The 142,369-nt window shown below is 30.6% G+C and overlaps 18 protein-coding genes and 1 long non-coding RNA gene across 31 annotated transcripts; 7 read left to right on the plus strand and 12 right to left on the minus strand.

The window, feature by feature from the left end:
- The first annotated feature begins 3,809 nt into the window (after nt 1–3,809).
- On the plus strand, nt 3,810–30,786 carry LOC118072246 (uncharacterized). Of its 2 annotated transcripts, none has more exons than XM_035091958.1 (9): nt 3,810–4,243; nt 21,183–21,390; nt 23,180–23,417; nt 27,618–27,701; nt 28,076–28,209; nt 28,758–28,894; nt 29,295–29,691; nt 30,106–30,289; nt 30,389–30,786. In XM_035091958.1, exons 1-9 carry the CDS (start codon nt 4,215–4,217, stop codon nt 30,586–30,588), a joined length of 1,611 nt encoding a protein of 536 aa, XP_034947849.1. In that variant the 5' UTR covers nt 3,810–4,214; the 3' UTR covers nt 30,589–30,786. The 2 variants fall into 2 exon arrangements, with proteins under 2 accessions (XP_034947849.1, XP_034947848.1); XM_035091957.1 differs by lacking the exon at nt 3,810–4,243 and adding an exon at nt 19,999–20,138.
- Nucleotides 18,331–19,699, minus strand: LOC118072247 (uncharacterized). Its single transcript, XR_004690998.1, has 3 exons — nt 19,611–19,699; nt 18,661–18,731; nt 18,331–18,468 (listed from the first exon to the last, which is right to left on the minus strand). It is a non-coding gene; the product is annotated as an uncharacterized lncRNA (long non-coding RNA).
- A 1,302-nt stretch (nt 30,787–32,088) lies between the features above and the next one.
- On the minus strand, nt 32,089–33,742 carry LOC118072261 (nucleoside diphosphate-linked moiety X motif 19-like). Its single transcript, XM_035091975.1, has 5 exons — nt 33,521–33,742; nt 33,009–33,354; nt 32,701–32,936; nt 32,424–32,582; nt 32,089–32,350 (listed from the first exon to the last, which is right to left on the minus strand). Exons 1-5 carry the CDS (start codon nt 33,605–33,607, stop codon nt 32,147–32,149), a joined length of 1,032 nt encoding a protein of 343 aa, XP_034947866.1. The 5' UTR covers nt 33,608–33,742; the 3' UTR covers nt 32,089–32,146.
- On the minus strand, nt 33,647–34,146 carry Sdhaf3 (Succinate dehydrogenase assembly factor 3). Its single transcript, XM_035091982.1, has 2 exons — nt 33,967–34,146; nt 33,647–33,820 (listed from the first exon to the last, which is right to left on the minus strand). The coding sequence occupies exons 1-2, from the start codon at nt 34,144–34,146 to the stop codon at nt 33,647–33,649; spliced, it is 354 nt and encodes a 117-aa protein (XP_034947873.1).
- A 765-nt stretch (nt 34,147–34,911) lies between these two features.
- Nucleotides 34,912–37,810, plus strand: LOC118072257 (TATA box-binding protein-like protein 1). 2 transcript variants are annotated; one of them, XM_035091970.1, is made up of 7 exons: nt 34,912–35,838; nt 35,923–36,167; nt 36,269–36,363; nt 36,434–37,053; nt 37,138–37,382; nt 37,450–37,547; nt 37,620–37,810. In XM_035091970.1, exons 1-4 carry the CDS (start codon nt 35,428–35,430, stop codon nt 36,502–36,504), a joined length of 822 nt encoding a protein of 273 aa, XP_034947861.1. In that variant the 5' UTR covers nt 34,912–35,427; the 3' UTR covers nt 36,505–37,053; nt 37,138–37,382; nt 37,450–37,547; nt 37,620–37,810. The 2 variants fall into 2 exon arrangements, with proteins under 2 accessions (XP_034947861.1, XP_034947860.1); XM_035091969.1 differs by having other exon boundaries at nt 37,462–37,547; nt 37,620–37,809.
- Nucleotides 36,880–37,696, plus strand: LOC118072270 (TATA box-binding protein-like protein 1). Its single transcript, XM_035091983.1, has 4 exons — nt 36,880–37,053; nt 37,138–37,382; nt 37,450–37,547; nt 37,620–37,696. The coding sequence occupies exons 1-4, from the start codon at nt 36,880–36,882 to the stop codon at nt 37,694–37,696; spliced, it is 594 nt and encodes a 197-aa protein (XP_034947874.1).
- Nucleotides 37,811–37,991: 181 nt separating the features above from the next.
- Spt-I (serine palmitoyltransferase subunit I) lies at nt 37,992–40,044 on the minus strand. Its single transcript, XM_035091968.1, has 3 exons — nt 39,823–40,044; nt 38,704–39,644; nt 37,992–38,637 (listed from the first exon to the last, which is right to left on the minus strand). The coding sequence occupies exons 2-3, from the start codon at nt 39,608–39,610 to the stop codon at nt 38,135–38,137; spliced, it is 1,410 nt and encodes a 469-aa protein (XP_034947859.1). The 5' UTR covers nt 39,611–39,644; nt 39,823–40,044; the 3' UTR covers nt 37,992–38,134.
- A 1,117-nt stretch (nt 40,045–41,161) lies between these two features.
- On the plus strand, nt 41,162–54,770 carry capt (adenylyl cyclase-associated protein 1). 4 transcript variants are annotated; one of them, XM_035091945.1, is made up of 9 exons: nt 41,162–41,344; nt 46,092–46,258; nt 46,335–46,464; nt 46,558–46,842; nt 46,968–47,215; nt 47,294–47,475; nt 47,564–47,770; nt 52,994–53,137; nt 53,242–54,770. In XM_035091945.1, exons 3-9 carry the CDS (start codon nt 46,346–46,348, stop codon nt 53,323–53,325), a joined length of 1,269 nt encoding a protein of 422 aa, XP_034947836.1. In that variant the 5' UTR covers nt 41,162–41,344; nt 46,092–46,258; nt 46,335–46,345; the 3' UTR covers nt 53,326–54,770. The 4 variants fall into 4 exon arrangements, with proteins under 4 accessions (XP_034947836.1, XP_034947835.1, XP_034947837.1 ...); XM_035091947.1 differs by lacking the exon at nt 41,162–41,344 and adding an exon at nt 45,767–45,885; XM_035091944.1 differs by lacking the exon at nt 41,162–41,344 and adding an exon at nt 43,429–45,352 and having other exon boundaries at nt 46,092–46,464.
- LOC118072240 (putative histone-lysine N-methyltransferase 1) lies at nt 47,996–52,742 on the minus strand. Of its 3 annotated transcripts, none has more exons than XM_035091942.1 (4): nt 52,615–52,742; nt 52,400–52,542; nt 48,311–52,334; nt 47,996–48,183 (listed from the first exon to the last, which is right to left on the minus strand). In XM_035091942.1, exons 1-4 carry the CDS (start codon nt 52,649–52,651, stop codon nt 48,167–48,169), a joined length of 4,221 nt encoding a protein of 1,406 aa, XP_034947833.1. In that variant the 5' UTR covers nt 52,652–52,742; the 3' UTR covers nt 47,996–48,166. The 3 variants fall into 3 exon arrangements, with proteins under 3 accessions (XP_034947833.1, XP_034947830.1, XP_034947834.1); XM_035091943.1 differs by having other exon boundaries at nt 48,139–48,183; nt 48,875–52,334; XM_035091939.1 differs by having other exon boundaries at nt 47,996–52,334.
- An 806-nt stretch (nt 54,771–55,576) lies between the features above and the next one.
- Nucleotides 55,577–56,862, minus strand: LOC118072259 (uncharacterized). The gene is made up of 4 exons (XM_035091972.1): nt 56,769–56,862; nt 56,498–56,650; nt 56,273–56,425; nt 55,577–55,746 (listed from the first exon to the last, which is right to left on the minus strand). The coding sequence occupies exons 1-4, from the start codon at nt 56,826–56,828 to the stop codon at nt 55,600–55,602; spliced, it is 513 nt and encodes a 170-aa protein (XP_034947863.1). The 5' UTR covers nt 56,829–56,862; the 3' UTR covers nt 55,577–55,599.
- A 516-nt stretch (nt 56,863–57,378) lies between these two features.
- On the minus strand, nt 57,379–78,350 carry LOC118072245 (uncharacterized). Its single transcript, XM_035091956.1, is given in 11 exon segments — nt 57,379–58,318; nt 58,458–58,735; nt 58,818–58,952; nt 59,099–59,299; nt 59,407–62,330; nt 62,333–63,210; nt 63,390–63,627; nt 63,823–63,938; nt 64,147–64,170; nt 65,033–65,204; nt 77,323–78,350. Coding segments are annotated over 11 exon segments (5,493 nt in total). The 5' UTR covers nt 77,407–78,350; the 3' UTR covers nt 57,379–57,875.
- Nucleotides 78,351–85,908: 7,558 nt separating this feature from the next.
- Nucleotides 85,909–87,863, minus strand: LOC118072252 (uncharacterized). The gene is made up of 3 exons (XM_035091963.1): nt 87,537–87,863; nt 87,147–87,330; nt 85,909–86,859 (listed from the first exon to the last, which is right to left on the minus strand). Exons 1-3 carry the CDS (start codon nt 87,668–87,670, stop codon nt 86,665–86,667), a joined length of 513 nt encoding a protein of 170 aa, XP_034947854.1. The 5' UTR covers nt 87,671–87,863; the 3' UTR covers nt 85,909–86,664.
- A 776-nt stretch (nt 87,864–88,639) lies between these two features.
- On the minus strand, nt 88,640–90,801 carry LOC118072271 (uncharacterized). The gene is made up of 4 exons (XM_035091985.1): nt 90,776–90,801; nt 90,511–90,690; nt 89,617–89,968; nt 88,640–89,194 (listed from the first exon to the last, which is right to left on the minus strand). Exons 1-4 carry the CDS (start codon nt 90,799–90,801, stop codon nt 88,640–88,642), a joined length of 1,113 nt encoding a protein of 370 aa, XP_034947876.1.
- An 815-nt stretch (nt 90,802–91,616) lies between these two features.
- Nucleotides 91,617–97,853, minus strand: LOC118072260 (uncharacterized). The gene is made up of 10 exons (XM_035091973.1): nt 97,036–97,853; nt 96,722–96,876; nt 95,981–96,343; nt 95,608–95,817; nt 95,095–95,470; nt 94,489–94,669; nt 94,242–94,405; nt 93,816–94,019; nt 93,479–93,646; nt 91,617–92,674 (listed from the first exon to the last, which is right to left on the minus strand). The coding sequence occupies exons 1-10, from the start codon at nt 97,130–97,132 to the stop codon at nt 91,872–91,874; spliced, it is 2,721 nt and encodes a 906-aa protein (XP_034947864.1). The 5' UTR covers nt 97,133–97,853; the 3' UTR covers nt 91,617–91,871.
- Nucleotides 97,854–99,478: 1,625 nt separating this feature from the next.
- On the minus strand, nt 99,479–101,663 carry nmdyn-D7 (nucleoside diphosphate kinase homolog 7). Of its 5 annotated transcripts, XM_035091948.1 has the most exons (9): nt 101,557–101,657; nt 101,394–101,473; nt 101,136–101,302; nt 100,885–101,037; nt 100,473–100,798; nt 100,201–100,325; nt 100,025–100,138; nt 99,804–99,911; nt 99,479–99,691 (listed from the first exon to the last, which is right to left on the minus strand). In XM_035091948.1, exons 1-9 carry the CDS (start codon nt 101,645–101,647, stop codon nt 99,659–99,661), a joined length of 1,197 nt encoding a protein of 398 aa, XP_034947839.1. In that variant the 5' UTR covers nt 101,648–101,657; the 3' UTR covers nt 99,479–99,658. The 5 variants fall into 5 exon arrangements, with proteins under 5 accessions (XP_034947839.1, XP_034947841.1, XP_034947840.1 ...); XM_035091950.1 differs by lacking the exon at nt 101,394–101,473 and having other exon boundaries at nt 99,481–99,691; nt 101,136–101,270; nt 101,557–101,660; XM_035091949.1 differs by having other exon boundaries at nt 99,481–99,691; nt 101,394–101,657.
- Nucleotides 101,664–104,989: 3,326 nt separating this feature from the next.
- Nucleotides 104,990–109,103, plus strand: LOC118072244 (uncharacterized). Of its 2 annotated transcripts, XM_035091954.1 has the most exons (3): nt 104,990–105,329; nt 105,896–108,533; nt 108,610–109,103. In XM_035091954.1, exons 2-3 carry the CDS (start codon nt 107,430–107,432, stop codon nt 108,892–108,894), a joined length of 1,389 nt encoding a protein of 462 aa, XP_034947845.1. In that variant the 5' UTR covers nt 104,990–105,329; nt 105,896–107,429; the 3' UTR covers nt 108,895–109,103. The 2 variants fall into 2 exon arrangements, with proteins under 2 accessions (XP_034947845.1, XP_034947844.1); XM_035091953.1 differs by lacking the exon at nt 108,610–109,103 and having other exon boundaries at nt 105,896–107,432.
- Nucleotides 109,104–111,792: 2,689 nt separating this feature from the next.
- LOC118072263 (putative nuclease HARBI1) lies at nt 111,793–113,536 on the plus strand. Its single transcript, XM_035091977.1, has 5 exons — nt 111,793–111,928; nt 112,092–112,298; nt 112,384–112,670; nt 112,782–113,325; nt 113,519–113,536. The coding sequence occupies exons 2-5, from the start codon at nt 112,096–112,098 to the stop codon at nt 113,526–113,528; spliced, it is 1,044 nt and encodes a 347-aa protein (XP_034947868.1). The 5' UTR covers nt 111,793–111,928; nt 112,092–112,095; the 3' UTR covers nt 113,529–113,536.
- Nucleotides 113,537–114,115: 579 nt separating this feature from the next.
- Nucleotides 114,116–115,755, minus strand: LOC118072248 (uncharacterized). Its single transcript, XM_035091959.1, has 4 exons — nt 115,619–115,755; nt 115,111–115,384; nt 114,892–115,031; nt 114,116–114,744 (listed from the first exon to the last, which is right to left on the minus strand). The coding sequence occupies exons 2-4, from the start codon at nt 115,370–115,372 to the stop codon at nt 114,277–114,279; spliced, it is 870 nt and encodes a 289-aa protein (XP_034947850.1). The 5' UTR covers nt 115,373–115,384; nt 115,619–115,755; the 3' UTR covers nt 114,116–114,276.
- A 1,156-nt stretch (nt 115,756–116,911) lies between these two features.
- On the plus strand, nt 116,912–118,281 carry LOC118072262 (uncharacterized). Its single transcript, XM_035091976.1, has 2 exons — nt 116,912–117,055; nt 117,128–118,281. The coding sequence occupies exon 2, from the start codon at nt 117,731–117,733 to the stop codon at nt 118,211–118,213; it is 483 nt and encodes a 160-aa protein (XP_034947867.1). The 5' UTR covers nt 116,912–117,055; nt 117,128–117,730; the 3' UTR covers nt 118,214–118,281.
- The last annotated feature ends 24,088 nt before the right edge of the window (nt 118,282–142,369 follow it).

Genomic DNA, 142,369 nt, shown 5'->3' on the forward strand with positions numbered 1-142,369 from the left:
CAGTGAACAGTTAAAATTATATACATTTGAAAAAAGACAGAAAGCAGTTAGCTAAATCATAGATATTTTAGCATAATACATGGTTCAAATTTATTCTTTAATTTGTTGAAATGTTTAAAACATGTATAATCCATTAAAAGAAAAACATTTGCTTACAGTTTGAAAAAAAAAGTTATGCAATGATTATATCAATTATCAATAACGTTTTAAAAATATCTTAATGATGATCTAGAGATGTTATAATTTATTTTTAATGGATAATAGATTAATGACTATTACAAGATATAACCCAGTTTCTTAACTACTTTGCTATAATTTCTGATGTTTTCAATAAAATCAAAAAAGATCACTTTGAAGCGAACCTTTGAAGAGCGGAAATGATGAAGTAAAAAAATTCTTGGTTCATTAACATCCAATAATTATTGGTAAAAATTTAATCGACTTGAGTCTAAGAGATTGAAAATTCATCAGCAGATAAATTTCTTGGCCAGCATATTTTCAAATGACTACAGTGAAAAAAAAATTGTTTTAATTTTTTATTGACAGTAATATAAGTAATTAATACGGTGCACCATATAAAAAAAGTAGGAACAGGTTTCTAAGAGCGTGACAATAGTGCCCATGAAATTGGCCAATTTCTCCCACGGGTCTATCAAAGTTACTCTTAATTCTTTCTCTTTTAACTTGGTATCGCAAGGCCTGAGGTTGCTTACAAAAGTGTGTAAGTCGCCAGAGAAATAGTTAAAGACGAACAATGGGAAGCGTGAAAAGTTAGAGAAGAGATCTTGAAAGAAATAAAATTTTTTGCTTCCATTGCACTAATCGAACAAAAAGAGCAGAGGCCAATGGGAATCTTCTTTCATCTGACAGCGATCAGTTGATCTTCACGTATTTATAGTCGAGCAGAACTTCAACTGTAGTCATGATTCCGTGATTCACATTTTTGTTCAACTAATATGAGATAAATCAGAATACTTGCCTTCCATTGCTACTTCATCATATTTCTCCAACAGATTACAAAAATTCATTTACTATTTTTCCAGAACTTTCCTTTCTTTAAACAAAGTAAAAAAAAGTATATTCAATCAATAACAAGCAAAATAAGTATTATGATAAAGTGCAAAGTGACGAGGTGATGATGAATGACATGTCCAGAAGAGATTCGTTTGAAGTAACAATGAATAATCATCCACAATTGCAGCATGAAAAGCTCGTGGATCGAATCCAGAGTCAGATGAAGAAATAGCAAGATAGAAAAATCCGTTGACTCCTGCGGCTGGTGAGAAAATACTCCTGCGGTCACTCATGAAGGACGAAAGATTCCCTGCAGACCCTCAAGACTCCTGCTAGGAGAGAGTAATCAAGGCAATCGATCATGAACAATAGAATATAACAAAGCAACACTTGACGATTCAGTTAAAGATAGAGGTAAAGACTTGAACTAAGAATAAGGCGCCAAGAGTTATCGGTTATAAAAGAATTCATTTGGTAATTTTTCTGATGATCAAGTTTATTAATGAACAACTTGTGTTTGAATTGATAATAATTTATGTAAAGATCATTGCCTGGTAATCAACTTGGTCAACTCTGAACCGAGTGGTGGATTATTATTCTAATGCATCAAAAGTCTATGATCAAAATATCATGTTGCTTTTCTATTACCATTGATGGCTCATTAAAAATGATAGAATAATTAATCCATCACTTGAATCAACTATTATAGAACATACTATATAATTTACAATTCTACAGTTGTGAATCCTCTTTCACACGCTGAAATTCGATAGTAAAAGTCTAATGGTCACTGTGATAGTACTTGGGACAATAAAACGAAACATTGACAATCTAATAATTATTGTAGCTCGCCGTTATTCGGAGTCTTCAAGGTAGTAGACTTTGAGTAAATCACGTAATCGAAGGAATTCCGTGAGTTGAAAAGTTTTTTCCCGATTTCATCCCACGCAATCACCGACTATGTTACGATTTACGATAGACAGGTTGCTATTAAGTTGATTCTAGGCGCCACATGTGCAAGTGGGCTTCAGAATTAGATAAAAAAAAGTACCAAGTTACGGGTGTATACACGCCCTGAGGATTTCCGGGTCTGCACGCGTCTAACGGTTCGACACTACGGATCAGTGAAATTGGTCTTTCAAATCTTTTTGCTCAAACTATCCAAGTCTGGTTTGCTATATTCCCATTCAATGGAATCTGGAGAACACTGGAGAATATCAATACCATGGAGAATGATGAAGAATTCGATTCCCAGGCTTCTAGCATCAATTGTTTTCATAGAGTAACAACACAATACGTGATACAAAAGTAAGATTCTGGTGGCATGATAAGAATTTGTAAGTTTAATTTTGAGGTATTTCATAACCATACTATAATTTCAACTTTAAGATAACTTTATTTATTTTTTCGACGCATCTTTCGCAGTTAGATATTTATGAGTGTATACATATCTATATCTTCCTGTGCTAATAGCTTATAGCTTATGTTCTTACAGTTACAATAAAAGTCATAAATTTTATGGGAAAAAATCTTTTTATGATTACAGAGCAGGTAGTAGTCTTGAGATACATACTTTTGTTATAGGTAAGTTTATCCTATCGGCTGGTAAAAAACTCATTAGTACGAAACATGTTTTAGTCTTTAGAATAAAGTATAAGATTCAACTGAAAAAAAACTTTTGGGTAATAAAAATTGGTATTTACTTCTCAATTCTCACCAAGTCTATATACTTTTTGTCTATGATTGTTTTATAGATTTTTTTTAGGGTTGAAAATATAATAATATCATATCTGATAAGGATTATATCATCATGGAATATCTAAAGGTTAATTGCCTTTTCCTTTTTGTTTTCCATCACTGTGAATGATGTAATAAGAATTTATTTTTTATGATTTACTTTAAATTATAACCATGAAAAATTAAAAAAAAAAACTATTTAAATATTCGACATTTTTTAATTTCTTGATAAATGATTCATTTATTAAAATAATAGGATAAATTGTATTATTAACTGGTTGTAAAAGAATTATTTATGAAATGAAAATATAAAAATTCATGATCTTCATGTTGCTGAAAGTTTTCTTGATTTATTATTAAAAAGAATTAAATTTAATTTACTCTTATTTTACAACAGTTATCATGATTGAAAAGAACAATACAGCTGAGTTTTTTTCGATGAAAAAATTTTTTCATTAATAAAAGAATAGTCAGATGATTCATTAGAAAAGAGGTTAGTTTTTTATATATTATTTTATTAAGGATAATAGAAACAATTACTCTTTTTTCAGTAAATAATTGGGACATCAATGACTGGTTTGTATTTGTATTAAAAAATTAATTAAATTTCAATCTAATTATTACTAAAGAAACAATGTCTTTTCATTAAAAATAAATTAGCAAAATAGAAAGATAAAAATAAATAAATTTAAACGGTATATGTGTGCAATAGATCAAACGAAAAAAAATCACAAACTTGCAGAAAAACGTAAATTTCAAATAGATGGGTTTTAAACCCATCAGAAAGAAATGGACTGAAATATCCAGAGAAACAGCAGAACAAGGTGGGTTAAAAAGGATAATAAAACTATTGCGGAATGTCAAATATGTGTTGGCGAATTGTCGTGGAATGTAGTAGCAGAGTACGATTGGTCCTCCCCATATCTGCGTACATTAAAGTCTCACGATTGGTCAACGACTCGTTTCCCCACCCGGGGAAAATTCACTTTTTACCATCCCTATTACAAAACTGACCGGCATCTCCTAGACCATGTCATTACGACGCGGTGCTCCACTCTGCAAACTACATAGCAGAGAGCCAACTCCTCTTTCTCTCTATCTTCCTTACAGACACATCTATATTCACCGTCACTTCCTTGCCTATGTTGTACCTTTGTCTTTCTCCTCACCTTCTTATACCGCTTTTGCCATCGCGAACGATTATTCTGCAAGAGAGGAGGGAATCAGAATTGTCCGCCCACTCTTGCATCAGCAGCCAACATAGAAGAGTCGACAAGACTCTGGTTGACGGTACGTCTTCAAGGTGAAGAGTTGCCTCGGTTCTTACAAGGACACTTTACAATCAATCTTCCTCTTCACCTCCAGTTCGTCTTTCATCCAAATCAGTGCTTTGGTGTGATTTTATTTATTACTTTGTGCTTTGGTGAATAGACAATTGTACCTGATTAAGACAAATAATCAATATGGATAGCAAGACACACTTTTACAGGAGGTAAGCTGTGATTATACTTTTTTTTATCAAACAATTCCAGTAGGATCCCTCAAAAATATTCATCACTTAATTTATTCGAAATTAACTCAACACGGTTTAACCATTACTATCGAATGAGCATGGTTTTATTGATATTGAAACTTCAACATTCAGTTCGAATAACTTTATAATTCAACATGGAAACAAAAAATAAAAATACATTTTCATTAAAAATGGTGAAAAATAAAAGAAACTTGTGACATAAACGTACATGATATGTGTCAACTTTTATTTATTCAAATAATTTTTTATGATGTGCTAAACATTGTAAGAGACTAGTAATTGAGTAAAAGACTTTAATTAATCGATAACCGTAGGGAATGTTTCAAATTCACTCGTGTTACTCAATTAATTGCTATCATCATCATCACTGTCATCATCGGGTAGATCTGGATCCATTAATGTTGGTAATTCTTGGGACATGAAGATAAGAACATGTCATAGAGAACCAATCAAGAACCAAGCGCGTAAAGAAACCAAAAGGTATATATACCAAGAAGACGATGATGAAGGAAAGAAGAAGAAGATGAGTAGGAAGCGAATGCGAGCACGCGATGACTAATATCATTTACGTCACGGTGTGGTCGATTTACAGCTTAGCATCATGGACTTGTCGCACGACTACCCTTAGACCCCACGTAATATGCAAGCACATTGAACTGCAACGTGTGAAGAAAATAATCGTAGAAATACTTGCGTTAGTCTTAAACGGATTTATTAGTTTCCCTGGACCTAGTCTGGATGTAGATAATTTTTCATAAGAAATGGCTTTAAACTGATTTATCATACGCATGGCCGGAATTAATTTAATGCTACAAGCTCATAATTTACCCTAAGATTCAGGTAGATTTAACGCTCTTAGATACAGACAAGATGGTTAGTTAAAAGACGCAAGTGTATTTTTTAAAGGACTATTATAAAAGTTACGTGAGATGCCAATGCCCTTTGGTTGTGTCGTACGCTAGGCATTCTTTACGGCTACCGAAGTCATGAACTTAACACGAAAACGCTATTAAAGTGGTCAAGTAACCAAGACGTATACGTTCCGTTACTGTTCCTGAAGGTTCTAAGCGAAATTGGTCGATCCCGTATATACGTGGTGATGAAAACTGTTATGTCATCTATGATGTTAATTCATCAGTTGTTGTTGGTGGTGGTAGTAGCAGAAAAGATCAGACCATCAGGTACTGAATTTGTCATTTCATTCCGTTATTTGATGGAACGATGCCGATCTTCACGTGCAGTTTAATTTACTTTATAGCAGGGTAGTTGGAATAAATACTCTTGATGTTTTAGGAATTTTTATCTTGTGTGTTGTAAACATCATTTTACTTACGTCATCTTGCATGCATCTTATCATGCTCTTTTTAAGATGTATATCTTGTCTGATGTATTTTTTGTAATGGGCTCTTTAGGAAAATTCGATTTTATGTTGTAGAAAAAGATTCTTGAAGTAGATTGATGATATTTATAGTGAAGTTTATAATTTATTAATGACTAAGATTGTCAGAAATAATAAATAATGAAGAGTAATTTATTAAACTAATAAATATTGTTTGTGGAAGTTTAATGCTAATTAAACTTGGATTATTTTAACTGCCATATATTTAAAACTATATAATATTCTTCTATTAGATTAATTTGAATATTAATAAACAATAAACCATTGTCTTTGTTAATAAAAAATACAAATAATAATTGTCTTTAATTGTTGAAAAAAATTCACAAAAAAAATTTAATGCTTGGGAAATAATATTTTTAATTGCAGAAAATTCTAATTATCTATTGACTATTAAAATATTTTTTTAATGTACAAAAGACAAGTTATGTAGAGCACACAAAAATACCAATTCACTGAATACCATTCAGTTTCTCAGGGTAGTGTTATGTTAAGTATTTTTTTTTCAATGGCAATATAGTGTTTTCCACAATCTTTCAACCTAATTAATTACTTAATTAACCTTCTCACTGCTATTTAAGTCCATGAAATAATTTATCATTATTTATCATCAACATAAAATGGTTAGAGAATAAAAAATAGTTGAAATGATGAAATTAAAAGGAAAATAACTATCTAAATAGAGGATTTAAGTAATAATCTCCAAGAGTCAGTTAGCTATAAAACGAAATAAAAAATAATCCTTTGAAATAATGTAATCGTTATTCAAGTTCAATTGCTGATAAAAATGCTATAATTTCTAAAACGATCGATTAAAAGTAAACTGCATATTTTATGAACTCTTTTTAAAAACAACATTGTACAGAGAATGCAGTCACTCTAATTGATGAAGTTGATTAGTTTTTCGAACAATGAGTGGAAGTAACTGTAACAAGAGGTATCTAGGTGTTGAAGATAATGTATAGGAATCAGTTTATAGTCGTAGCATCTCGGGAATTCGAATAATAAGAAGAAGATTCAGAAGAGGCAAAATGATTGGTCAACGGTAATTTTCAAATGACCACGAAAGGTTTTTTTTATAGTAAAAGTTCACTACCAGGAATCGGAGCTGATGTTAACGCTCTAGATAATAGGAAAATAGACTTGTAAAAAAAAACAAATTCTTGACGCTTATTGTAATATAGGGGCTTGGTCTGTTCAATCCATAAACTACCAAGTCATAAACTGACTTGGCCGTTGTGTTTCCATAACTTCTGACTTAAGTTGTACTTCCTTCAAATGAGTGTTGGCATGTTTCTGCATCCAGTTATTCTTGCAAATACATTTGAGAACAATGATCTAAATATAATAACAGCTGATGCAGATTCTTGGTAGTAGTCAAAGTGTAAACAGTGTTAGGTAGTTTGGTGTGTATAATAAAAGAAGTATGTAATAATAAAATAGAGTTGGTTAGAAGTTAATCAAGCAAGCAGAATTGATGGAAGATGATGAGGTGGAGTCTTAACGATCGCAGCAAGCCCGAAAGTACACATTAGCAGGGATCTCCTTAGATCTTCAATCCAACGTTGGATTATCCGATCGTAACTCATCCAGTCTTTTATTTTTCTTTCTCTCCCGCCTACTCGTATTGAAAAGTCAATTACACGTTAATGAATAGCCGTAATACGCTCCGATGCCGAGAATAAACGAGACGCCTGGGGGACGGAAAACGAGAGCGAGAGAAGATACGAGACTAGGAAAGAGAAAAACTTGAGATACTTGCATGTCGCTTTGAAGCAGTTGGGATCCCATCCAGATCTAGCGATAAAGATGTTTCTCATGAATCCTTCCTCTTTCCTTCTCTTCGTCTTGTTCTCTTCCGCGAATAAGTGCCTACGCAAGGACTCGCGGGTGGCAGATCCTTTAGGTAGGGATAATGGCCTCGGATAAATGAGTAATCGACGCTACACCAGTATACTTAATACAGTTTCAACCATTCTTACTTCTGATCAACACTCATTCCAACTTTTAAATCATTAGTTAACACTGTTCCATGTCAAGGATATTTTTTATTCAAATTTCTAATCAGAAGTTTACTCAAGTCATCTTTATTTGTAATCATGAATATTATCTTTTTGGCTTGCTAATATCTTGAAGGGTTCACCAAGGGTATCATGTTTTACATCCATTTACCCTGGAGCTTGATGAAATGCTATCAAATGACAGTTGATAGCTTGATGATTTATGGCAATAAATCTTAAAATCTTCATTTGCAATTATATATTTCTCCTCTTGCTACTGCAATTTTAGATTTATTTCAAAGATTTTCATTTCTAATTATTTTATTTTAAAATAAAAACTCATTCTGCCTTGCTTTGAATAATTGCATAAAATTTATTAATGATGGATGTGTTGTTACAAAAATGTTACATGAACTGCCACTTATTTCATATTACTCACAATTTATTTGATCTTCAAAATATTTATGATTTCCTTACGCAAGAAATGTGAGTGAAGCGCGTAAGGAATGTCTTCAGGTAGGGGTAATAGCCTCGTATAAATGAGTAATTGACGCTACGCCCGTACTTACAAGAATCTCAACCACCATCACCAATTCTTACATCAGATGAGCACCCTACCAATTTCTCTCTCTATCTCTCAGGTCTCTCCAATCTTTGCTAAGTAATTGTATATGCGTTTCTCTTCCCGATCGCGATTCGCAAACGTCGTAAACTCTACTTTTACGATCTACCCAGTGATCAAAAGTCCTTTCCATACTCTTTTTCCTTTTTTACCCTCTTATCCGGAAGTCCAAAGAGGTTGTGCACTTTCCAAGGCCAATGGCCAACAAATTCTTTCCATGACCTTTTAAGTCACTTGGGCATTAGTTATCATTGTTTTCTTCCTTCTAGCTTTTCTGTATTGTGCATTTAAACCCTTCTAATACTAGCTTGTAGTGAGAATTTATTAGCAACCAACATGGCGGCAGGAAGTGATTGTTTGATGCAGCCATTCAGACTTATTATATCTTCATCATAATTCTTCATAATTTCCTGGATGCTTTTCAGCATTGGGATCATAAACATTTTTCTAAATCAAAAAGAAAAGAAGTAAACGCTTATGAAGTAATTAGCTAATTGAATATAAATATTTGATAGTTGACCGAGAGAAAATGTGTGCTTGTGAGCAAATAAGATGGTGTGTCTTGAATATACTGGTCTGCTTTACTTACTGACACTTTTGTACGTTGACCTTAACGGTGTGGAGACAGGCATCGCCACCCACCGTTTCATCCAGCATGAAGTAAAGTGAACAGATGACCAATGTGACAAGCCTGTAATGAGACACGTTTCATGAAATACTCTCACCAGCTTTCTTCGCTGCCCTCTCGCTTTCATATTTGCATACAAGACTTACGGGTTTATTTGAATTAATCAGACATTTTTGCTATTTAATTCGGCTGTCCAGGCTTAATTACTGATCTCGGAACTGAATTTAGATCATAAAAGTATCTAATAAAAATAAACTAATCAACTATCTTATTTTTTTTATTTCAATATATTTTGATAAATAAATTATCAACTATTCCGTGTCTATCAAACCATTTTTTTCTTAAGTTCAAATTGATATCAGTTGCTATTCATCAACTCGCAAAGATGATGAATAAAAGAGTAAATCAATGTTGTTTTACTTAAGTATACATATATATTAAAATAGCGCAGAATTATCAGTATACTTATCAAGTAAAAATAATGATGAAAAAGAAGAAAAAAGAAACTTGACTGAAATTACATCATTGATGCCCAATCAAAGATAAAATTAAAAGTAGATAGGCAGTTATTCAATAAGGTAGTGATTTTATTTTTGTGAATTATTTGTACATTTCTACGTAATATTGTAATAACCATGTGTAGCATACTCATTAGCTGATAGGATAGTTTTAGTATTGAATAACAGTCTAACAAATGTAAGGGAATAACATGCTTCGCTAACGGATCTTTCTTTTGCTAAGAAACTGGTACAAAAAAGAAGCCATCTTCAAGTGCAAGGAGCTGTCTTTTTTCATCATTATTTTTACATCTCATTTCGGCCCAACCTTGAATGAAGTGAAAAAATGTTGTTAAAAAAAACGTTAAAGTGCATGACAATTAGATACAGCTGGTTTCTGAGAATTCTTATAGGCTTATGAAGCGGTATATAACCAAGTTCAAGGACTTGGGTGAATTATTTCTGAATCTTAGCAGTTAGTGAGCAACCAACCAGCAGTGAATCGACCTCAATTTAGGTCGAGGTCACGTCAGATGATTTATTCTTTTGACTGAAGAAAAACAAGCATAAAATCAAACAGATGTCCAGCCGCCGATGAATATATCCTTACGCGTATTCACGATCCTCACAATTTACCCACTTTGCTAGCTATATAAAAGCCAGTGTAAGACATGTATACAACACGAGAATGGGCAGGTACCCAATTACGTGAACGCTGATTAAGTGCGAAAGGTTTATAAAAGAGAGAGAGAGAGAGAGAGAAAGAAAAGTTTAGAAGAAGAGAAAGAAAAAAAAGGTATAACATTAGGTAACACAAGTGTTCTTTCGTGATTCTTCAACTATCGAGTATGCGAATCGAACGAGCTAATTTACCTACTATTAAGTCATCTAGAGTTTATAAATCAAGAGTACAACTTGAGCTAAAACCATTTCCTGAAGTCTTTAGTCCACATTTACCACAACATTGCTCTCAATGACTTTTTTATTTTAAATTATACCTACTTTTATTTGTCTAAGTATCATTTTCTTTTTATTATTAATTATTCATTAACTTTGTTTTTTATCATAAAATGATGCTTTTGACCTCAGGAAGACATTTTCTAACTACACTATTAAAACATGCAAAGTTAATAAACCACGTTTTCAACTTGAAATAAGACAATTTCTTTATGACTGGATCAAAAATTACATGTAGAGTCATTGCGAGGTAAATGACTGGTAATTGTTTGACAGAAATAGCACTTCAGAACACTTAAAACAACTTCCTGAAAATGTTCAGTATGATTATAACTGTTTAATTATATGAAATTACTTTTCAATTAAAAATTTTTCAATTTCAATTCAAGCTTCTTTTACTTCCTGTTTATTTTTAAATATAGATACTGAAGAAAGTTATTTTGATCCTTCACAAAGGAAAAATATTAAAATATTTTTATTCAATTCTGCACAAAGTGCAATTACTTGAGAGTTGTTTGGAGTTTATCTGATCTAGAGATGGTAATAAATATATTAAAATAATTATTTGGAATTTTCATAAGATAGTTCCACTATTTGAACCATCTAATTATGCTAATAGACTTGGTCTTGAACTTGAACTAAACTGATTTCTGGTGTGGAATGAATAAAAAAAAATGAATAAATAATTGAGCAAGCAAATGATTGGTAATCATTTGGCAGGTGTGGCGCTTGAAGATCAACGAGCCATTTCACCTGGAATCCAGTATAGATCCATTCATCAGTAAGTTCCATGTCTCGGTTGCGCAACAAGCCAAGTCGTGACTGAACCCAGGTCAAGATCACACCAATTACGTTAGCCTTGATTACCTAGCTGGTATCGTTGCATTAACACGAACATAAAAGAAAGATATATATAAAGAGAAAGAAAGGAAATAAAAGTAAAAAAGATCCGTTGATTTGTACTTTAACGAAGGATCCTTACGAGTAACTGCAATTTCAAGAGCAAAATTATGTTTGAATCGAGATATCTTGGTGTAATGTTTACCATCTGAGTCTCTTCTTCGTTGCTGTTATCTCGTACACACCCACACTCCGAACAAATGTACTCGTAATAGGAGTGAAGGTATCCTTTCTTCCGCTCTCTCATCACGACCACGCCAACTTGCAATCCTACCTTTTTTTTTACTCTACAATGGAGACCTACAAACAGAGCAATTTGTTGTTACTACACCCGACAGTCTTGTAGCCATGTAACTTTACTTGCAGAAATACTACACGTGGAACGCGGAACACTATCATGCCCATCAAGAAGATTGTCGATGCTACAACTAATGAAATAATTACTTCTTACGCTTGCGTAACTTATCTTCCTTTCAATACCGTGTTAATGCTGAAACAAAGAAAAAAACACTTTTTTAAACTAGAAAATATCAAAAATGTGTTAATTGAGTAGTCTCATGCTTACTTCATTATTATCCAATAAAAACGTAACATGGATGTTGCCGTATCATTTTTTTCCTTGGATCCCCAGCATCTATAAGTTTTTATTAATTAATTGCAATTAGGTCCTTGGAGTGAGGAAATTAAAAAAGTCCTTGAGAATAACGGGTCGTTCCAGATGGCGCCTCAGGTGAAACATCCCAATATTTTTTCTCATTATACAGCTGAGTATAACCAAAGAAAGCAAAATAGAATTAGCGTTAGATCCCCTGAGAGAATGGAGCCTCGCCTTTACTCAACATCTATTTGCGCTTGATCAAACGCGAAGCAGAGCGGATTTGGAATATCCTGCAAGGCGAAAAGAGAAGGCCTTCAACGATTAGGGACTCCATTTCCGGGAACATCTAGCAAGTGAATTAATGAGATGTATAACTGAGAAAGAGAGTTGGCAATAAAGGAAGCTGGGACAATCGTGACTTGAAGGCGGTTGGGTGGATACTCATTGCCGTCATGATCAACAGGAGTCCTCAGTATTTGTAATAATTAATAACCACAGCCTACGGCATCTAAACCGCTTTAAACTCAATTGTGAATAGTTTTTTAAAGCCTACTCCATGCGCTCTGCAGCTGTGCACCTTTATAGTTTGGTTTATTTTGTCTGACCTGAACATTCGTACAGTCATACTACTTGTAATCATTTAGAACAATATTCTCAGCACGTTTCATGCTGATTTATATACCATATAACTTTGAGTTTATTTTCTGAATTACCTACAGACTTTTGCAGAAAACGCTACATGTAGTCTTGGAGTAACACTTTTTTTTATTGCTAAAAATAATTTTTGCTATCATAAAAATGAAATGAAATGCTTCATAAATGATGATCATCAAGTGATGGAGCCATACAAATGTCTTATCTTATTAATTATTACTTAAAGTTCCTTAAAATTAGAATAAAAAGGTCAATATTGCGATGATGAAATATAAAATAGCTGAAAAATGATCAATAGATGATTAATGACATTAAGGTTATAGTCTTAAATATTTTGTTTGAAATATCCACTACAAAAAAATCGGCACAAAAATAATCAATCACATTAATATCTTTTACTGATTCATCCAGAAAAAATAATATTTTGGTACTTAATATTAACAAATAAATAACTGTATGAAGTTATCAACTCTTTTACACTCTATTCATTATCATTAAAAATATTTCTTTTGTACTTTTTCATCACTATTCATATCATAATTCGATCAAATTGAAGTACGCCGTCAAGTGATGACTCAGCCACACCGTTTTGAAAAAGAAAATTATCTTTCGAGTGTATTGTATGGAAAATATAATGCACCAATTTGGCAATCTTCTGATTTTTTTTTAGCAAACATCGAAATTATAATGTTTTTAATGATAATTGAATCAATTGATTTTTATAAAGGATAAAATGATGAATTTAACCTTGAAGAAAGTCTTGAAGGTAAAAGTATGGAGTGTATTGGAGTAATTAATAGCCGTAGGCGGTCGTTAATGTCAATGACTATCAAAAGGATGAGAATAAAGATGAAGTGATGATTTTCCAACGGTCATGATCTTCTTCCTTGTCATGTAACTCAATACTATTCGTGGTGAAGGTCTCGGGTGGAAGGCGTTGAGTAAGTTGGGTGGTCGGGAGACAAACATGGACTAGGTTGTCCTCTCACTACTAATACCTTTATCTTCGTTTCTCTTGGAAGGAAGCCGCAAGCTCGAGAAGGTCGGACGTCGATCTCTTGGTGTAATGCTCGTCAGGCGTTCACGACCTCTACAAGAGTCTAAGATCTGGATGCGCGACGATTGCTTAACATCATTATGATCTTATCTTTTAGTCTAATTGCTGGTTGTGGTTGGTACTTTTCTAAGGGATGTCGGAAATGTACCTCAAAGCTGATCTAAATGAAACCACATGTTTAATCACTTTCAAGTATAGTAAGAAATCTTGAGGATAGGTTTTAATCTCTTGATGGTAAACAAATCCCAGCGCATCTGATGATTTACTTGATGAAAATGAAGACAAGAAGAGGCTCGTGTCTACCGCGAGGGATTCCCCTTGAAAATTACCCTCCCAGCGTCCATGTCCACTCTTGGACGACTCCCACAAGATTGGTCTGTTGATCCTTGGCAAGTAAAGAAGCCGCAAAGGCCGTGGGAACAAAGTACAAGTCTATCTGAGGGAGAATACGAAGTTAAAACGTATATATATATAAGCCCTATCGTATCTTCAAGTCGTTTTAATAAAATCACTAAATCCTCTTTGTCCACTTGGCCTTAGCTCAGCCCCCAACGCAATTTCTTGACCTCGTCAAATCGATTATCCCTTCTGGGTTCATGCTCTGTGGCTTCTGACTTCTCATGCTCCGTCGAGCAAAGACTTCTACAAGACTCTAGAAGATTAGCGCTGATTTCGTAGTCAAGCGTAACCTAAGGATAATTGACCCAGGTCGGGGAAATATCTTCTCCCAATGTTACCAAGGTAACCGATCAACTTGATTGACCATTCTCACCAACATCCCGCGACTCTCCAGCTGGGTCAGTTATTGCAGACCCAATGAGCATGACAGCGAATAAACAACTTTATGATCTATGCAACTAAGTCCGCTGTAAAACCATTGTCCCTTGCATCTGCTCATCCTACGGATGAATTATGAATCGGAAATGGGTAATAAATATTGGAGAGCATTGTACTGTTATTAATTATTAATAGAAGAGCTTAACGGGATATGGTGATGCGACTGACCACTGGAGTTGATCTAGAATATCAAGTGTCTTGTGGTAATGATACCCACGTCTACTTCAATATTTATGCCTTGAAATTCTAGACACAAAAATCTCTATTTAAAAATAGGTTACATATTTCCACGCTACGAGATTTATTCTCTTATTCTTGTGATACTGTCAGCAAACTTTATCCTGACTTTATGAGATCATTGTCCCGTCATTAAACCATCTCCAGAACTATTTTCGAGTTAGAAGAAGATCAATAGAGACATTTCTAATCAAACAGAGTAGAAAAAAAAGCAAAACAAAAACTTCCAAGTCAATAGTTGACAAAGCGAAAATGACATACTGGTAATTCATCTAGAGTGGTTAATGATACTTGGCAGCATATAAAAAAAATATTTCTAGCCACTCAAGTGACACTGATGAAACAGTAAAAAGGTTTTTCTTTTTAATAACATTACGGAAGTAAATAAACATTAAGTATAATTGTCTTGTTTACAGAAACTTGAAAAAAAATGTAGCTATTATTCAACTATTTTCAGATACTCAAATGTCTTATTTGCGGGAAAAAATTAATCATTCAATGAAGAGAAAGAGTCACAGAGCAAAGACCGGAAGTGAGCTAAGAGTGTTTGGTCACGCGTGGTTGCTTGTATGCTACTCGAAGTGGAAACTGTTTCCTTTTACATCTGTCAGTAATGATGTTTGATTTACATGCGTAGTGAGTGCGATTTTACCAGTTCATCGAGAGTATGAGTATATAACAAAAAAATTTAAAAAAAACGTTATAACGTAAAGTGTGCAAAAAAATGAGTTTATTTGCTCAACATTTGTATCCACGTTCTTCTTCTCTTTCTCAGTCGTAACCACAATCGCCGAGAGGGGTCTTAGGGCACTTAGGAACGTTCTTGAGAGCGGCAGATCACGGAAAAGCAATCCCATCCATTTTGTTTGATCAAGCCAACGTTTCCCAAGTGTAATCCAGTTGACTCTTCTTCGCAAGGAAAGAATTTTTTCCATTTTTTTCTCAACAACCACGAGATGTAAGAGCTCTCAATGCCTCTGTAATCACACCAAGTCTCTTGGTGAACATTTCTTCTGTCGATCAGCAAGTCTCTAAACCATGCGCGTGAATTTCTCCTTGTACATCTCCTTTGCACGTACGATTCTACTTAAACAAGCAAAAAAAAATCTCATACACGTTTCTATGTTCACATGAGAAGATTTATGATAACTATCTCATCTAATCTCTTTACTTTGTTTCGCTTACAAGAGTTTATAATCTGAATAAATAATAGCTCTGTTCATCTTCAATATTATAGCTTCAAATCAAACTATGCTTTTTAGGGTGACAAGTTTTATTATCATACCTATTAATAACTCAACTTGTATAATAAATTTACTAACATTTTCTCTTGGAATCATTATTCTTCGCTTGGAATACAAAATTTATTAAACTTCTAGACTAAAAGACGTTCATAGAGTTTGGTTTGATTTAGTTTGTACATCAAAATTGTTGATGAACTCATAGATATTCTTATAGAGATGTCTAGCTATTTTATGTTTACTCCAAAAAATATACCTAGTATTAATCAATCTTGTTGAAACTCAATAAAATAAATTTCCTTACAAGAGTTTTAATTTATCATAAAATCGTTAAATCCAAAGCATCAATTAGTAGAAATATTATGTTACAAATTAAAAAAAAATTTTAATTAAAATGAAAGCAAAAGATGAATGAATTAAGAATAAAATAGTGAGTGATTTAGTCATTAAAAATTTTTTCCACGTTCTCCTGGGAAGATTTATGATAAGTATCTCATTTAATCTCTTTATTTTTCAAACGCTTACAGGAATTTATACGTTAGATAATTGCAGCAATTTATTCTTTGCTTAATAATGTTTTTATATTACACTTAATGCAATCATATTGGGGACTGAAACAATAAATTCAATTACTCGACTTCCCAATTTGGTGTTGATACTTGAAGAAAAAGTACTTGAGCATGTGTTGATTAACATAAGAAAACTTAGAATGAGCTTTCGATCGTTGTTTATTAGTAAAAGAGTGGAATATAACTCAAGTCGTTATTGCATGAGTTAACGTTGTTTTTGCCTAGATACTGCTTTAAAATCCAAACCAATTAAATCGTTGCTAAGCTTGGTATACACATAAATAAAACAGGTGTTAATATCTCCGCAGGATATAGAAAAGAGCTCCAAGACATGAGGGTGCGGCTACTACTAGTCTTTACTACCCTTGGGAGATCATAAATGCTACCATCATTGCCTTCAAACATAACTGAATCATTTGATAATTCTACTTTGAAATGTCTCATCCCGTTGATCGTTTATTTCATTTTCTCCTCTTTCCTCTTTAATATTTGATGCATATAAATATAATCTATAGCCAATTAAAATTTAAGCAAATTCATTTAGCAAATTTGTAAGTCAGTTGATCTCCAATAAAAATTTATTCTGTAATTAATCTGGTATAAAAATTATTGTAGAGCAAAAAGGAATTTTTCCAGCACGTTCTCTTAGACATTGATAAGATGATTTTCAATTTTATTAAAGACATGAAAAAAAAGGCTTCATAAAACATGCAATGAATTATATAACGTCTCTACTGAAGGAGAGGATTTTACATGTTGTTGATCAACATTCTAGTGATGGGCAAATTATGATAATTTTCTCGGGATCGAGAGCTTAATCAAAGTGCCTGAAGGATTTAAAGAATCGAAAGAAAGTTGGCAGGACTGTATTTAACTTTTGTTTCTCTAGATGCGTGATTTCGAAGGCTCCTTAATCTAGTCTCCATATCGGACTAGTTGGGATGCAACGGTAACGGAGTATATATCGTAGCTGGAGGGTCTTTTACTTGTTCCTCGTTCTTCTTCATGTCTTTACATATCTTCACTCCTTTCCTCCTTTCACTCGCTACAGTAAAACGACGCACTATTCTTGTCTCTCCAGGCAGTCAACACATGTTTCTTGATGTTACGTTAACGTACGTCGTTAACCCTCGCGGCAAGAGACTTAATTGCATTTGCATGCAAATCGTCGTTGCAAATGTTGAAAAGTACAGAATACTATGCCGCATAACTGCGCATCGACGATATAAACGCATTTGAAGCATTCACTATAGCACCAACAGTCACACGCAGAAACATGTGTGATCATGTGCTGTGTTGCACTTCTTATCTTTAGCCAATCTTTCATTCTTTTTCCTGTCTTCTTTCGTTGTTACAACTCTTCAACGAGGTAAACAAGTAAGAGTATCTGTACGTGACTGTAACAATCATCAACAACAACTTCCAACTGGATGCATTGTGTTCACGTTATAACAATAATTAACCACCGCACGCCTGCGCGTACTCAAGATGATTCAGGTTAACGATAACGTTGATGACAGATTAGTTCTTCCCCCGCGGTATTCATTTTCTCATCGTCCAGGACCTGGGAATCCTTGTGAGATTGTTACACAAGAATATGTGTACCACCCGGGCATTATTCACGGCCTCATTAATCTACCTGCGCGATCTGCTTTCAATTACTTCCCTTCGTGCAAGATATTAACCTTGAGACTTCTAAACATAAGAATGCTTTTGGACCAATTTAATCCCATCATTTTTATTTTAAATTAGCCAAGTATTTACCTTTATCAATTAATCTTATTATCGTAGTTTCATCAAGTTTATCTTCTAACATTTGAATGCTTCTATCGATAACTGATTACTTGAATCCCTCCAACTTGTGTTGTGCCAAGTAGTCATTATCACTTCCAGATGATTGAAGTTCAGACCACTGTGATTAAATACATTTAATACCACAGCTGTTTATCTTACTCCGAATGAAGGATTCCAATCTTCTACCCACCGGCAACTAAAAAAAGAAAAAAATAGATAAATCTTAGTAACAAATATAATTTTATTGATGGCTTTTTAATTTAAAAACAGTCCGTTAAATGTGTGTGAAGAATAAGTGAATGGATTAACGGCTGAGAAAAAAAAGAGTATGATTGATTTCAACATAGCATAAGATAAGCAAGTGAATTCAACAGGGAATATCACTGACCTAGTGGTCGAGCCTCAAGATCAAGTTGCTTGCACGCAACCGCATACGTAATAGCAGGTGTCTTCGTATAACTGCAAAGAAAAGAAAATGAGTTACCTACAAGTCCCGTATGTATATACGAGTGGGAGCAATGGAATATGCGAATGGTTGCTCGAGTTTATCGAGAATGCGAGAACTGACGTCAAGACGCAACACTATCTTTGAGAAAAGGATAAAGAGAAACTTGTTTAAGAAATGACTAAGCTCTAGGCAAATCAAGTTTCCCGTTTATTCAACCTCCGTTTTATTAATTAGATCAACTACAAATCTGTTGCACTATCATTATACCATTATTTAGCCATTTTCTATAATTTATATTCTGATATATTACCACCCTCTTCACCTCTATCAACCCTGTTAATTCCTTTATGTACTATGTATGGTTACGCTTTTAAGTAACTGATGTACGATTATTATTCATCCATTTGTTACAAATGCTTCAATACAACATTCTTAGCATATCGTCTTCGGTTACTTAAACACGTTTAGCTTCAAGATATAAGTTACAAGGAATATTTCTCCACTAGACTTATCCCTCTTCAGGGTGGTAAAATGTCAGAACAAGTTGTCTGTTGAAGGAAAATTATATTAGCTCCGGATAACCAAGAAATTTGATGCATTAAAATTTTTAGATTAAAATATAACCTCAAAGTATTGATTATGTAGTAAATAAATTGACTAAAGGGGTAATTTAAGAGCCAAAGTAAATTTATAACCATCAATTATAAAAATTAACGGTTTCAACATTGATAGAAAATAGTTTGGAATCGTTTGCTAATGATGTTAAGGAAAAATGAGTAGTGATCCGTTTTAATAATATACTTGATGAATGTTTTTAATTAAATTAAATCAAGACAACAGATCAGGTATAATTTGTGGGTTAATTACAGTATTTCAAAAGAAATACTAACACCGTGTAGTTGAATAAATAATGAAGAGAAAAAAGAGTAGGATTTAATTGAATCTTAGAATATAAAGTTCTCTCTGGTTGATGGTTAATAACACGTTAGCTGTGAACTGTGGGGGAATTACCCTAATTATCACTGAATAGCTGTCAAAGGTGCATTTCTTACGCCAGAAACAACAAGTTTTTACGTAGAACAAGAAACTCGAGCACGTTCGCCGGATGTAGAGAGGAACGTTGCGGTAGTCTTTAGAGACTCTAGCCATTCATTTTCTCTAGGTTAGATGGGTTCTCTCGTTGTTCATGTGTCCGGCTGACATCTATGATTCTCACACAGCAGTTTTCACACATGACGCGGGAGCAAGAGTAGTTGTTACAGGTTATTACGTTGGTGGTTGCGTGATAGAAAACTGTTGGCTTCACTAGGTCAAAACTGTGATGATGCAGAGTCGCTATTCGTACCCTGAAGGCCATCAATGTCTGTTGCAGTAATGAAGCGCAACTTTTGCATGATAGAAAATAGTCACTCCTTAAGGTATAAATCTTCCTTGAAATTTCGTGTTGTTCAATATCATTCATTATCAATGATTCGTACATGATAAGTATCCATCCAAGATCCACTAGATGTATACAAACACATCATATGTATTCTTCTTTATCTCTAACATCTTGTATTCTCCTTTCTTTATCATTTTGTTTCTTTCAGTATCTTTTATTAACCCTCAGCGATAACTCGTTTCCGATTCGATTCATCGGCCATTCCCGGAAGAACATTTTATAATCACTTGGCTATTCCTCACGGTCGGTTGAAAATCATCCTTATGCAAGGGAAGAACCTTGTACACTCTTGTTGCATACACTAGATTAACTCAACCGTGGACAGAAGTAGAGCAAAGGCACTCTGTGCTTGGTAAATAGGTTTTGCTACACTAAGAGATATCTAAAGAAATATGGCAAGACGGAGAAAACAAGACTTGGAAATTCCAAAGCGTGATCAATATATTTTTATTTATCCACCACCAGTTTGTTAAGCTTTTTGCTTTATTGCTATCAATTATTTTTTCTCTATACTCTCCAACTCATCAACTTTTTTACTATTCATGTGTATACAATCATGATCGAGCTATTTACATGATTTTTAAACATTTATTATCAACAAATAATACACTTATCACTTTTTACTTCTATTTAATGTAGTTTAGATAATGGATATTATCATTAAAATTCTCAGCTTTAGTATTACATTAATTTCACACTCAATTTACTTCTTTTCAAGGTAGTAAAATGTTCATATTGGCGTTCACATCAAAATATAATGAACAATGGCTTTCAAAAGCAGATGCTGCTACCAACTAAGGCTGACGTTTAAATTTGTAAATTACTACCTAACGGTTATTTTTATGGATGCAGTTGGGTGACAGCTATGTCATATTTTACTTTAATCTAATTAAAACAAAAATTGCATAATATTCATTGCCTTTAAAATTAACTATAAAGATCCAAGATCTTGCTTCAATTTTACTTAAACCAATTTTTAAAACACTTTCTTTTATAATATAACTTGAATATTTGCTTGCAGATTAGCATGGATTCTACTGGTAGCTACATTAAATTTTGCTCAAATAAATGCAGAAGAGGTAGATGTTGAAAGGACGAATTCTGAAAGTCCAGTGGAAGATGCAACAGAAGACTACTGGGCCGGAAGTGGATCTGGTCCAGAAGAGGTGGAGTTGAATCGAACAGAAATTCGGGAAGCTCTAACTCATGAAGCAAGTGATCAAGATGCTGTAAGTATCTCAACTACTTCAATAATTCTTGATAAAAATTGGAATTCATACTTTGTGTTGAGAGAATTGAAGATTTGTGAATTATGCAATGTTCCGTAAGTTTCCGCTGGTTGAATCGTTGATCGACGAACGGTTCTAGTCTTAGGATTGCCGGCAGGAAGAAGCCGTCTGCTGGCAGGACAACGGCGTAAGATGATTTGAACGTAAAGCTAAGATGCTGAAGAAAGCAAAAGATAGAATGAGGGGATGAGATGCCTTGAGGTCCCGGTGTCGGTCATCATTCGCCTTTCCAACGTGCTACTACTATACACGTTTCGTCAGTTAACGCTTCTTAACTCAGTCCATCAACTCTAATTCATACTTCGTGCTTTTTCAAATCTCTTCTCACAGTCATTACCGAAATAAACACACTTATTTTCGATTACTCTTTTTCTGCAGGCCATAAAATTGCACGAATAGAATTTTTATCACCATCATAATGATTGATTCTTAAAGATTATATTCCAATAAATCTCAGACACTGGTTTCAAAAGGTCCTGTGATGATTAGCTGAAGAGTTATGAGCATCTAAACTGCGTACTAACATTTGTGCTTTGATAATTAATAACTAGATGATAAAAAGCCGTTGAGTGAAAATAAAAAAATAAAATGAATGCTTAAAGTGTACAGTTTTAGGTAAGTATAGAGGTAGTTTATTAACCATCAATTTAAAGTGGTAATTTTGCAACAAAAGAATTCGGTTATATATTGGAGGATGAAGATTCTGAAGACTCTAAGATAAAGAGAATGAAATGGAGGGATGATATGCCTTGGAGTACCAACGCTAGTCATCATCTGCCTTTCCAACGTGCAGCTACTGCACGTTTCGTCGGTTAACGCCCCGTCTGGCTTGCGACTAGGAAACGATCGCGTTTTATCACTCGACAGTTCCTTGGCGTTTACCGTTGATCGTAAATCAACGCTGAGTATCAATTTTCCCGTTAAAAAAATCGGATTACTACGCAGGAATCTTTGATTTAGAATTGTCTGATAGAATCGTGAAGAAGCCCGCAACAGACTGCTGACTCCTGCTAGTCATTGGCCACTGAACCGTGACTTGTCTCTTGAAGACATCCACCTCAGCATCCCCCTGATATGCTAGTGCATAAAGTAGCTCGACTAATGACTCAAGATCGTGAACCACATGACCGTTAATCGACGCATGAATGCGCGGGTGTCGACGGTGCGTCTTCGTGATGCTCGTCAACGTGTCACGAAATGAACAGGATGGATAACGTGATGTCATGTAGACACGACCATGCATTCTTGACACGACAATTTTGCTTCCTGGTATATCTTTAGAACTTGGAAAATGCTTTTGCGATCTTAGATATATTATGTTCGGCTAATTTAATCACAATCTTTATGATTATTTACCTAGGATTCATGCTAAGAAATTAATTTGTACGTTAATCAAAAACACTCATGGCTATTTCATCTTTTATAATTATTGAAATCTACAAAAAATTTATTTTAAACATTAAATAAAAATTTATAATAGTTATATTCAAAATGGATTATTTAAAACAAATTGAGCCTAATTAGGTAGACGATTTATTAAAGTAGGTTAGTATTCAGACAATCAATGAATTTTTGAAGAAATAAAACCTGATTAATTCTCTCTTGTCTGGATAATAAATTAACATTGATATCTGATATCAAAATGATCGATTAAAACGAGTAAACAGCTATTTCGATGAGAGATATTAAATGTTCAAGTATTCAAATGATAATATGTATACATTTACAGGTGGTTTATGTTGGAGAAGGTGCTCAATATGTTCCTGTCCCTGCTATCAAAGCCAGAACCCCACTCAGTCCTAATCTTCAAGCTCTCCAGACACTTCAGGGTCTCCAAGGTCTAACAAGTGGTGGTGGTGGAGGGGGTACAGGATCAGGAACAAGTACTGAAGACGAGTGGGGACGACATCCTGAAACTTGGGATCGAGAACATCGAAGATATCGACCTAATACTACTAGAGTTCAACGTAAGATTAAATTATGTTTCCCTTAATAACATCTTTCAATCTTAATAACATGATTTTTTATTCTAATCTATTCATAACAGTTTTATTCCTTTTATAAGAATTAATATCTATAGAATAAAACATTCTAGATTGAAGCAAGATGATAAAAATAAGTGTAGATAAAAATGAATAGTGATGATAAATTATTCACAAGAATTTTTTTCTCATGCACCTGTTGCTAAATCTAAAAATACACTGACCTAAACAACTTGATAAACCCTATAAACATTCCTTTAATACTCTAGTCTCGGGACACTTGTCAGCTACTACTAAGAGATATGGTATTATATAGGTACGTCTGAATCAGTCCCGTTAGCGTGACAATTAAAACGGTGTTGGAAGTCGTATAACGCTGACACCGTGCTCAGCAGCAGTGGCTATTACTAGTCGTCTTCAGTCTCTTGATCTTATTTCCATTCTCAAGTGGATGCAAATAGTAATGAACAGACTCGAGCTAACGCTTTCTTTAAAGATACATCTAAAATAGGTCTGATTATGAACTCACTTTTGTACTTCCTCTATTAATTCTCTAATGAAGAAGAATTACATAAAAAGTACATAATTAATCAGTGAAATAAAATATTACATTAATTTTTAAAATGGGTTAATTCTATAATAATTTTCAATGAATATAATTTTTATTTTAATATTTAAATATTTAAATGATGAAATTTTTAATTGTTCATAAATTCTTAGAACATCATAATTATTTTTAAGAATTTTTTCAATTTGCTTAGAATTTACTCTTTAAACTTTTTTCCCGAAACGATCTAATAATTTTTTTTGTAACTATTAAACTAATTAATAGTGTATTTTTTATGTTAAATAACAAGTTAGAATATCAGATGACATATCATTAGAAATAAATACATAATATTACATAATAGCACATAATTTATCTTTATTCTACAGAAATACATATTATCAGAAAATAGAACGCACAGATTGATAAAAAAAAATCTTGTCTCAATGTACAATTGGCATAACAGATACAAAGTTGCTAAACATTAGTCTTCAAAAGATTTGAAAATAATTCTACGAACTGTTGCATTGAAAAAGAATAAATACGGGTATTTATAACCCGTTATAACTACCTATCGATAATTAGTTTAAAATTCATATGATTATTACAAATTTTAGTATTAACAGTTTGTGTAAAAGCAAACACGAGGGGTATTATATTTTATAATTTGATGATCGAAAAGCCCTAAAGGAATGATAAATTTAACGGAAGAAGAAATACTAACACAGAGAATAATTATGATGATGATGGCAGTGATGAAGGATAGACTATAATAAGAATAAAAAAGTTCAATCGCATCTTTTATCATTGCTTATGTGTAGGATTATTGAAGTTCACAATTAGCACAATTATGGAGGGTTGGAGAAATAGGAACAGTCACGCAATATCTCTCGCGGAAACGTGAGAGTAGATACATTAAAGTTCGAATGATTCATAATATCATATTGCTTACAATACTCATTAAACCACGAAATTGTTAAAATTCATCAGATGCACTAGCCCGGAAGAAAATTGTTCGCGATTCCCGTGGAATCGTCAATTACCCGAAGACGAAGCGATTATAGGTTTAGTACTCAGCATTCTCTAAGACCAATTCCCATAAATCCTCCACTACTTGAATTCTTGCTTCTTAACTTTTTACAGCACGTCCTCGAGGACTTGTTTTTCACTTTTTTTATTTATTTCATAAGATCATTTTTAACTAAACTCCGGCAAACTCTCCCTCAATCAACCTCTAAATTAGTCATGAATTAAATATTTTTCTCTTCGGCACTAATGCACATGATGACGAATCTTTTATTTTCAAAACATATTCCATTGATTAGTCAACCATTTCCCAGGGTTGTTTTGAGATTATCAGCAACAAAATTGATAGCTTTTGAGGAAGAAAACCTAACATTGATGAGCAATGAAAAAAAATTCTGATGAAATAAGGTTTTATTATCCATTTGCGATGAATTTTGAAGATTTAATCAATCTTTTGTAAACCCTATAATAATCTTTAGAGTTTTTATGAATAAGAATATAAATGAATAAACTTTAATTTCTTTTATTTCCAATATTTTAAAATAATTATCTACCACCATATCCTTGAGAATTACCTATTCATCGTATAAATATCTGTAGTCCATAACAACCTCCATCTTTCCACATTCCGAATATGAGTAAACTTACTGCCAATTTTCCCCACTGAATCTTGAATCTCCGGAAGGAGGAAAACTATTGTAATGTTGAGAAGACTTCATTACTAAACCTTTCCGGATCGTTTCCCCCGAAAATTAGTCTTACAAAGTCTCTCTTTTATTTAGAAAACTGTTAGAGACAAGTGTTAGAGACATGAGCTTATTAGAGTTAACTTGCAAAATAATCCTAAAACTAACCTTGATATTTCATCACCATTATCAGTTACTATTTTTGAGCTAAAAAAGTTGAGCTTACAGTTATGAATAAGAAATTAAAGATAAAAATGATCACGCAATTCAAAGTACTTTCTGTACGTAATAAAAACGTTATAGAACATTGTATCATCATTCCAAGCTTCTCTGAAGCATGACTATCCTTAGCAATCTCTACCGCCGCTTGTTTAGACACGTCGTTACGTGTGCCTTCTTCTCTTAACCTCCTCCTTATCACGAAGAGCACACGCGTACACAACAAACACTACACATATAAAGCATTTGCTTCTTTTACTTTCACTTGCTCCATCGATGACCGGATTCTCTAACGGAAACTAACTTATTCCATCGGATGTTGCACGAGAACCTCAGGGCCGTGAATAACGAGCTGCTTTGTACACGCTACCCTACCAAAAGATTCTGTTTCATTAAATATTAAGCGAATTTCTACGAAGTTATTTATTTTTGAAATGTACATATTTTGCATAGTTATTTGAATAAATTTTAATGATATACCAACAGATTCTTGTAAAATTGAAGGCTTCTTTGGTGTAGCTTAGAAAATAATCAATCACTTAGGGAGAACAATTATTTAATGATCCTAAATTATTTGTGAATATTGTTTTTAAAGTGTTTTTTTTTTTATTTACAATTACCGTTAAGTTAGCAAAATATTGCTTCTTGAAAAAAATCACAAATTTTAAATTATTATAAACGAGCACATCTGGCCAATAAAGAATAATATTGTCTTGTAAGAGTTAAAGGGTGATAGTTGTAACAGGAAATTTTCGGATTAAGTATCGGAAAAAATTTCAGTTAATCATTAATCAATTACTGGGAAATTATTAACCATGGTTATTAACCATTGCAACAAATAGAAACTGTCAATCATGCGATGAATTAATAATTTCAAAAATAAAATTAAACGTCTTTCACTACTGACTAAAGAATCACTTTTCAATTGGTAACACAATACTATTTTTCAACTTTATCAATACAAAGAGTGTTTTGTAGAAGCACATTGTTGTATTCCAACGAGATTTATTTAAGTAATTTTCAATTTACAAAACAATTGTATTCTAACTAATATTATTCGTTATTTAATATTGGATATAGGTTTAAAGGAAGGTAATTTTTAACAGAGATTTAGTATAGACTTGTCGAAGGAAGAATTGTAACTGATTTGACTAGTGAAGGATGATGATCATATTTATATTAGTGCATGGTGTGCATTAGGTACTATTATATGGTTGATGGTAGGGCAAAGGTTCCAACGTGGAAAGTTAGGAAATTTGGGCATTAAGTCAGTCACCGTAGTTTTATTGCATTTCTTTGAAAAAGTCATAAAGTTAGAAATTTAGAAAATCTTTAGTAAGAATTAGAAAGTTTAATAATTTTATTTTAATTGTCAGTAAATTCTTTTTGTATTAATAATAGCTTGTTTTAATAATTTTATTGTTAATATTGGTAAATCATTAGGTTTTCCAACAACATGTAGGGCATAGGACATTTATAATAAATGTTTGATTAAAGATCAACTCATTCTGTAGGATTTTTATGTTACAATCATTCAGAAGAGCTCAATGAAAAATATTCAGCTTGAACAATGTTACACTGAGATCCATTGAATTCTATGAACACAATTTTGTCGTTGGAACGTTGAATCTTTAATGCAAAGAACATATAGTGTAACAATAAATAATTTGAATAATAAAATTTGATCATTGTTCTTATTTTTTACAGACATCGAGGCAGAATGTCAAGACGACTACATGAAGATCCGAATCGGTTTCAATGGATCTTTCACAGGACTCTTATATTCAGCTGGTAAGAAATCCTGTCATGTTTTCAATTTTGATTTTTTTTTCTCAACCCCCCAATGACTGTCGAACATGATTGAAATATGGCTGAGTCATGGCAAATAGCATAATTGTCGAGAATGAAATTAAATTTGCTCTATCACATGACAGATCAATTGTGCAAAAATATGATGAGTTGTGGATTATAAAGGAGAGTGATAGAGGAAGAGGGAGGTTGGTGGTAAGAAAAAAATTGAAAGAAAGGTGTTGCTAATGAGTAATGATTGAACTCTTCCCTACTCTTTCTTCTCGTGTTGTTTGAGATTGATCGATATTGATATCAATCTACCGAGCGGATCGAATTACATAACTTGGTAAGAGACAATTGCTCCTTAATTACAGGTTACTCTTATGATCCTGATTGCATGTACGTCAACGGTACTGGTCGAGATTACTATGAGTTTTATATTCAACTCAATCGATGCGGCACTCTAGGTGAGAATACCCATCATCAAGACAGCAGGAAAAATCCAACGGTAATGACTTTTTTTTTAATGCACTCAGTCAAGAAAAAATTCTGATATAATTAATAAATCATTGTCGATACGAGTATTTATTCAATCAAACTAGATAGAGATAGAATCAATCATTAGGTAGGATAAGCATACAAAAGAAAATATGATCAAGATAAATGAACTAATCACTAGTGATTTTATGTTGTTAAAAAAATTATTTTTTAGTAAGCTAAATAGAATATTTATAATTGATACTAATGTAATGAAACGTTAGAACAATATTAATGTATCGTTAATTATAATAAATGGGAATTAACTTTCAATACATCATTTATCAATAAATAAACACTTTGTATCTCATTAATTTTTTTTTCTTCATTGTATTATGAAATTTCTACCCATTAAATACTTTGCAAAACAGTTCTTCTTTTCTTCAATCAAAACAATAATATTGTGTAATTTTAATCGACGTAATAAATCTTCAGCTACTTTTATTGTTTTATTTATTTTTGTATAATTGAATTACTCTTTTAATTATGGTATTTACTTTTCCACTTTTATTTTTGCAGAAAAATCTCATGTGGAATACTGTTACTGTTCAATATAATCCACTTATTGAGGAAGAATTTGATGAACATTTCAAAGTGACGTGTGAATATGGATATGACTTCTGGAAGACTGTTACATTTCCTTTCCTTGATGTAGAGTGAGTGATTATTATAATTTCATTTTTTATAAATGACAATTTCCTTTCTTTGTTAATTATTAACTGTTAATCATAATTAGTAAGAATTACTAATATTACTATAATGACTGGTGCTATTTTAAAAGGGTAATTTACTTGAAAATTATCTTTTCAAAAAATCAATCACCTGAAAAATTATAGCAATCATTATTTTAATTTTTAAAATAACACAATTACATGTAAACCTTCATTTTCATTTGAAATAAATACCTTTTATTCAAATGATGATAAACAGATGGCATGATAAAAAATATAAATAAATATAAAACGTTGAACAAATAAAGAGAAGTTCAATCTAAATGATGACTCTTGCATTCCTACGAAAGCTTTATTAAAAATCGAAATAAATGATTTCCTACAGAGTTGCTACGGGGAATCCTGTGGTGTTCACGCTACAGCCACCAGAATGTTACATGGAGATAAGATATGGGTACGGAACCACTGGAACAAGAGTAGCAGGACCTGTAAGAGTTGGAGATCCTCTTACGCTTATCATCTACATGCGCAGCAAATACGATGGATTTGATATTGTAGTGAATGATTGTTACGCTCACAATGGTGGAAACAAACGGATTCAACTCATTGATCAATATGGATGTCCTGTAGATGATAAACTTATCAGTAGATTTAGAGGATCGTGGTCTGAGACAGGACTCTTTGAAACTCAAGTCTTCGCCTACATGAAGACTTTTAGATTTACTGGATCTCCTGCTCTATACATCGAGTGTGATGTGAGGATGTGTCATGGAAGATGTCCGGTAATTTTTCATTATTTTATTTTTTTCTTTTAAAATGTAAGTTTTTATTATTTTCATTTTTCTTTCTGTAATGAATGGGATAATTTATCATTAGCCGAGTTCATTACGAAAATGATAATTACGTCTACGTTATTAAAGTTTTAATAAAAATCCATCCTACGGAAGATTACTAAGTAAAGTTCTCAGTAGTCAACAAGACGAAACTATTCATACTATATTCTTCGAGATGAAAAATTTTTTTTTAGCTCTAAATTATATAGAGTACGTGATTATATGTATTTAATTATGTAGATTTTACTATAAGACTTTAATGATTACAATATAATTGAAATTATAGTGTTTGAGAAAATTGTTGATGATTTCAGAAGATGATAATGTTGATTATATATTCATAACAAAAATATTATTTTCCAGAGTCAACCTTGTCATTGGAGAAATTCAAAGAATGTTGCTAAACGGTCTCTAGCTATTGGAGGTCCTACTACACCTGCCACAAGTTTATCGGAGAATGTCAACCTCTTCCAATCATTACGAGTTCTTCAAGAAGGTGAAGCTGAAGCTGAAATATTTCAAAATACAACAATTGCTTCACAAAATGGTAAATGAAGTAAACTTATCTAATATCTAATTTTAATCATTAAAGAAATTTAAAAATAATGCATAATTAATGAATTTATGAATTCTATTCTACTTCTAGGTCCAAGTGAAGCATCAACTGCAGACAAAGTGTGTCTGAGATCAACAGTCATAAATACAATAGTAGGATTTAGTTGTGCTTTTGTTTGCACAATGGTTGGAATTCTTCTTATTCTTTGTTCGAGAATACGACGAGCAGCAAGAGAAAAGCTTCTTAGTGACAGTCTCAGTTATATGACTCATAAAGGACGAATTAACTAAGAGATACCGCAATGTATTGGGTAAAATGGTAAATTTAAATCTTCAAACGAACCTCTTGTTTCCGCATACAATAATTGTGGAAACCACAAACCTCTCGTGCTTGCGGTTTTAATTTATAATTCGCACACGCGACGAGATTTTAATGAATTAATAAATTAATAAATCTCATATTTATAATTAAGAGTCTTCTGACCAATAATACGCCATTTTTTAATTAATATTGTTATTAAAAGAAACTTAAATTATTGATTATGATCAATTTGCAATTTAAGCGTTATTAAAAAAACATTTTTCGTTTAAAAAAATTGATAAGAATTTAATCTTAAACATCTTAAACGATTAAATAGGCGTATTAGCAATAATTTAAATAGAAAAATAATATATATATATAATCAATAATCGATAGCTAAATATTACAGAATCGATGCAATAAAGCTTGATACTTTTTAAAAAAATTTCAAGTGCCTTTTTCTAATGGAACAATGATTATATAACATAATTAAGACTTAAAAAGTAAAGATCAAATTGTTTTGCATCGTTTAAAAGATATGAAAATTTTTTCAACGCATATTTAACAATGATTCATATTCTCTTATCATTAATTATACTTTTATCATGCATTATTGTATTAAGACTCTTTTTTAGCCTCATTCATTTGCATATATATACTTGCAATTAAATATGCAATAATATAGTTAATTATAAGTGCCTTGACGCGAAAAACACAGCCAGTGAGGATTAAGTAATATTTCGAGTGAAAGCTCATGTCATATCAATCAGTAAGAGAGTAAGGATTTACGCTTTATGAGTTAATTTTTTAATTGTTCTATTTAATTTTTCTCTGCTTGAAAAAATTTATTTTAATTATTTCGTTATTTTTCAAGGTTGTTTTATGCAATAATCCAATATAAGAAAAGATAAACATTGATGAATGACTATAAAGGACTGTATGATTTTTTTATTGCTTTTTGTTTCCTTCTGATTGTTTGGAAAAATATTAGTTTCCCCTTCTGGCTGTTCTGAGAAAAATTTGCGAATTTACTTCGGTTTTTTTCTCGGCTAAATTAATTCTTGTAAATATAGTTTTATTGGCGACTGTATGATTAATTATTATTATTTTTATAATTATAAAAAATTTCTATGAATAATATTAATATTATTATTAAATTTTTTCATTTTTTATCATGACCATCATAATAACAATCGTGTATATCAAGGTATTCAATAAATCATAGAATCGAATTATTATGCTTTCTTAATAATATGAATTAATTATTAATAAAGAACTTTTCATAAATACGTTCAATGAATTTATTTATAATCCTTGTTGTCATGGGAGAAAGAATTTATTACCGGTAAATTAAAAACAAAATACTAATCAATATTTCTTCAAGAGTTGAGAGCTGTGAAGGCTGGAAAAGGAAGACCGGAAATTAGTTCGAACTTGTAGGAGTCGGTCAAGTGGTAAATAGATCATTAATTGATTAATGAGTCGCTCCATTTAATTGAATGAAAATATATATTGTATTTGAGCATGTGTATACACAATTAAAAATAATTAACAAGTTTGTAATAATTTACGTGGCTTCGATAAATCTTTGCTGAATTCCATACGATGTTTAGCTCCTGTTGCATCACGGAATTGATCGATAGTTATGTTGGCATAGTCGAATTGCTGAAATGATGTTAGATTTACGTTCGCTGGATAATCAGCATCTCCAGGTAATAAATATACAGCTCCATCGGACAGCTTTACAATCACCTGAGGTATTTAATTTTATGCAGTTAGCTTTTTTATTTTCAAAGAAAATTATTAATTTAGAGAAGATACTTACAGGTAATTTAAAATCAACGCCTGTTTTATTGAAATCAATTGCATAATGGAGTAGATCATTAAAAAAATTGAATTTCGAAATTCTTGATATCTCGTAAACTTGAGGAGGTGCGAGTTTGAATTTAGCAGAAGATGAAATTAATTCATTTGGAAAATTCCACTAGTCGCCAGAAAAAAAATTTTATTTAAATTTATTTAAATAGAAATTGAAAGTAAATTTTGTATTTAAAGTTTTCATTCAGATTTGATAGAAATTAATAAATAGAAAATCAACTAACTGATAATTCTTCAATTTCAATGTCATCATGGTTAGATACGGGTATAGTTTCAAGACAAGCGATAAAGAAAATCGTATTGAAACGTTTTCCATTAAGTGCAGTGGGAGTCAACCAATTTCCCCACTCATATAGAGCCCATAAATCCGGAAAGCAATTAAGAGTTTCACACAAATTGTAAAATTCAGTAGCATTTTTATGCACTTTTTTTTGCCATTCTTCTAAACTAGTTTGATTTACTATAATAGCATAACAATTGGTAAATAATAAATTTACATAATAAAAAATTAATTCAACATCTGTTATCTTACATGAATAACAATTTATCCAACCCGGACTAGCCGTTTTTTTTGCTGATTTACAAAGTAAAATTCCGCACTCTTCAAATGTTTCACGTGCCGCTGTTATCCTCAATGATATTTCTTTTGGTAATTGCTGAGAATCATTTGATTCCATTTCAAATATACAAGGTCGAGTTTTGTTAGTCTTCGGAAAGAGTGACGAGAATTCGCTGTCATCAAATCCATATTTTTTATATAAGTGTTTCCATTTCACATCTAGGTCTGCAACGTCCACTGTTCCACCAGGAAAGACATAATTACCAGGTAGAAATGAAGAGTTTTTTTGGCGTTTTACAGATAAAAGCTTATAATCATACTACAAATAAACAATAAAAGTAAAAATAAAAATTACTAATATGAAATTAATCTACTGATAGTAAATTTATTGTATTAAAAAGTTTATAAATAATTATTATTATAATTAAAATTTGTTCTATTAAAGTCAGTTGAAATGAATTTAGGAGAATTTATTTGAAACTTACACTCGTTGGAATAGATTTTCCTATCGAATTATGTTTCAAATTAGCTGCTAGAATAACACTTGCTGAATTTTTCCAACGTAACATCATTTATTTATGTATCAAGCAAATGTTTACCATTTAGTAATTTTAATGTTTTTCATTTTTTGATTTACCAGTCGCTGCAAGCATCAACTCATATAACTGATAAACTTGTTCATCTCGCAATTCATCTAAAGTCTTAGTCTGAAGATTTTTACCCAAAGGTTTCGCAGAAATTGGTCCTTTTAAGCCTAACTGTTGTGCTAAAGATATTGCATAATCCTGAAATGTTAATAATATACTTATATATATATACTAAAACAATTCATTGTATTTAATGAAATTAAAATAATAGAAAAATTTGACGTATTAAGTTGCATTTATTAATCAAAGCTAATAATAGGTAATATATTATATAATATACTTACTGTCCACTCATTCATAAAAATATTAGCTTCTATCTCATTACAATTTTTATGTCTACGAAATTCATCACGAACATAATTATTCCCTAGAGATTGAATTTCAGTTGGCATTCCACGATGAAGTCTTAGAATAGTTTTATACAGAATTCTAACCCGATTTAAATGCGATGTAGTTGATGTCATAACTTGATATTTAATCACAATTTAACTCCATATCAACTAGTGTAACATTTAATTTTGTCGATCTAAATTTAGATAATTATTATGATTGCATTTCTTTACATAACATGATAAGTTGTTTAGTGTCATCAACTAGGAATCTGGATTCTACCCATTTCATAAAACTAATTGTATGTACAAAGTAACATAAATGTTATGGATTTACAGTTATAATAAAAGATGATAACAGATAATTATTACATGATAATGATTATAGTAATTTTCTTTCAATTATTCTGTTATTTTTATTATTTTATTTAACACTTTTTTTTAACTTCCCGGCAAATGAAAAGGAACAAAATGTAACATGAAAGTTAGATTGAAGGATATTAGCAAACATAGAAGCATTAACTGCAAATTTTCACGGCCCGCTATGATTTAATACAAAAATCGTCCATACGTAGCGCTATAACCTCCTTTAAAAAAAATAAACAATACCATCATCTGATAATTATTGTATATGGGATGTCACTTTTCGTTTATTCCAAACGAAATAATCTTAGAATTCAATTTAAATTTCAATAAAGATGAGTTGTTTATTGGGTGTTTTTAGTATATAATTTGGAATATTCAATATGTATTTAATTTTAAAAGAGTTATTTTCTAACTTCAAGTATTTTAAATAATTACTGGTAAAAAATACTAAAAAGGACCTTACATAAAAAAATTTTAAATAATTAGCATTGGATCAAAATGACAGTTGAATTGAAATCATTGAAAATATTTATACACACTTCTAAGAATAAGAAGTGGGGATGGTGTAGAATTTAGGACGTGTAGAATACAGAGAGAATTTATTGTATTTTACTTTTCACCACGAATTCTTGAATAGGGTGTTCTGACATTAATAAAAAAATAAGATCTTCCATTACGGAGAGATAAAAAATACAAATCGTCTACATGACTTGAAACCACTTAATGTAATGAAAAGAAAACGGTATTGGTTAGTGTATTACATTATACACAACCTTTACTTTTTTGAATGTGGGTTGATACATTTTGAATAATTGTGTGATACTTTGTATCCTGTATCACATAACGCAAAAATCACTGTTAAAAAAAAACATCAACAAACTTGAAGTGTATAAGATATACTCATATTAGTTCATCGGCTTCTATCAGTCATTCATTCCAGTTCGAGTCTGGTAGTCATACGTAGTTTTGGGGTCAGATAAATTACATTTACGTAAAATTTTCAAAAAATATTTAGCAAATAATTTTCATTTTTCGTAAAATTGTGTTATTATGGAATCCTTAAAAGAAAAAGTTGATGATGTTCCTATGGATGATGATTTAGTTACATCAGAAGAAGTAAATCTGAAAAAGGTTGAAGGGCCTATGGATGATAATCTAGTTACCTCAAAAGAAGTAAATGTGAAAAAGATTAATGATGATCCTATGGACGATGATCTAGTTACATCAGAAGAAGTAAATCTGAAAAAGGTTGATGATGGGCCTATGGATGATAATCCAGTTACCTCAAAAGAAGTAAGTCTAGAAACAAATGATGATTTGCTTATCATTGATGATCAAGTTACTTCAGAGAAAGTAAATCTTGATATAGTGATTCATAATATAACAGCTACTTTTCGAGTTGGGAATATTATTGACTTTAAAAAAGTGCCTCCTAAATATATAGCTGTCTCAAACTGTCGAGTGAGTAAATTCATTAACTTATTAACAAGTAAAAAATAAATATCATGTTTTATTAACTAAAAATTACATCGTCGTTCATTATAGAAAATTCAATTAAAGATAGATGATTGTACTATCGTCATTCAGCATTCTGGGAAATCTTTATGTATGGGAGCTTCGAGTGAAGACCAGGCATTAACAGCATCTAGAAAAAGTATTAATATGTTAAAATCCTGGGGGTTCGATGTTACTTTTAGTGAATTTAAAATTTCATGTTTCTTCTGTACATGCTTACTACCTTGGAGAATTCAGATAGAAGCAATGGTCACCAAATATTTCAATGATTTTACGTACGTCAATAAACAGATTTTATAATTTTTTTTTAATTACTTTTATTTTAAAACTGTGCATAATAATAAATGATTATTTATAAATTGTAAAAATTAATTAGGTATGAACCTGAACTTAACAATTACTGTACATTAACAATAAAAAAAGGGGAAGGATTTCTCGGAGTCTTCCCAACTGGATTTATTCGAGTGATAAGTAAGAAAAAATTTACAAATGAAAATCTCTGTTGAGAAAAATCAATGATCAAATAATGTAAAACTTTTAGGCCCCACTGTTGAAATGATTTTAAATAACTTAGAAAAAGCATTACCGATTCTTTCGGAGTTTCGTATTTGAGTTTGGAATGTTAAAAAAAATCGATTTAATTTATAAGGAGTATATTATTAAATAAAAAAAAATAAAATGTGAGAAAAAAATCTGATTTAGTAATGATATAATTTCTTTTTGAATTTATTAGCATGCCTTTGTTAATCGCGTGTTTTCATATATTGTAAATAGTTAAATTATACTTTGTGAAATCTATCATATCACGTATATAATTATGAACGAAAATATCAACAAATTCTAATCATTATAGTTAGTATTTCATTGAATTTTGCCGGTTATTTATTCTAGTTTAAGTCTGATAGTTTAGGGTAAGATAAACTATATTTACGTACAAATTTTCGAAAGTATTCTTCAAATAATTTTCATTTTTCGTAAAATTTTATTATGGAATCATTGAAAGAAAAAGTTGATGATGTGTCGATTAATGATGATCTAAGGGCTTCGGAAGAAGTAAACCTTGATATAATTGTTACTAGCTTAACAACTTCTTTTCGAGTTGGGAATATTATTGACTTTAAAAAAGTGCCTCCTAAATATATGGTTGTCTTATACTGTCAAGTAAGTAAATTCATTAACGTTCTGTCAACTAGCAACTAAATATCACGTTTTATTAAATAAAAATTACATCTTTGTTTATTTTAGACTGTTCAATTAAAGATAGATGATTGTAAGATCATCATTTGGCATTCTGGAAAATCTCAATGTGTGGGAGCCTCCAGTGAAGATCAGGCACTAACAGCAGCTAGAAAAAGTATTGATATATTAAAATCATGGGGGTTGGATGTTACTTTTAGTGAATTTAGAGTTATGAGTTTATTCTGTTCATGCTTGCTACCTTGGAGAATTCAAATAGAAGCAATGGTCACAAAATATTCCAATAATTTCACGTAAGTTGATTAAAGTTTATTCACACTTTTTTGATCATTGATTTTTTTATAATTTTTAACAAAATAGATGTTTTATTAGACGTAAATCCAATTATTGGATGTTAAATACGACCAGAGCGCGAAGATTTCTTGCAGTCTATCCCTCTGGATATGTTCGCATGTCAGGTGAGAAAAAAAAATCAGAAATTAAAATCTCGATGTTAAAAATTTAACCAAGGAGTTTGAAACTTTTTTTAGGCTTAAATATTGAAGGAATTTTAAGCATCGTAGAAGAAGCACTTCCGTTTTTTTCGGAGTTTCGTATAGAATGTTAAATTACGAATCAATTCAATTTACAAGGATGATATTAGCTAAAAATAACTAAATAATTCATTATAATCCATGTTTTTTGTAAAATTCATTGATAATAATGATTATTTATTAGATGTATCAATTATTTTTTATTGAACGTATTTATTATCTGTTAAATATAAAAAAATACCTGATTTACTGTTCATACAAATATAATGTGCATGTTATATATTATATTTGTTATTTCTATAGTTTAATGTAAATAAACTATTTTGTATACAATATTTTGAAATTTGAATTAATAAAAAAAACGTATAATGAAGCTTAAAAAGTTATGTATTCTGATGTTTTTTATAATTTACTTTAGATTAATAATCTTCGAAATCGTACAATTCTATTTTATGTTCTTCTATAACTCACCTATAAAAAATCTTACTCTATAAATTAATGATCACTTAACATTAAGACAAAACATCAGTTGAACATCGTTCTAAAACCTCCAAAGCAAAATCAATGTCTTCTTCATTTAGAGTACTTGAAATACACAGTCGTAGACTCGGGCGTGGCAAATTTCTTTCAGTGTCTAAGTAAGCAGGAGGAATTACTGCTAAATTATTTTCTATACATTTGTTAGAGATTTCTAATAATAATTCTTGTTCTTTGTGACGGTCATATTGCTTTTTTAGGTATAAATGTTTCACAGGCGATTCTGGCATAGCAGAAAGCTCAAAATATTGTAACTTATTTAGTCTAGTTTGAAAAGATAAACAGTTTTTCCTTAATTTATCAAAAATACTTGGATCTTCCTCGATGATATCTAGAGATGTAATCGCAGCAGCAGTTAAAAGTGGAGGAAGTGATGCAGAGAAGCAATAACCGAGTCCAGAAAGCCGTTGGTGTTCAATTATGAATGATGAACCGACGCAGAAGCCACCAATTGAGCTTATTGCCCATTCAAGAGATCCTGAAAATAATTTTTAGCCATTAAACTTAAATATAAATATAACTAAATTTAATCAAGTATATTTACCCATTATTAGATCGACTTCATGTCTAGGAACGCCAAAGTGTTCAGTTACTCCTTTTCCATTTTTTCCAAGGGTTCCAAAAGATATAGACTCATCCATGAAAATTCTCAATTTGTACTTTCTACACAGCTTTATCAGATCAGGAAGTGGGCAAACTTGTCCAGTGTTAATATAAATGCCTTCAATAATTAAAAATCGTCGAATTTTGGCAGCTCTTTTTGAATTTTTCTTATCTTTATCATTTTGTTCTATCAACAATCTTTCTAAATCATCAACATCATTGTGTTTAAAGTAATAAACAGTTGATCTTGAAGCATTAATGCCTTGTTGAATTGAAAAATTAATTCTTTCATCAGCAAAAATAATATCTCTCTTTTTACTATAAGCTGGAATTGATGAGGCGATGGTGCTGAAACCGTAAGAGTAGACAATAGCTTCTTCAGCTTCCATAAATTTAGCGAGCCTATCTTCAAGCACTAAATGGACATCGACAGTACCATAGAAGCCTCTTGGACCACAAGAACCTACTCCGTATTTTCTAACGGTGTTTATAGCACGTTCTTCAATCTTTTTATTTTCTAGTAAACCTAGATAATTGTGAGTTCCCAAGTTCAAACAGTCTTTACCATCAACCGTGAGTCTTTTTCCTACTGGAGATGAAACTAAACGTGATTTTAATGATGGATGATCATCTTCTGTGTCAAAAATTAAAGACTCTGGGTGCCAACTTGCAAGTTTTTTCTCAATTTCTTCATCAGTAGGCTTTTTTATTGATCGACTAAAGCGTTTTTTTACTAATAGCCAAATAAGCCATAATATAAAGAAGATTCCAATGAAAGTTTGATAATGAGTAATTATTCCAAATCCACTGTCAATTAATTCTAATAAAATAAATTTAGAACTCATCATTAATGTCCTATAGTTTTTTCGTAACTTTTTTTACCTAGAAAATTAAAATACAAATTAAAAAAATTGGAGTCAAGATTTACAGTCATAAATTTACAAATATTCCATGAATATTAATAATTATTACTACTAACACTCAATGAGCTTAAAAATGGTTTGTAAACAATGGAATAATTGAGTATAAAAACTTTAAATAAAAAAATAAAAATTCTAACCTTTGAGAAAAGAAAGTTTGCTTTGTGTCAATAAAAAATATTATAAAAGTGTCGCCATCCGACTGTCATCAATTTTTTGGATCCAAAAACATTTAATTACAATAAAGATATTAAAAGAACGACAATATACATAAATATGATTATAACAAATATTTATTATTTATTAGGACAACCTTAAACCATCTACATAATCAAGAGATACGGTAGTGTCTCGTGCGCCAAACATAAATTGCCGCCATTTAGCCCTTACGTCACGACGAGGCACTACTGTGTCTCTATACAAATTATAAGATGATTTTTGCAGGTTATGATTTTTAAATGTACAATTTTTTTCTTATTATAACATAAACATGGGCTGAAATTAAGAATTTTCTCGGAAAGCGATCGTTGACTTTCGATTAAGCATACTATGAAGTATTATCATTGCTTTATTCATAATATACGAAATTGAAAAAATTTTGTTGCGCAAAAATTGAGTAAAATGAGTTTATTCATGGAGCAATCATACTTTTTTTTTTATCAAGTTGGTGATCAGAGTTTTTAATTGCTATGAAGTTCTCTCACTAACAGATTATAAAGTTGGTAACAAGTTAATTTTGCTCGAGCACAAATATACAAATAATTAAAATATTCTCTGAACAGATTTATTTTTTTTTAATATTCCTTTTCAGTTGATATGTACAAAAAATGGTGAAATCTCATCAAAAACAGCCTCCTCCTTCTGGGCTGTACAAAAATGTGCGCCAAACATAAATAACGACAATGATGAAATTACAAAAAGTCCTAGAATCATTAAACGCCAATTATTTAAATCTACAAATCAACAATATTTAAAATGAATCATTTTCTTCGGTTTTTTTTTTGAAAAAAAATTTAGTACGTTTAATGACACAATAAACATAACAACTAAAAACTTGGCGTTATTTATTAAGTGGCTTAAATATATTCAATATTTTCACAATTTCATGCTTTTATAAAATCTTAACAGTCACGCCATGATCCAGTTGGTAATTTTTTTCGAATATTTAAATTACACGCGAAGAGTTTGGAGCTTTGATTTTTCGAATGTAGATTTCGCAGGTGGCTTGTGTTTACTGCAAGATTCAAAATTATATTTCTACTTGTATTGATTAGTTATAATATGGCATATACAATTATAAATTTAAGATTAATATAATAAAAAATTTTTATTTTTTTATTTTGAAAGAAACATTCTGATAGTAATGATATAAATTAGTAATAAATTAAATTCAAGTTGACGTAGATGGCAGCATAATAAACATGCGCATACTCAATTGCGTCATAAGAGAAATTTTTTATACTTTTAGGAATACTTCCGGCATCCGGCAGACGCCCTGATGCATGTCGTGAGTAACAGTGACAGCCAAAGGTGTTTAAAAGAGTGCTTATCAGTGGTTATTGTTGCCTAAATTTGACTTATATCATTTTATACATTTTTAAGCATCTGACAATACTTTTTTATCTGAGATCTTTCCTACAAATTATTCTACTCTCAAAAAAGGTAAGCACATTCAAATCTTATCTGAGATTGTCTCGAGAATAAATGATAAATCATTGTAACATTCACTATAAAACACTCGAAATATTCTATTATTTTTATACAATTTTATTATTTTAATAGCTCAAAATGATTTTATAAACATAATAGAAGTAAATTTTCTTGTGTAATAATAAGTAAATAACAATTTTATTTCAGATTACGGTAAGTTAATGCATCAAAAATACATGTAATGGTTATGTTTCCGTGCCTCCTACTGAGTTCTTAGTATGAGTCATGCTTACAATAGGCATTTGTCAGAGATAATTTCATTGTTAAATCGAATAATTAATTTCGTTGTTTTTATTGTGAATAAAAATAATAGTAATGAAGATGAAAGATATTTTTTAACCAAATAATTTGAATAATTCATTAAATAAATCATTTTCATCAAAATTTATTACTATTAATTTTTTCAAAGAGATAATTGTTCATGTCTATTGAATTAAAAATTAAGCAAACTGGTTCCCATTGTTGTTATGTATGGGATAATCACGGTGAGATTATTCCGAGGTGTTTCATAATGATTATTGTTTTAGTCGGGCTTCAGTGGTAATACTACTAGGTCAGTTAGAAGAGCAAGCAAAATTTTCTTTTATTTATTATAAAAAATTATTACATTTATTTAGTTATTATAAAGTAAATATTTCTATGCTTTATATTTATTTATTTGGTAGTACACATTTATCTCTATTATTTATTAATTAAAATATTTTTATTAATTATTTAGAAAGAAATTAACCAAAAAGTATTATAGATAAGATAAAATGAATCAGTAATACATTTAACTAACATAGATTCTGACCAATTACTCACTTTTTAACGGTAAAATATAACTAATTAAGATGAGAACAGTCTTATTTATTTTATTAACACTTGAATTAATTTTTAGAACGTAATTTTAATTAAGAACATCTTTATTTTTTCTTTGACCATTAAAAAAAATTTCTGTTTTAATTTTTATCTTGTTTTTTTTTAATTAGTAGAGTCCACTTTTAAGTAAATTTTATATACAATCTAAATAAAGTAAATTTTATTATTATCTTGCATGAATGTTTTATTTATCATATTTTTATCTAGTCTATATCTTAAATATTTATTTCATGTATTTCTAGAAAACCGTTAATTCAATTGATTGTACATATTTTTTTCAGATAAAAATAAATATAGAAAATAGTTGATAAAATATAAAATTCGATGTGAAACTTTTTTTAAGATTTCTTTATTTCCACATTTTCTCTAGAGTAATGGAATGATTTAATAATTTATTACCAAGTCTGATCATATGCGTATATCATCTACTAGACATAAGAAGTAAATATAAGGATATTTTACCCGGAAATAAATAATTTCGAATTTTGTCCACACGTGTTTCTGATGGCAGCACTGATGTTAGATGCTGTTGGAAACTTTCCCTAGTATCCTGCGACGCAGACTGAATGACCCGGACACTTCATCCCCGAGTGCCAAAACGAGTAATAACCCCCAAAATTCAGTCAAGATCTTCCATTTCCTTTCAAGAGCTTCCATTACTTTTAATTATTTCTATTATTTATTATTATCTTGGCTATTATTCTCATCTACCGATAATTTTTTATTACCATTCATTTTGCATCCCTTGCTTTGACCTATAACTTACGCTCCACACCCAATCGTTAAAAGGGGAAGTCAAGTGAATAAGAATCTTGCAAGTGTGTGAAACAAAAAAAAATATTACAAAATGTTTTTTAAAATATTTACAAATTTGACTAAATTTTTTTAATTATCATTATGTGATGATACTTTAACACTTGGTACATACATTGAATAAAATATTTATCAATAAATAAATAAAGACTTTAAAGAAAGACTAAATATAAATAAATTTCATAGATGAAAATATTGTTAATTTTGTTGATTAATAATTAATTATTTACAAGTAATTAATAGACATGTTGAGAGTTTAATTGTTAAAATTTATTGTTGATAAAATATAGTTCGATATTAATTAAGTGATTTAATGATTCAATAGTTGATAAAAGATTTTAGAGAAAATTTTTAAAAGTTGAAGAAAAATTTTTTCATCATATCGTTAATTATTTAAAAAAAAATAAACTGTAAGAAAAATAAAAATGTTTTCGTGTTGTACATGTAAAACTTCCAAAAAGGAAAAAAAAGATGAAGATGACAGTAGTGAAGAAAGTAATGATAAAGATGTAGACTCGTCTAATGATGTAGAGCCAATTAAAACACAAATACAGTCCCCTTTAAAGAATGTGAAAGCTGATGATACGAGTATAAAGACTCCAATCCCTGAGGAATCATCAGTAGTTGATAGAAGTTTGACAAGTAGTGAAGTTGATTTGGTGGATATAAGTCACAAAAAAATGACTATTAATGAAGAGAAAACTGATACTGACGTGAGAGAAAATGATGAGGACAGTCTTAGTGTTGAACGAGTAGAAATCGCGATGCCTGAAAGGATCAATGAAACAATTGAAGAGGAACATATTTATGCTGAAGTGAAAAAGAGACAAGTGCCGACAATAAATGAACCTGATAATGATGTTGAAAATTCCAGTGTTAAATCACAAGAAGCATCTGCTATGAATAATAATCAAAAAATTAGTGAAGATAAACATAATTATGCAGTAGGAAAAATAGAAATAACTATTACAGAAGATACTGAAGATAATCAGGATAAAGATGATGAAGATATAATTGGCAAAGATCAGACAGAAGCTAAAGACGAGATGAAAATCGATTCTCAGCAAGAAGGATTAGTGAAAAATGAAGATAGTAATGAAGAAAATTTGGAAAATAGCAAAACTAATGATTTTTCATCAAAAGAAATTATTACAATAGAAGAAAATAATGAAAATTCTTTACTAATGGAGAAAGGTAAAAAAGAAGTAGTAGTTGATAAAGAAATTAAGAACGATTATGATAATGAAAATCAAGAAAAAAATGAAATTCCAGAAATAAGTGAAAAAGTTGAAATTGAATTATCTAAGTTAAGTAAGAAAGAAAATAATGAATTTGAAGAAAATATTTATGAAGTAATAAGAGAGGATGATAGCCATTTAAACGTAGCAGAAGAAAATAATATAAACGACACCTCAGTAGACATGACAGAAAAAAGTCAAGAGGATTGTCAAAGGAATTTAGAAATGTCTGAAACAGCAGAAAATGAAGAAAATGATGCAAAGAACGTTGACTCAAGCGAAGTGAAGTGTCACAATGAGCAAATGTACTTTGAAGGAAATAAAGATGAAGAAGTTGCTAAAATTACCAAAGAACTTCATCAAGAAAATGAGGAAAAAGAGGAAGAAAATGAAGATGAAGAGTCAAGCCCTACGATTTCAGCTAATACCATAGAAGATGCTAAGATTTCTGCCATTCCTTTTGAACCAGGAGTAATAGGTCCTCCGAAAATTGGGCTCTTTGAAGCTCCAGCTTATATTGAACGAACAATTGTTGATAATCTTGATGATGATGGTGATGATTCTGTTTTTGAACGATCTTCTGGTACAGATGATCCACCGAGTACTGATGTCAATCATGAAATTAGCAAAGATAATAAACAAGATTTTGAATTAAATATTAATCAAAATAAGATTCAGGATGTTAATAGAGAGAATGACATTCTGGAGATAGTGCAAAATATGAGTCAACATATTCAGAATATTCCAGAGCAACCTATATATGAGAATATTAGTCAATTAATAAATATTAAAAAGTTCGAAGAAAGTGAGTGTGATTCTATGATACCTGAAAGACGAGAAAAGCCATTACCACGATGGCTCTCTGAAGAAGATGATAAAGATTATCTTGAAGGTGGTAGTGGCATGCAAGAGCCGCCAGCTACACCAGTAGCCAAAGATGAATTGGCTTTGAGAAGACACCGATTTTTCTCAGACTTGCTTCATGTTGCCAAGAACTCTACTGAACATAGAGTGAGATTTGACCCTCTCGGACCTATGATTCATCCTGGTTAGGAATTAATTGTTCATTCAAGTTAAATTAATGAATAGCTGCATGTAACATTTCGTTATAAATAATTGAGTTTAGTTATTTAATTATTCAAACAAATTTAAGTTTTTTAAGTGAAAAGAATCGTAAAACAGTGTGACGTGATTAAGATGTAGAATATATAAATATGTATTATATCAATATTTTTTGTTTATTCAGTTTTCAGTTCTCTTACTCACTATTACGCCTACACTAATTTAGCTTGTGATCATCAACAATTTTGCGGTTTTCTAATTATAAACTCATGGATATTCCTCGAGATCTAGCCTAACTATTTATAATGATGCTCGAGGACAAGTGTAGATCACGTTTTCATCTTTACTTTTTACTTATTTTCTTAATTTTACGGCTGGACCACCTCGAGGCCTTGTGCTAATCTTTAGCAACACTTCATCTTCAGACTAAAGTCACAATAGAAGTCCAATTAAGCACTCTTTGAATTTTTCTATTTTATTTTAAGAATAACAATTATACGAAATTTATTTAAAGCATCAGTAATATTATATTTTAAGACAATTCTTGATCAATTTAAACTAATTCATGTACGTTTAAATTAGTACAAATGTATGTAGAAAATTATACTAACCATTTAAATTATATTTGTTCAATAATTAATGTATCTAAATTGCATCATTCTTATATATAATAATGTTACATGCACTTATCTTTAAATAATCTTTTCGCAATTTTATGCTTTCAGGTTGTGACAACGACCGAGAAGAGCAACTGGAACAACTGGTGACTCGTTTAGAAAACGTAACAAAAAGACTTGAGAGTGTTCCAACGAAATTATTTGCAGAAACTCAAGAGGTTGCGGTTCAGACTTTGATTTCATCGTCAAAGAAAAGTGAAGAAGAGATTCAAAACGTAATAATAAATCCAGAAATTCAACAAAGCTCACCCAAAAAAGTATCATTTGAAAACGAATCAAAAACTGGTTTAGGAGAATCCATCATGTCAGTAGCAGGGTATGAAGATTTAATTGCTGGACCAGTTGCTGAGTATTTACAACTCAGTTTAAAAATTGGCGGAGATGTTGCTGCTCATAGTGAACTTGTGGAAAAAGCATTCCAGTAAATATTTAATTGATTTATTCATTTTTAAAATTATTATTTTCAATAAATAACAATGAATATTTGTTATTGATGTATTTTTTTTTTTAATAGAATCCAAAGAGAATTCATAAAAACAGCAACAAGTCGTCCATCTCCATCAAATCAATCAGAACAAGTCGCACTTCTTGGTCCTACTTCATCACAAATTCAACTGATCCAAGAGTTTCGAGAAAAAAATCGAGGCTCAACATTTTTCAACCACTTATCAGCTATCAGTGAAAGTATTCCCGCCTTAGGATGGGTTGCCGTCTCACCCACCCCTGCACCTTATGTCAAAGAAATGAGTGATGCTGGACAATTTTATACCAATCGAGTTCTCAAGGACTGGAAAGAAAAGTAAGAAAATAAAAGAATTTTCAATCTGTTGAAGGATATTTTTTTCTTTAATTTATTTTATCAATTCTCTGTCATTTATAATGAAATCGTTCTTTCAAGTCTATATTCATGAGTGTTTTTTCAAGGGATAAAACACATGTTGAGTGGTGCAAAGCTTGGGTTCAAACATTAGCAGAGCTTCAGAAGTACGTTCGTCAGCATCATACAACAGGCTTAGTCTGGGCAAAGGGCGGTTCTGCTCCAATTCCACCTCCACCAGGTGGAATGCCACCACCTCCTCCTTGTATGCCTGTTGGAGATGTCTCTGGACCTATTGGCGATGACAGAAGTGCACTTTTTGCTCAAATCAATCAAGGAGAAAATATTACAAAATGTAAGAATATTATTTAATTTAAAATTATCGAATAATCAATATTTTAATTGAAAAAATCTAATTATTGGATCTTTTTAGCTCTAAAAAAAGTTACATCTGATATGCAAACTCATAAAAATCCATCGTTGAGAACTGGACCGGCACCATTCAAAGCTCCAGTGGTCAGCAATTCAAATTCGCCAATGAAAACAGTCGCACCCGCTAGTGCACCTATTGATAAGCCTCCTGTCTTTACTCGCGATGGGAAAAAATGGCTGGTGGTAAGAATAATGTTGAAATTAAACTACCTCAGACATTTTTAATTTAAGCTACTTCAAAGGAGCTTTAAATCTTTTTTCTTATTTTTAGGAGTATCATAAAGGCAATAAAGATTTACTAGTTGAAAATGCAGAGATGAACAATGTCGTCTACATGTACCGTTGTCAAGACTGCACTCTCGTTATAAAAGGAAAAGTCAACTCAGTTGTCATGGACTCTTGTCGTAAGTCATCGATAGTTTTTGATTCATTGGTTTCCAGCATCGAGTTTGTTAATTGCCAGAGTGTGCAGATGCAGGTAAGTCATTATAAAAAAATTCTATTATTTAATTTATTTTTTATTTTATCTCACTCATTAACGTTTTCCAATATTTATTGATATCAATTTAATCTAAATATATATAATTTTTTTTATTCATTTACAACAATTCCTCTAGCTCAGAAACATTCATTTACTCATGATTTTCTAATTTGTTTGTTGTAAGGATGATTGAAAAATTGTTTAAAAATCGAAACGAGTGGATAAAATTTTCAAAAATTTTTTATTCTTACAAAAATAATTTATGAAATATAAACTGATTAATTTTTGAGAGTCCTGTGATTACAAGAATTGACAGAGACAAGTCTTTTATGACATCCTGCAAATGTTGAGATCTCTAACATGCTCCATTTTTGAGTCTGCTGTATAATTTCCTCACAACTCCGAAACTCCTGAAAGTTGTACAAATTATTTGATCAGAATCTCCCCTGAACTTAACACACTTATCATTCATAATTTCATTATCTCTCGGAACGAAATTCCTGTTGATTAATTGAGTTAAACCCCATATTAACGTACTTGTCTCGACAACCGGAGGTTTAACTAACACTTGCATCTCTTTCTGTTGACAGAAAACTATTTGATTTTCTTGACCCAACGTAGATACCCAACTATTTCTCTCTATATCTGAATCTTTTATTAGTGTATTTTTCTCTTGCAAACACACTTCTTTACATTCAGCAGATGCTTGATTGAATTTTTTACAAAGCCCAATACAATTTTTACTTGAAAAATTGTTCTCATAGCTTTGTACATTGAAATTACTTTTGATACAAGATAACATATTTTCTGTGTCACCCAACTGTAAAGATTCTTTGATAGAAAAGTTTTTATGGGAAGTGTTAGTTGTATTTTTATCTTTCGAGTGTTCTATTCGTGATTTTAAAATAGGAATATTTGATTTCCATGATTTATTAATTGACTCTCGTGACCTAGATTTCAAATCAAGATCCAATTTGCTACTCATGGTTGATTTTCTCTTACATAAACCCAGTTTACTGTTTTCGGAATTTTTCTCCGTAGTTCTATCAGCTAAACTATGATTTCTTTGATGTTTTTTATTTATTAAATTGTTAAACATACTTTTTGAAGTTGGCTCAAATTTCCTAGGGGTGATATAAGATTTACTTCGTCCTTCAAGACCCTTTTTATTTTTTAAATCTTGTCCAAAATCATGTAAAAGATTTAAATTACTTTTTGCTTTGAGTGATAATTTATTTATTTTTAAATCTTTCAAAGTAGTTTTTGCATCATTTTGTGGAGCAATTTTTGATTTATGTAAATTATCGTTACGTTTATGTTCTCCTGTTAGTTTTTGCTTTGATCCTTTTATGTCTTTCTTCAAAAAATTATTCGATTTAACGTTTAAATTTGTTGGAAAACGATTTAACCTTTCATCTAATAACTTCGTAGGTTCTCGAGAGGTAGAAATATTTGAAGATTTTTCAGTTTTAACTGTTGCTCTTTCACATCTTCCTTTCTCTAACTTTGATCGTTTTTTTGGTGATTTCAATTTATTTTGGGAAAGCTCCTTTTCAAAGGAATACTGATCACAGTCAAAGTTATTATGATATATATTTATATCAAGATTTTTATCATTATTTCCAACACGAATATTATTAATAGTCATTACTGAACTCTGAGGAGTTTCATAGAAAGCTGAATCTTTGCTAGTAATAGTGATTCTTTCTTCATCATCTTCTTTTTTTTTATTTTTCTGACTCTTTTGTTCCTCATTTCTGTTATATCCATATATTATTTTATTTTCTTTATTATGTGTGTTTAATTCAATAAGGTCTGTGATTTTCTCATTATTAGAAATGTCAGAAAAAGATCCCTTGCCAGTTAAATATAGACTACTACTTTCTGACAAAGTATTCAATAAAGAATTCTTTTCACATTCACTCTTCGAATGTTCTTGCATTTCTAATCCTACATCAAATTCGATTTCTGATAAATTTTCACAATTATTTTTAATTAATAATTTATTTAACATTATTTCTGAATTTTCTGCATCACTTTTTTCATCAAAAATCATTTTCTCCTTCAATTCAACTGAACTTTTTCTTGGTAAAGCATATATTGAATCGAAATTATTGTCAGAATTGATATCTTTGAAAGTTTTTCTTATATCATCTATTTTATTTATTTCATATTGATCATGGGAGATTTGATGTTTGCTGGAAATATTGATTGAATTCAATTCTATTAAACTTTTATCTTCAAAATTATTCTCTAATGTTTTTTTAATGTTTTCTTTGATAAAAGTTTTGCCAGAAATGAAATAATTCTTTCCTGTTATTCCAATACAGTTTTCTGTGATAGGATTTTCTTTCATATTTTTTACTTTTACAATTTTTGTATCCAAGCTCTTAATATTCTCAAAAACTTTAATATCATCAGTGATTTGTAGATGACTTTCTTCAATATCAAGATATTGTTTATTTTTATGGTGATGATCTTTTATAGACAAATCATGATTTTTATTTTTCTTTGCTTCGTCATCATTTAGATCTATCAAGTTATTTCTACAAGCATCAAATTTTTCTAGGTTCATAAAAATATCTTCTAGATTCTTGATAGAATCTATCTGATTTTGATCAATTTGAACTTCATCTGTATAATGATCTGGAACTGTTTTGAAACATCTAGAAACTTCTTTATTCATCAATGAATCTGAATCAAAGATATCAATCAATTGTTCAATATCTATCTTTTTATTCTCTACTAATTTCTGACTATTTTCCATTGTTTTTACATCTAAATCATTTACTATTTGATCTTGATGATAAAAATTAATGTTATTGGTATTAACAACAATATTTGGCCTATCACGATTATCAGTTCCATCTGTTTCTTCAATATGATCACTTTCAGAAATAATATCCGACAAATTCGATTGATATAAGCTTTTGGAATTGATGAAAAACTTATAAGATTCATTAAATTTACTTTCCTCTTCTGAATATTTATCTTCTTGAAGTTCTATTAACGGTTCATCAATTCTCATTAAATTTTCATTAGATTTTATTGAATTTCCTGTATGAACTTTCATCAGATGTCGTTCCAACATCAAGGAATTACATTCGATATCTCTACTAGCTTTATCAAAAGCAATTATATCATCTTCTGTACAGGTTTCAGTAATTTCTTGTTTTTCAGTCTGATTACTTTTACAAGAGTCTGAATCATCCTCAATGGAGGAGCCTCCATAGTTTTCTTCAGTTTTACTGGGTCTTGTTTTAAAAAACAAACCATTCAGTTGATGGATAGGATTGGTCATTTGATAGTATTTTTTCTCATAATTTATGTTCGATTTGTTATCAGTTTCACTTTCGCTGATCATTGAAAAGTCACTCAATTCCTGAATGAAAGTTTGTGCTAAAAGTTTTCTAGCCTTTTTGTGTTCATTCAGTTCTGTTAAATTGAATTCTTGTTCGTTTTCGTACATCTGTAGTACACAATAAAGATTTTCTAAACGTTTTTTTACATCCTCGAGACTTTTCATTATTGCTTTTTCTCGTTTTGGTTTTGTAGACTTGAATGTCGATTCAATTGTTGGCAGGTTATTTAATGATGGTGGATTAAAAATAATTTCTGGTTGAAAAAATACTTTAGAATTTTTAAGAGATTGTTTTTCCAACTCTGGAACTACACTTTCTGAAGCAGAAAATACTGCTGAATTTTCTTTAACTATTTCTAAAGTCCCATTCAACTTTGCTGATGAATTTAAATTATTTGACATGTTTTTATCCTTTTTAGAATAATTTTGTTCTTCGTTCTCTGGTTTTTTAATGTCTTTTTTCTCATCTTTCTGCTCTTCTTCTTTTACTACTACTATTCTAATGTTATCATTATTATTATGAATGAATTTTCCACTTTCTTTTATTTCACAGACATTTTTACTATTTTTCTGTGACTCGTGTACTCCTAATAATTTTTTATTTCTCCTTTCAATCTCCTCTTTGTTTTTATTATTCTCATTCAGAGCTTTTGTGTCCTCTTTTACATCGTCCAGAACATCAACTTTTTCGGGTCCATTCTTGTTATCATCAGTTTTATGAGAAAAGTTATTACTCATTATTTGCATTTCTTTCACACTTTTGTCGCCATCATCAAAATTAATGTTTCCGAAAGTTTTTGGTAAAGTTTTTAAATCTTCAAATGACCGTGAATCACAGTCTTTACATGGACATTCTCCAAATAAATTACATGATGATTTAATTTTTAAATAATTATTTGTAAATAATTTTTTCAACCATAAATTTTGATTACATTTACTGTTATCTGTAGCAGAAACTGATAATCGTATTTTATCTTTATTTATATCTTCAATCTCATAAATGTTTGTGATTTGCTGTAATGATGGCCACGTTCCATGTTGTAATTTGTATGATAATATATCGACTCGAAGCTCAAGATCTTGGATATCAAACGCTATTTTATTTATGATGGAATTATTTATTTTCTTTTCTCTCATTCTTCGAATTTTCCAATAAATTATTGAGTAGACAATGATGGAAATTGCAAACAAAAAAGCTCCCTATAAAATCATTATTGGTTATTTAATAAAGCTATTATAAATTAACTGCATTGATTTAACTTAACCTTCTGTAACAAATCTTCATTGTTACTAGATAGAAAATCAGCAACATCGGTATAAACTTCAGACCAAAAATATTTTCCTATTGCATAAGGACATTCTCTCCAATTAAATTCACACGTGAGACGAGTAGGTTGGAAGTTTCCTCCTGAAATTTTTTTGTTTATAAGACAATAAAGTTTATAATTTATATAATTTTAAAATCAATTGACTAATCTACCCGGTTGCCAGCGTAGCTTTGAGTCCCACGGACCCATATTTGATTGTATAAAATTGTTTTTATAATAAATAATAGAAATTTAAAAAAATTTAGTAAAAAAACAAACTAACAAATCGCCTCAAAACCTATCAATTACTCGGCTACTCATTTTGACAGAATAACTGACAGTCGTGAAATTTTTTGAATGAAGATTTGCTTGAAAAAAGAGAGAAACGAAAAAGAAAGAACGAGAAGTTAATTTTTTTTCATTCTATTTTTTTCTTTATTTTTGTTTTATGCATATCTGAATGTGAATGAATTATTCTTCATTATTTATTATTGATTTTTATTTGTAATATTATATTAGGAATTACGAAGTAAACTTTTATTTAATTTTTAGGTGCTTGGAAAAGTGCCAACAATTTCTATTGATAAGACTGATGGGTGTCAGATGTATCTGAGCCCTGAGTCTCTACAAGTCGAGCTCATCACGAGTAAATCTAGTGAAATGAACGTCATGGTGCCCAAAGGGAATGGAGATTATGTAAGTATAAATGGCCTATTCAGATCCAAATAGTTTTTCTGAGTATAAAGTTAAAAAAATATTTCATATAAAAAAAAACAAATAATGTGTTATTTTTATTTTAGACGGAATATCCAGTGCCAGAGCAGTTTAAAACATTGGTCAGCCCCAAAGGATTATCAACAACAGCCGTAGATTCACTCGGATAAATTGTTTAACAATTTATCTCAATTGATTAGGCATAAAAAATGGAGTAAAATTAAAATAAAATTACGAAAATTTGAATAACTCGAAGGCATAATTGTGCAATGAGTATTGTAAATTTTTTTCATTCACGTCAGTGGTAAAAACATAACTAATCAAAATTGATTGTAAAAAAAATCAAGAATAATGAGAAATTATTTGAAACAATAGAGTCTCTCTCTCTCAGTGAATGATTGTTTCTATTTATTATCGTATTAATTCTTAAGAAATTTCTTGTATAATCAAGCGTGATTATAAACATTCGATAAAATTAAATTAACTTTTAAAAGTTAATTAATCATCAATGAGCTAATTAATAAATTAATGCTGATACTTATATGTGTCTACATATAATTTGAATAAATTAATTTTGGCTTGAATAAAAGTTTATACGTCTACTTTTTGCTGGAACTTTTATACATTTTCACCGTTTCGTATTTTAATAGAACTTTTATTCAAGCCCACGGAATTGAAAAATGAAGCTTAAAAAATTTTAGTTGTTAATAAAAAATGATGATTGGAGTAATTAAAATTAAATTAATAGCAATGTGTGCAAGAAAGATGATGAGTATATGTACTACAATATATTCTGAAGTGATAAAAAAATGAAAACAATACAAAAATTGAAAATATTCTTTATTATTTGTAAAAGAATTTTTAATACTTTTAATATTTATATATTTTTTTCCAAAATCGTCATTATTTCGTATTTTAAAAGAAATTTTCAAAATTTTATTCTAGAAATATAGATAAAAAAAATATTTTCAATCACATTGTTTTTTTCAAAAAATGTTTGTATTATCATTACCAAAATTGTTTTATTTTTTTTTTACTTCAGAATAAGCAAGAAATTCACTAATTAAATGATGATCAATAACCAAAACTTATATGTCACCAATGGATTTGAATTTGTATGCGACAAGAGAAAAGGTGTACCGTGGCATATATTATGTGATTATGTGATGTTTAATTGATCAATTCAATGCTAATCATATAAATAATAAGACTAATAATTTATTATTAATTTTATTTTCATTTTTATAATTTTTTTTAAATTTATTATTATTCTAAATATTAACAATCTCGTAGCCTAAGTCGAGTGGCGTTTGCATCGATAATTCAATAACCCATGAGAGTTGTGCTTGTTAAAGAGGGAAAAATACGATTTTTCATTGAAGTTTAGTTTCATAACTCATCGCTCATTTTATGAGACCTTTTTTCTTGGTTGTTTTTTAAAAGTATTGTTTTTTCTTAATATTTATAAACGGGGATTAATGCTTGAAAATAAAATGGTAATGGATTTTTAAGACTCATATAATGTTCAATTGATTGAACGAGAGTTGTCTTTAGGTAAATTAAAAATATATTGTATTTATTTGTTACTGGCTATAATTAAATGTAATTAAAATTTTTTGATTATTACTTATTCACAAATAATAATATATACGAGTATATATGACGTGATCAATATAAAACTCAATAAATTCCAGAATATTGACTAAATAACGACTATATCATTAATTTCAAATCCTTTTCATTTTTATCTATATTATTTTATAAATATAACATTAAATATAGTTAATTTGTCTTCACAATTTTATTTCTTACTAGGGTTGGATATATTTTATAACTTTATTATCTTAACTTATCATTCTTATTTTCACAATATTTTATTAAATTATTAAATAGTTGTGACATACGTAGATATAATAACTTGATCACCTAAATTATATGACATATTTATTGGAAAGAAAAAAATCTGAAAATATACCAGTCTATAACAATTAGATTAAGACAAGAATAAGTTCTCTGAAAGATTATAACGGATATTGTAAGAGTTGAATATTTTTTTTTCAGATAATATTATTATTATACGAATTCTAAAATATTGAAAATAATTATTAGAGGTACTGGACAGCTTTTTATATCTAGAATTTTGAAATTATGATTTTCGATTAATTAAAAAATTCACAAAGATTTGCTAAGAAGTCGATTCCCGTTGGTACTTTGCGTTCTCTCCTAGGGAAATTTGTAATTAAATCTTACCTGAGTACTTGGAGGAAAACGTTTGATGAGGGTAAAATTTTAGGGTATTTAGTTGACATTAAAAAGTAGTCGATTACTTGTATTTTATGCTAAGTTAGAATACAGGTCATAATTTTATTGTAGATTACATCATTCATATACTGATAAAAATTCAATTATTTTTTATTGGAAATTATTCTTATTATTTAAATATTTTATTGGATTTCAAAAAAGTTTCGGCAGTAGAAGAAGATTTCATCTTCCAATTTCGCACTAAATTCTGCCACGTACTTATTGGCTGGAAAAGTGTCTGGAAGAGTAGCAGTTTCTATCACAGTTAGCTTAGAACTTGAATAAGTCCCCTGAAAATCAAATCAATTGTCATGTATATACTTATTGGTTGAATGATTTCATTATTACATATTGCGGTGAAAATATAGTGAAACACCTAGAACAGTTTTCAATTTTATTTTTTTATTAGCTTCCCACTTGTAAGTTATTGTAATGGATCCGATTTTGCTATTTTGGACCAATCCTATTCGATGGGCATTTACATCATTGAGTAATGAACACCTGATAAAGTTTACAAAAAACTATTAAAGAGGTTTGATAAATTCAACGAGTCTTCAGTTTTTGAAAGCATTATACAAAAAGTTTACAGGTTGGATAGATCTGTCACACTCAGCATCTTTTTTTTAATTGTCTATAAACTTTAATCTACATTATGGTCATTATATCCATCAATGACATGTTGACAAGGTAGACACCTTGAGGGCTGAGACATTGTAGAAATTACACTACTCTACGTTCTAAAACGTTTAAATTGTCAAGGTGTTTCACTATTTGTTTTGTCAACCCAGTAAATTATAAAATATTGAAAATAATTACTGGCTGTACTGGGCAGCTTTTTATTCCCAGAGATTCAAAAATACGATTTCCAATGATAGGCTCACTCACAGAAGCACAAGAAGGCATTGCGATATCAAATCCAGTTGGTACTTTATACTCACCCATTGTAGCTCCGATCATTTTGAAATGCGTCTGGAGCAGTAATCAATTTCTATAATTAGATGTAGAAATTATAATGAATAAAGTCAAATAGTCAAATCTTACCTGAGTGCCTGGTGGGAAAGTTTTAATGAGAGTAAAGTTCACGAAATATTCATTATCCCTGCCTTCGTCTAATAAATATATTTCTACATTACTGAAATATTCGGGATTGACCGTTGGGCAATCGACATCAAAAGAAACGATACTTAATTCAGCCTTTGAATAAAAAATTTTAATATTTATATTTTTTCATTAAAAGCTCTGTAACCAGAGTAACTCTAAGCAAATAATCGACTTAGTCATTTGATAAAATATTGAAAAAAATTTTTCATACCTGAATGTAGGGTAGTTGATAAATGCCAAGAGCAATGACAATTGAAGAAATCAGATTCATCGTTGAGACTTGTTAATAGTTGGATGAAAATTTCAATTATGAAGCAGGCTATAGAGAAGGGTAAGATTTATTATAGTTTTACTGCATTATTCACTAATTAAAATCATACTATAATAATTCTTTTGCGATACATTGTTGTACAATTTTATTGTAGATGTTCATAAGATATCAACCATATTCTTTATAATTATAGCTTATCGAGATAAATGCGTTGAAAACAATCCCAGTAGTATAATTACCAGTTACAATATTTATTAATTACAATTTATTATTTGAAGAACAAATATTATTAGAAAATACTAGAAAACATCACGATCGACTTTATTGCATTTAATTTAGTTTTTTTGTTAGAAAAATTACATTAAAAAAATCGACTTATGAATTCTTACAAAAGTAGATAAGTTAAGACTAGACAATGATTATCAATATTAGAAAAATTTTTCGTATGTTATCAAATATGAGACAAGACATTTTTCATATATTTTTATTAATAAATTAAAAGAAAATAAATTTACAATTATTTCAACTTAATTAATAATTAGGATACTTATCTACTTATATTTAACAATAATATTCAACTATGAATATTAAATTATTTCATAATAACCCTAGTAGAAATTTTCGAGTTAAAAACAATCATCATCACCACATAAGATATCGTTGGGTATAATTATCTTTGTATCAATGTGTTTTTATAACTATGTTTCCGGATTTGTTCACACATTTTTTTATTGATGTTTTCAGTGATAATGATTCCTATACATTTATTTAACTTATATTTCCAAGAAGCATTATCGCTGTATATTCACATCCAGAAAATCTAGGCGAAGCATTGACTCGATTTCATTTCTAGTAGGGAATCATCAATGTTAGTGTGACAATGATGATAAATTGAACACGTATACATTTTTTCTATTAATATAAAAACCAGTCTCATTTATAATTTTTCATGTATTGCACAATTGAGCGAATGTCTATAAGTAAACAGGCCATACACTTTTATCATTTGATTAATTCATCATGAATTGATTGAATTACTATCTAAAATTATCGTGAATGTAGTGGGCAATCACGTTCATCACTTCCATCAGAGCACTCTAAAAATCCATTACACACCCTCGATCTTGGAAGACATTCACCCAAAGGACATCTGTGACCTTTGCAAATGGGAATCGATGGCAAGACGTCTAGTTCTCGCATGATTCGTTCAATCCACGGTAGATAGTGATAAACTTTAGTGTAAACACCTGGTCTACCTGGCCTAGCACATCCGTAGCCATTAGAAGTAATTCCATGTAAGGTGTACTTATCATCAGGACCTCTACAAACAAGAGGACCTCCGCTGTCACCCATGCAAGCATCTCTTCCGCCGTCTTTTAAACCAGCACACAACATTCCTGATGTTATCCGATAAAGTGGTAGAAATAGTGTCTTTCTTCTGCATTCCTCGGTTGAAATAAGGGGTAATTCAACTTCCTGAAGTGTATCCGCTACAGGTGTTTCATGAAAGATTTAAAATTATTACTAATCATTTGGGACTGGTTATCAATGCAATTTTCGAATTCTTGAGTTAAAAATAAATTCAAAAAATTTTTATTGAATAGAATGTCTACAAATAAATTTACTTACGAAAAATACGGCCAACTTCAAACAGTTGTCCCCATCCAGTAACTGTACAAATGGTTCCACTCTTTGGTTCATTATTAGGCAGACAAATGGGTCTTACGTAATCACTGAATATTACGGGTTTTTCTAATCTCAATAGTGCTACGTCATTTATAAATCCATTGTCAATATATTCTGGATGAAGGCCAATATAATCTAAAGTTAAAATTTGTTCATAAGGACTAGGGAAACTTCCTCGTCGTGTTGCTCCAATCCTTGCTACCCAATATTCATTTTGAGCACTATAGAAACAATAAAATAACCGGAAATGAGTTAAAAGATAACTAAATTAATAACTAGATTTTTCTTTAAATTATTACTTACTGGTAAAAGCAATGAGCTGCTGATAAAATCCATCTGTCATTAATTAGAGCACCTCCACATTGATAATCTCCTTCTTTATATAAAGCCACTTGCCACGGCCAGCTTCCTGCTTCTGAGCTTCCACCTCCGACAATTCTAGAGCGACGATAATGAATAGGTCTTCTGATATTATTTTTATTTTCATTTATTTATTTATTTTTTAATTATTCTAATTATACAACTAATAATATCTTCAAAATATTCATTTCATTATTATTTAAAATTATATGTTTTCTAATTACCTGGCTTGGGAAGTAGTCTGAGTTCTAATTCCGCACTCTAGACTCTTACATTTCACTTTCAAAACCTCTCGAGAAGGACAATGAGAGGTCTTGAAAGAAAGGCTTGTTTTGTCGGAAATCTTATCATTGATAACAAGACTGTAGTAGATTTGATTATCTCCAGCTCGTTCATCAATCACTTTCTCAACATCGTCGTAATCTCTGTAATTAATTGTAATTAGCTAACAAGACTAGTTGTTGACATCAACTTTAAAGTAATAGGAAATAATAGTTAAATAACAATAGAAAAAATGAAATTTAATACATACTGATATGTAATAGCTTTACAAACAGCTCTAGCAAGATCTTCAACAGTCCACATACTTTTTCTCTCATCTTCAAAGCTATCAGTGCTATTCAAACAAAGTTTTCCCCATTTTCCATTTTTTCTGACACTCAGATATCCTCTATCTTTATAACTGTTTATTTCTTCTAAAATTCCTGACTTTTTTATTGGCATTCCCACTTTTGTATTTATATGAAAGTCCTTCGATGATTCTGACTGTAAACTATTTTTATTATTTCCAGATATTTCTCTGCTGATTACTTTAGGATTCTTATCACCAGATAAAATTAATTTACTTAAAATATTTCTATTATTTTTCTGATTGTGATCGGCTTTTAGTCTGTCATTCTTTCCATTATCAAACAATTCAGCGGCAATTATTCTAAATGTTGTAGTTTCCATTTGCAAACTTTCAACAGCTAATTGATCATAGTCTTCATTAATTTCTTTTTTCCTTTCCGATTCTTTTGAGCCATTATCGAATTGGCTTTTAAACTTTTTTGAAAACTTTTCTGCTATTTCTGGTGCTGTGAAATCAATCCTTTCATATTTAGGTTCTGTTTCTTTCTCAATTTGATCTTCGTCTTCTTCTATTAATGCAGCACATTTTCTTTCGTCTTCTCCACCAGGACAATCTCTTAATCCATCGCAAACTTTCTCTCTGTCTACACAATATCGATTGTTTCCACAAATAAACTGACCTTGACGACACCAATCACAGTCAGCTTCATCAGAGTAGTCCCAGCAATCAGCAACACCGTCACAAATTTTTTGGTGAAGAAGTTGAGTACGAAGAAAATCAGCGCATGTACAATTAGCTTCGTCTTCAGAATTTGAGCACTCTCCTAGCATATTACATTTTCCAGCAAAAGGAAGACACTTGCCATCATTGCATTGAAAACCTTCGCATTCTTCAACTTCTTCTATCTTCCTAATATTTTCAGTATTCTTATCTCCAACTTTATTTAAAATTTTCGTGTAAACTTCAACTCCGTCACGACTCAGAGTGATAGCACTGGATATATTAACTTTCATGGTCTCATTTCCAGTTGCTACATCTGCTAGCTTCTTTAAATCTTCAACATTAACTGAAGAAAAATTTTTCAAACCATCTTCCTTAGTATTAATAACGACTATAGGGGTTTTAAATGTTCTAGTGATGTTTTTTAACTTTGATCTAGTGTCGTTGTCTGTTCTCACTTCGGCCAATTTTTTTAACTTCTCTAACAGAGCTTCTCTTTCTTCTGCGGTTGAAATTTTTCTATCAAAACCTTGCCCTTGTGGCCAAGTAAATAATTTTTTTATAGAATCTTCGTTGAATTCTTCTTGTTGATGAAAAGCACGGTTTTCTTCGGGATTATTTTTCGTTTTTTGATCAATTATTGGCATGGATGTGGAATTAGTTACATCAAAACTAAGAACTACATTATTTGTTCTTACATTTGTTAATATTTTAGTACTTATTGATGTTACTACTTCAACAATACTCTTCACTGATGAGTTATTTTCTTCTCCAAAAAAATTATCATCATGCACTATTTCTCTTTCTTTACTTTCATGACTTTGAAGAGAAGGACTAGCATTTTCTGTACTGATAATTTGTTTCAATGTTTCAAAATCATCAGCAGTGATTTTTTCATTTTCTGCAGATTCTTTTTCCCCTCTTACTAACTTTTCTTTGTCATTAATTGGTCTTTTTGCAGGTTTTCCCAACACAGAATTACTTCTCGTAGGTGCTAAAGTTACAATATCACCCACAATATTTGCTTTCAGTGTATCATTATAAGTTTTTTTACTTCCTTCCATGGTATGGTTTGTCCACTTCCAAATAAATAATTCAGGATTCCTTCTAGTAGCAGCTTCTGGTCTAGACACTACTAAATCACTTTCTGTTGAAATTTCATCAACTTCAGAATTTTTTTCCAAATCTTTAGAATCTTCTTCAGGAATTTCCGTTAATTCTCCTTCAGTCTCCATCACCAATTTCTCTCCATTGTTGAAACTCGAATGTATAACTTCAGAAAAAGTTTCTGTTGTACTGAACTGTAATATTTTTTCATCATCAATTTTTTGAGCTATTTTATTTTTATTTTTCTGAGTTTCTATATCAAACTTTTCAATATTCTGTTTATCAATCTGACTTTTATCTATTTCTTCATTCTTTTCTATAAGAATACTTTCATTTTTAACTTCATCTACTTGTTCAACTTGTTCAGGCTCTTCAGTCGAACCAACGGTATGTTCATCATAAATTACTGGATTAATTTTATCAATGGGAATTGTATGTCTGAATGGCTTTAAAGTTCCAGGATTATCAACAAGACTAGGTTTAGTATTTCCATTCAAATCAGGCGTTTTAAAGCTCGTATAGACTGGTACTATCAATGTTTGATTAACTTTTTTATCAATGGAAACCTTATCAGCTTGATCACTAGCTACAGTATCAGTATATTTATTCCTGGACTCGATATCAAGCTCTAAATCAGTAACAGGCTCAGCTACGCCCACTCCAGACACAGGTTTCACGGCTGAAAACTCATCAGAATGAAGAGGAATAAATGTGGTAGCTCTATAACCACTGTAATTGATTTTCGGAGAGTGGGTGGACGTCTTGAAGATGTTCGTGGGTTCTAAAGGATTTAATAATGGTCGGAATCCATTTCCTGGTATCATTGGTTCAAAAAAAGATGAATAGGAAGTCATGCCATGTCCAGGTGCTCCTGTGAAGACTTCAAGAAGACTTTCAGGTTGAGAAGATGTATCTAGATGATGATTTTGCGGTTTTATGTGAGATGAACCGGAAGAAGTTCCTACATGAACGTTGAACGTTTCTTCGGGTAAATGCCCTGCTACCTCTATTTCAGAATTCATCTCAGAATTAGCTTCAGCAATGTCAGGAATTTTATTTCCTTAAATTTTCCGTTAGGTCTGAAATTCACCATCTCTTCAGGTGCTATTCTGTCATGAGGGAAATCAACTTCTTCAAGGTCTACTGGCTTTAGATCCACGGATGGAAGACTAAATTTAAGGTCATCAGGTAACGGTAGCGCTGATGTTAATGAAATGCTTTCGATATTTTTTACTCCTGAAGCATCAATCGACCCATATTTATTCCTTTCTTCGATGGTCACTGGACTCGATACTCCGGAAGATGATGATACTGAAGAAGATTCACGAATTATTGGAATTAATTTTGAATCTGGTTTATACGATGGAATAATTGGTCTCCAAGGAGATTCCTCGAAATCTGGTATGGGAAAATTTTTGAAAGGATCATTGAATTTTTCTGTTGAAGTTGAAGAAATGCTGGCAGAAGTGGAGATTGATGTGGTTGACATACTCGATAAATTCTCAGTTGAGCTTGGAACCAATGTAGTAGTTTTTTCTGAATTTTTATCAGCATCCAAACCCTCAGTAGTAATTTTTTGGTTTACAACTGTGACATTTTCAGTAACCAATAATTCTTTGTTTACTTCATCTTTTTTATTGTCTGATGTCTCATCCTTTATCTCGATTGTTCCTGATTCTATTTTTGTCTCAGTATTTTTCATTCCTGATGTGAAATTTAATTTTGTTGCTTGATATGTTCCTTGAATTGTTGGAATGTTACTAAAGTCAATATCTGCTTCAGTAAGTTCTACTCGTGGTGGTTTTGTCTTTGGTTTTGTGTTCATCATTAATGAGCTGTTTCTATTTGGACGAAGTAATCCATTTTTCGTTATCATTGTGTTTCGCTGTTGGGATGAAGGCTTCTGAGTTCTCGCTGCAGTTACTTCCGATGAAATTCCTTGAATAAGAAAAATACAATTTTTTGAACTGTCCTAATTTATAACTGATATTTTTTTGAATTTAATAAGACAAAAAAATTATCGTTAGAATAAATTTAATGTAATTTAATGAAAAATGATAATGAGATATTTAAAGAAAGTATGGTTGGAATTGTTTGCTGAGTAAAAAAAAAATTACTTCGAATTGAAATGGAAGCAAAATCTAATTCCATGTCTTCAAACATTGATGAAGATGAGTACGTCTCTTTGATGATGGTATCGTGAATTGCATCTTCGATGTTCGTCACAGTGCGAGGAATCTTTCTCTTGTCAAGATATAACCTGAAGAAAACCTTGAGCGTTCCATTCTCGAATTTATCTATGATGGTCTGCTTATACGAAGGACCAAGGACGCTTTTTTTAAACAGCATCCCAAGCTAAGGATCAAAGAAAAGAATTTTTGGTTCACTTCATACCCTAACAATGAGACTGCTGACAACTATAGAAAGAATTTAAAAAAAATAATAATAATTTGCTATAAAAAAAATTATTTTATCTTTACTATAGTTTTTTTTGCATTGTCAGGTAAATTATGAGGTTTTCTTAACCGAGACAAATATAATTTGACTCACAATGTTTTTGTACTTGCGTTCTTTCTCACGAAATACCATGCTGGTGTTGAGCTTTAGCATTGGATTGTACTTTTCCCCTTGAGTTATTCTGAAGCTGCACGAGAACCCGATTATTGCTGAAATAAAAAATTGTACCATCATTATTTAATAATGTGTTTAATAGTAAGTTGTACTTGCAGTTAATATTTACTTTTTCAATTCTAACTAATAAATTTACAGTAAAATAATTTTCGTATTGTTTAGAAATAATTGGGAATATTTTAGATAAAAAAAAGATTTTGTAAAATTGTTCATTAAATTTATCAAATAATTTATAATACTTACTATTTTTTGCGTCAGATCTCATAGCTGAAATCAAATCAAATAAACAAAAAATTATTATTAATTCATAAATAAATATATTATTGTTAAATTTATTTTTTTATGCTTATTGCATTGATGCAAGTATTTAGAAGAACCCTAAGCAAGATGATACACATAAGACTTATCAATCTAACAAGATGTAAAAGTGTAATTTGCATTATGCACAGTCTAAAAAATTCAATTTTTAGTCATTTATGTAATGATTGAAATAAGTCATTTAACTTTATATTTTTCTATATTCAAATATTTAAATTTTACATATTGTAAATAATTTTTGAAGCGATCCATTTTTTTTCACTGGAGGGTCTTGCCTCAGTTTCCTCTGCTATTATGTCATTTTTATCGGACATAGCAACAGTAATAAATAGTCTATTGTCCACGTTTCTAGAGACTTGCAACATTAAAATACTAGTTATGCTTTTCGCATCTAACATGTAGAGTTTATACATTAATACCGGAGTACTCGCCTAATTGCTTAGTTACAATAAATAATAATTCTTTAACTCCATGCTTGAAATTTATATACCTATAATTTCTATTTGATTAAAGTGAAATAAAACACTTTTATTCATCTTTACCCTTAGGAGTGGCAAGTATCCCGACTATACCCTATATTGTACATGTTTATTCACTGTGTGTATGTTTAATTTTCTTTTAAGATTTTATTCATCATCGATACTCTTAATCGTTTACTCACTAGTGTGTTGACCCTAACTATAAAATTTATCAGCATAATTACTTCTACAGCATATTAAAATTTCAAGATTATTAAAGATGAGGAGGTTTAACTCAATATTGACACGTATTTATTGAGTATATATAAATATTTTTCAAGTGATATACAAACCTCCCATCCATAAGGCAAGTCCAGCAATAGACAACACAACTAAAAGAACAAGCAAAGCGGCAACAATAAGCACAGCGCTGCCAATTTTCCACCTTGCATTACTTTGTATATTTTTTGACGAGTGTGGAGGAACTCGAGACCATGTTGATCGCGGTGGTAAATAATAGTCATTCTGCAACAAAGTAAGAATATAAAAAAAATAATATAATGATTATTAAAGTAATAGTCGTAGTGTGTTTAAAATTCCGTGAACGATAACACAGTGATGTCGTACATTTTGTAATATTAAATAAATCCGTGGAAAATTTATGGCATTGTCTAGCGGTATTTTGAGAGGACATACGCCGTGCGGAACACAAATGGTCTGTGCCGTTATAACGTCAGTATGGACATCATTATAAGCACTTACGATTGGTCATAACAATATAAAGAATGCAGCTAATAAATTGGAAATGGAAAGATAATTAAAATTAACAAAAGAAATTTAATTGAAGAATCAAGTCGTCTTCTTCATAAAGTCAATTATCAATAGCTTTCTATAGTGTTTTAACTTATGTAATTCACTACTAACTCTTTCTCAAACAAAACAATGCTTTCAAGAAAAAACATTTAAACAAATGAAATTTATGCAAGGTAGTGAATTATGAGAAAAATGTGAGTTAAAGAGAAAATAGTCATGTAAGATTTTTGCAAATGTTTATTTATTGATTATAATTAATATTAATACTTATGAAGTATTTTTAATTGTATTTATTTATTTAACATATAAATAGATTCAAAAGAATGCAGTTCATGAAGACATACATGGGCTTATCGACAATCTAGAAAATGATAAAAAAGAAAAGATCCGTAGGTATCTTACTCATTACAAGTGTTTCGAGATTTATGCATTACATATACTTCACATGAATAATATTGTTCACATGTAGAGCACTACTCTTCAGTAACGTCTCTTAGTGGATAAAAACATGATATCTACCCTTAATTATTTTTAATTAATTTTAGAAACCAATTTTTATTTAAAAAAAATGCAAAACGAAGGTATAAAATTTTAAAACTTTTGTAATAACATACAAAAGCAATAGTAACATGAGAGCATATTACTTGATAATTTAATGGATAGTAAAAGATTGATTGTAGTCAATTGTCCGGATGGATAAAAGCTACTGTAAAAATATCTTGTCAAGTATATGAAAATTTTATAATAATATAATAATTAAAGTCAAGTAAAATTATGGGATGTCTAATAAAATGAATTAATGATTAATCAGTATTTATTAGTAATATTTAAATATAAGTTTTTTAATTATTTTATCTAATTGTGTAAATACTTATAAATTTTTCTGTTTATAAACGATTTATAAATAATTAAACTGAACAAAATAGCAATAAACACTTTCAAGAAAATATTTTTCCCAAATACATGTGTACATACTAGCTTTAAAATATTTTTAGAAAAATAGCTCAAAAGTATTTGTATTTAAATACTATTCAAATACTTGCTTTTGATTTTTTACAAGGCTATTAAGATTAATGAATAAATTAACACGTTTATAAAATTTAGGTAATAAATGAATTAATTATTACTATAATTCAAGATAATATTATTGATTATTTCGTGTGAGGTACACTCAAAGTATTCCCTTATTAAGAAATAAGAAAATGTCTATACTTAAGGTGTAAATATCCTGTCTTAGCTTACGTTAGATTAGCCTTTGCTAGAGTCATGCATAACTTGAGAGAATGCATGCTTATCTATTTTATGATTTTCCTCATCTCACTTCATAGGACTTTTCGTTTTGTTTTGTTATAGCTTTACACCTTTTTAATCTGCTTCCTTAATTTTTTAGGTTTTTTTATCAACCATATTGGACATTCTTCCTCCATTAACACTGAAGAATCTTGTATTGGAGGAAAAGAGTAAATAGAGACCTGAAGGTGAATGATTACTATACGAGATCCCTTCAAGCTCATGGCAATTATCTTTTAGCAAAAAAATTCTTTGAATATTTTTCAAGCAAATTTTGATGCGCTACACTGAGAAAAGGCTTCTTATTACAGTTAACTCGGTGGAATAAATTATTTATTTGCTTGGATGCATTTTTTGTTTTATTTTAACAATTTACTCCTTGTAAGAGTTATTAAGAACTGAATCATGCCAACGAACTTATTTATTATCATGAATTATTATTTTTTTTTATAAGAAATAGTTCAAGAAATGGGTTGTTTTTATTTATTTTTTTATTTATATCCAATTTTTTGTAAAAACAGCTTTAATTTTTTTTTTGTAATTTGTTTACTATTAATAATTCGTATGAATTATTATATTTTTTTAATCAAAGTAATGAGAACAATAAACTGTCAACCTTTACGGATTTGGAAAATTGACTATTTTCAGTAAAAATACGGTCAATTATCGGTAACATATTTTTTACTGAATTTCAACCGTATGAATACAGTTTTATTGTGCAATTTTTTAACTTTTTTTAAAGTAGAGGAGAAGGTGGGACTATGGTCTATTCTTTAATATGGCCAATTCGTTTATTATCAGAGCACAGTGCGTCTGCTATCAGCTAGCCCACAAATATATTGAAAAATAACTTCTTGGCAATGAACAGAAATTTGGAAAAATGGCAATTGATGATAATTTAACAGAGTAAAATGTAATTGAATAAAAACAAAAAGTGGAGCTAAATGAAGAAATTTCAAAGACTTTTAATATAAAAGAATTAAGAAAAGTAAACATTCATAAAAATGACATTATGATAAAAGTAACAATCTATCCATTTTTGTTATTAAACTAATGAATCAATTGATTACATAACAATAAACAAACTAATTTGAACATTAAGGATGACAAAGTGAGCATTGGACTATTGAATAGACACCATTTACAGAAGATTAAAAAATGGTTAAAATTAAGGTGCAATAAAATTTTTTTATTTTAAAACTAAATCTGCTTAATAAAAAACACATGTAATTTTTCTCAAATACTTTTTTTTTATCTTCTGGGTTCAACTGTCCATTTATTGATGTATTCACTCTATATTCTTGACTGCTTCTAAGTGTATACAATTATGTATAATGATATCAAAAAATGTCCATACACTTATTTTTTCTCTTAAAGCTTCAAAGAAATTCATAATATAATTATATTGACATAAAACTGATCTATAAATATACATAGGCATAAAGTGAAATTAAATTATAAAAGGTATAAAAATTGGTGTTCATCTATTAGTAGAAAACTGTCTATTTTTCGATTAAAAAGTTTAATAACCACTTCTGGTTCTTTGTAATAAAACACTTCCGAAAACCAAGATTATCAGTGTTATTACTCCATTTAGAATCCACATTGATAATTTAATCTCATCAGTTCTCCTGTAAAATAACCTCCCAACAATATAATACCCTTCCAAATTGAATAATACCAGAAACACATCAAAGTAATAATTTTTTAATAAAAATAATGGATAAATTAGTTCATATAATCTCAAAGTTACCTTAAGGAATAATTTAAACAATTTTTAATTAATATGCGTGAAATTAATTCAAAGATAAAAAGTAATTTTTATTGAATAATTTGTTGAGGGAATATTTTTTATGACTGTGCAGGTGCTGTCAGCCATTATTTCGAAGTTAAAAAAAATGAAGAAATTGACGAAGAGGACGAAGAAGATGAACAAGAAACGAACAGAAAAAAAGGAGAAAAGGTGCGTTCGAAGGACGAAGGAGATGAGAAGTCTAAGAATTATTGCACGATTCTCATGTGTTCTGAATTGCAATTGACACTCTTAGACGACCCTGAAGTGACTACTAAGTAATGTGTGCAGTCCATTGTGGGAAATTAATGACGTGGCTGAGGTGAGTTAACATAAGACTATTACGTTTATTTTTATTTCTTTGTATTTATTAAAGTGGGTCAATCGAGTATGTTTATTCTAATAATCTAGATCTTGTACTCATTACCAAGAACATTCGATTGTTTTATCTAATGAAATATTCTTATAGCATCTCTTGTTTCAAAGATCAAAAGAACATTGGCTATAAGTACTTGGATGCTTACACTTAAGTTGTGATACCGAGCATGGCCAACTACAGGGATCGTAGAGCGTGGTAACAGCTACATGCGATTCATGAAACGTCATTAGCTCTTGCAAAATTACTTTATAATAACTAGCGGAAATGACACTCTGTTTAAAAAAATTTTTTCACTTTTATAACTACGGTAATGACTAATTATTTCCGAGTTTAATTTTTATCCAAATCGGTGTCAGTCGTGATATGCATTTAATTTATTGAATTTTAGAAGTAGCAGCAAGCATACAACGTTTATCTAATAACAGTTACCACACCTAACTGTTTAACGAGATTTTATTACTTTGATTTATTTTCTTGGACAAAAAATGTTATTTTTTATTCTTTCTCAAGTTAATATAATCTAAAATAATAAAAACAATTATTTATAATAAAAATATGAGATCTCAGGATCTGAATGAGTCTCAATCACCAACAAATTCATGAAGAATTGCTAGTGAAAAATAACGAAAGTTGCCTATAATATAGATAAAGAATATTTTATAATATTTTTTTAATTATTAAATATTATTATTCTAATCTTCTAAGTCCATTATAATCATCACCATCATTATTCACTAAGCACCATACATCCTTTTATCCAATTATTCACCCATTAAAAACAAAGCAATAGCTAAAGCCACAACAACCTTGTACAACACAGCTCAACATATAAACAAAGAATACCAACAAAAAGCACATCGTATATCAACGAATACCATCGGTTAATCAGCATGATCAGTCGATCATGAAATAAGCCTATTAGCATCAAACAAAAACTTTTTATTCAATATTCAACTATTGACTATAAATATAACCGGGTATCAATATATACTTCCAAAACATCAATAACAACACCAGGTAAAATATTCTTCATGGTTATTACACAATAATATTCAATTATATTGTCCATAAAAAATATTTTAATTGACTTATATTAGTATGTTTATAGTGTCTGTCGGTCCAATTAAATTTTACTTCCATGAAATTGATGGATAGGCTATAGTTTATAGCTAAAGAAGTGCATGTAGGGCGTGGATCATGACCTAGGTACAAAACTGTACGTCCTTCGACCAGTTGGAAGATGCGTTTGAGTGCAAAGATCTCTCAAGGACGTTGCCCATGTTTTCGTCCTTGTCTTACTAATGAAACCCTAGAGTTGGGATGTGTATTTTACATTCTCATTGCAAACACTTGGACTTGGCTTTTCCAATGTTTGAACTTGTTTTGCTAGCAAAAAATCTTCAGTAAAAATAATCACAAAAAAAATGAAATCAACTATAAGCTAATTCTAGGTAGAGAGTGGACCTGGATGTATTACTTGGCTATATATCCGTAAGGGTTGGAAGGAAGTTTGGAGCTGATGATGTGTGTATGAGATAGGAGAATATTTAAAAGATGAATAAGAGTACGTAACATACATATAAGTAGTCACAGCAGAGAACATGTTCCCGGTAGACCGGAAATCATCGAGTCACGGCGGTGAGTTCATTTGCATCTACGTGATCTTTTTAAGTCTTGATAGCCAGGATGCTAGACTCTTTTTTCCTGGATACATACCTGTGTTTGCTTCTTTGTTTTAGGCAAGCCTTAATCGGTTTATTTTTAGGATATAATTGAGTGTGAAGAAACAAAGGAATTTTTGCGATCAAGTCTGAACAAAAAATTTATCAGAGAATGAAAGGACGGTTAAAAGAAATTTGATCTACTTTATAAAGCGGTGCAAATGATCATTTTTATGAATGGAAAAGAAATGATTTACTTAAAAATTGAAATATTAATTACGAAAAAAGCTGATCTACTTCCTAAAGTAATTTATAATTATTAAAGTGTAATAATAAAATTATAAATGGTAACAAAATAACACAATTAAGATGTACATTTGTTGGATCTCCATAAAACTATCTATTTGAATTAATCTAAAAGAGAAAATCACGTTAAAGCCATAAAAATAATTTATAGCTAACTTTATCTCGGTTTAATAATTAGTCGTTTCTTTGAAATTCAATTGAAACCCTCATTACATAATTTTCGTCACAAGAAATTAATTCAATAGCATTGTTACCAACATTTATTTATGATGAATAAAATTAATTGAGTGTAAATAAGATTTGCTCATTATCAATCAAATTTTAATTAACAATTTTAATTTGCTCCAAAATAGATTTAACTCCAATAAATTTCATCATGTTTTGCATATGTTTTGTTTAAAAAAAAATGTATGTAAATGAAGTTTTATGACTTGTTCCAACTATTCTTGATAAATCTCTTAACAAAATAATTAAATGAGTAATGACTATTCAAAGCAATGATTTAATTTAGCTCTAAATTCACTCAAATAGCAAAAATGTCTTAGCAATGAAGAACAAAGAGTTTTGCAATACAAAATTCCTTTTTCATGATTATTTATTGTCCTTAATCCGCTTCTGATGTCTAAGCAAATGCTCGTGCTTCCACAAGATCTAGAGGCCGAGATAGAAGTCGAGACCAAGTTGTTACAAGGTAACGACTTGTCAGGTCATAGACACGAGTGTTTTCACTTCAATAAATATCCTTTCCATCTCATCATCTGATAATAGCTAGAGATAAGACTTATTAATTACCATTATTTAATAAAAACATGACTGAAGTGCATGTATACAAAGCATTTAAATTAAAAAAAAATGCTAAACTAACAATAATAACCACAATGATAATAGAGAGCCGATCTTGATGGATCTGATGGTAAGATGGTCAAGGAAAAATGATGAAAATCTTGGAAGAATTGATGAAAGATTATTTTATAGCAAAGATATATTCCTACTTAGCATGAAATAATAACTACTATGGTGTATATCGGATAGCGATGGCGAATGCCATATTCCGGCTTCGGACGATGAACCTAACTGTTGACGATTGTTGTGATGACCGCTTCAAGACAAAAAAGATCCGACTATCCAACACGTGCCTTTAATCTTCGGTTCGGTTGATAATAATTAGAATGAAAGAGAATAAAGAGAAGAACTAGAATTATAAAATGAAGAATAGCATCAATTAATTACATAACTTGTAAGTCAACAAACCGTCAAGAAAAATATATATTAATTGTCCATAACGTTGCTTTATTTCTTGTACGATTTATGTTTAATTATTAATTAATCCAATAATCTTACATAAAATAAAATTTCTTCAAAGTAATATCCTTTTTATTAAATGGAATGTATCATTTCTATGTTATGAAATAATTAGCGTGTAATCACTGATTACCTTTGAAGTCATCTACCAATAATTTTGATTGATTGGTACTATTAATCATTCTTAGAAATTATTATTTTCAAAAATGACAAATTTATAAATATGTGATAAATACTTTCTACCATTATTAAAGCACCATTTTTTTATTTTAATGCTAATTTTTGAAGAATTTTTTTATATTTATTAATAAATATACAAAAAAAAATTAGCTTTCTAAGTAGAAAAATCTCTTCAATGAGATAAAGCACATGTTTTCAATTGGATTTAAATACGTTAAGTATATTTATTATTGATCTGCTTACCTTACGTAAAATTAAAATAAAATATATTCATTTCAATAACTAGTAAATCTTATTACAACATTTTATTATTGAATTTGCTTGTCATCAGGGCCGTATGTTATTAAATAAAATAATATTTATGGTAATAATATTAATCAAGAATAAGTAAAATAATAATTCTTTTCTAGGTGTGTTATTGAGAGAGGAAACCAGATCATTGGAGTTTAAAGATCACGAACGTGGGGATACTAGCATTTGTTGATGATCATGAAGCTCCAAGGCACCTGATGACATGTTATGAAAGTCTAATATTATACTCAAGCATGCAAAAGCATCGTCAGACCATGGATATTTGTATAAAAAAAACCTAAGGTCCAATTGGGCGTGAACAGACCGTTCCCACACCTTCAGCCTCAAGGCTTTTCGTTCAGTCTCGCTAATCATGCGTTTCTTAGCGTCACTGATGTTTTAATTATGTAAACAGTCACATAATAAGACTTTTAACTTGTGTTTACTAACAAGCATTGGTGAATTGTGTGAATTTTTGCATTGTTTATTTTTTTCTTTACATACTTCAGTATGCTGTCTGAGTAATGCAGACCTAAATTGATAAAACGGTTTTTTAAAAAGAAATTTACATTTTAAGAGTTTAAAATTTATGTAAACTGTTGGAATTATTTTCAAATTTTAAATGCATTGTGGGTCTAGGAAATTTTAGTTGTATTTATATTTGTTAAAAGTGAAATAGTAACAAAAAACAGACTGAATAGTGACAGAAGACAAACAAAATGAAGAAAAATCATTTCATTATTTCTTGACTATTGTTTAACTATCATTTGATCATTGTTTGAATTTTTTTGACTGAAAGAAAATAGAAACATAGCACAGGTAAAAGATAGGCACAACATACTTCATGCTACGTTGGAGGTCTTGAAGTTAGTTTTGAACTTCAATAGTTACCTAATGATTTTTAGGAATATTTGAAGATTTCATTTGGAACTTGAAAAGTTATACTTTATTTTGAATAATAATATGATACTTGGAGGTTTTAAACTGGTTAATTTGAGAGAAAAAAAGACAAATGAAATAGTGAATTTAGCCAGTGAAATTGCAATTCAACATTTATCTCAGAATCACCAAAGCATTTTTGTTGAATTGATTTGAATAAATTTGGCTTAATAATTTTTTTTAATAATATTAATAGATTAGACTACTTATCAATTCTTCAAAAAAATATTTCTCTATTCAAAAGTAAGATTATCATTTATTTATATATTCTAAATGATTGAGAGCCGTATAATCCCATCAAAAATTGACTGAATACAATAAACACCCTCCAAAAAACATCTATCACAACAATATCTGATCAATACATATTGAAAAATCTTTCTATCTGCCGCTGAATGCATTTTAAAAGAATAGAGACGACTCTTGATGTCACTTCATTACAAATAAAAATCAGAATAATACAGTCCGAAAATAAATGATCAATAATCAAGGATCAAAAAAGCAAGCAAATAAAAGCTTAAAAAATTTTATAAAGATGCCGATGGATAAAACTAGTAGGTCGTATTTTTTCACAGGCAGGTCTATTAATATCCAATAAAGATCTTAATCGCTGGATGATAAATTTGGAAAAATCTGTAGAAAGAACCTAATGACGTACTGACCTAGCATGATCCTAGTAAACATTCCTCGCACAGGACCGGGTCTTCGACACTCCTGGATACAGTTATTTACCTGGCATACTTTGGTCCGAATACCAAACGAGCCTACAGAGTCAAAGAGCATGGAGAAGTAGCCACAGATCGGTTGTAATTTTTCGAGCCATTAAATCGTCGCATTTTACCACCGGGAATTTATGTTTGAACTTGAACTAGACAATGAAGATAGCTAGAAAAGATTCATAACATAGCATTGTTTCTTTTTTTTCAATGTTTTCTAAGCCTATTGTTGAAAAAAACCAGCAAACGTACTGGAATACTTTCTCAGGTGGTGCACTGAGAAAAAGATTGCTCGATAGTCAATAAACTTTATTTATAATTAATCATATTATGAATTAATATTATGAAATAATGACTTTAAGATAATAACGAAATATTAACAAAAAATGGTTTATGCAGATAAAAATTGATGGTAAATACAATGAAATATTTATTATGACTGTGGCATAAATTATTTCATCATATTTTTAGAAATTATTACACTTGCTAAGATGAAACTTAATTAGTTTTTATTAAATCGTCATTTTTATAACAGCAAAAAATGTTGGTTGTAAGGCGGTAAGAAGATAGATCTTCAAACACTGTATGAAGCATCCAACAATTTATTGTGATTAAAGTAAGACACGTGTTTATAGTGAGAGAAAAAAATTTTCCTATTAACTTTTTTTCTACTATTTACATCATTTTTAATGTATTATTTAATTGTTTAGAAAATTATAAAAAATTTCTTGAATTCCTTCAAACTCTACAAATAGACAAATATTAATTGCAAATACTGTTTCTGTTTAAATATGAAAAGAATATTATCATGTTTTATCATATTTGATATTAGAATTAGGTTCTATTTGAACGTTATTTATAATGCTAGCATTAATTTAACATAAAGCAATACATCTCTTAGCAACTTTAGTTTTTGTAATTTGATTGACAAATGATTTTTAAAATTTTTTAATCTAATTTCAATTTTTTTCTATAAGATGTTTTACACCCGAAATATTTACTCTGAAAATTCATTTAACATAAAAAAAAAAAGTTAAATTTTATGAGAGTCCTATTTTTATCATTTTAAAATATTTTCATCATTTCTAATAATTTTTTGATTGTTCAAGTATATTATTTAATTAGAAAAAACCATTTTGTACACATGAAAGAAAAATATTGTGAACAAGAAAGATTTTTTTCAATCAACCAAAAATTTAAAAAAATGAGTTTTCTAAGCAACATATAATTAACTAAAATAATAGATTTTATTCGGAATATTTACTGATTTATTTTCAGAGAGCATTTTAAAAATATATTCGTTTTCCATACGGGCATTCGTCTATCAGTGAATAGACCCGTTATGTTGAAAGAAAGAGTTGTAGCAAATTGATAAGAACTAGATTTTGTGATTTATTTTTGCACAAGCGGAAAGATAATGAAGGTTATTGTATCATCATGGGATTATTTAGATGAATAGTTAGTGTCTGGAGGCTTTAAAGTCATCAGGAATAATTTTCGAGAAGCATTTTTCCCGCGCCCGAATTTACCGGTCGCGATTAGCATAAAGATAATCGCACTCTTGACTCGCTAACGGCGTTCAGAGCGACGCTCCCTCTGTTCTCTGTCTTTTATTTTCTTTTCTCTCTTGTGGATCGTACACTCAGGGCCTGAGAAAGAGATGAGTTCAGCCAAGAAACTTATAATACCAGGCCAAGTCTTTGAAATTGCCTCTGTACTCTTTCAGTTATAAGAGAGATTACGAATCTCCAAGATGGTAGAGAGCAAGAAAAGTGCATAAAGTCAAGTAGAATAAAGCAAGATAGTTTCTTTGAAGTATGCGCAAGTGTTGGCCGCGCGTGAACTTGAAACCTCAGGCTTATGCAATTCTTTCTCCCTCGCGGGAGAGTCAAGGTTGAGGTTCTCCGGTCTCTTGCCATTGTTCTATAACTGTTTTACAATCGTTTTAATTAGCTACTTGTGAAAATTCAACACTTTTACCATCCTTTTTTCACACCAATTTACTTTTTTTGGGTCATGTTCAACTCATTTTATGTAATTACACTTTTTATCCATACTCAGCACGTGCTTTAGATGTTTTAGAATTATAGAAAAACTTATTAAGATAATTATTCCGCGTTAAGTAATTGCTCTAAACTCACACCTTATTCCTTCTGATTACTCTCTTTTCTTAAGATTTCTCACAACTCTGATTGAAAAATCAACTGTCGTAATATTGTAAACAATTTTTTTATTTCTGTTTTTCACATTAATTTTCTAAATTAGTTATACTTGAAAACAATTTTTTTTACTTCCTGGTATCAAAGTATTGTCAAAAGCATAAATTACTTAATTTATTTTTCATTCATTCTTTTGTTAAATATGTTGTTTTTCATATTTAAATTTATTAATAATTACAAGTTGATTGACGAATCTGACAGTTATAAAATATTTAATATTCTTCTTTGTATTATCAAAATTATTTCTTCATTTGTATTTAACATAAGTGTTAATCAATGAATCATCTTTTATTAGTTATCAAATTATCTATCAAATACAAAAAAAATTAAGTAACTATCTCATTTTCATTGAAAAAAAAAAATCCTCAAAACATTTTTTATAGTGTATTAAATTTGTAGCTAATAATTATTCTACAAATGATTAAAACCCAATTTCTCAACAATTTTTCAATGAAAAAAAAAATAGACAACAAATTCAAAAAATTATCCTATCTCCTTAATTTTTATAACAACAAAAAAGTTCAAAAGAATGCTATAAAAATGCAAATAGATTTTTTTCTACCATCTTTTAATCCTAAATCACTATTTTTTGATGGCTATTTTTTTTTTAGATCACCTCACGTTTTTTCTAGACCATTCGCATTTTTTGTTAAACTCTAGCTCGCGTGTTTGATAGGTATTTAGATCAGTTGAATAAAATTAAATGTTTTATAACACAAAATGTAATGAGTAAAAAAGGAATAAAACAAACTTACTTGATAAGGATAAAGACCTGGTCTGTAAAAGCTACTTGTAGTTAGAGCTGGATGGCTTTTGCTACTTCCACACATGGAAGCCATTTTTTCCTTTTAATTATTTTTCTTATTTTATCCTTTTTTATCGTGGTCTCTCTTTCACTCTTAATGTAGTCTCTTACTCTGCTTGTTCAGGATACTCTTGTCTTCATTATTTCAATATAAATACGTCTCCCTTTATAACTATACTTTCCAACATCATTTTTTATTCATACTCACAGTCTGTTTAACCACTTCATACTTACAAATAAAATATTACAAAGGATATGAAGAGTCAGAAAGAGAGAAAAAAATGAAATGAAATAAAGCCTCAACAAATTTATATATTAAATTTAAGTCAATGAATTAAGATTTAAGAATAATATTATAATTTTGTTGATACAGCAACTTTAATTTATTCACAGTCTGACATGTGTAGTCTCTTTCCACTTCAAGGTCATCATTAATGTTTATATTCAATTTTTTGTATTTACCAACTTCCTGTAACGAATTATTTATCGCTAATTTCAAGCCCACATTATCATTCTTATTATTTTATCTGTTTAAGATTATTCAATGACTTAAAAGTTGTTGGACCTGGAGATAAATCATTGATTCGTCGATTAAAAAGCACCACAGTTTTGTTAATCATTCAAAAGTATCAAAAAAACAAAATAATGTCACCAAGTTCATTGATCCCACTGTTCACACTAACAAGCTATTAATTAAATTCCCTCACACTAGTTTATAAATTTATCGAATGCAATCTCTCGGTCATTCGCCTCGTGAGATTTCTCACAAGAATAAACTCCGAAGAATGGACCTGATTTTTGTTTTCAGTTCAATTCACACTTTATTTTTTTTTATCAATTTTGAATTGATTGATTGATTTTTTGATGTCTATTGTTGCTTGGAATGTAGTGTTGCACTTTGTTATGAATGGTTGAAATGAGAAGTATATTTGTAACTGGAGTATTCGAAACGAACAGAGCCAGGACGTCTTTCTAGGACGGTTGACCACCGACTGACGACTGGAGATGTTCACCACCATTCTTCATCTTCATTCTTTACTAAGCCGGCAACTCCCCTGCTACACTATCGCCTACCCATTCCACTTTTCTCTCTTCTATACAGTTCTTCCATATCCTACCCAAGTCTCCCAACCATCACAAACCATGTAGACCTACCTGAGAGACATAATGCTCCAAGGAACTCGAAAATCTAGTCCTTTATTATGCATTTATTTATCAGCTATTTATTAGGAAAATTTATTGATATGCATTCTTTTACATCATTTTTAAAGAATATTGATTATGTCATTGTAAGATTCCTTTTCTTTTCTTTTATTTTTCAATTTTTTAAAATGCCTTTGTGATCAATGTGTCAGTCAAGTATTTTTACATAATTATTTATGATTGATTTGTTGATATCGAATCTATTTTTTTTCTTCTAGAAAAAGCTGTCAATTATTTTTCAGGTGTGCTCATAGAACATTAGAATAATTACCTTCTTTCAACCACACATAAATGAAAATGACAGTTTGCCTATTATTTAATAAGTTATTCATCTTTACTTTGTTAAGATAATCTAATTACTGTTTGCTTTTTTATACAACATTTATTCAAAAGTAATTCACAAAATATTGTTATTGTTTTTGTTAGGAAGTTGAATAACAAATTGTCATCTTTCAAATAACTAATAATCAGGTAACATTATCGGTATTATACTCCCGATGAACCATTTTTTTTTGAAATGGTGAATGATATCAATTAGGTGATAACTAAGTGAAGGAAAAGTCTTTTGATATCAAAAACATAATTTTTGATGTATATCACATTTAGCCTTAAATCATTTGTCAGCTAATTTGTAAATAACTTGATAAAACCAATTCTTTTTTTTTTTAATGCAAAAAAATTCGGTCATTGTAATTCAAACAGTGGCATAATTGAAAAAAAAACTCCAATGAAAAAAATAAAAGTGTTAATATAAATTGTGTAATGAAAATGAGTGTTTGATTAATAAACACAGATATAACAATCAATTTATAAAAAATTATAATAATTTAAATAAATATATTGTAATAAAAACGAAATAATAACTCGAGAATGACTCTAAATAATTTATAAGATCATTTATTAATTATGACAATTAAAAGATCGAATAAGACGTTTGGTTGGATTTACTTTCAGCCATATACGAATGTAAACAAACTAATATATTAAAATGGATCAAAAATGCTTATTTCAGTATATATATATATATATATATATAAATATACTAAAATATATAGTATATATATAAGTATATATAGTATATATATATATATATATATATATATATATATATATATATATATATATATATATATATTACTAAGTAACTCTCTTAAAGAAAAAGTTAATGCTTAATAATAACAATAAAGAAACAATGTTATTACTTTATTTCAAGATTCATTATAAATAATTAAAAAATTTTTTAATAATGATATATTTATTATATAAGGCTTCATTAAAATATTAAATTAAGACTGTTTTTATTGGTGCAAATGTCCAAGTACACAGCACAAATATTTCTGACAAGTTTATTACAATATTAAAAAATAAAAGACAAACAAGAGCAGGTTTATTTTGATTAAAAAAGAAAAAAAAAGATATTACAGACTGAAATAACGGTAAAGAAGCGTAATGACCGCGAGAACTCGGTTACAAAATTCCAGTCAGTTCTTCGACGGGTACCAAATTGAAACAACCAAGCGGAAATGGGATTTCGTAAGTCATTGATCGAGATTAGAAGCAGCCGGTGCATTCAGAACCTGTTCTACGACCTCCACAGAACTATATACACCATTAGCTTTAGTTTAATTCATTGTCGAGTACTACTTCTACTTTATTACGAAGGTTTTTAGGTCGGAAATGGTGTGTGTGTGACAACTGACTACACTCTCGTTTTTATTTTACCACTATGGAGTTTAATGAAAACCACAAGGAAGTTTTTTTTTATGCGTTTATTTCTCTTGAGATATAAATTTTTGTTACGCGAACTCAATCACGTAAAACTTCAAGTTCACTTTTGTTGATGATAAAAATTAATTTTTTTTTTCTTTAAGGTTAGAAGATTACTCTCGAGTATTTTCGTGAAATGTCTAGCCTTCGTGGACTGCTTAATTCGTACGAGGACATCAGGGTAATTAGACGTAAGTCTTTGGTGAAAAATTGTTTTGTGCATCTCAAGTAAGCATTTGTAAAAATATTTTTTTCTCCTTTTTTTAAATTAAATATTAATGTTATCATTTTAATTGAGTACCATAAAAAGTTATTATGCAAAAGTATTCACTAATTTTACCAGAAAATATTTCCTTTTGATTTTATTTATTTATCATTCATATATAAATGAAAATTATCAAAATTGCATTAAATTTATTCTCTTTTTATAATCTTTAATGTTTACAATCTTATCTTAGTACCTCACAGGAAGATTTTTCTATTGAACCTAAAACCTTTTTACATTATAATCATATTTATTATTATGATAAGAAATGAAGAAAATTTCTTCCTTTTTAGCAAACATTGTAGAATTAATCTAAATAATCCTTATATAAATCGATAGATAATTTAATGCAGAATAAACAAAAATGGGTACGGGTTTTTTAATTGCTTTAGTTTTTGCAAAATAATTTAATAATTAATATTTATGACCGATACTCGAACTGATCGGACGTTTTCCCTATCATAAAAGATTTTCTATCGATTTAATAAACGTTTTAATTTTTTTATAGTTAATTCCCGAGTTATTTTTTCTTCTTATTTTACCATATTATACATTGTATATTGTACAATGTATATGTATATTGGGTTGGCAAGAAAATAGTGAAACACTTTTAAAATTTAAAAATTGGAGAATGTAGAGTATTATGATGTTATCACAATATCTCTACTCTGGAAGTGGACACAAGTCAATGATGCACATGATGAATGTATTGGAGATTAAAGTTTGTCGGCTATTGAATAAAAATTAAATTAAAATCTATTCTAGGTGTTTCACTGTTTTATTACCAATCTATTATGTATGCATATATACACTAAACTATAGAATACTGTATAAAATTTAAGTAGATTCTGGAACCATTATACAGGTAATGATTTTATAAAAATATCGTGAGAAATATTTTCAAAAACTAGGATCATAAACATTCATCAGTCAACATGACATAAAAAACCGTTATGTTTCCATATACACATGTCAGTCATTATTGCAAATATTACTTGAATAGAATAATATCCAACATAATAAGATAATTCTAAAAATTAATTCCAATGTGAACTCATATTCTTTACTATAACAACAGAGAATTAGCATGATTACTTTTTTATCCTCATTTTCTTAAATTTGCTCGTGTTTTTTACCATATTTTTCCATTTTTTCTTGTCTTTGAAAGGTCAATCGAAGATTTGTGGGAAGTAAGCCTTGCTGTACTTCCCTTAGGCCGTTACCGCAACTAGTCACAATAAAATACACGACAGAATGGTCGGGAGAACAACTCAATCTGATTCATTATCATCATAAATGTTTCTGCACTTCAATTCCATACAATTTATGGCCAATTATTTGAGGAAAAAATTTTTTAAGGACTTTAATCATTCTACAGCAATTATATTCGTTGATTAGTCGGTAAAAATAATTTTAAAAACATATTGAAGCGAGAAATTAGTGCTTTGTTGGAGCTGAATGATTGTTGTGTATATTTACAATACTCTCATTAGGTTGCAGTAATCTATTTCACTAGGAAGAAAAATTATTTGCAGTATTACAGCATCACATATCATCATTAATGTTCTTTTTTGTTCATGGTGCATAAAAATTATTAACTAAGATTGGAAGCAAATAATTTACTATATAAAAATAAATTAGTGGCGATTATTGAAAATCACTGTGAAACAGTAATTATTCACCCATTTTGATATTGCTAAGTGTTGCTCAATATATGATATAAGAGTTATAAGATTGGTGAACAATCTTGACTAATAGCTTCTATTAGGTCCCAAGTGAAAAAATAATTCTGAGTTTAAATGTTTGAAATTTAAGACTGAGCGAAATTTTTTAGGAAAATTTTATAAAAATATTAAGAGTACTTTTCAACATATTTTATTTTTTTATAATTCTTTAATACAAAACTAATTTTAAATTTATTTATTTTTATATTTACCTTTTAAATTATGCTCCAAAGATGATCTTGAGACGTTTCTTCGTAAAAGGTTGAGCAAAATCACATTAATAAATTATGAATAGAGGAGAAGGTAGGAGTATAGGTTATTTTGTATTTTTACTCTGTAAAAATTTACAATAATTATCATCAATTGCCATTTTTCGAAATTTCTGTTCATTGCCAAGAAGTTATTTTTCAATATATTTGTGGGTTAGATGATGGAAGACGTACTGTGCTTTCATAATAAACGAATGAACCATAATTTTACCTTTTCCTCTAATAAATTCATAATAATGGAAAAAAATTATATTTTAAATTGAAATAATATTCTCAGTTTATTGTGTTTTTAATTATAATTTGATAAATGTGTATAGTATATTATAATTTTAGTTTTATATCCACTTGATCCACCAATGATGTGACTAAATCTTTGTTCCAAATAAAATGACTATAAACACTATTGCTCAGAAAAATTCCAGCTTTCAATTCATTTCTGGTATATATCTGAAAACTATGGTTCATTGTATTACATATCATTTTTACCTGAAGATAATGATCATTGTCACTGAAACGTTGTTCTTAGAAAGATGCAAGATTAGTCATGTCATGTATACAGTGTTGGGTCATTTACAGGTCCAATATGTCTTCTTCCTAGGGGTGAAGATAATTTTCTAAATAGGTTTAACTGATAGTTGGGAAAAAGTAAGAGTAGAGTTCTCGATCGATTGATAATTGATTGATGAAAATAATTTAAATATTGAGATAAAATTCAATTGTAGTTCCACCTGATAATGATGATGGTCATCATCATTGTTACTTGATACCAAGTGAAGATAATTTAATAATTAATTAGACTATTGTAATCAATAGATTACGAAAAAGCTGATGAATATTGATGCTAAATTTGATATTTAATGAATCTTCATTAATTTACTTCTAGAGAGCAGAATAAATGATTTATTATAATATTGATAATAATTTGAGCGATAAATAGTTTCAAAAAGACTTTTTAACTCGAAAAAATTTAATTCTCATCATTTAAAGAACTTAAACTCGTTTCTTAAGATGTAATAGGCTTTTTATTGATGTTTCTTATTATTTTTACCCTTTCCCTTTCCATCGTACATGTTTCCTGCACTTCTTCAACGTCTTATGGCAATTCCCGTTGGTATTACTGTGGCATTCGTGTCTCTTTTCTTCACATTCATGACTCGAAAGGACTCTTGATTCTGATCGAGTTTCCATCCTCGTCAAAATGTTGACTTCACTCTCATTTCTCCCCTTATCTTCTTCTTTATTTAACTAAGTTCTAAGCGAACCGACTTATGGAGTGTACGGAGAACTGAATTCCTTGTGACATTCCATTGTTTTTCCCATCATAATGGCCATCCACTTTTGCTCTCGTCGTTCAAACCAGCACATAGTTATCCTCTTTACTCTTCAAATTATTTTCTTCCAACATTTTCAGCTTTTTTAGATTTCATACGACTTTCAGGAGGATTCTTTCATGTCTAAGAATAAGAATATTTTCGTTAATATTTGAATAAAAATTCATTATAATAAATAATTAGGAGTAAATAATCAAAGTTTGTTCATTATTAAATGATTTCTTCTTTTAATTTTTTTATAGAGTGAAATTATATTGTGATAAATTAACAATAATAGCACTCTCTAAAAATGAATGAGTGAAATCACTGTAAAACAATGTATATTTACTAATTTTCTACTAAAATGTCTATTGTAATCATTTTGATAACTATCATCACTATCTAGATAGTTATCACAAGTATCTTAACCCTATGAATAAGTGAAGACTCTACGAATAGTAGCAATATTATCTATTGTTATAGATTAGATAGTTGATCTAAGGAATATTTTTTTCAGTACATCACTATTTGACTTCGTGCTAATACTATCATTGCAAATAATGAATATTCGAAGTGTTGGGTCTGTTTATGATAATAAATAAATTAATAAATAGTACTTTATTAAAAGGAACAAATATAATATTTATTAAATTAAAGAAGTAATTAATAAAGATTTAAATCATATGAAATGATCTTTACCATCACTTAGTATCTATTTTAATTGGTAAAAAAGTTTAAATATCAAAATTGCTACTGGATCTCTATCTATCAAATTTTAGCATAAATTTTTTCCATCATAAAATCATGAAATTTGGTCCTTAACAAATAAGAGTAACAAGAATCCAACATATTCAGTATTATTTTCATTTCATTATACCAAAGATAAATACTAAAGAAATGAGTTCTTGGTGACGTTCCATTCGGAGACAGTTACTGAATACTTAGGCAATACTCTTAAAATACCTGGAGGGTCGTTGGATGATTTTAAACAAGAAAATTTGCCTGGAAGCTTTGAATTGCGTCTGTTCTGATCGCAGAGAGAGGACCTGTATCGCCAGGTTCCAGCATCTCATCTTGATTTATTGCTCGACATTTTTTCTCGAGACTTTTATTACGTTTTAATCCGACGCATATTTAGCAGCTGGAAAGATTGAACGTATACCTCAGGCAAGCAGAGCGAACAGTTTGATCACGATAACCCTTTTTCGAATGCATCGTTCATTCGTACATTTCTTTACCCTCAACCCTTTTTACTTTTTATCTAAACATAATCCTCCATCTTTCATTGATTCAATCAGCATGATTTCTTATAAAAATAATTTATTCATATTTTTCTATAGATTTCTACCTTATTCTCTTATGGATTTATACAGTAAATCAATCATTTAATATCAGAATTTTTTAATTCTCAGACAAACAAGACATTGATCTTCCAAGCTTTTGATCAAACAATAAATTATTTTTGAATTTATTCAATTATCGTAATGGTTATTGCACAATTTATGTATTTATTAATATATTACAAAGAGGAAGAGACAATTTAATAGCTGACCATGAAAATCATAGCTAAAGAATGAAAATAGATATTATTTTTTACTTTAAATTACAAAATAAAAAAAAATTAATGGATTTTTTGTACTTACCTATTCAATTATGATGCTTTAGTATTTTGTTCAGATTTTACGACCGCATAAAATTGACTTTGGAATTCTGTCTTTAACGTATTAAAATGCAAAAAATTTCACAAGTGACAAATCTTATTGAACAAAAAAGTTGTAAATTGATTTAAAAGTAAAAATATTTTTTTTTTAATTTAGGTCATAGACACTTTTATTCCAGTTATAAGGTCTATTTGAAATAAATAGAAAACATAAAATAAATTTTAATATGTTTTATAAAATTATTAATAGTTGAATTATAACTATAAAAAAGTTGAATCAATTATTTATTAATACAGTAATTTTTAATGAATGAATTTCTTATTAATAACTAGCCTTAAAGTCGTCCTACAATGGAGTAAAATACGGGAAAAAATAGAAATAGGTTTAGATTAAAAATACGCATGCGCACAACATGAAATAAAAAATGGATTTGTACGCATGCATATCCCTATTTTAGATTTATTCAGGCCTTTATATTGTCGAAACACTGAAAGAGTAGACTTGGAGATTATACAGGGAAATTATTTTGGCGCATGCGCATAATTTATTTCTGAGCTCGTTCACAACTTAAAATAATTAATTTCTCGTATAAAATAATTTTCTGTATAACAATTTGTAGTGAATAATAACTTAGAATAGCTTGAAATAAAATATAAAAAATATAATAGGCATAATAACTTTAAAAAAAATAATTTCTCGTATAACCTTCAAGTTTACTCTTTCAGTATTTCGACTATAAGGGAAAGGTAGGTAAAGTGGAACGCAAGGGCAAAATGGAACGCTCGAGAAAAAGTACTAATTTATTAAAATAAGTTTATAATGCTTAATTTGTTGATTTAAAATTTTTAGTGGGATTCCACTTTACCCCCTCTTCCCCTTCTATTGGGTGGAATAAAAATTAAAATAGAAACAAGGATAATAATGAAGGATGCGCATACGCACTGATCAATTATGATCTATTATTGTAGTTGTACGCATGCGCAATCCTATTTTAGCCCTACCATTGTTCTTATTCTTATTCTACCCAATCACATAAAAGCCGTAAAATTAATCTTTTAATTATTTAGATCTCTAAAGTTAAATAAATGTTCTATTAATTAATATTATATTTCTCCAACGCTTCAATAATTCTTTGAAACGTTAAATTGTCAATACTAAAAACCATCGGACCTGCATGACGTTTTCTTCTTCGAAAAAGCTCATCATAGTCGTCTGTGGTCATAGGATTTACCTTTGCGTAGTAAAGTGCAGCAAAACCGCTGTATATAAGAAGAGCGGCGGTGGCAAGCTGTCGACAAAACATATTAACGTCCGTTATGCCATTTCATACTCATAAACGAAACTAATTTTTTCTCTTTATCTTTTTGCATTTTTTTAATTTTATATTTTGAAATTTTTATTTTTTTTTATTTCTCACTTTATTGACATTCTTGTGATAATAACCTTGCATATGTATGTCACACATACGTTATTAATTGTTTGAACCGAATGGAGACGTCGTAAAATAAGTATCGAAATAGAAATAAATATAAGCGACTCTAATTTGTGAATTGTGTGCATCTGATGATAACTTGCCTGAAAGACAGCCCAGAATTTGTAGCTTCCTTCATTTATTAAAAAGTCATAATAGCCACCCCAATACTCATTTTTTCCTGCCTCTAAGGCTTTGCTGTCCTCCATTTCGTCAGTTTCCGGCATTTCATCATCATCATGATGATCTTCGTAATTCCCTCTTCTGTATATGTAAGACCTTGGTGACCTGATGATTAAATAATTGAGTGATAAATTATAAGTCTTGTATTAGAAAAAAATATTCTTTTATTTCTCTCAATTAATGCTGTTAAATATTTTGTAAATAATTTTTTTTTTATTAAATAAATACCTCCATAGTAAAGTATGAATAGTAAAAAGTTAAAAATTAAAATTAAAAATAGTTATTTTTAATAATGAACTTTGTCTTCTTACTTGTATGACTCTGTTGTTAAACTAGTCCTCTCTGTCGTGACAACCATCAAATTACTTGCACTTTCATCAGCATTGATATCTTTTAACCATGAAGTAAAGAATATAAAAATAATTAAGCTCATAATAAATGTCATTTTTATTTTTTCTATCAAGTTACATCTATCAAATGATGTTCTTAAGATTCTTTATTCACATGATATTTCTGTGCAAGAAATTCTATGCAGAATAGTCATGCTAGAACAGTTCTTTAGTTACAAAAAAATAACAAAAATTGTGTAAGCTCTTGATGCTTGACAAGTTCGACAACAAATTGAGATCCTAAACTGGTTGAGAATCACCCATGCAGTGAACTGAACGAATTTTCAGTGATCTGTTACGTGTGTAACTGTAATGCAGATAACGTTAAGTCAATTTCAGGATGTGTTAACTATCCTAAATGTTACAGATGCAAACTGTTGATTAAACCTCTGGAAAAGGTAATAACAAATATTTTTTATTAATATATTTGTCATCAGTGCATATTATTTTTAACAATTAAAACTCAATTATCAATAACAATTATTTGATAAAAGTTCAGGAAATAATAATAGAAGATAGTATTTAGCTATAATGATGATTCTTGAATCTTATTTCTTGAACTATTCTGATATTTCTAATCATTCTTTATAAATCTCACGATGATTTAATTTCAATAAATGAACTTTGATCAATAAGATAATCAAGAATAAATAACCTAAATTAAAAAATCTTTGAATATTCCAGCATAAAGGATCAATTTAATTAATCAATGGATTTACATTGGGTAATTTATTGAAAAGAATAAATATTTTTTTTCAAAAAATATTCAATAAATAAATTTAACAATTTTGATAATTAGATAAAAGTTGTATTTGAGAATGATTTTATAAAGGAAATATTTTGATAGCATTGGTGAATCATAGAGGAATGCTGTATATTGAACTACAAAGTTGAATCAGTTTTCTTGAAATTCTGATTTATCAAACATTTATTTTAAATAACATTAAATACATAAAATATAAGATAATTAAAACAGTCTTTTATTAGCAACATAATATTCTGCAATAGATACAATAAGTGAATGGCTATCGTTTTCTTCTTGAATTGGATGACTGTTTACCATTTTCAACAGCAAATTTTTCAATTGCTTCAAGCACTCTTTGAGTTAAATCCCACCATCCTCTATCATTTAAATGTCTACTCCGATCACTAGCAGCTGCTTCTGCTAAGTTAGCTGGGAAATTTATTTTATGTCTTGCAATACTTTTTAAAATCAAAGCTGCAATATAGATAATAAAATAGATGCTAAAATACAGTGGTAGATACCACAATTTTTTGCCAATGTAGTAGTAGGAATAAGGTCGCTTGTTAAGCCTTTGATCATTCATTTCTGGTATCTGAGTAGTTGTCGTGTAATCGTGGTCATAATGATCTGGTGGATGATCGTAGATCAATTCGTGAGGGTAAATGTGATCAGAATCGTGATCATGATTATGTAAATAAGGATCATCAAAATAACTAGAATGATGATAAGATAATTCTGAAAACTGATCCCCAGGTTTCGCTGGATTATTTTTTATGAAACTTGGTAATTTCTCGTCATTTTGATAAGAATCTTCAGGCCCATAAGAAGCTGGAATCTACAAAATAAAAAAATAGACATTTTATTTGTTTCTTTTGTAATGTATACTCATAATACTTAACACAAATTTCATTTAAACATTTTCTTCATCATTTATAATCACTAATAATAATAACAATAGTGTTTATTCATTTATAAATATTTAATTATTTAATAATAATAAAATTTTTAATTACAGTAGATATTTTTTAACGTGCTATAATTATCAATATTAATTACAATAATCAGTGATTATTTTTTTAAGTGCTGCTGAATTCTTCTCTTTCACAATAATCATTATTGAAAGTGGAAAAAAATAATCATTTCTTTTAATGATTAAAATTCTTGAAAAAAATATCTCGATAAAAACTTGCAAATTTATAGCTTCTTTCTTTAATTGATTGCTATTTCAATCGGCCTCTAAACCATTAACATAACCACCTGTGAAAAAGAATCTTCACCAACAGGTGAATAGTCATCAATCGTAATAGATGGTAAGTTTTTATTGGCGTTTTTGGGTGGACTCGATGCTTCCTGAAATCCTGGATATTGGCTATAAAGCTCCTTAGGCAGTGTGCTGTAACTACCGGAAGCTATAGATGAGGATGATGAACCTAAAGATGGAGAGCCTGATGACCCTGAAGATGCAGGGTTTTGACTCAGTCGAAGTTTATTCGAGTGTGCAATAGCATGCTCAAAACTTGCTGGTGGATGAAACCTGTCTTGAGCCTGTTGTGTGTCCATCGTTTTGGCATCCAATTTCGCCACCATTTCTTTATCCAATGTTGAATACCTGCATAAAAAGCAATGAATTTGTTAAATTAATTACATGGTATGCACTAACATTAGCTACAAAGTTTCTGAGGTATTAATTAAGTTCGTAATCTATTCTATATTTTACTTTAAATAATGCAAAAATGCCTTGAGTTGTAATTTTAATATGAATGAGCTCAGTACTTTGATGATTATATTAATAATTAATTGTATGGGTGATAAAATATTAGCATTTCAGAGTAAATTTGAATCATCTTTGATGAAGATTACAGTTGATATTACCTTGATCATTTAGCTGTCAACAATTCATTCAAATATTTTTCAATTCATCTGATAATAAAGCTTTCAAAATATATTTAAAATATTTTCTTTATTATTATCAGTGGATTCATTTATTGTTGATCAATTAATGATGAAACATTTATTAGTATTTCATAATATTATACATCTTTTAATGAAAAAAATTACGATGATTCAATCAAGAGTAATGAATTATCAACTAGTTTTTATTTCGTTACTGAAAATAATCAAGTATTTTACTATGAATGAAGCAAATCTTACTTGGGTACTAAAGGGTATTCAACCACTTCCCCTTTTCCAATTGAAGCTATTTTCGAGTACACTGGTGAAGCTTGAAAATTTCTTCCTTCCCTGCTTTCATCACTAGATGCTCCATTTCGTGATACTTTAGCATACGAAATAATTTCCGGTATTGTCGAAGCATTTGTTGATACCAAAAGACTCAAGATAAAAATTTTATTATAAATATTAATATCGAACAAAAAAATTTGAATTATGTGTCTTATGGGTTTCATATTGACTTTACAAGGACAAATGACCTAACATCAACATTCTTGTGGTCTATATAGACATCTAACTGTGCAGAAATTCCCCTCTACATAAAATATGAATCCTTAAGTAATACAGAACATCTACACAGCTGTTAAGTGCTCGTAATAATTGACAAAATCTCTCTAATATAGTTGGTAAACAGCATGACCGTTATAAGACTCCACGTAATCAGATTCATCTTGAGTTTGTCAAGTCACTTGAATGTCTTTGATGTTTTATTTATTTTTTATTTAATTGCTTTGTTAATTATTAATACTATAAATATATTTTTTTACATGTCAATTAAAGAATAATATTTTTTTTATTAAGATAAGAAATAATTACATCTGTTTAACTTAAATGATAACAGAAGTACTAATTGTTTATTAAACTCCAAATTTCCTATCATTTACAATAAATTTCTTCTAAACAATAGATATTTATAAATAAACTAAATTCACAATAAAAAGATTATCTAATTATTCATTTAGTTTCTATATCTTTTTTTAAATTCTTATAAATATTAACAATCCTTTTCATCATCATAAAACTATTCTTAACATAATAAAATAATGAAATAAATGGAATTAAGACTGTTGTTGGAACAAGTCTATTACAGTAACAGAATATTTATGTTCTGATATCAACTCTAATACAATTGAATTTGTTATAATCAATATTAACAATTAATATTAATTATATTCATAAATTAATAAATTTATCTAAACAAAAAAAACATCAAATAAATCAATCTAATCGGTAAAAGACTTCTTTTCTGAACATAATTATTTTATACTCAATACTGAGGCTCTCGAGTATCACTTATCACATATATATGCACTTGTTTGATTGCATGTCACGTATTCAGTATCCGGAAGTACCAATATCATCTACAACGATGAGAAAATTGTAACATAATAGTCTCATCAACGTTCGCAAGACGTTCCAACAGGTTACTATAAGTATCTTCAAGTTTCGCACACACCAATAAATTTTTATACACGGCTATATATATATATATATTTATATGTATATATAGCACATATAGCTTCCAAAGGAGTGACAAGCTTACGTAGACTAATGACTCTCGTTTACTTCCTGCCTTCTTCTTCAGCTTCTCTTTCTACTGTGACGCTGCATTTGCTAGTTGTTTCATTTTCAAACCTTAGATTCATTACTCCTTCACTATTCCTTGTTTTCTTGCATGAGTCACTCGAATCTCCTGAATTTATATCTGTCCCTTTATCCTTATCCAATCCATTTAAATTTCCTTTACTATTATTCTTTAATTCTTTTTTTAATTCTTCATCTTCTGTTTCTTTATCTGTCTTTTTTTTTAATTCACCCAACTGTCCATCATTTTTGATTTTTTTCTTATTTTTATCTTCCTTTGGTTCCTTCAATTCATTCGTTCCTGTCGATTCTTTCACATCTTTTAATTCTTCATTTAATTTTTTAGATTCATTCTCTAACTCCTTTAACTCTTCTTCCTTCTTTAATATTTTTAATTCAATACCTTTCTTTAATTCTTCTCCAATTTTTTCAGTTCCTGGATACTTATCTGCCTCTAGAGCTTTGAAGTTGGCTTCTGGACCATCTGAATCTTTATTAGAAACTCCATTTTCAATTCTCTTAAGATTGTATTTGTTGTTCTTGATTTTCTTTTCAATTGCGTCAATCGAGGAAGCTTCAATACCATTCATAGTTTTTTTCTTCGGCTCCTTTTTCACAATGTCGTTGCCCTCAACTTGGGGGCGTTTTTTGAGGTAAAGAGCATTGAAGAAAAAGTAAATAATCCCCGTAATGATACTGACTACCGCGAAAATGCGATAAGTATTCCGAGTCCCAATAGCTTTCATGATAAAACCTCCAACCAAGCTTCCTGATCCTTTACCTGTAAATTCAATTAATCATCAAATTTTCACATTTACTTCAATTTAATGCTTTTAATTATTCAATTTATCTTGACATTTAGATACATTCAATAAATTTTTATACTTTATTTAGAATTTACTTGAGTTTTTATAATTGTACTAAATTATACTGTCTTGCTTTATATTTCATTAACGTCGATTGTAAAACATCTAATTGATCATAAAGATCGTAAAGAAACTGATAAATTTAATTGTCAATAAGTACCTTTAAATGTCTTGAATGATTGTAAATAAATCGTAGAATGATCATTATGAAGGGTGGATTAAATTATTGTTAGTTTACTCTGATGTTATTGAGTTATGATTTTAAGTGTAATGATTTATTTCAATAAATAATTTTTTTTTCATATTTATCAATCATTGATAATAGTAAGATAAAAGAAACGTTGGATGAAAGAATAATAGATGAATAACATTTTCTATTGTTGTTAATATTATTAATGCAATCAGAAACAAAAAATCGTGATAGATTAGAAAAGAAGTTGATTAATTCAATACAAAGCATTCCGTAATGAACATTAAAAAATATTTCAAGGCCTATTTAAATTAGAAAAAAAATATAAGTAATGTATTGAATAGGTTTTTGAAACTATTTAAATAAATAATGATAAAAAATGAACTAGCACAATAATTGTGAAGATATAAAAGAAAGAAACAAAAGTGTAGAATAATTACAGGAAATAAAATGAAGACGATTATTACTTGCAAGGGTAGTTAAAAAGAATAATAATATAATTAAATACAAAACCCAAGTGTGTACTTACCAACGCCGTAATACATGCTTCCAAGTAGACCTTGGATAGAACTATCTGTGCTTGTAGTGGACAACTTGGCTGCATACGTAACTGCTGCTGTGAAACTGAGTGAAGTCGTTACAGATTCCAGAGCCTCAAAGATGAGACTATGCCAAGGATTGTAGATAAAAGAATAGCCTAGAATTGATAAAAGCCTTTTAAACTCAGTTTAATCACCCTTTTGAATAATATTTATGGACTAATTCACATTTAAACTCTCATTTAATACAACACTTAACATTTTTATTTATATTTTATTCTACCATTCGAATTATAGAACATAGATATTCTTGGTCACTTTAATTACCTATGAGTCGAACAGCATAAAAAATAAAACCTATGAAAAGGACATTTGGATGACCAATCTTGTTGACAATTGGTCCTGAGAATGCTAGAAGAGGAATTCCTGTAATTCCTCCTACTGTTATTGTTACACCCATGAGGGAATTGGATCCACCAAGATCTTGTAGCAGCCAGAATAAGAAAGATTCCAAGAAGCCCCAAATGGTTCCTAAAGTAATTGTTTTTATTGTTTAGAAGAGTTTTTATCTATGCTTAAAAAAATTGAAACTAACATAAATAATTCAGTTAAATTAGTCCTGATAAAGTCCTTAAATAATAGGTGAATGATCAAATGTCTTATAGACATCAGATTTAATGTCACAGAATATTAATTGATACTACAGACACTAGGATTATGAAATTGGAAATCAAATACTTAGATATTTAATACCTAGCATGAAGCAAGCAAGCATAAGAGCGGCGATTTCTATGTTTTTTAATACATCGATGAAATCCTTGATGACATTGTGGGCTGGTGCCTTGAATTCGAGATTAATTGTTAACATTAGAACTCCAGAAGCAAGCTTAAGAGCTGCGTATAAATAGAATGCAGGTCTACAATGAGAAAATTGGCAATTAACTTGAAATTTGTCTTTGTACATTGAGGTATAGAGAAGGTAGTTGTTGTAGTTTAGTACCTAAAGTCTGAATATTCTTTGCCTTGGCTAGCATAATCAATTAGTAACCCAGACAATGGTGATGAAATCATTCCACCAAGACTTCCATAGATTCTCTGTAAGCCATAGTCTGCTTTTTGTTCTCGCAATATTGCTATTACTGCACCCTCGAACATAGCAAATGCAGTACTACCAATGATTCCTGAAAAATCAAGTTGTTAAAGTTTTTGCTAACTTTATTGTTTAAACTATTCAATTGGTCTTTCAATTAAGTTAACACACTTAGATGAGGATGTCTAAATTATGCGTGGTAATATTTAATATTTCGGTTTTCTTAAGGTTAGAGCTATTTTTTATTTAAATTTCACAACAAAAAAAAGAGATGATTAAAAAGAACATAAATATAATAAAATTATTCAATCAAGGTGTCCAATGTTTTAATTGATGCATCTGATGATTACTATAATTTATTGGCAAAATGGTGATAAAGAGATTCAATGAAGGATCTTTCAACACTAATCTCTAATCATTTGGATTTAATAATAACTGAGTTTATATAAAAATTAAATAATTATTTTGTTTCATGAACGATACATCTGAAATGTTATCTATTTATTTATGACATACCTATGAGAACTCTAATCATCAGATAAAGCCAGAAAGTTAATTGTGGATTGTATTCTATGATTATGTTCTTGTTAGAGCATATGTCGTTTCTTGTAGCAGTGACAATGCATCTTTCGTGGCATCCTTCAATACTCAGAGGTTCCAATTCTGATTCGACTGTGGAATTGCCGATGTAAACAGTTACAGACACCCTTCGAGTTCTACTGTTTGTGTTTTCACATTGAACTAAATTAAATTTTTTTATTACTGACTCTGCATTTAATGACATCACTTCAACATGTAGCTTTTGCTGATTTTCATACAAATCCTCATCACTCAATGGTAATTTTTTCATCTTCACTTTAAATGGCAAGAGGCTGTGCTTCTTTTCTATGTTCTAAATCATTATTAACCATTATAATCAAGTTATTTTAGTATTATATGCTTTTTCTTTCAATGATTACTTGAAACAATTGCAATGAGATTTGATTGAAACATTGTGATAATTTATAAATAAAAATAGAAAATACTTACACGTGATGGAATAAGAAATTCTTGAAATTTACATAGTGTTAGATTATTATATTCATTCTTTCCAGAATCAAATTCTTGACAAGAGAATTGATAAAATTCTTCAGTAGGAAAAAATAAAGTATTTTTAGATAATTGTCGAACTGCTGTATTATAAAATAAATTACTCCGGAAAATTCTTTCTTCAAAAAGTTCTGTTTTCGTCATTTCACGCTGAAATACAAACAACCTCTAATCAAAACTACGAATAATTTTTAATTAAAATAATAATTATTATTATTCATTCACAAATGTCTAGATAAAGAGTTTTATTTATGTTTTAAATATTAATAATTTTTAAAATTTAAGAAAAGAAATGAGCTTGTTAGTAATTCACCTGGCCATAATCTCCCTCAGATCTTTCATATTTAAACGTAAAATTATGATTCACATCTGGATCAAAGAATTCTACTACATAAGTCCTTGAGGAAATAATTGACTTTATGCGTTCTTGATCTTGAAAATTGCTAGGACATGCATATCCACAGCTTCTTATCTTGGCTGTTATTTCATCTTTGAGTTCAGTCTCACAGTAATGTTCCATCTGATTTAGACTGAATATCAGATCACTACTGTTACCAGAATTCCCTAAATCCATAACAAGTTCTTTTGGATATTTGACATTTATCCTCCCTACTGGAACTAGCAGTAAAAGAAGAGCAGCTGCTCCACCAATTGATGAAAAAAATGCTAATATGATCTAGAATTTTTTATAAACAATTTCTTCATCCATTACTCGTTTTCACATTCATCAAATAAAAAATCGTTATCGTTAATTCATAAGAAAAATATTACTAAAATTTTTTAAATATCTTTTTCTAATCAAATTTTTATCAAATATATTATAAAAGTTGTTGGAAGATGTTGATGCAATCTTTGTAATGGAAAAAATTACTATACATAAGAAAGAATTGCCACATTAAGTGTTGATAAATGATGGGAAATGTGTAAAGACTCTAGAGCTAAGTGTTTAAATGACTTCTCATAGAAATTATTTTTGCAGTAGGCATTAAAGAGGGAACTTTAATTGATTAAAAAACTGAATTTAAAATAATGTAAATAATTATGATAGGATTACCTTGAAATTTCCTACTCTATCTGCTACTAATCCTGCTAATGTTGGCATTATTATTGCCACAATCGGCGTTATTGAGCTCATAATTGCTGTTTCTTCAATATTTATGCCAAGTTCACGCTTATGAATTGTTAGGTATGGGTAAAGAACTAAAAGGGCTACAAAATGAATTGAAATTTTAATATGATCAATATTGACAATAGTTGAAAAATTATGGTAATTCTTAATAAATTTATTATTAAATGTCATTATTTCTTTTTGAATCGAAAGTAATTATTTATCAAATTGGACTATCAAAGTATTAATAAATTACTTACTTGAAGCTTTGACAAAAAAAATAACTTTTAAAGGAAGTAATTCCTTTTGACACAAATCCTTGATTATCCTTCTAAAGAAAGTCTTAACCAGCCTCATGTTTATTTTTTTTTTTCTTCTTCACTAATTGAATCAATTGAAACTCTGCTTAAAAAGCACTTTGAATTTAAACAAAACAGTGGTCTACACTTGTTGATAACTTAATAAAAATATAATATCATAATAATGTGCTAAATCATTGTATTTCTTCATCAAGTCTCATAATTAATCGAAGAGTCAACGTAAAATAAGGAAGACAATTTTTGTAAGATTGTTATAAAAAATATTTTTAAAATTTTAAAAGTTTGTGAAGCCTTGAGACGTCTTTTCCGGGGATAATATATTTAATTTTCTTGAATTCTTTATAATTAAAAAAATTGGTTTAATTTTCCTTTTTTTTTTTTTTAAATTATACCCACGTGGAAAATATCAGATCAAAAGGATGTGATAGAGAAGAGTTGCTTAATCTTCACTTCATGACCTTCATCAAACCGGCACTTTTGTATCGTTAGTTGAAATATCTATTACTCTTTATTACATAATTCTTTAGAATCACAAAAAAAACAAATGTCATAGGAGTGCATAAACCAATTCCACCAGTATGAGAAAATAAAAACAAGTTAAAATCCCATCAAAGTGACCGACTTATGGTTTAATAAAATAATTACATTAACTAATCAGCTAATAAATAAATGAATAGAAATTTTTTTGCTATAATTTACAAGTCACGCAGTCTTTTAGTGTCAATAAAGAGCGATGGACTGTCCACTACGGTCGATGTCATACTTTAAACTGCCTCTTACCGATCCACTGAGTTGACGAGGACGGAAGTCAATTTTCTAATAGGCCAATGAGATTTGAGTGCGGTTTTCATCCTTGTTTGTTGATTCTACCCATTGTTCGATTTCTCGTTATACAGCTAATCTGATGGCCATGCAATAACATTGGGAGATGTACGCGTGGACGAAAAAATGTACAATGAATCGGTAATGCTATTCATTCAAGGGCATACCGGAAAAGCTGTTCAATGAAGTCAATGATGAATTTAGGAAGAGATTGAATGAAGTGATTTTTTCAATTAGATTGCCATCAGTTTTTATTATATACTATTTAATAAAATTTTTGTTCATTTTCATTCAAATCAGTTAGAATTATAACTTTTAAATAATGATTGAATATTTATGCTTCATTGGAATTATTCTTGCATTTATATCAAGTTATAATAAAATATTGTCATTTATAAAGTAATTGTATTAAAGATTGTCAGTAAATTAATTTTTTATAACAATTTTTTTTTTAAGATAGCAAAAGTATTAATTTTAATATTAGTATTGCAAAGTTGATGATTCATCTTAATAAATCGATTTGATTATTACTTCACTGTCAACAAATGAATTAACTTGTAATTATTATTTACAGTAAAAAAAATTTAGTTCAAATGATAGATTTTAACTCATGTAAACTCATTAGAGTCACGTAAATAAATCTAGTTAATAAACGATTCATCAGGAATGATTTTATTTCCTCAAAAATTAATAATTTGACTTTTTATATAACTAATTATTGTAAGAAACAATTTAACATTGTAAAAAATTTTTTAATATATCTTGATAATGATAATAGTTTATAGTCGCATGACAATAATTGAATACTCTTGTGATATGTAATTACCTAGGACACTGAAAATATATTTTATGAAAATCCAAAATAGATGCACTAGTACATTACCGTAGTATGGAGTGAATTTTATATAAATATATTTTTTATTTATGTAATTAATATTCGTAAAAACATTAAATAAGTATTAAATTGATTTCATTATTATACAAGTCGAGATCCCGAAATAATTGTTGCATTCCATTTCATAAACTCGGAGAAAAAATTAAATTTTTTATTAAATAGAAAAAAATAAAAAAAAATGATTTGCGACAGAAATACTGATTTTTATTTTACTAATAATTTCTATCAACATTTTTTGTTATCTATTGTTGTTTCAACTTCAGTCATAAGGTTTAAAAAATATAGCTTATTATTTATTATGATCGGAATGTGCGAAAAGTGTATTCTTTAGTTTTAGTTTATTATGCAATGAGAATAAAGCTGTTTATGCAATAATATCGCTACAAATACTTTTTTAATTATCATCAGCTACGACAATCGTTACTTGCTTGTCGATCATTTTGATTTTTTATTACCTACAAACAATGCTTTTTAATCGATCAGTTAGTTATTATTACCAGACAATAAAATTTTCCTAGCATTAAAAAAATTGAACAGATATTTATGGCAACTATTAAATATATTCTCAGAAAATCAGTCAATTCAAATAAGTGTGTTTATTAAAAATATTCAAAATAGTTATTATTAAATTCATGTATTTCATCATTTTTTATTTTACATCATTCATTATAATTCATTGTGGAAATGCAAAACAATTTTTAATGTTGCAACATAACAAAATATAAACTTATTGAATGGAAAAATTACTGCGAAAAATCATGAACTTACTTAGCATAGTAATAAATGTTATAAAAATAATGATCATGATAATTATTGTTAGTGGTGTAGTTAGGCACAGTTGTATTCTTATTCATCAAGAATATTAAAGAAGTATTCGACCTGTAATAAATAATAATTAACAATCATTTTTACGACAATAATTAGCATAAATAACATAGTTTATTTGATGTGTGATTATATCATAGTTAAAGTAAAATAGATCCGATCTTACTTCTAGAGGTCCATCCTCTGGAAGGTCAGAACAGTGGACGGCATTCTGTATTTTTGTTTTTCCATATTTTGCTCGAAGAGTAGTTGGTCTTATTTTTCGTGCGATTTCCTATTGACAATCATTATTAATTTCACTATTCACTTGGAACTATTGTTCGATAATAAAAATTTGTACTGAGAAACGTAACTTCTAAATAGAAATAGAATATTTATATCACTTACTGGATCAAATGGACCACAGAATTTTCTAAAGTCTACCGTGACATCAATAGATTTATTTTCATGAGTAATTTCCATAGCTATACATGGTCCTGACTGTAGTTCAGCAACCATTGCCTATAAAAATAATGAATCAGCACAAGTAAGACGTTGTAATATTTGTAAATAATATTACATACTGCATAATCAGCAAAAACACCTTTGTAGACCTCCAAAAATTCTTCAGCATTAACTGGGTCAACATTAAATTCTTGTATCGCGGTAATTCGATAACCTCCTTTCTGAATATCATCCACAATGTCACCTTAAACATCAACAACATTAATTATCATCATAAATACTCACGCATTATTACTTTTTACAGCGTAATACATCATCTATTAAGAACCTAATTATTTGTAAAATATGATCTTACTGGTAATTTATTTAATGATTATATGAAACAATTTACCGGTTAACTCAGCCTGAACAGCATGAGGTTTTACGATGCAACAAGTACAGTTGGTTAAAGTAGCAGAATTCTTTATTTTTTTTTTCTTCTTTGTTTTTAGATTGGGGAAAAAGTAATTTAATTCTTCTTCTGCTGCTTCAAGATTTAAAGATCCATGAAAGCCGTTCTCTGTTATACTCTTTGCAAAATGAGCTCGTAAAGATGAAGAATCAGTTTCTGGTAGATGATCTGATGGTCCAACCAATTCATTCCAACGGTTTATTACATTTTCTCCAAGTAACATTAGGGTTACAACAGGACCTGAAGTTAAATATTCTTTTATTCGACTGAAAAAAGATTCATCCGATTATTTATTTGATAATATGGAGTTTGATAAAAGATTGATGATCTTATGGTTAATAGATAGACTTACGAAAGTTGTTCGTTATTTCTATACAATTTTTCTACATCATAATCATCTAAAAGACACATTTTGATATTAGCTATGTGAATATTATGAGCTGTAATAGTTTTCAAAATTTCTCCCATTTTATTAATTACATAAGGCTTCAACATAGCAAAGGTTCTGGAATAAAATTCTCATCATTACTTTTAATATTAAGTGTTTGGCAATTATAAATTATGTAAGCACTTTTTTAATCATCACAATTACTTTTTACTTACTTTTCTAATGTTTTGTTTACTTTTATTTTAGTGTTGTCATCGACAGCATCAACGATTTTCATAGGTCGGGAAAAAATAGTGACCATAGACCCAACATATAAATCTTTTAAACTGATTCCTTCACATTTTGTTCTTCTAAGAAATATTTTTTTATTTTTTATATCAAACTAGTGGAAATAATAAAATAAAAAGAGCATGATTGAAATTAAAAAATTTCTATTTATGAATAAAAAGATTATTTTGATAATCAAATCTTACCAACTCAATAGAATTATCTATTGAGAAAAAATATAAATAGAAATTTTTAGTAATTTCTGCTGTGGTGTCAAACCACTCAGCTTTGAAAATAAATTTTTCACCGTCAGTTGACATTTTTGTTAGAAAAAGATTGGTTTATACAATACAAAATTCATTGACTCACGAAAAAACAAAAGCCAACATACTGTTACTGTAAACAGCTGGCAAACAGAGAAATGGATCGCTTGAATAGTCCACAGTACACTCGGCGTCATTAAGGCTGGGCTGAAGTCAGAAAGGCGACTGATTCCCCCTATCCAAATACACGGGATCGGGATATTTCTAATTTCTTCGCCAATTTACGATTATTTCTATAAAATTAGGTACCAAATTACAGAGGAATTAATGCCGGACTGACGTAAACAACAATTTTTTGTATATAGTGAATATTTTTATTAAAAAAATTAGAAAAAATAATGAAAAAATTATGAATTGACTTGCCGCGCTTAAATTTCAAGATGGCGGCCACATCATTCAGATGAAAAATCACTAATTATTCTTTTTTAAACGTTTTTCGCCCAAAATTCGTGTTTGCGTCAGTCTTTGCCACCTGTCTGAATGTCAAAAAAATCAATTCATAGTATAAAATTGAATAATTGAGAAATAATTAGAAATATTGTATTCCAGATGATATTCTCCGGAAAATTAGTTTGAAAAAATCCTGATAGGTGACAGCATTATGCTCGCAGATGACCTCAGTCATTCATATTGAAAAAATGCTCAATCCGTATCCAGAACTGATGGTGCCCTGCATTTTGGTGAGTAATTTGTGTATGAGTGTGTACGGGTGATATATGTATGTGATGTAAACATAGTGTATCGCTTTACAATGCCTTATACTTTGATGACTATTGCAGTTAGAATAAATGAAAATGATGATACTCATTTAACATTAATTAATATAATACCTGCAAATAACTTTAAATACATATATTTATCCATTATTATCATTTTTATTAGGTATAAATGTTAATAAGGAAGCTCAATTCCAAGTCGGCGTATCCAAGCATGTAGTATAAAAACAAATACACATAAACTCAATATCGAGATTATGCTGGCCATGTGGTTAGAGCGTCAGAGTTCTATTTTGCCGGGCAGGGTTCGATCCCAGTCATAATGACTTTTTTTTCTACTTTATTCGTTAGATTAGCATGTAATTATAATATTGACATGCCATAATTAATCCATGATAATGATTTGATTTTTTTTTCTCTTTACTCATTGAATTTATTGACATTAAGTCGGAAAATATTTGAACAGAGCCATAAACTTTTTTTTTGTATAAATACATTGATAATAGCCTGTGTTTAACAACTTATACATCTTTACATGTATTAACAATGTTATGTTATTAACAAGTTAATCATATTATTATTAACATTGAAAAGTAGTTTAAACAATCTGTGGCGAGTTTCGGCACTTTCCCGGCAAGCTCTACCCCCACTCTCTGTGCCCAAGCCTGCAGATTATAATTTTTAAGCATATATAAGCGTATTGAAACCATAATAGCTCAGTGGTTACAGCATCGGTCTTTTATTTTGCTATAGTCCAATGAAGGGATGGCCGAAACTACCATTTTGGGGAAAAAGAATGAAACCAACGCGAAAATGTTCGTAAAAGTCGTAGGAATATTATTGTAAAAAGTCAGCATCCTAAACGTAAAGGAACCCTTGCAAAAAAATTGCGAAAGCGTGCAAAAATGACTTTTTCGGTAATATCTCGAGAACGGCTGGAGATATGAAGAAAAGTTTTAAGTAAAAGTTGTAGAGAATTAAATTCTCTACAAAAAAGTATTTATACATTTTTTACGTATCTCTTACCGTTTATTAATTATACGCCATCAAAGGTACCGTGGAACGTCGAATTTTTCAAAAAATTATTGTAGATGTAAAAAATTTTTTTTTTAAAAAAGACCAAATCAGAGGGCTTCTTCATTACTCTGACAATATTTTTAAAGGTAATGAGCTTTTCATTAATTAATATTAATTTGAAAATTTCAAATTAATTTTTTTTACACTTAATCGAATTGAATTTTTTTTTTTTCTATACCATTCGATTCAGCGTAAAATTTACGTTAAAGTATGCTCTCGTACTTGGATTTCCATTTTAATCCACGTGAGATTGATTAAAAAAATGAATTGGGGGACTTTCATTTCTTACGGTACTGCCGCTGAGAGAGAACGACATATCTCTCCTTCTCATTCGCACTCATTATATTTTTCTGCACATGCGCGGCGCATAGAAAAGTGTAAGTGCGAGAGAGAACGGCAGTATCTTCCGTTTCACTTGCACTCACTACATTCTTCTGCACATGCGCGGCGCATAAAGAAGTGTAAGTACAAGAGAGAACGGCAGTTTCTTCCGTTTCTCTCACACTCACTACACTTTTATACACATGCGCGGCGCATAAAGAAGTATAAGTGCAAGAGAGAACGGCAGTTTTCTTCCGTTTCACTCACACTCACTGTACTTTTAAACACGTGCGGAGTATACGACAAAATATAAGTGCGAGTGAGATCGCATACTCCGCTAGTGGAAGCGCAACAGATAGAAAAGGGCCCATTGAATCCTACTGTAAACATATTAAATTTTATTACTGCTATTATTCTAGATGAATAGTCAGCAGCTATGGACATTCTTGATGTTGAGTCGAAAATGCTTTTTCACTCAAGTTGAAAATCTTTAAAAATTTTTCTAAGTTTTTAAAATAATTTCAAACTATGGAAAATTGGGTTAAAAAAAAGTAATCATTTTTATATATACACATCGATAGAGAATTTAATTCTCTATCGAATGAGATCAACTTTTTTTTTATTATTTATATGTTGCAAAATACAAAAATTTATCAAATTTTGCAACATTTTTCAACGATAATGTAATTATAACATTGTTTCATACATGTGTGCAAATTTTTAAATATTTTTAAAAAATTTAAAAAATTCTTTTTGAAGAATTAAAGAAAAATTCTTTATAAGGAAAGAAAAATTCTTTTTCAACAATTAAAAATTATTATCATAAATAAAATTACTACCATCAAGCTGTAAATTTACACACATATTCACAACATTTATACAAACATGTATGCAAATTTTTGAACTTCCCCAACAACCGGAAGTTGCCAATCAAATTTATTAAAAAAAAAATATGTAAGAAAAGTATCTTCTTCTTGAAGAATTAAAAAATATTATCATCAATCAAATTGTTTTAATACAACTGAAAATTTGCACCCATCTTCTCAAGATGTATACAAACATGACTATAAAATTTATTAAAAAAATATAAATGTATAAAAAAAAATTTCTTTTTTCGAGAAACAGGAAAATTATGTTTTATTCTTTATAATTTCTCTTGGCTCCAAAAATGTGAGAACATCTGACTATTTTATGAGTCTCACTTACGCACATGCGCGGATCCCTTAAAGCATGATGGTCTGTGGCAAAGTAGGGATGCAGGTATGGAAGTGTCAGACCCATGCCTTCGTTCATGGACCCCTCCGTCCAACAACGACGATGGCTATAGATTTTGCACTTCGGATTACACACGCAGCATATTTCTAATGTTGCGCACGCACTGTTCTTTTTGCTCTATCTAATTCAATAGGTACGACTGAAATAGATGAAACATAGTCCATTTGCCTTCGCTTCGGCGTCATACTGACTTTACTTTACCCTCAACATTCTGTGAGTTTGGTACGATTTTTTACGTTAACAGAATATTAGTAATTCCTTATTCAATTATTTCAACATTCTTTCTTAACAATTATAAATTGTGTTTGTGCGTATTGTACTTTGTTAGTGTACGTGAACATTGCAGATATTACAAACATCAGAGCTTCTGGAATTTTTTTGGAGCGTCACCACGTGTTCAGCGCAACGAATATATTGCATTGAGTGTAAGGTACATATCCCCCATAATAATTATTTTATGTCATTATATTTATTGCCATGCATTCATACGATGTTACTTATTATCTATTAATTATTTTTTGCCAGGGTAATTTCTCATACAGTTCTTTCCATAAACAACTTATACGCTCGTTATGCTAGTTATTGCAATATTAATGTATGTCAATATCATTATTGGAAAATAATTTTTTTTTCCTTTCCAATACGATGCTATATATATTACATTACATGTATGTCATATATTATAGTTTCATACATTAAACTATAACGTACTTTTGTTGTTTGTGTATACCGTTAGTTTCACTTTTTCGTTATGACGCATTCAACAGATTCGAACTGATGCCCATTACCTTTTGAGTCAGGTATATTGGGTACTTTTGACTTTGAAGCGCTCCTCAGGTAACTTAACTAACAGCTTGACTCTGACAGACCTTTTCTACTACTCAATTTTATAACATAAAGTCCCATATAACTATATGTCACAGCTTCAAATTTTTTTGGTATTCATTTTTTTTGAAAATTCATTTTTTTAACGTCAACATTCCCATTTTATTGCAGATTTTTGAAATATAATGGATTCTTCACTTTTGTGCTCCATTTGTTTGCAAGAACTAGCTGCCGACTCGACTACTGTGGTTTATGAAAAAGGACTACAAACGTTGATTAAAAGAAGCCAAGAAAAAGGTGACGATAAATGGAAGCAATGGATTGGTAAACAAAATTATACTTTTCATATTAACTGTCGGAAACGATACGCTGTATCGTTAAGAGAACCTAACACAATGTCGTTGCGACAATCTTCTGAAATAGTTTCTAATCTGCAATCAGCAGCAGACGTAATACCCTCTTCTCCCTCCGCCTCTGGATCATCTACATCATTCTCTGAATTTCAAAATGATTTTCAATTCGACAAGCTATGCTTCATATGTGGTAATGTATGGGATAAAAGGAAACCAGGATCGATCGTCAGCGAAAATAGAATGAAAGATCGTTTCATTGCTGCTGCTAGAGAACATGATGATTCTTTTGGAGCTCCTATTATCGCACGTCTACAAAGCATCGAATCTATTGTTGCAGCGAAGGCACGATATCATACAACATGTAATATAAAATTAATATTACCACTCTACAAAAAACCCTCATCTACCAATAGTAAAGAAACAGATGTTACCTTTCAAAGAATATATGAACATATCGAATCTAGTGGTGAATTTAAATTTCGTTACTCGACTTTAAAAGCACTAATGGACGATGATGATAATTATGAAATTTCCACTCGAACTTTATTTCGACATTTAAAAAAAAAATATGGAGATGACATTTTTATATTTCAACATAAAGGCAAAGAACCAATAATCTATTACAAATATCATAATATGGCACAAATTTGTAGCGATTGGTATGGTGGTAGTGAGTCTGTCAGTGAATCCGCCAAACGAACTATACTTCAAGTATGTGCCGAGATTTTACAAGATGAAATTAAGAAATTTCGATACAACACAACAACTTATCCTACACCTCAGGCATTTCTCGATACTGTTACATCAGACATACCTCCACTTCTTAATAGTTTTTTACACAGATTAATAATAACAGATGGAAAGGAGCAGTCTCATGAATCTTCACTTTACATCAAAATTGAAAATCTTGCCCACTCTATTATATCAGCACTTCGCCCAAAATCATTTATCTCATGTCTTCAATTATCTATAGAAACGTACATTTATCGTAAGACGGGATCAAAATTAGCTATAAATTTATTAAACAGATTAGGAATATGTTCGTCGTACCATAATATTCAACTCCACGAAGCTTCAACGATTATTCATCCACAAACAACTAAAATCGAAAATGCATTTGTCCAATATGTTTTTGATAATACTGACCACAATGCCAGTACTTCAGATGGTCGTGAAACCTTTCACTGTTTAGGTGGCATTGCTGCGTATACTCCAGCTGATCATATTTCATATGAAGGAAGTACAATTAAAGAATTACCAAGCTTTTGACCAACAACACCGATTTAATACGTACAGCATTGGAGTATGAATTATCTCCATTTCCGTTATCATTATTCGATGAAAATGGATATATGAGGAAAGGAACGAAATCAGATTTATATGATGTTTTTGAAACAATAAACGCTAGTAGTAAAATTTTGAAAGAATCCGTTTGTGTCATCGATGGAGGATGGCTATTACACCAAGTACAATGGCCGCATAGTAAAACATTCCGAGATATTTGTGATCTTTATGTTTCATATATTCATCGACATTTCCCGGAAGCATACATAGTTTTTGATGGATACAGTAATGAAAATGTTGCTGTAAAAACATATGAACGATTTCGTCGTAATGAAAAAAATTTTGCTCCAGATGTTAATATCAATATGGATTTGATGGTATTATTAACACGTGAAAAGTTTTTAGCAAATATTGCTAATAAACATAAATTCATAAATTTACTAACAGAATCCTTGAGGCAATCAAACATTCATGTTGAAGTGGCAAATGGAGATGCTGACACATTGATTGTAACTACTGCAATCGAATTGAAGAATCGTGTATCAAAATCGGTAGTAGTTGTAGGTAATGATGTCGATCTCATTGTTTTATTAGTCGGTCTGACTTCACCTGGCACAATCATATATTTCTATAAAATGGGATCAGGTAAAACTGAGAGCAGAGTTTATGACACACATTCCAATCAGCTATTCAAAGATTTCATTCTATTCGTCCATGCATTTTCTGGCTGTGATTCAACAAGTGCCCTATTTAATAAAGGCAAAAAGAGATTAGTAAAGCTGTTTCTCGAAGATGCACAATTAACAGATATGATAAAACCTTTTTACAGTAGTAACAGTGAAAAACGAATTTTGTATGAAGTTGCAGAAAAAATAATTTTCCAGCTTTATCTTAGTAATAATACAAAAGAGCAACCTACAACAATTGCTGAACTAAGATACTACTTATTTAATCAAACGATATTCCATAATAATAAAGAATCGTCATTAGCTACTTTACCTCCAACTCAAGCAGCACTTCTAGAGCATACAAAAAGAGTCTATTTACAAGTACAAGAATGGCTTGGAAAAAACATGGACGCTGAAGAATGGGGATGGAAGAGAATATTCCAAATCATCATGTATCCAGTGATGACAACAGCACCGCCCGCACCAGATGTACTACTTGAACAGGTAATTAAGGAACGAAAGTAATTTAAAGTCTATGAGTAATTACAAAGGTACTGAAAATAATAAAATTATATTCCAGGTTCGTTGTTCATGCACGGACTGTTCGAGTAGCCGTTGCACGTGTAAAAAGAGTGGTATTCGCTGTACTCAGCTTTGTAAGAACTGTGAAGGGAATGCTTGCGAAAACAAGGCGATACAACCGGCAGAACAAACTGCAGAAATTTGTGAAGAAGAAGAAAATAATGATGAACTTGAGGCAGAAGAATATTTGGAGGAAGAGTCGGAAACGGAGGAGCAAATCGAAGAAGAGTTAGATCACACTAACACTGCTGAACCGATGGAAATCGATTTCGACAATTATTAATTTATTATTAAATAAAAATACAAATCTAAGCTCACTTTTAATTCGTTGTATTTATTTATATCCACAACAACTGTCCACAAACAAATATTTAGTAAAATGATCATGGAAGGTGTGCAAATTTTCAGTTGTATTAAAATAACTTTATTGATGATAATATTTTGTAATTCTGCAAGAAGAAGATATTTCTCTTACATTTTTTTTTTTTAAATTTGATTGTCAACTTCCGGTTATCGGGGGGAATTAAAAATTTGAACGCATGTTTGTTGAAGCGATGAGAATATGTGTGCAAATTTTAAGCTTGATTGTAGTAATTTTATTTATAGTGATATTTTCTAATTATTTAAAAAGAATTTTTCTTTCCTTCTAAAGATTTTTTTCTATAATTCTTTAAAAAGAAATTTTTTTTTATAATTGTTAAGAAAGAATGTTGAAATAATTGAATAAGGAATTACTAATATTCTGTTAACGTAAAAAATCGTACCAAACTCACAGAATGTTGAGGGTAAAGTAAAGTCAGTATGACGCCGAAGCGAAGGCAAATGGACTATGTTTCATCTATTTCAGTCGTACCTATTGAATTAGATAGAGCAAAAAGAACAGTGCGTGCGCAACATTAGAAATATGCTGCGTGTGTAATCCGAAGTGCAAAATCTATAGCCATCGTCGTTGTTGGACGGAGGGGTCCATGAACGAAGGCATGGGTCTGACACTTCCATACCTGCATCCCTACTTTGCCACAGACCATCATGCTTTAAGGGATCCGCGCATGTGCGTAAGTGAGACTCATAAAATAGTCAGATGTTCTCACATTTTTGGAGCCAAGAGAAATTATAAAGAATAAAACATAATTTTCCTGTTTCTCGAAAAAAGAAATTTTTTTTTATACATTTATATTTTTTTAATAAATTTTATAGTCATGTTTGTATACATCTTGAGAAGATGGGTGCAAATTTTCAGTTGTATTAAAACAATTTGATTGATGATAATATTTTTTAATTCTTCAAGAAGAAGATACTTTTCTTACATATTTTTTTTTTAATAAATTTGATTGGCAACTTCCGGTTGTTGGGGAAGTTCAAAAATTTGCATACATGTTTGTATAAATGTTGTGAATATGTGTGTAAATTTACAGCTTGATGGTAGTAATTTTATTTATGATAATAATTTTTAATTGTTGAAAAAGAATTTTTCTTTCCTTATAAAGAATTTTTCTTTAATTCTTCAAAAAGAATTTTTTAAATTTTTTAAAAATATTTAAAAATTTGCACACATGTATGAAACAATGTTATAATTACATTATCGTTGAAAAATGTTGCAAAATTTGATAAATTTTTGTATTTTGCAACATATAAATAATAAAAAAAAAGTTGATCTCATTCGATAGAGAATTAAATTCTCTATCGATGTGTATATATAAAAATGATTACTTTTTTTAACCCAATTTTCCATAGTTTGAAATTATTTTAAAAACTTAGAAAAATTTTTAAAGATTTTCAACTTGAGTGAAAAAGCATTTTCGACTCAACATCAAGAATGTCCATAGCTGCTGACTATTCATCTAGAATAATAGCAGTAATAAAATTTAATATGTTTACAGTAGGATTCAATGGGCCCTTTTCTATCTGTTGCGCTTCCACTAGCGGAGTATGCGATCTCACTCGCACTTATATTTTGTCGTATACTCCGCACGTGTTTAAAAGTACAGTGAGTGTGAGTGAAACGGAAGAAACTGCCGTTCTCTCTTGCACTTATACTTCTTTATGCGCCGCGCATGTGTATAAAAGTGTAGTGAGTGTGAGAGAAACGGAAGAAACTGCCGTTCTCTCTTGTACTTACACTTCTTTATGCGCCGCGCATGTGCAGAAGAATGTAGTGAGTGCAAGTGAAACGGAAGATACTGCCGTTCTCTCTCGCACTTACACTTTTCTATGCGCCGCGCATGTGCAGAAAAATATAATGAGTGCGAATGAGAAGGAGAGATATGTCGTTCTCTCTCAGCGGCAGTACCGTAAGAAATGAAAGTCCCCCAATTCATTTTTTTAATCAATCTCACGTGGATTAAAATGGAAATCCAAGTACGAGAGCATACTTTAACGTAAATTTTACGCTGAATCGAATGGTATAGAAAAAAAAAAAATTCAATTCGATTAAGTGTAAAAAAAATTAATTTGAAATTTTCAAATTAATATTAATTAATGAAAAGCTCATTACCTTTAAAAATATTGTCAGAGTAATGAAGAAGCCCTCTGATTTGGTCTTTTTTAAAAAAAAAATTTTTTACATCTACAATAATTTTTTGAAAAATTCGACGTTCCACGGTACCTTTGATGGCGTATAATTAATAAACGGTAAGAGATACGTAAAAAATGTATAAATACTTTTTTGTAGAGAATTTAATTCTCTACAACTTTTACTTAAAACTTTTCTTCATATCTCCAGCCGTTCTCGAGATATTACCGAAAAAGTCATTTTTGCACGCTTTCGCAATTTTTTTGCAAGGGTTCCTTTACGTTTAGGATGCTGACTTTTTACAATAATATTCCTACGACTTTTACGAACATTTTCGCGTTGGTTTCATTCTTTTTCCCCAAAATGGTAGTTTCGGCCATCCCTTCATTGGACTACTAGGCAGGGTTCGATTCCAGTCATGATAAAGTTTTTTTTTCTCTTTTATTTGTTAGATTTGCATGTAATTATATTATTAACATGCCAAAAGTAATTGTTTACAACGATTTGATTTTTTTTTTCTCAATTATTTATGTAATTTATCGACGCCGAGTCGGAAAACATATGAACAGGGTTATAAACACTTTTTTTACTATAGCTACATGAACGTAGCTTTTTTTAAGCAATTTAGGGCGAGTTTCACCACATAGCAGACTGCTATTGTGTACCAACTTAAAATTTTAAAAATGAAAGAAATTACCATTTGTGCCATCTGGCGAGTTCTGGTGAAGTAACTTATGTTCTTGGAAAGAAATTTCAATATGGTTGACCGGCAAAAGTGATTGTAAACAAGAATAAGACTGAATAGGTAAATTTTACTCCTTATAACTTTTCTTTCACTTAATTCACTCATTAATCATCACTTATTGATAAATAAACTTCTTAATTATCTCAATATAGTGCAGGTAACTGCAATTTATATTAATTTTTCTCATAAATATTATCTGTATGCTATGATTTATTTTGTTCAGGAGAATGAATAATCTTTTGCTACTGATTCTTTTTGACGACGATGATGATGATGATATTGTCAGAAGGTCTCGGATAATTCGTCCTCGAATGAATTGGTTCGATACTTTTGATGACGAAGATTTTGTACAAAGATTTCGCCTAACCAAAGCAATGACAAGGGTAGTTTTTGAGCAAATAGAGGCAAGAATAACTCCTGACTCACCACTGTATGTAATAAATTTAATATTAAGCGCATATCAATAGATTATTTCTAGGCATTTCAATTTCATGTACATTCATTTCAATTTTCAGCAATAATGCGATTCCACCAATGATCCAGATGCTTGTAGCTATGAGATTTCTAGCTACTGGATCATTTTACATCACAATAGGAGATTTTACTGGTATTAGCAAAACTAGCGTTTGGCGAATCGTGCATAGAGTATCAGAAGCAATTGCTGGATTGAGGGAACGTTACATCTATATACCGCCTTCTCATCAAGAAATTAGAGCTATTCATAGTCAAAATTTTAGTCAAGCCGCCTTTCCTCGTGTCCTGGGTGCTATCGATTGCGTCCATGTTCGGGTTTGTTCGTATGGTATGTATACATATACAATAACTCATCTTGTTATAATGCGATATATACATACATGTATATAATTTCAATCAATTATGTAAACTATTACAATTTAAGGTATCAATATTACAGGTGGAGAGTATGCAGAGTTATTCCGGAATAGGAAATCGTTTTTTTCAATCAACACTCAAGTCATTGTCAATTCGAGATTGGAGATTATAGATATTGTGTCACGTTGGCCTGGATCGGCACACGATGCTACCATATTTGACAATTCTAGAATAAAAAGACGATTCGAAAACGGTGAATTCTATAACTCATTGCTTGTAGGTGATTCTGCATATTCTCAAGTGCCATTTATTATGACACCATTGCACAATCCTATGACTCCAGCTGAAGTCCTTTATAATGAGTCACAAATTCGAACACGAACGATGGTTGAGAGATGTTTTGGTGTTTGGGGACGAATGTTCGCCGTTTTAACTATAGGTTCCAGGTTTTTTAAATCAGAGTTGAGTATGCATGCAATAATTGCATCCGCTGTGTTATATAATGTGACAAGAAGAGCAATTCCTCAATCGCTAATAAATCAAAGAGCTTATGATCAAATTCCTGAAACTCATCAGCAACTTATACAAAATCAGCAGAGACATATAATAAATAATTATTTTCATAAGTAAGTATCGAAAATTAATATATATCATGATTATTATATTATATTCCATGGTGGAAATATATCTACAACAAACTACAATTTTACACAACCATGCAAAATGTTGTCAAAAATTGTAATTTGTTGTAGAGTCACGTAGAAAGTTGTAGATATATTTCCACCAGGGTTGTAATTTATTGAGTCTACTCTGTTTCAGTTTACTTTGAATGGGTATCTTGATATGCTTTGATTGTCTACATTACATCTACTATACATCTATTTAGATTATTATCTGTAAAAAGATTTAATAAAATAATAACATGATAATGCAATAATAAGAATGTCGTTTACAAAGGTTTATAGATGTTTATTTATTTTTAACTGTGATAATAAAGTTATACAGTGTATATTAAACTTTTTTAATCATACATGTTGCCATTTTCACAAAAGTAATATTAAGATCTTTTTAACTCAAAAAAATACAAAATGTCGAGTTACTAAACTACGAATTAATAATTTTTTCATGTTTTGTACTAATGTTATTAATAATTAAATATGATTTAACATTTATTAATGATAGAACTTGCAATACTTATCGACTTAGAATCACAATCATATTGCATAGTAATACTTTCATCACGTGCATAAAAAATATATTTTTTTTCACAAAACTAAATAACATTTTCTTATACTAATTTGTTTTTTAACATATTAAATGCTGATCTACTAATAACAATACTTTTGCACATAGATCATTCTTTTTTGAAGAATACTAAACGTTATTCATAAAATTTTATGAAATAATTCTTTCATTCAAGTTTAAGAAGAAACATATGCTCAATCTCACATGTAAATATTAAGATTTAAAAACGAATTAACGAACTATAATTAATACTTGAACGATAATATTTGGTTATTAGACTATATTGTTAAAATTGTACTTTCGTTTTTAAATATATCATATATCTATGTCCTCTAATCGGATTCGGAACTAAGCAAAATCGAATCATCATTCTGAGAAGCAGTCTGTTGATTCTCATCATTATAATCAGGTTTTTGTACTTTAGCATGGCTAGCTATATTTTTCTTTATGTTATCATTACTAGAATTGTTCTTTTTCATTTTATTCAAACCAAAACATTTAGCTTTTAGAATTTCCAGTTCGAGATTTTCTTGCGCTAACTTTGTTTTTAGATATTCTTTTTCTAATGCTTGGTTTTCAGTTAAACTTTTTTTAAGTAATTGAAAAGCTTCTACTTTAAGAGACGTTAATTCGGTTGCAGACCACTTTTGTCTTGATGCATTAGTAATGCCCGTGGATGTACTAGGAATTTGCTGTGAAACATTACTGACGGCATTACGTAAAGGAGCACTCAATGATGCTTTTAACTTCTTCGGGTCCCATTTGTTCCATTTTTCTATTTTTTTTGTTTGAAGTAAATGCTATAAAAAATAATAACTAAATGTTTCTTATTTAAATTATCATTTTGTGTCACAATTAATAACTAAAAATCTATGAAAACTCAATAAAAATTAATGCATGTATTAAGATCTAAAAATTCTAGAATAAAATGAAATAATTCAACTTACATCAAACACTACTTTGTTAGGACATTCATTTTCAGCATCACTATCGAATATATTCTGTAGGCCTTCTACAGAGAATGGATGAATTATTTCCAATGCTGCCATATCAATTATACTCATTTGACCTGTATTAACACCTCCACCTGTAAAAATTAGTATTAATGATAATTGATAGTAAGTCTGGGTTCGAATTATTATTGATTTTATTTATTATTAGGTTACCTGTAGCACGTGTTTGTTGCTTAGATTGTGCTGCATTTTTTCGAGCACATTGTTTTATATGCTGCCAGCAGTTTCGCAAGGATGCAGTATTTCGTTTGAATACAACTTTCTTGTTGAATGTCTCCGTTATGACACTCCATGCTTCATCTTTTTCGAGATTTCCGACTGCATCAGTTCTCTTATTCTCCACCACTTTTGAATGTTGCTTTACCAAATCAATTAGTATTAGTTTGTCATCAACGGAATAATGTTTTTGTGACATTTCAATAATAATCTAGAATGAAATTACATTATTAAAATGAATCATTCATTTCCATTGATTCAAATGTATGAACATAAATGAGCCTTTAACCTTACTTCTTTCAATTTCTATGCTAATAACAATTGCTACTATTTATTTACATTTGTTCAATAAACGATTTTCTAGCTAATACATGATTCAGTAATAATACTTACTAATATTTATTGTAAAATAAGTGAAAGAAAAGTTATAAGGAGTAAAATTTACCTATTCAGTCTTATTCTTGTTTACAATCACTTTTGCCGGTCAACCATATTGAAATTTCTTTCCAAGAACATAAGTTACTTCACCAGAACTCGCCAGATGGCACAAATGGTAATTTCTTTCATTTTTAAAATTTTAAGTTGGTACACAATAGCAGTCTGCTATGTGGTGAAACTCGCCCTTAGAAATATTTAGAAGTAGTTGAAATAATCCACGGGGATTTCCGGCACTTCGCCGGCAAACTCTATCCCTACCCTTCGTACTCAAGCCTGCATTATACAATTTATAAACATAAACGTAATGTCAGAGATGATGTGTTAGCTCTATGAGTAGAACACCAAGCTTTCATTTTACCGATTAGGGTTCGATCCCAGTCATGGCCAATTTTTTTTTTTCCCTTTTTTTTTCATTAAAATTTTATATAAATACAAAAATTGGTTGTTTATATAAGTTCAAAATCAATTCCTATTATCTTTTAAAGACAACACTTTCGAAAAAAGAGAATTCATAGTAACTCGTTCCTCACCCTCAGCTTATTTTCAGAAAAACAAGTTGTTTTCCGTAATTAATTGAAAGAATAATTTAATCAAATATATGAATTAATTTATAAGTATATAAAGTCACTTAAGCAAAAAAAAGAAAAAACAATTGCCTATGACTGGGATCGAACCCTGCCCAGCAAAATAAAAGTTTGGTGCTCTAACCACTGAGCTATTATGGTTCCAATAATGTTAAAGATGCTTGAAAATTATAAGCTGCAGGCTTGGGCACAGAGAGTGGGGGTAGAGCTTGCCGGGAAAGTGCCGGAACTCGCCGCGGATTGTTTAAACTATTTTTTATTGTTAATAAGTTGTTAAAAAAGGCTATTATCAATGTATTTGTACAAAAAAAAGGTTAATGGCCCTGTTCAAATATTTTCTCATTTGTCATCGATTAATTAAAAAATAGTTTTACATAAAAATTGAAATTCAAAACTCATTTTTGGCATGATAAAATTGCAATTACATGCAATTTAAATAAAAAAAAAATTTTGCCGCAATTTGAATCGAACACCGTTCGGTAAAATAACTGTCGAACCTTCTGACTATAGAGCCAGCATATTTTCATTTGCTTTGTTTACGTTTAGATATTATAAGCTTCAGGCTTGGTAACAGAGGGTGGGGGATGTGCTTGCTCGTCAACTGTTCGAACTCGCAGTCTTCTCTGAAAAATAAGACGGAGATAGATAGATGTATTCTGTGCTCTGTCTTGCTCGGAACTAGAGATGTGAATCGGTAATTGACGGGTAAATTTACCGTAAATTACCGGTAAAAAACGCGTCAATGACCAAGCCTGTTTTACCATACCGGTCAGAAAAATGCTGATCTCTGATTGGTTAATACATGTCCAATCACAGTTTAGAATTCCCAACGGCATACAACTGTTTATTTGTTCTATCAGGTATATATTTTCATTTTTATTTGTTTATTAAAAATACTGATAATATTTAATATAAGAAAATTCAATTTGTAGATAAGGATTTTCATTGAGAACTTGGTGCAATGGGGGAGAACAAATCAATATATAAACATTTCTCTGCATTACCTCTGCAACCTAACCAAAAATTAAAATCGTATTCATGTAACTATTGCAAGAAAAAGTATGCAGAAAACATTACTCGCATGCGAAAACATCTTTATAAAGAGTGTAGAAGTTGTCCTCAAGACTTACGGAAACTTTTAAAACCATGTAAACCTCGTAAACGAAATAATTCTCATCTAAACAGCACAGACGACTCATTTACTATTGAAGATTTGAATGGAGCAGACAATAGAGCAAGTACTTCAATGATTTCAAATGAAAATTTACCAAATAATATAAGTGTTTGTAGCAATAACTATAAAAAAAATACAATCGATAGTTTTTGTGATAAAATGTCAAAAAAAGATGAAGATTCTCTACAAGAACTACTTGCAGAAGCGATTTATGCATCTGGTACACAATTATGTATAACAGACGATCCATATTGGCTAAAATTTTTTAACGCATTACGGCCTTCATTTAATTTGCCATCAACAAATCAAATATCAAATAATCTTTTAGATTCAGTATTCGTTAGAACACAAAATATGGTTAATGAAAAAATTGAATCTGCTACTACTGTTGGAGTGCAATAAATTAAATCTAAATAGTGATAAGGTATTAAAAGATTTAACAGATTATGTGTCAGAATCAAGTATGTGGAGTTACGACTACGTTAAGCGAGCAAGTATAATCACTTCAGCATGTCAATGGTGGCAAAGTATTTGCCAAAAATCTTCGTTGAGCAAAATAGCTGTGGCTATATTGACTTTACCTGCAACATCAGCTGCAACCGAGCGTTCCTTTAGTACACAAGGATGGATTCATTCATCTAAAAGAAATAGGTTAAGTATCGATAGAGCTGGAAAAATAACATACATTGCAAGAAATTTAAAATTACTTAATCCTTCACCAAAAAATACAGAAGAAGAATGGGAAAAAGATGAGGAAAGTAATAAAGGAGAGGATGAAATAAGTGAAATTTGTGCTGAGCATGAAGAAGTTGAATTTTTAGAAGAAGAATTTACTCAAGACTAATTAGTGATGTTGATGGAATTGAATCAGTATTAGACTTGTTATTTCCTAATGAAATATGTCAATTATTATGTGATATTACTAGTTGATAGAAACTATAGATTATATGGTTTTATTTTTTCATAAATAATTTACATAAAAGTTAAAAAAGTCAAATTCTTTATAATATGTAATAACGAAGGATTATCTATTTTATAAAAAAAAATGTACCAAAAACTTAACTAAATAAACGTTTATAATAATTTTCAATATATTTATTATTTCTGTCCTAACAGTCAAAAATGTAAAATATTTTTTTTATTACAAATTACAAAATTTTTTTTTCATCTTATAATAATTAATTTGTTTTAAATTAACAAGTGCAAAAAGCAAAATTAACTTAAGCAAATTGGCAAGCAAGTTCGAAAGCAAGCCATTTCCTCGGTAAAAAGCTCATCATATTCATCTATATAGATGCGAATGACCGGTAATTTACGGTAATTACGCTGACCGACGGCTTGACGGTAAATTTTACATTCAGAATTTTTTGACGTCAGAATACCGTCAGATACCGGTAATTTTACGTGGTAATTACCGAATTTTCTATTACCGGTAAATTCACATCTCTACTCGGAACAGATTATTCTGAAATTTGTAAATTTCTTAGTGCCTTAAGGTTCCCTTTTTGTAGTGCATCCCTGAAAATTATCATTTTTCGAACGATTTCCCTGTTACCTACTCAATTTCAGTTGATGTCAAGCTTCGGCCTTTTGCCGCACAACACGAGGGCGTAAAGTCAACTCCGGGAAACTTTCTGACTTCAGCCCAGCCTTAATGCCTGGTCCATCAAAAACTTTGATACCATCCGAGAAATTATCGATGGAGTAGTTTTTTTTTCAAATAGAGATTCAACATCTAAATTAATTCAGAAAGTTCATGATTAAATACTCTGTTAGATAGTCCTTAAACAATAGACTATCCCCACTAAAACATTTTTGAACCTTAATTTAAATAATAACAAGAAAATTTAAGTAATGATAATTATAATTTAATTACAAAAACAAAGAGCATTTAATCCTCGCTAATGAGTGGCTATATTTGCTTTCATAGTAGTTCTATAAAACATTTCTTTCAAAATAAAAGCGGCATGAAAAATTGAATGAAGGACCCGCATTTATGCCAGTGGAACTTTTTTCTAAGTTCTCAATCCCCCGAATGTGAGGCAAATCGGACTCAGATTGAGTGACCGTTTTTATAGCCACTCATTTGTAGAGAATTTAATTCTCTATTAAATAAAATATATTTTTTTTCGCAATTTTTTTTTTTTTTGTTCATAAAGAAAAAAGCAAAATTAAATTAATTCATGAGAACGAATTCGATTTTCTGCTTATAAGTGGCTTCATTTACTACAACAAATTTTCTCTTAATGCTTCTTTCTCAACATTGAAGTAGCATAAATAATGGAAGAAAAGACCTACACTCATCGAGTGATACTACTCGAAGTTACTTCTTCAACTTTTTTTATGCAATGTTGGCCAGTGCTATATCTGTTCTATGGCACTGTTTCCATCCAGCGCCACGTGGAGGCCATTGCTATGCTGGACAAAAAAATTTTGCGTGGTTATATACATCTTCGAGTACATTCTCCACGCATTTTGTTTGTGTCCGAAGACGTACAGCTGAAATAAAAAAGTCATGAGCTCTATCTGGATCTATTGAGTTTATGGGATACAGGTCACAGAGTGAATGTTACCGCATAACTAGGAAGTGAGCAAGTATAATGTCAGAAGGACTTTAGCCGTGTGTTATTTTGCGGATTTTCATGTTTTGACTGCCTGTGTCATTCGATTTCACACGTTTAGCGGAATTGGATTTCGCCCGATTAATCCATTTTAAATTATAAAAAATATGCATTCTCACGAAATGGTCTATTATGTAGTCACGGTGATTACAGCATTCCCCCTCGATTTCCCAAAATGAATTGTGATCTTCGCGAATTTTTTGTAAAATACGATCTTTTAATAATTTTGACAACCCGTGCAAGTGAATTAATTTCCGAAATTCAGTATCAAACGTATGATACATAGTAGCAGTGACTCGAAAGAAATCATCGGATGGTACATTTAAATGTCCAAAGTGTGAACCATCTAAAGTCTCATATGCTTTGTAGAATGTAAAATACTCATTTTCGTCATCTAATTTTTCCGCGTTTTTGGCTAACAGTATATCACATTGCGGACAATTATATTTTTTTGAACATTTATGGACAAGGTACCCTGCAACATATTTTATTGCATTCATGTGCAACGATGGTGTATCACAATCAATATCATCAACAGTGAAATCATGAAGAAGTTCGATTTCATTGCTTTCCGAATGGAAAGAGATATTGTTGATATCATAGTTTCCACTCGGAATCTGCTGATCAATTCTATTGTGATTTAGCTTCACGCTATGATCATCATCGTCCTGGCAATTGGAAGTTTTCGAAGGAGACATTAACCCTGACACAATGCTACATTGCAAATTCTGTCGAAATTGCATAGCTGAAGGATTCGGGTTATTGCCACCATGACGTCGAATGTACGCGAATAGATTTTCAATGCAGTCTTGATTTAAACGAGAAGTAAGCAAATAAGGTACATCTTCTGCAATTAAATCACCTGCCAAACCGAGAATACTGTGAATAGACAGTTGCAAACCGAAAACACAAGGGGGTAACTGTCGGGTCTTATCAGGATACTCCCATGACTTGATCCATGGGAGTATATCTTTCAGGAATTGATGGGCAATCTTTTGATATGCCTTTACTCAGCGGATTTTTATCTTTCACGCAACGAGCATTAAGGCAATCAAATAAATCATTCAATTTTTTACAGAAGTCCGAAGTAGCTAAGCATGACGGATCTTCCAAACTATTCGTGTTTTTACCAGCTTTTAGAGCAGCAGAAACAGTCGAGCTAAAAATTTGAGTAGCGAGTTTCACCTTCATTTTCTCCCAATTATTTGGCCAAACATGCTGTTTGGTCATCTTCGGGACTGAACGTGATCCTCGACTTTGCTCATATTTATAGAGCTCGATAATGGGGGTCCATGATACTCTTCCCTCTTTAGTGAAGATATCATTTTCCATCAACCTATTTCGAATAGATTTGATTAAATGGCACACATCATAATTAAAATAGATTTTGTGTCCAGAAATTTCAATGGAAGGGTTTATCTGGGTAACACCTAACAACGCCGTGGCTCGTTGATTAGAAGTTCCCTGATCGCAAACTAATGAGCGAACTGTGATTCCGCATTCAAGAAGTTTTTGAATACAGTTTATAATCAACTGCGTGAGGTCAGAACCTTTTACAGCTGTACTGGAAATGAAATAAGCTACAGGCAGCTTCCAGGGAAAACGTAAACCACGTATCATGAACACTAGGGCATACTTCCCTAGCTTACTGGCTCTGCGTAGGTCACCAAGATCTTGTAGACCTTCAACAACATCGATTTTTGGATTATAGTCCAACTGTTGTTTTATGCTCATTTCATCCCAAATAAGTACAGCATCGCGTTCTTCGGGGCACATGGTACTTACTTTCAACTTGAGTCGGTCAAACAACGAAGTGTTAAAACCAGTTGAAAGATCCATGTTGTTGATCCAGCTACGGATCGTATTGTTGCAGGGTAATGAGAAATTTTTTTTTTCACGCATAAAATTGTACGATTTTGGGGATACATAGTACAGAGACAGAGCAAACTGTCGCTCGTTTGAGTTCCGCGTGCTTTTGGATCTTTTCGAATTTTTAATAACAATTTGAGCTTCCGATAATTTCTTTCTTAATGACGCGATTTCAAGTTCCAACGATAAAATATGAGCGTCACAGCGCTCATGGATACTACTTCGCGTGATAAGACCAGAATTTGAATGCAAGGAACTTATAATGTCATCACTATTAGATGATGCACCCGCGATATTGTGATCACTTCCCAAGTTGACGTTGGACATTGAGTCAACATTTTGGATATCCCGATTATTCGATGTATTTAATTCATCGGAAGAAACAGTTAAATGGACAGTATTATTGGGGTGATGAGTAAGGGATTCATCAATAGATACATGAAATGAGCTTGATAGATTAGCGTTACCTGTGGAATCTTTAAGAGCAGCATTCAATCCATTCCAAAGCCCTTAAAAAAAGCAAAAGAAATCAATGAATATTATGAAGAAAGATAACGCGCAGTAATAGATGTAAAACGAGGAAGCAACGTTCACATAATAAGAAAAAATCAATGTCAAAAATAACACAAAAAATTAATCACACTTCTCATAGTAACGTATTGAACAGAAACTTAATTCTCTTCATAGCAAAAGACATTTAGTTAAATTAACAGCAGCTGTAAACCACAAAAACTTAAAACGAGTTTCGCGAGATTGCATACAGGTTGACTTATTCCTCATGTTACTTAGTCCCTCATGCTACTTTAACGTTCGAAAGTATGTTCCAAACAAAGTTATATCATAATTGGTATAACTCGTTAACTCAGGATTGAATTCTCATTGTTCTCATTAATTAAGTTGATTTTGCTTTTTTTTTTGTTATAAACAATAAAAAAAAATGCAAACAAAAATATAATTTATTTAATAGAGAATTCAATTCTCTATAAATGAGTGGCTATAAAAACGGTCACTCAATCTGAGTCCGATTTGCCTCACATTCGGGGGATTGAGAACTTAGAAAAAAGTTCCAGTGTCATAAGTGCGGGTCCTTCATTTAAATTTTTTATGCCACTTTCATATTAAAAAAAAAGCTATTTACTGGTTTTTTTTCAATTGGTATAGCTACTTGTTACCTGAAGATTAAATTCTCATTGTTTTTGTTATTTAAGTTTATTTTGCTTTTTTTTTCGTTATAAACAATGATTGCGAAATAAAAAAATATATTTTATTTTATAGAGAATTCAATTCTCTATAAATGAGTGGCTATAAAAACGGTCACTCAATCTGAGTCCGATTTGCCTCACATTCGGGGGATTGAGAACTTAGAAAAAAGTTCCAGTGTCATAGGTGCGGGTCCTTCATTTAAATTTTTATGCCCACTTTCATATTAAAAAAAAAGCTATTTACTGGTTTTTTTTCAATTGGTATAGCTACTTGTTACCTGAAGATTAAATTCTCTTTGTTTTTGTGATTCAATTTTTTTTTGCTTTTTTTTTTGTTATAAACAATATGCAAACAAAAATATAATTTATTTAATAGAGAATTCAATTCTCTATAAATGAGTGGCTATAAAAACGGTCACTCAATCTGAGTCCGATTTGCCTCACATTCGGGGGATTGAGAACTTAGAAAAAAGTTCCGGTGGCATTAATGCGGGTCCTTCATTTAAATTTTCATGCTACTTTCATATTAAAAAAAAAGCTATTTACTGGTTTTTTTTCAATTGGTATAGCTACTTGTTACCTGAAGATTAAATTCTCTTTGTTTTTGTTATTTAAGTTTATTTTGCTTTTTTTTTCGTTATAAACAATGAATTGCGAAATAAAAAAATATATTTTATTTTATAGAGAATTCAATTCTCTACAAATGAGTGGCTATAAAAACAGTCACTCAATTTGAGTCCAATTTTCTTTTTATTTGAGGGACGAGAGCTTGTGTTAGGAATTTAACTGCATTGGGATATTCACAATGAGAGTAAAGGAGAACACAAATCTCGTCTCTCTCTTAGATTGAGAGGCGTGGCTCAAATAATTCGGAGCAGCGCCATCATGTGTTGGGTTCACAGAAGCTGCTATGTTGTGACCTGAGATTACCGACATGTTGACCCAAAATACCGACATGTTGACCGAAACTCCGTCCGGATTTTTAACACAGCATTGGACTTCTATGGTGGTCTCTCTTCTCTGCTTTAAATGTATAATCTTACTGATTGTCAATCAAATTCTATGATGCCCAGATTTTTATCTAATGATCATTTTAAAAATAAGCTTTATTCTTTTAATCTTTTAAAATTGGTTTTTTTTTATTTTCAATCATTTAATATTCAATCAAATTATAAAAATTCTTTTTTTTTGATGTTTATCATTTCGTTGAACAGTCAACTTAAGAAATTAGGACTGGTAAATTCTCTTGCGTCGGTATAGTAGAAAAAAAATTCAACTAGTGTCACTGTTTTCTGATAGATGACAGTAATTGCACTGTTTTCAATCAAAAATTCAAGATGCTTATACAGAGAGAAGTCTTCTTTCCGGCTCATGTAATGTCATGTAAGATTATACGTAAAGTTACAAGAAAGAAACCAAGTCATCCAGTTATTATAGCAGAAAATCCTGAAGCTGATAAAAAAGTTATCAGTAATAAAGAAGGAGCATTTTTTTAATATAATCGAACAAAAATATTATCTGTATTAGATAAATTTAACAAAGAATGCATAAATGGAAAATATCTTGCATTATGAAGCATAGATAACATTGGTTTTGATACATTAAATTTAGGAGTAAGTTACAAATTGTACAAGAAAGCTTGTTAAAAAATAATATTGATAAAGTATTCATCATTATTCTTATCATTAACGTAGGAAGAGTGGTAATTTATTTATAATTTTATTTTTAGATATTTCATGATTGTATCAAACTCAATAGAGTTCAAACTTCATCACGAATTATGTCTAGAAGTAATATGTTCATTTTTGTCTCACTTAAGTACAAAAATTCAGTATTTATTATCGTTGATATCGTATTTCAATGGTAAGATAAAAAATCTGGGCATCATAGAATTTGATCGACAATCAGTAAGATTATACATTTAAAGATTTAAATTTAAAAGATTGTAAAAATTGCTTTGACTGATATCTTATTGGGGACGGATGTCACGCTCCCCCAAACTGTACAGGGTGTCCGGTATACCCATAGAGATATTACGTATGGAGGGGTCGGCGACATGATGCAAAAAACTAGATAGTATTTTTTTTTGTCAGGTTGGTTGCCTGGAACCTTTGATATAGTAATGTAGAGAACGTAAACTATCATTCTTCATGAAGGTAGACAGATGGCGCAATAGTTCACCTTTATTCAGAAAAAGTAATTTGGTGTTGAGGCTGGACTGAAGTCAGAAAGTTTCCCGGAGTTGACTTTACGCCCTCGTGTTGTGCGGCAAAAGGCCGAAGCTTGACATCAACTGAAATTGAGTAGGTAACAGGGAAATCGTTCGAAAAATGATAATTTTCAGGGATGCACTACAAAAAGGGAGCCTTAAGGCACCAAGAAATTTACAAATTTCAGAATAATCTGTTCCGAGCAAGACAGAGCACAGAATACATCTATCTATCTCCGTCTTATTTTTCAGAGAAGACTGCGAGTTCGAACAGTTGACGAGCAAGCACATCCCCCACCCTCTGTTACCAAGCCTGAAGCTTATAATATCTAAACGTAAACAAAGCAAATGAAAATATGCTGGCTCTATAGTCAGAAGGTTCGACAGTTATTTTACCGAACGGTGTTCGATTCAAATTGCGGCAAAATTTTTTTTTTATTTAAATTGCATGTAATTGCAATTTTATCATGCCAAAAATGAGTTTTGAATTTCAATTTTTATGTAAAACTATTTTTTAATTAATCGATGACAAATGAGAAAATATTTGAACAGGGCCATTAACCTTTTTTTTGTACAAATACATTGATAATAGCCTTTTTTAACAACTTATTAACAATAAAAAATAGTTTAAACAATCCGCGGCGAGTTCCGGCACTTTCCCGGCAAGCTCTACCCCCACTCTCTGTGCCCAAGCCTGCAGCTTATAATTTACAAGCATAAATAGCTAGATTATGAACACGATAGCTCGGCGGTCAGAGCGCTGGACTTCTATTTTGTTGGATAGTGTTCGATCCCAGTCATAGCCAAGTTTTTTTTTCTTTTTTAACTCATCAGATTTGCATGTAATCATAAAATTAACATGCTAAAAGTAATTGTTTACAACTATTTGATTTTTTTTTCTTCAATTTATTTATTTAATTATTTGACGCCGAGTCGGAAAACCTTCAAAAAGGGTTATAAACATTTTTTTAATTACAGTTTTATGAACGTAGCTTTTTTTTAAACAATTTAAAAATATTCAGAAGTATGTAGTTGAAACAGTCCGCGGGGAGTTCCGGCACTTCGCTGGCAAGCTCTATCCCCACCCTTCATACTCAAGCCTGCATTGTACAAGTTATAAGCATAAACATGATATCTTAGATAATGTGTTAGCTCTGCAGGTAGAACACTAAGTCTAAAAAGAAGACGGAAATAGATACATATATTCTGTGCTCTGTCTTGCTCGGAACAGATTATTCTGAAATTTGTAAATTTCTTGGTGCCTTAAGGCTCCCTTTTTGTAGTGCATCCCTGAAAATTATCATTTTTCGAACGATTTCCCTGTTACCTACTTAATTTCAATTGATATATTGAGAAATTTTTAATAACCTTTTTTTTTCCGTGAAGGTACTGAAAAAACTTTCGAGTTAAATAAATGTGCCGCACTCATTCACCGACTATCTTTGTCTTACACATTCTCCTATTAGATTGTCGTCTTTTTCCAAATAACGAGTCTTGACATTGACTATCATTTGATTGGTTTCATATATTATAGTTCGTTTTTCTCTCTTCTCCTTGTTCAAACCCGAGTCTTTCATGAGCAATAAACGTACGGATAGTACGGGCACGGAAAGTTCGGATTATTTATCATCTGAAGGAGATAAAGATACTCCATCTACCGAAAAAGGGTATAAATTACGTCAATCCACCCTTAAAGATTCCTATCAGATTGTAAAAAAATCATCTAAAACAACCATGTTCGGCTCTAAATCTCAAAAAGTAACTAGATCACCAACTTTTTCAGCTACAGCAGATAGGGAATCGGTTGAGAGAAACCGTCCAACAGATCTTGATACAACGGTTATAGCTTCTAATGTGATAGACGCTGGTAATACACCAGCTCATAAAAGTCATCCTCAAAAGACACTTGTCGAAGACCCTAGAATTGATGCTTTAACCGCACAATTTGCAAGAATGGAGCGGATGATGAAGACGCTTTATCAGCGCTCGATTCCCGCTCATCCTTCTCAAGGTCAGAGCTCATCGATAAATACAAATGCCGAATCTTCTAGGTGAGGAGGACTAGAACCTCCATATACTACTTCTGACGAAGTAAACTTTCGTCATCCAACAGCTTTTTCTGATGTACCTGTTTAAAGTCACAGACCGACTTATTTCGCGAGAGAAGAAGCGTTTCATACGCAAAATGCCATAAATAGATGGAATCTAAAATTCACGGGAGAAGATGCAAAAGAGGATCTTATCTCATTCATTAAAGAGGTCGAACGTAGAATGTTTTTGACTGGTCTTAAGGATCAATTCCTTTTGGTTATGAAGTCTGTTTTGAGAGGCTATCCATATACTTGGTTAGAGGGTCGACGCTAAAAACGAGTTTGATAATATCCCAGGTTTGCTTGCAAAAGCATTGGAGCCTAGTGTAACTGTTTTTCGCGAATCTATGTCGGTATTCTCAAACAAACAAGCCATGACTAATCAGAAAATCGACAAATTGACATCTACTATTACTGATTTAGTTAATAAAATTAAAGTATCTGAAACCCCAACTGATAAAGAGCCGGTGTGTTACAATTGTAACGGGAAGGGTCATTACGCAAAATAAATGTACAAATCCCGCGTCTCCACGACCTAAGACTAATGCGACATCCCCGCGTTAACAAGAAAACTAGTTGAACTGGTTCCGGAGAGCGTAACTCCAGGGGCCAGTAATGAGATTACGCAGCCTCAAAAAACAGACCGATCCATTGATTTGATCGATATTTTAATTATGTCAGCTAATAGACTGCGTTCCGACGCTAGAAAGTTAGATGAAGAGTGGGAGAAACTTGAGAAATCTGTTGAAGATAATGACCGAGATCCGACGGATAGTGAAAATAATTCTTCTCTAATTCCTGAAAATTTGAATAAAAGATTTGAGTCATTAGTTGAAGAAAATTCTAACAATTATTCTCAATCATGTCCAGAAGTAGTGTCATGTGATCAGCAACATGATAACCTTAATAATGATTCTAATCCTAACTTGTCTTATAAAAACACCTTATCAATCGATGACATCTTGCATACCGAGAAAACTACATATGATTTCCCGATAGAATTAGTAGAGTCTGAAGATAATTCTGGTTCTTTGGAGATATCTTAATCGACATAGAATAAAGGAAAAGTGAATTTAAAATCAATAAGTGGTTATGCTACTAATTTAGATGTCTTTAAAGACGTAGAGGCGTGGTTATCGAAACATTTTGATGGTCCCTATGACTCTACTTTGACTTGTCTTACTGATCTTTTAGATAACTTGCTAAGTCTTGAGAAAAACCCGGACCAATCGATTCCCCGGGATAGTCGTCAATTGGCTAGCGTAACAAAATCCAAAATGAGAGCTAATTCTATTTCTTTGTCTAAAGCTTCAAGCGAATCATCATCTTCGCCCTTTGTTTCATTGCCATGTATCCATGTTCGCACGATACAGGGGGGGGGAGATGGGCTCAGAAGATGATCACACCTCTTCTTCAATAGAAAATATCCCCAAGGCTCCTCCCAGTAGAAATTGGACTATATTACATCCTACTACGCTCTATCGAGCATTATGTTCATTTAACATTGGTAACGTTGCGCTATGTGCATTAATTGATGGCGGGGCAGAAAGGAGTTTCATCGCTCGAAAAAGTTTTAATTGTATTTCTCATCTCGCTGTTAAAATAGTAAAAACTAATGGTAAATCATGTTGCTCATTCTCTATGGCTGCTCGTTGTTGACAATCTGTCAGAAGAGATGATTTTGGGCGTAGACTTTTGCCAAATGGCCACAATCAAAATGGATTACGATAAGATGAGGTGGACTATGCCAGGGCATCCCCCCTTCGAATTTCATAGGCGTGACGTCTCACCACTAATACAATCTATTCAAAATCTTGACACTTCTTGCAGTTCATTCGAAAATTCTTGGCAATAATGCTTGCCAATAATGCTGAGGCAGTTGACTTGTTTTTAAGAGAAATATTCTTTGGTTATGGCATTCCATGTCAAATCATCCTCGATAATAGTACCGAGTATTCCAATAAAGCTATTAAACAGCTGGCTGAAGAATATCATGTTCATCTTACATTCACACCTGCTGGACATCCACAGGCAAATCCTGTAGAACGTGTTCATCGTACTTTCAAGCCGATGATATCATCTTATCTCGCTAAATATGATCATAGGACGTGAGACGAGAATCTAAAAGAATTAGAGTATGCGTATAATACTTCTCGTAACGTCGTTACGAAATGTTCGCCTTATTTTCTCATGTTTGGCCGTAGTCCTCGTAACATCAAAGAAGAAGTGTCGGTTCAATACGATCAACTTACGGATAGGGATTACCTTAAGCTTCGTAGATTCGGTTGAATGAGTTGCGACACTATGTTGAACTTAGTAATGCAAAGAAGCCTTCTGAAGTCTCTTTGAAGAGAAAATTATTTATAGGGGCGCAAGTTTATTACCCCAACAATAAATTGAGTAAATCTGCAGAACATTTCTCTTCGAAATTAGCGCGTAAATCCGCACGCCCGGTCCGATGCTGGATAATTCTGATATACCATTAAAACTACGAATGACTCCGAGAGTTGAGTTACAACGTGATGCTGTGACAGAAGAAATAGTAACTAAAACACCTAAACGCACACGTCCAAGCAAAAAGTCAACTCATCGAAAAGCCAGGAAACTATCAACTATCCTGAGTGAGCTTAGTGAGCGAAGAGGACAAGCTTCGACACCAGTACCTGAATTATCACCTGAACCCGAAACACAAATTGAACGAGCAGTTCCCGTAGAAACACCTGCACCTACGGAACAACAATCTCCATCGGAAACAAAAACCTTAGTACCACCAGCTACACTGGAGGAAAAAGAAGTATGCCTAGTGGATTTAATCAGTGAATCTGGAGCAGAATCAGAGTCCGGCAAAACCACCAGACCGGCTACACTATACCTGCCCATACTTCAAAGTTATCTGACACGATCAATACCAGACTTGACGGCACCATCAACGTCCACAGAAGGTCCGAAGATTGTTTCTGTAACCACTGAGATACTTGCACACAAAGTAATGTCGAGTAAACATCCATCAGCTAAAAGGCCTAAGTTTAGACTGACGTCGGCTCGATCCGACGGATCGACTTCATTAGCGAGTGAGACTCCACTCTCTGATTTTATGGACGATGATATCCCACTATCACCCAGGGAGACTAGAAGTCGACGAAAGAGGAAGGAATGTATTGCATCAACACCTGCAAAACTCATAGAGACTCGACCTTCAACGTCTAAAAGTTTTGATACCGACGTAGAAGTACCTGCGCAAGTGGACGTAAGATCATCGAAGAAAAAGAGCCGGTTACGATCGATAACTTTTGACAGAAATAAATATCCTACAGATGGGAAGTATGTTCAATTAAAATATCCGGTAGAAATACCGAAAGGTGTAGACCTCATTCCTGTAGGAGCACTGATCTCATGTGATCCACCGATATACAAAGATTTATTTATTCCAGCATATCCTGTTGATAGAGAAAGCTTTATTGATTTCTTTGGAGGTGATCAGATAACACCTCAGCGAGTACAACATCAACTAGTAAAATCTACATATTGGGTTCAACTAAATACACCCGATCTCAACTCAAAATTCGCCTATACTTGGTACAATTTCGATCCGTCGATAAAAGAACCGATGTGCCAAGACGTCGTGCCTAGCTTCCAATTTTCACCACATCTACAAGGATTGTATGTCCGTGGAGCATTGACACGAGATGATGTAATTGCATTAGCAACATATGGTGCAATTGATTCATTTAGAGTAACCGCACCACCTCGTCCGACGGACATTTATATTGCTCCAATGATCACAAGACTCAAGTGGACGCTCGACGCATTTTATAACAAGCCAACGCCGCGGTCAGTACTAGAACAAGCAACTAAAGGATCACAAGATCAGTTCCTTTATCAAATTTATTATGCTGCTGATCGCTGTGTCAATTGTCATCAGACTCAACACAATTATACTCAATACAAACAACCCTTGAGGCCTGATATCTGCCTCGGTTGTGGTCAGCCTGGAATAACCACAATAGAATGTTTTGCAATGACACCGCACTGAAATTGTATTGACTTGTTACGGAAGAATGACGAAGAATTCATCTGTGCACCACCTGGATTATAGCCGAAGTTATGCAAAGACACTACCAGAATATTGATAGGCGCAGTAGTAATACTAGTTTTGATTGTGTTCATGATCATATTTTTATTCGCGTTCTCAGGGAACGATAAGGTCGTTGCACTTCCTCAGGAAGACTATCATTAGGTTTAAGAATTGAAGACTCTAGTTATGTTGTTTTTGTATTAATTAACATATCAAATCATTAAGTTGACATTGAAAGTCATAATTCTTAATGCTACAGTTCTTTGTGTTTGTCATGTTGTTGCTTAATTATTATTCAAAAGGTACATATTTATGTTGAATTACATAACTTTAAGATATTCCAAAGACTTAAAGTAATAATATCTATAATTAAAGTACAAATTTTGTAAGCTAAAAATGTATCACTCAAGTACTTGTTATTGTCTTATAAAATATTTTGATACGCTACGTGCCTACCTGAATAATAAAAATAATAAAGTTAATCTTATGTTTTGATACCAAATAAGTCAACGAACTTAAATATAAACAACCCATCTACTTTAATGTTTACATCCGTATTTCCTTGTGTTCCCCCCTCAGTTCCTGTAAATTCATGCAACGTCTTTAATTCCTTCTGAATTGAGACTGTCTCATTTAAATTCTTTTAATATTTTAAATGTAAAATTGACAAAGACTCATTCGGATATCCCTTTCGGATATCCAGGGTCTAAATAATTCTTCAATTTCAATTATATTTATGTACACATCATATGCTTGCTTAAAATATTCTGAGCGACACGGATAAGTCTAAAGTCACGGGATTGTTTCCACAAACAGTTCAAAAGTCTTTATTCATCAAATTTATAATATCAAAATATTTAAACTAATGTTAAAACACCTGAAAATAATGTAAAGATCATCAATTACATGCATTGTACTCCAAGGTCATATTTATGCTTCCCTTCTGGAAACATAAAGTCTGAAGGTCATTCGACCACGTGTCAAAGTCAGAGACACAAAAGCGCCTTCTGCGCATGACCGGGTACGAGAGCCTCCTAAACGGAAACGTAAGAGGCACTCTTACGGTGAGAAGCATACCCTCCTAAAGGCTATGCTATACTTTAGTTTGTATCGAGTCATCCAGGTTTAGGCCTGAGAACATATATTGTATGAACTGTTTGTAAGGCCTCCTATGTCACAACTAAAGGTACAATGAGCTCCACCTAGTACACAAGTACCGGAAGGACCATTTTGGGGAGACGTCAGTCTGAAAACCCCCTTGCACGAAATAGACACCCCGGGATAATTGTTACAAGACAAGTCTTGAGTTCATTGTCCATTTCGGACAAGTAGCGCCATCCGTGCCGGCCAGAGCAAGATCTGAAGCAACAAACACTTATGTCGCCCTCTCTGGGAGATGTTTACTCACTGTTGCAGCACCACCTGAACTACCGTCGATTTGAAGGGAACCTACTTGGCCTACCAAGGTCAAACCAAGAACAACTAGAACTCATGGAATATTCCAACAGTCAGCGCTTCGGTCAAGCCAAGAGGCGAAGCCAGAAGATGGTAGGGGGTCGCACTTAGAAAGGTATCAACCACGAAGCAGCAGACCCCTCTCAGAAGGACACACAGGTCGGGACGCCAGGTAGTCCCCCGCATGCAGAGCAGCCTGCCAGCAGTCGCGAGCCATCATTTCTCCGGAAGGTGTAGCAGCCAAGACATCGGAAGGTCGCCCAAGGTCATCACGAAACAACGGACGAGTTCCTGAGGATTTCCCAGCTCTCTCCGTAGAATTATCATCAGGGTGAGCTTGACGACATTATTATTGTACCTATAAAAGAACACAGGGCGAGCCCCCGCAATAATTAAAATTGTAAATGATATTTATTGGCCCTTCTGGCACTTGTCTTGTATGTTTATGCCGCCTCGTACCCGGCTAGTATTTTAGTAATTATTTTAATTGATATAATTAATTACAATTGGACCAGTACGAATCAATTATTGTAACGCGTGTAATAACAGGTCCGCTTCAGGTCACGGATTGGTGAATCCTACGAGTCTACTTAGTTGTCTTTGAATAAAGTTTCTGTAATTGTACCTCTCGTGAAAGACAATTCCCTAGGGTTAAAATCCTCCTGTCCATTGCATGCAAATATACAGGAATTGGTTTGGAACCTCCAAAGAATACTGGAGACCTCCGACGAATAACATCGGTGTGCCGACGGATACTTCTCACACCCGCATTCTGCGTGCGTGGTGCAGCGCAACGTCGTTGTCTAAATCTCATATATTTGCTTGCCGTATTATTCTCTTGTTCGCACATATATTCCTCTCGCATAAATTACTCTACCAAATCGAGGAATAAGGTAAGTGAGAAACTACCTATATATATTGAGCAGATACCTAAAATATCAGTGCTCTGCAGTGTTCTGGGTGCGACCCGAAAGGTCCACACGACCAACTTCCCGGTGGAAAAAATAAAAAAACAATTTAAATAGAACCCGTTTCCATTTTTTATAACAAATAGAATTGTTATTAACGAAATGAGTCTGTCTTTATTCATTTGATATGGTAAGTTAATTTATTTCAGTAAAAGAAAAAATTGTGCGTTAGAAGAATTCGAATGTACCTCATAGATCGTTTTTTTCATTATTCACAACAAATTTCATTGTTATACACGAAAAAAGTATGTTTTCATTTATGGCATACGGTTGGTAACATTTTTTTAGTAAACGAAAAAATTATGCGTTAAAAGTACTCATATATATAGAAAGGGTCCCTATTTTTATTGTTTATAACAATTTAAAACTTATTATTTAAATATTACTATGATCAATAATCACTTGTTAGTAACAATGTTCAATTGTGATGAACACAATTCCATATTATTGACAATTATTATTGACTATTATAGCGTCTTTAATGCTGTTTTCTCAATCCTGACACGAGTTTAAAATTCTTTCATTGCTGATATCGTTTTTTAAATTTTTTTTTTTCGATGAAATATTGTCATCATATATCCATACAAGTATTCCAATCATTGAATATTCATATTTCTGCAACGATCTTGAAATTTTGTCTAAAAAATGGTATAATTTATAAATTGCAAAATTCAAGTAATTTCCTTTTTTTCCAGTTTTTTAATTCTGCCAAAAAAATGGCCTTTCTGATTTTCCTAAAAACATTTTCAGTTATAAGTTACGTAATTACGCGTCGAATGCAGTTGGTCCCACGTCGATATCATTTTTTGTTCTCGAGATAATCGCGGCGAAAAATAATTCCGAACGTACGTACGCACATATGCACATACGCACAAACGCACATATGCACATACGTACATACACACACCGACGTCCACGTAAAAACTGTCGATTCATTCTAGAATAGGCTTTCGAATTCATTTATTGTTAACTTTTTTTTAGCAAAAGAAAAAATTACGCGTTAGAAGAATCCAAATATATTGCATAGATCTCTATTTTTATTGTTTATAACAGATTTAATTGTTATAAACAAAAAGAACGAGGTTCCAATTCTTGTCGTACGGTTGGTAACTTTTTTTTAGAAAAATAAAAAATTACGCGTTAGAAGAATCCAAATATATTGCATAGATCTCTATTTTTATTGTTTATAACAATTGAAAAATTTTTTATTCAAATATTATTATGATCGATAATCATTTGTTATTAACAATGTTTAATCGTTATGAACACAATTTATTATTATTAACAATAATCATTGACTATTTTATTATCCTCAACGCTATTTTTTCCATCCCAACACAAGTTCAAAATTTTTTTATTGCTGATTTCGTTTTTTAAAAATTTTTTTTCTGTGAAATACTGTCATCATATTTCTGTACAATTATTCTAAACATTTGATATTCATATTTTTCAAAAGATCTTGAAATTCCGTCTAAAGAATGGTATAATTTATAAATTGCAGAATTTAGGTAGTTCACTATTTTTTCAGTTTTATGATTCTGCATAAAAAATGGCTGGACCGATTTTGCTGAAAATCTAATTAGTTCTAAGTTATGTAATTACGCGTCGAATGCAGTTGGTCCCACGTCGATATCATTTTTCGTTCTCGAGATAATCGAGGCGAAAAATAATTCCGAACGCACGTACGAACATACGCACATACGTACATACACACACACACAGATGTCCACGTAAAAACTATCGTATTCAACTTTGGGGACCTTAACACGTGGAGATATGTCGAAATTAGCGATTCGCAAAATCGGACCCATTACAATAACTTCCCACTGGGAAGTTCAAAATTACTTTTCATTGTCTATCTTCCTGATCCGAGACACTGAAATACCCGGCTATTCCGTATAAATTACAAAAGCTTTCGTTACGACGAAAACTTTTCTGAAATGGGCAATAATATTGAATCCTGAGGAAGAGAGCTAGAGAGAGAAATCCCATCCAAACTTTCCCGCGCTTATACCGGCGCGTTTCCTCAGTCCACGAACCTCTCAACTCCCTAAAAATCCTAACCTTAACCTACTATAGCATAAAATAGCAACATATACATAATTTCCCTTGAATCTTCCCTTTCCTCCCTCACCTTCTAACCCCAGAAATTATTAATTTCTTTCTCCTGGTGCGGAATAACCCTCTTCGCCAGGAGAAAACATTTCACTATGTTGAATTTTTTTCTATTGAAAAAATCTACAACCTGGCTTAATAAACTAATTCAAAGCCATAAAAAACAACTCAGAAAAATATAACTGAGCTAGAGTCTCGAGGAATTGTCGTTGTCGAGTTAAATAATCTCTTATCAATTTATCAGCTTTTTACTAAACTATCATAGTACTTTACTATGTTGATTTTTTTTCTCATTCAAAAGACTCCTCAACTGGCTTGATTATTTGATTATGTGTTGTAAAAAGTAACTGCAAAACATAAAACCAGCTGAAATCTCAAGAAATTATCATTTTCGCCCTGAATAATCTATTATTTATTTATCAGTTTTTTACAAATCTTGAATAGCACTTTTCTTTGTTGAATTCTTTCCTACTGAAAAAACTAATAACCTAGCTCAATAAACTGATTTGAATGTGTAAAAGACAACTTAGAATCATAGAAAAAAGTCAGAATCTCGAGGAATTATAATTTTCGCACTGAATAATCTTCTGTTCATTTATCAGTATTCTACCAACCTTTCTTAGCCCTTTAATGAGTTAAATTTTTTTTTTATTGAAGAAACTACGAATCTCGTTTGAACACCCAATCTAGTGTTGTAAGAAATAACGAAGAAACATATGAATCAGCTAAGTTCTTGAGAATTCCGAGCTTCATTATTGATGAGATAACGATGGTATCTAATATCGTTTCACTTTATATTCACTTGCGTTTGATGGAAATTTTTAATACTGTAGATCAAGTCGACGGCTAATTTGGTAAAATACATATTCTTGTTTTTTGGAGATTTGTTCCAAATTCTACTGGTTCGAGAAGATCCAGCTTTTGTTAATTTATCGCCTCAAAAAATGAAAAAATTTCTTGGTTTTGTAGGCAATTTCGATCTTTGGAAAAATTTATTTAGTTACGATGAATTAGTAATAAATATAAGACAAAGAACCAATCATGAGTATAGTGATTTTGTTCTGACTTCGAGTCGGCCGGACGAGCAAACTAAAAACTAGTGGACTGTAATAAATAAGAGCAGAATAACGAAACAGGTTGGATGCTAGAAGGTTCCTTAAAAATAGTTCATTAACACCAAATTATATGGGTTTTATAGATTTTATTATTAACTAACACTTAACTTAAACAATAGAAATTAATAATCACTAAGTTTATATGAGTTGACTGTACATTCAGTGTTCATACACTTATGAATTGTCTGATAGTTATTTTTTCACCAAAAAAAGTCTCAAACAGTGAATAGCAACAGGCACATTATACACCTGAGTTGTTCGAGTGTGTGATGTATGTGTGACTGTCCGTGAGGCACTATGGCGTCGACGCCAGTTCAGCTTTGCGCCCAAAGACACTACAACTGACTATACTGGACCACTGGCACTTATGAGAGAATTTTGATGGGTTAATAATGTTCACGAGAGTTGTCTGAGTATGATTGATATTCTTTATTCTCAAAAAAAGGGTGAGCTGACTGCAAAACTGCGAATTAACTGCGTAATTGTCTACAGAGTTGACCGCGCGATTTGCCTGGAGCTAACTGACGCCACAAGTGCTCGACCGCGTGCTTGTTGGCGTCACAAGGGCCGTAGAGTTGCCTTCTGGGCCATGAGGGAAATACTTCCCGATGATTGGTCCAGTGAGTTGACTGACGCGCCGGTGGACAAGTCCGGCATTAACAATTTTTGAATATTTCCCGACTCACTGACTTGGGCCCCTCCAAGTCAGAACAGATTTGCTTACTCGACTTTGAACCGGTGCTACGACTTCTTATGATATTAAATTATTAGAGCAACAAAAAAAGGTTATTACCCACGTGAATTCAAATATTAATGATAGAATAGCAGAATTATTCGACTATATCAACAATTACCTGACAATACTGTCTGTTCGTTACCTACATGCCGTCAATGTGATATTCTCAATTCCACAATGCTAAAACAAATTTCAGTTAAAGAAATTATGCTTGTAGCTTATAATATCATAGATAGTCCGAATCAATCGAAGAAAAAAGTAGAAAAAATATCTAGAAAATTAGAAAACGATGATACAAGGACTGCTGGACTTGCTAAAATAAAAAATTAAATCAATTTTAGAATCAACTTAAAATAAACAAATTGAATCTATCACGATCGAACTAGCCGACAATAAGGAATATACCATTGAACGAATGAGTGCTAAATTCCAAGTAATGAACAATGCTTATGTTATTCGAAAACAGTTTCCAATATGCTTAAGTTATGGTATAACTATCCATAAAAGTCAGGGATTAAGTTTAACAAATGCAGTTATAGATGTCGGTAATCATATATTTACGTCTGGGCAAACTTATGTAGCACTTCCACGATTAACTACATTAGGAGGCCTTCATTTAATAAAGTTCGATCCTTCACAAATCAAAGCTAGCTCTTTAGCTATAGATGAATATAATCGTTTAAGAGCAAAATATAAACCTGAATTACCAGAAATTACATTAAACGAAAGACGCCAAATGAAAGTAATCGATTTACAATGGGCTGTAAATGAATCAGATATTTCTGATGACAATCATAATCTTTCAGAACGTAAATCTTACAATCGAGAAATTACGAAAAATGGATTAGAAAACTATAACGGAAGAAGTAGTTTTGCTAATGCTAGTATACGATCAGTTTTTAATTGTATTCCTACATCCAATTGTTTCGGCGATTTAACTAGCCGCTCCGAGTGCCTCTTAGAACAATTATTATTTAAGTATACAAATAATCACAGCAATTTGAGCATTTCGACCGTGCTAGAAGATATTGGAAATGATTTAAATACTGATCAAGAGAAGGATCCTCTAGTACTGTTTGATTTGTGATGTGAGAAATATTATGAAATTAAACCACTATTCACTAATCATTTGCAATATGTGGATCGATGTCATAATTGTAGTTATATCAATACATACTCAGAGGAAACTATTTGATTATCGTTTTCTATTCCTTCGAGTACAATGAATATTAATAGCTTACTTAGAAACTCTTCTTCACATTGGCTAAAAGAAAAAGGTACTTGTCCAAATTGTAATCAAGAAACTGAATGTTAACGTAAAATTACTATATCATCTACTGGACCATTCGTTGTTATTTCTTTAAACATATTTCCTGATAGCAAAAAAATCGATGAAAATTATACTAGAGGTATTCTTCAAGGTACGTCAATGAAAAAAAATAAATATTTGTGATAATATATACATGGTAAAAAGCGCTGTATTCTATGAAGATAACTCTATATCGCAGAGTCATTTCTACAGTATGATAAAAGAAAGTACATCTTTAAAGTGGGTTCATATTGATGATTCAAATCATGAGTATGAAAGATGGCCAGTAAATAGTAAACGGGTTTACGTCCTATTTTTATACAATAAAAATTCTCAAATTTCGAAGAAGGTATAAAGTATCTCACAAAATGAAGAGTACAATTAATTTCAAAATCGAAACAATTTAATTCTGATAGATATGTAGAATACTCACAGGATTAAAGTTATATATTCGTTCAACTGAAATATTTCAAGTAAAGTTACCACTGATTCATTACCAAATGAAATTACGCAATAGAAAAATATACATAACATTTTGGTAATCTTATGACTTTGATGATTGTTGAAACATAAAAATAAATAGTAGGGTGAGGGATGGCTATACGGGGTGAAGGAGGCCATTGAAAAAAGTGTACGATAATGTGCAGAATGTACTTTTCTTCGCAAAGAAAAGAGTTTGATTGCTACCATTTGTGGCATTGACATAAGCTTCTTGTTCTAGCAAAGAAATGAGCATGTTTTAATCCATAACGTGATTTGATACATCAAGTTCTATGAAACAAAGTTGTTGCAACGATGTTTTAATGAATTCCACATCACATTACCTCAATTTTGCTCAACTCAACTCGAATCAATATCCCTTGGTAGAAATATGGACAAAGCAAAAACTCGTTGCTTGATTTTAGAAAATCATGAAGTTAATATTTACAAATCATACAGCGGTACTTTTTTACACTTTGCCATTGTTAAATTTAATGATTGAGAAATCATAATGATGCTATTGCATGAATAAGCGAATATACCTAAGCAATTATCAACATCATAATCTAGTCAGAGTGGCAATCTTGAATCACAAAACAGAAGCAACAAATTTAATTATGAGAAGAGCAGCTTTTTTGGGGAAATTTGAATCCATGATTACTCTTGACCATCGTAAAGGCTTTTGAGATATCTTAAGGAACTGTAGACCATTGACCATTGAACAAACAAAAGAATTAATTTTAAAAATGACTAATCTGAATAAAAAATGATTTTAATCAAGATCCACTCGAAGTTGCAATTTAACATAATAAAATCAGAGCAATGTCATTACTCATCAGCGGAGGAGTTCTTGATAAAGAAAATTTTATTTCATCATTACTCATGGCCAACAAAACAAATAAGCGTCATTTAGTTAAGATTTTGATTAATAGAAGCACAAAATACAATCTATAAAATTGTTTGAACGTTTATCTTATGTTTCCACCAAGGAGAGTTGAGTTAAGCAGAGTCGAATTGAGAGTAGTGCTTCCATCGTGACGAGGAAGTTGAGTTTGAGCGAAAGTATGGGATGTGTCACTATATACATCCTAAAATCCATGATGTAGTATAGACTCATAATAATACATCCTATACCTTTCTTCAAACTCAACTAGTTCGCCCCTGTGTGAACACCACTCTCACCTCGACTTCGCTTAACTCAACTCAAATCAACGTCCTCCAGTTGAATCATAGTCAAAGAAAAAGCTCGTAATTTGATTCTTAGAAATGGTAAAATTGATAAATATTGTAAATTCTATTATTTTGTGAATATTAATATTCACCAATCATTTAGTAGTAATCGCTCAAATTTTGAAAATCTTGAATGTAATGATTAGAGAATTATAATAATGTTATTAGATACAGAAGCTAGCGGAGATCTTAGAAATAATCAACAGTTTACTGAAAAAATAATTGAAATCCGCAAAACAACAGACACCTGAGGATGTCGGTAAAAAATGGCGCCAAGTCCACATTTAAATGATCATAGAATGTTTAATTCAACATTTTCACATACAAAAAAAAAGATTAAAAATCATAAAATTTCACCAAGTTCTGTTTTCACTTACGGAAAATATTTTGAAATTTTCAATGTTATAGTTAAGGAAAAAAAATAAAACTATTTTGTCTCAATCATTACATACTCAATCATTATATGTTTGGATATAAAAAAATTCTGAAATCACATATAATGCCAAGTCACTGGTAAAATTGGGTGAAATTTATTTTAATCTCAACTAACAATGAAAAAAAATTCGAAAAAAAATTTTTTTTTAATAATTTTTAATTTATCTACAGAAATATTTTTCAAATGAGCAGTTATAAATTAACAATGACATTCGCATTGATTTATATTAATCTCCAAGAATATTTTTTTTTATAAAAATTGACAAGACTTGCCCCAATTTTTCCAACCCTTTTCAAGGGAATACCGACAGAGTGACAATTTGAGAAAAAACATTAATATTGGGCCAAGTTTGGCTTGCCATTATCGCAAAACCATAAAATCGTTTTTATCAATTGTTTAATAAAAAAATCACATAAGTGTGCGTAAGAAATTGTAGATCGAATGTTTGATCGAAATATTAATAAACATTTGATAGCATAAATCTTATTCAGAATTTTTCTTCAAGTGTTTGAAGTATCCTACTAAAACTGCCATCATCGGATGAAAGTAAAACTTTGTGCCATGTACACGTCCCTAATGACTGCAAATAACTAAATTCTCATTTATGAATAATTATTTTAAAAAATTTTGAAACACCAAAAAAAATTGAAATCGAACAGAGTGCTATGTCATCTATAAAATGGAGTCTTTTTTTCGTCACGTTCGATGAATTGTGTAAGAAAATACTTTTTCAAATTTTCTTGATATTATTTCAAAAGTAATTTTGTAGATGATTATTTACGATAAATTCTTTTTGCAATCAATTTTTACTTAATCTGAAAAAGTAGCTAGTTAAAAAATGGTCATAACACGTGGCCCAATTTTCAAGTATTATATCCGGAAATCTTTTATCAATAGAGAACATTAATAAAATTGGGCCACGTGTTATGACATTTTTTCTAAAAGACAGAGTGACAATTTAAGAAAAAAACTAATATGGGGCCAAGTCTTGTCAATTTTTTTCATGTGAAAATGTTAAATAAAACATCCTATGATCATTTGAATGTGGACTTGGCGTCATTTTTTAACGACATCATCAGATGTCTGTATT

This window comes from Chelonus insularis, unplaced genomic scaffold (assembly GCF_013357705.1).
Source record: "Chelonus insularis isolate UGA/USDA-ARS -01 unplaced genomic scaffold, ASM1335770v1 contig_90_pilon, whole genome shotgun sequence".
In the NCBI taxonomy this organism is placed as follows: Eukaryota; Metazoa; Arthropoda; class Insecta; order Hymenoptera; family Braconidae; genus Chelonus; species Chelonus insularis.

Coding starts and splice junctions, on each gene's coding strand:
- LOC118072246 (XM_035091957.1), top strand. CDS start 20,080: ATGTCTGTTGCAGTAATGAAGCGCAACTTTTGCATGATAGAAAATAGT. Junction 20,139..21,182: donor GAAAATAGTCACTCCTTAAG/GTATAAATCTTC, acceptor ATTTGCTTGCAG/ATTAGCATGGATTCTACTGG. Junction 21,391..23,179: donor AAGCAAGTGATCAAGATGCT/GTAAGTATCTCA, acceptor ATACATTTACAG/GTGGTTTATGTTGGAGAAGG.
- LOC118072261 (XM_035091975.1), bottom strand. CDS start 33,607: ATGATGTTACGTTGGAAAAATTCAGCAAGTGTTATTCTAGCAGCTAAT. Junction 33,355..33,520: donor GAAAATCTATTCCAACGAGT/GTAAGTTTCAAA, acceptor GTTTATTTGTAG/TATGATTATAAGCTTTTATC. Junction 32,583..32,700: donor TTGAAATTGAAGAATTATCA/GTTAGTTGATTT, acceptor TCTGGCGACTAG/TGGAATTTTCCAAATGAATT.
- Sdhaf3 (XM_035091982.1), bottom strand. CDS start 34,146: ATGACATCAACTACATCGCATTTAAATCGGGTTAGAATTCTGTATAAA. Junction 33,821..33,966: donor TTTTTATGAATGAGTGGACA/GTAAGTATATTA, acceptor TTAACATTTCAG/GATTATGCAATATCTTTAGC.
- LOC118072257 (XM_035091970.1), top strand. CDS start 35,428: ATGGAATCCTTAAAAGAAAAAGTTGATGATGTTCCTATGGATGATGAT. Junction 35,839..35,922: donor TAGCTGTCTCAAACTGTCGA/GTGAGTAAATTC, acceptor CGTTCATTATAG/AAAATTCAATTAAAGATAGA. Junction 36,364..36,433: donor TGGATTTATTCGAGTGATAA/GTAAGAAAAAAT, acceptor TAAAACTTTTAG/GCCCCACTGTTGAAATGATT.
- LOC118072270 (XM_035091983.1), top strand. CDS start 36,880: ATGGAATCATTGAAAGAAAAAGTTGATGATGTGTCGATTAATGATGAT. Junction 37,383..37,449: donor AAATATTCCAATAATTTCAC/GTAAGTTGATTA, acceptor TTAACAAAATAG/ATGTTTTATTAGACGTAAAT. Junction 37,548..37,619: donor TGGATATGTTCGCATGTCAG/GTGAGAAAAAAA, acceptor AACTTTTTTTAG/GCTTAAATATTGAAGGAATT.
- Spt-I (XM_035091968.1), bottom strand. CDS start 39,610: ATGATGAGTTCTAAATTTATTTTATTAGAATTAATTGACAGTGGATTT. Junction 38,638..38,703: donor TGAAGTCGATCTAATAATGG/GTAAATATACTT, acceptor AATTATTTTCAG/GATCTCTTGAATGGGCAATA.
- capt (XM_035091944.1), top strand. CDS start 43,492: ATGTTTTCGTGTTGTACATGTAAAACTTCCAAAAAGGAAAAAAAAGAT. Junction 47,216..47,293: donor AGGAGAAAATATTACAAAAT/GTAAGAATATTA, acceptor GGATCTTTTTAG/CTCTAAAAAAAGTTACATCT. Junction 53,138..53,241: donor CCAAAGGGAATGGAGATTAT/GTAAGTATAAAT, acceptor TTTTTATTTTAG/ACGGAATATCCAGTGCCAGA.
- LOC118072240 (XM_035091939.1), bottom strand. CDS start 52,651: ATGGGTCCGTGGGACTCAAAGCTACGCTGGCAACCGG. Junction 52,543..52,614: donor AAAGCTACGCTGGCAACCGG/GTAGATTAGTCA, acceptor AAAAAATTTCAG/GAGGAAACTTCCAACCTACT. Junction 52,335..52,399: donor ATGAAGATTTGTTACAGAAG/GTTAAGTTAAAT, acceptor ATGATTTTATAG/GGAGCTTTTTTGTTTGCAAT.
- LOC118072259 (XM_035091972.1), bottom strand. CDS start 56,828: ATGAATCTGATTTCTTCAATTGTCATTGCTCTTGGCATTTATCAACTA. Junction 56,651..56,768: donor ATCAACTACCCTACATTCAG/GTATGAAAAATT, acceptor TTTTATTCAAAG/GCTGAATTAAGTATCGTTTC. Junction 56,426..56,497: donor CTTTCCCACCAGGCACTCAG/GTAAGATTTGAC, acceptor TTACTGCTCCAG/ACGCATTTCAAAATGATCGG.
- LOC118072252 (XM_035091963.1), bottom strand. CDS start 87,670: ATGACATTTATTATGAGCTTAATTATTTTTATATTCTTTACTTCATGG. Junction 87,331..87,536: donor TTAACAACAGAGTCATACAA/GTAAGAAGACAA, acceptor TTTAATCATCAG/GTCACCAAGGTCTTACATAT. Junction 86,860..87,146: donor AATTCTGGGCTGTCTTTCAG/GCAAGTTATCAT, acceptor TTTTGTCGACAG/CTTGCCACCGCCGCTCTTCT.
- LOC118072271 (XM_035091985.1), bottom strand. CDS start 90,801: ATGTTGATGTTAGGTCATTTGTCCTT. Junction 89,969..90,510: donor GAATACCCTTTAGTACCCAA/GTAAGATTTGCT, acceptor CTTTTTATGCAG/GTATTCAACATTGGATAAAG. Junction 89,195..89,616: donor GTGAAGATTCTTTTTCACAG/GTGGTTATGTTA, acceptor TTTATTTTGTAG/ATTCCAGCTTCTTATGGGCC.
- LOC118072260 (XM_035091973.1), bottom strand. CDS start 97,132: ATGAGGCTGGTTAAGACTTTCTTTAGAAGGATAATCAAGGATTTGTGT. Junction 95,471..95,607: donor AATTTCTTATTCCATCACGT/GTAAGTATTTTC, acceptor ATAATGATTTAG/AACATAGAAAAGAAGCACAG. Junction 94,020..94,241: donor GCTTGCTTGCTTCATGCTAG/GTATTAAATATC, acceptor CAATTACTTTAG/GAACCATTTGGGGCTTCTTG.
- nmdyn-D7 (XM_035091948.1), bottom strand. CDS start 101,647: ATGACGCCGAGTGTACTGTGGACTATTCAAGCGATCCATTTCTCTGTT. Junction 101,474..101,556: donor ATGTTGGCTTTTGTTTTTTC/GTGAGTCAATGA, acceptor TTATTTTCAAAG/CTGAGTGGTTTGACACCACA. Junction 99,692..99,803: donor CAGAGGATGGACCTCTAGAA/GTAAGATCGGAT, acceptor TATTTATTACAG/GTCGAATACTTCTTTAATAT.
- LOC118072244 (XM_035091953.1), top strand. CDS start 105,910: ATGGATTCTTCACTTTTGTGCTCCATTTGTTTGCAAGAACTAGCTGCC.
- LOC118072263 (XM_035091977.1), top strand. CDS start 112,096: ATGAATAATCTTTTGCTACTGATTCTTTTTGACGACGATGATGATGAT. Junction 112,299..112,383: donor ATAACTCCTGACTCACCACT/GTATGTAATAAA, acceptor TTCAATTTTCAG/CAATAATGCGATTCCACCAA. Junction 112,671..112,781: donor TGTTCGGGTTTGTTCGTATG/GTATGTATACAT, acceptor TCAATATTACAG/GTGGAGAGTATGCAGAGTTA.
- LOC118072248 (XM_035091959.1), bottom strand. CDS start 115,372: ATGTCACAAAAACATTATTCCGTTGATGACAAACTAATACTAATTGAT. Junction 115,032..115,110: donor GCAACAAACACGTGCTACAG/GTAACCTAATAA, acceptor TAATTTTTACAG/GTGGAGGTGTTAATACAGGT. Junction 114,745..114,891: donor CTAACAAAGTAGTGTTTGAT/GTAAGTTGAATT, acceptor TATTTTTTATAG/CATTTACTTCAAACAAAAAA.
- LOC118072262 (XM_035091976.1), top strand. CDS start 117,731: ATGAAAAAATTGAATCTGCTACTACTGTTGGAGTGCAATAAATTAAAT.